This window comes from Myxocyprinus asiaticus, chromosome 7, assembly GCF_019703515.2.
Source record: "Myxocyprinus asiaticus isolate MX2 ecotype Aquarium Trade chromosome 7, UBuf_Myxa_2, whole genome shotgun sequence".
NCBI classification, from domain to species: Eukaryota; Metazoa; Chordata; class Actinopteri; order Cypriniformes; family Catostomidae; genus Myxocyprinus; species Myxocyprinus asiaticus.
Genome location: NC_059350.1, coordinates 17,533,318 through 17,648,205, shown reverse-complemented (window position 1 = coordinate 17,648,205; position 114,888 = coordinate 17,533,318). Strand labels below are relative to the sequence as shown.

At 38.1% G+C, this 114,888-nt stretch overlaps 1 protein-coding gene across 3 annotated transcripts; it reads right to left on the bottom strand.

The window, feature by feature from the left end:
• Positions 1-3,809: 3,809 nt before the first annotated feature.
• gpm6ab (glycoprotein M6Ab) lies at positions 3,810-107,136 on the bottom strand. 3 transcript variants are annotated; one of them, XM_051703014.1, is made up of 7 exons: positions 107,020-107,136; positions 20,505-20,697; positions 18,923-19,079; positions 18,449-18,602; positions 17,258-17,334; positions 16,663-16,728; positions 3,810-5,996 (listed from the first exon to the last, which is right to left on the bottom strand). In XM_051703014.1, the coding sequence occupies exons 1-7, from the start codon at positions 107,021-107,023 to the stop codon at positions 5,844-5,846; spliced, it is 804 nt and encodes a 267-aa protein (XP_051558974.1). In that variant the 5' UTR covers positions 107,024-107,136; the 3' UTR covers positions 3,810-5,843. The 3 variants fall into 3 exon arrangements, with proteins under 3 accessions (XP_051558974.1, XP_051558973.1, XP_051558975.1); XM_051703013.1 differs by lacking the exon at positions 107,020-107,136 and adding an exon at positions 70,476-70,957; XM_051703015.1 differs by lacking the exons at positions 3,810-5,996; positions 107,020-107,136 and adding exons at positions 6,006-6,526; positions 70,476-70,961.
• Positions 107,137-114,888: the final 7,752 nt, after the last annotated feature.

Here is a 114,888-nt window from a genome sequence, read left to right as displayed (position 1 = left end):
TTGCCAAAGACATTTATGATGGCTATCATACATTACTCATTGGATTCAGTGGTTCTGATATCCACATGCCATCTATTTGTACATGCTAATGAATCTGTCAAAACCTAATCACACAGGAATGGGGAGAGAGAGATGGAGAGTGCACATTAGTGAATTTGTTGAGGTTTTCTCTGCTAAAGATGGGTGAGAGCATTTAGACACGATTTATGTCACTGCACTGGACATTGAATACTGTAACATTCAAAGATTAACATCAGATCGAGGGATGCAAGCGTGTTTCCGGCTCTCTACTGATAACAGAATGTGGGAGGTTAGATAAAGGCTCATCTACTGGCTAAGATCCTTTAATATTTACCCACATTCAGGGATGCATGAGCTATTTGAAAAGTGAGAGTGGAGGGGAGGGTGATACACTTTCACAAATCACTTTGGTCTTACAGTATCTGATTTGCTGAAAGTAGAGGTTTGTAATTAATAGGCACTTTATGCCTGCATGTTGATAAAGTATCTGTTTGTCATGTGCTTGGTCTTAAAGTTGTTGTTTTAATTATTTATTTAATTTCTAGAAGTTATAATGGTTGCTTTGTCCCTGCTCACGATTATACTCCCATGGATTTTCCCAATGATGGTATTCTCATATTGGTGCAAAATTAGATTTCATGCCTCACAAATTGGGTGCTGGGGAATTTGGTTCAGAAAGTCGATCACCAATATGATAATAATGGTGGACTGTGTAAGGCCCTGCAGCTGAGACCCAAAAGCCTCCATTATGTTTTTATGAGTTTTTCATCATGTTTTCATTGAGTTGAATGTCAACTGGTATGCATTATACACTCTCAGAAAAAGAAAAGTACTGTCTAATGTACAAGGGTGTCGTGGGTTCCTCTGGTAACAAACAAACTTAACTTTTGTCTCCTTTAGGGTACAAATATGTACCCAAAATTACGAAGCATTTGGCAGATGTCACTGACAGAACATGACATGCACAGCACAGTGCACAGGTAAGTATTTCCACATTTGAAATGCAAGTACCATTGCTTGTTCTGGAAAGCTTCATGTTATAATAGAATAATATAGTATTGAATAATATACAACCCTAATTCTGAAAAAGTTGGGACAGTATGAATAAATGCTAATAAAAACAAAAAGGAGTGATTTGTAAATTATATTCACCCTTTGCTATATTGAACGCACTACAACTAAACATTATATGATGTTTTATCTTGTGAATTTCTTGTTGACTAACAAAGGTTTACTAAAGTAATCCCAAGCCTATGTTCATGATATCCATTACAGATGAATGATGTTTTTTAAGACAGTGACATCTGAGGGATCAGAGATCATGCGCATTCAGAAGTGGTTTTCATCTTGCCCTTTACACACCGAGATTTGACCAGATTCCTTGAATCTTTTAACTATATTGTGCACTGTAGAGGGTGAAATGCCCAAAAACCCTTCCAATTTGTCTTTGGGGAACATTGTTCTCAAAGTGCTGGATTATTTGCTGAAGCATCTGTTGGCAGATTGACAAGTCTCGAATGATCCTTGCTCTTGGAGGACTAGACTGTTTTTGGAGGCTCCTTATATAATATGACATGATTGTCTCGCCTGTTTAACATCTCCTGTTTCACATCGCCTTGTTATTTTAACTTGTCAAATTGTTATTAGTCTTCAATTGCCCGTCTCAACTTTGTGTGTTGCAATCATTTGAACTGAAATTACTGTACATAAATAAAAATAAAAAAACAACAATTAAATTCACAAGGTAAAACATCATGTTTAGTTGTAGTGCTTTCAATACAGCAAAGGGTGAATATAACTTACAAATCACTCCTTTTTGTTTTTATTAGAATTTTTCATACTGTCCCAACGTTTTCAGAATTGGGGTTGTAGAATATAGTTGATCTAAAACAGGTTGTAGCACCTCGGTCATAGACCAAGCACAACCAGAAAATGTCTGAAATGTGACATGTACTGAACATCATGTCACAATATACATTTTTAGAGTTTCACCACCACCTTCTGGTGAGCAATGGCACTGCAGGGTGCAGGTTGTTGATGCTTTGAAAAGGAAATGTGAACTGTCAATTTTTCAGTGTTGTAAAGATTATATTTAATAAGAACCTTAGCCTCTATTTCCACTAATTATATATTTAAATGTATTCAATAACCTGAATTATGACAAATAACTCAAAACAGAAATAAAACTGAAGTACTGTAAATGAAGGATATTCTAGAACTATTTTCTTTGTTAGTGATACTTAAAAAACATTTATATGAACTATTACAATTTTTGTTTTATTTTCTATTGTGTGTGTGTGCGCGCGCGCATGTTTATACTACATTGTGGGGACCAAATGTCCCCACAAGAATAGTAAAACCTGAGATCACCTAAATTGTGGGGCCCAGCCAGCGGTCCCCATGAGGGAAATGGCTTATTAAACATACTAAACAATGTTTTGTTTTTATGTAAAAATGCAAAAAGGTTTCTGTGAGGGTAAGGTTTAGGGGTAGGGTTAGGGGATAGAAATTGTCGTTAGGGCTGTATAAAATCCATAAAATTTATGGAAGTCTACGGAGAGTCCCCACAATGATATAAAACAAGTTTGTGTGTGTGTGTGTGTGTCATAATCGTGCAGACCTAATGCGTGGTGAAGAACATTAGCACATGGAGAAGTGCTTACTCTATGGATCTTTCAGTCCCACCTTAGGTGCACTGGCTGTTCTCGCAGTTTATAATAAAACAGGTTCGTGTATTTACATTATGTAGCTTATTATAAATTATAGCCTATAATTTAAATGGAATATGGAAATGAATTGAAATATGCGACTGCCAGAAGATGGGCTCCCCTAGGAGTCTGCTTCCTTCCTAATTTTTTTTTCCTCATCCTATCTATACATTTTAGGTCGTTTTTTTTCTTGCCATGATTGTCTTTGGCTAACTCACTTGGAGTATTAAAGAATTATTTATTGTAAAGCTGCCTTGAAACAATACATATGACATAAACACTACATAATTTAAACTGAAGATAAACAATATGTTCTAAAGGTTTTAGTCCTTATGATTACTAATTACATCTTAGTAATAATTGGGGTGGCCACCTTTATTTATTTATTTATTTATTTATTTGACCAATGAAATTCCATGACCTTTTCAGTCAATTGTGATGTACTGGATACAAACTTTTGAAAATCATTTTGATTGAGACTGATTCAATAATAAATCATCAGACCGATTTGTGAACCATTTTGACCAATTCATTGAAAAGAACTGACTCAAAGGAATGATTCACTCATAAAGATATCACTATGGCTTTCAAGCAAGTTTACAGTAACACTATACAAGAACAATATCTAGCTGATTAAATATTTTAGAGCAGAAGAAAACTATAAAATGTATATTCTTTATAAACATTTCCATGACTTATCCAGGCCTGGAAAACTCACTGATATTTCCATGTTGTCTATGACTGTGAGAATCCAGAGAAAAGACAATATACTGTAGGTTGGGACAGAATTCACCTGGCTGTTGTCATGCTTGCAGACAGTATTGGGTGTTCCCTGTAAACATGCTGAAGGTCACATTACAGCATTTCCTTGTGTTGTCTTTAGAGATTACTTACAATTATGAGAAATACCATTGCTATCATTACAGTTCCTTGGAATACAAATTTTGTAAATATTCATAATGTTTTGAACAATGGATCATTTTGAACTATCAAGATCAGCAGGCCCTGTAAAAGGTCACTTTGATGACTTCACAATGAAGAATTTTTATTAAATAAAAACATGAACAATAAAACAGCATATTATTAACAAGTACACAAGTGTCTTTATTTACGCAAGCAAGTTTTTCCTACAGTTCAAAAAACAAAGAAAAAAAGCCACTGTCAAACTGTTGGCACATTTATGTACAAAACCCAGTTAATTTTAATGCCTGCTACAAATCATTCTCAGTGAAAGTGCAAAAAACTAGTACTTGGATAAAGCTGAAAGCAATATCAGGGTAATACTGAATACGCAACACCATAACAAGCATAGGTTTAAGACATGGTTTTGAAAATCATCACGAACTAGAAAAGACAAAACTCAAACACTACAACCTAATAAGATATTTAGCTTAATATTGTTAGCGTAGCAACTGTAATACTGCACATTTAGAAAAAAATATAGTTGACCCCAGCAAGACAGTCACAAGTGTAAAAATTAAAATCAAAATAAAGGATCTAACTTTTTGAGTTAGTTAAAAATATTACCATTAGATGCATAACCATGCCACAAATAACAACTAGATTTACGTTTTTTACCTAATACAAGTTTCTTGTGTGTTTTAAAAAAGCTGCATGACTAGTAAGAGTATAGGGACTCAGCGCTGGTTCCAAATGCACTTTCACCAAACAACTCACAATGGTCCAGAAGTGCACAAAAACTAGCTTGTTTTTTTTTTATTTTTGTTTTTTCGAGACAGACAAAAGCACTATTGTCAGAAAACAAATTATGAGACACTTTACTGCAAAACTAGGGCAACTGAAATAGGCAAGACAGAGCCAAAATGCTGAGTTTGGTCCATAAAGAAGAAGAATATACTGTATGGCCACACATTTTCCATTTAGATTTAGATTTCTCCGATATGAACAACGTTCTCATAATTACCAAATATCACCTAACACTGACTGCTGAGATGTGTCTTCGAAACTGACATGACATGTGTATACATTTATATAGAGAGATATATACAGTTCAGAGAAATGATAAAAGGAACTTGTTTTGTCTGATTTCTTGCATTTAAAAAGTTAAAGCTAAAACTAAGCAATAAAACACCTGAAAATGTTATTTGCATGTGAGAGTATGGCTTGCAATGGATGAGAGAAACCAAATATCCACAGAGTCTCCCAAGGCAAATCCTACGTGACCGGTCCAGTCGATTTAAGACAATCTTCTACGGTCCTTTCTTTCTTTCTAAAACCTTTTCATTCAGCAGCCATTTCTGTCAAAGCTTAACAAAAGGTTACTAAGCACAGGTGTCACACCTTCCTTTAATACTGAGCACAGCTAGCATATACAGTTAGGCCAAGCTACAGTATAGCAGTAAAAGTCACTTTAAGGTACTTTTGAAAATCCCTGGCACTCCAAAACTGAATTAGTTGGAAAAGAATCTGTACATGTTTGTGCTGTTGCTGCTCTAAGTGTGGCAGCCTGAGCGATTAACCTGTAAATCATAAGTTACAAGTTTGGTCACATTTTGGTTTTAAGAAAAGAAAAATCTGTGAATCTAAATCATGACTAGCCATTTAGGGTGAGCTTGAAAAATGTAATTCTTTGTTGTGTAATACAAAAATGTGAAAAGTGTGCTGGAATCCCTTTGGCTAAACCCCAAAAACCCTTACAAGATCAATACCCAATAAGACTTAAAAGTATGTGGTACAAAAGAGAAGTCACTCAACTTTGTGTGTTAACAAGGTGTACTGTCTCAGACACAAAAACGGAAGGTAAAGGAGAAATGAAATCAGACACTGGAACAAGGACGATAAAACTAAATCTAAACCCTGGAAATGTATGGGTAGTCAGAGACGTTGCCAATGAGACGATAAGTGCACCCCTTGACCAACATTCTGGGTCACACCCGTACGTAGTAAGTGATACATTTATTTACTACCCCATCCCATCCCATCCCATCCCAACCACCCAGCTATATTTTACTCCTGGTAACCATGGAAATTAGACTTAGTTCAGTTTAGTTTATACGTGTGTCTTCAGGGAGGGGAAGGGCATGCTTGTGTGTATGTATGTGTGTGTGTGTATACATATTTCTATGTGTATGTGTGTGTGCATGACAGTATGCTTTATGTGTATGCATTCAGACGCTCTTTAGAGCGAGTAGAGTGGATATCATGAAGCTCCTGCTCCTCCTTGGACTTGATGTCCTCGTATTTCTGCATCCGACAGGCATCCTTCATGTAAGCCCAGTTAGCCGACAGCACCATCAGGTAATGCACCTACAATGGTTAGAGGGGAGGGTTGGTGTTAGTGTTGTGAACCATCTTTACCCAAACAGAGGTAAAAGGATTACTCTGGAGAAGACCGGGAGGGCATTTAGTCATAAGAAGCACCCCAGCTTAGACTGGAATCAGTTATTTCCCCTGTCGGTCAATGTGGCGAACGGCTCCAGTTGAGTAAGCCTGGTTAGTTTATTCGTTAACGCATGTTATTGTTTGTAACTGGAGAGTTACTTTGGTTGTAAGTAGCTGATTATGAAGGAGAGGAACTGACAAAAATATTTTAAATGGGAAGAGTCTGGGTGTCATTTTAATCAAGCCAATTAGGGGACGCCATTATGAAAGTGCATCAACCACAAGCGCTTGTTGTGGGTGATGGTGGTAGGCCCCAGGCGAATGGAGAGTGTGTGTCGGGAGGTGGGGAGGGCCGCCTCAGACTGGAGCTGGCTTCAGAAGCGTGTGCAGTACCTTCCTGAGTTCTTAGACGTCAGAGTGACGTGGTTACGGATGAGGACAGATACGGCCATCACCTATCACAGTAGCCATATAAATGAACAAACAGCAAACAAGAGAAAGGAAGACAGTTACTGTACTTGCTGCACCTTTACAACTCTAAATGCTGAATGTATCAGGCCATCCAGGAAAGTTGCATCTGTAAGCTTTAGTTATTCAGAAGAAGAAAAATGCTTAAATGAAAACAACATTTAAGTTTTGTGGCTTTCAGTTCATGTTGATTAGCTTTGAAGCCATCTATATGCTAGTGACCTTCTAAAAGTTAACAAGATTAACCTTTAGTTGATTTACATTAAAAATGTAAAGGGTTTCCAGGAAAAGGGACCAAAAATATTTATGGCTACACAGAGTTTTGTCCAATCAAATTCTCTCTAGAATGAGAATGTCCCTGCCCCTAATACAACCTGCAACCGACAAGCAAGTTGCAAATCATGGCTCATGGCTGGAACATAAATAAAGCCTTTAAAGCACAACAGTGCCTGCCCACTTTTTCAGCTGTCTGGGTTCCAGAAGTATTTTTCCCATGCATTTCTTCCATAGACCTTTCATAAAATCATCCATTAAAGGAATATTAAAGTTCAATACAAGTTAAGCTCAGTCGACAGCATTTGTGGTATAATGTTGATTACCACAAAAATTAATGTAGACTCATCCCTCCTTTTCTTAAAATAAATTGATGTCACACTTACAATGGAAGTGAATGCGGCCAATTTTTGGAGGATTTAAAAGCAGAAATGTGAAGCTTATTTTATTAAAGCACTTACATTAATTACGCTATTAAAAATCAAGTGTATTATTAGAGCTGTAAAGTTGTTTAAAACATTTTTATGGTCGTTTCAGGGTTTACTACATACCGTCGCCATAGCAATGAAGCTGCAAAATTGTATTCACCTTATTCAGACCCTCCCCTTTTCTGCGCTCCACTCTGCCTCATTTTGTCATCTAACTTCCTGTTTATATTGAAGCTACCGAGAAGAGCTTCATCAAAATGGATTACGTGTGGGAGCACAGAAAGTATTTTTCACCAAGGCTTGATGGAGTGAGTCTACAGCACCCCTTCACTACATGAAAATGCTCATGAGGTGTTTTGCTGTCACTCTAAAAGTTCGTTTTTTCCCAAACTAGTTGAGGTAAATTGGACCTGGCAGTTCACATTCAGACAGCTATGACACTGCACTTTTTATGTACAAGCATTTAATTGTTATATGTGTAATTGTGCTTAATTTTTAGGTTTCAACTTGTTAATAAGTTGTGTTAAAATGTGTAGTTGACATTAAATTTCCAACAGTGACAGCTCGTATTATTACACATGCAAGTTCATAACATTAAAGAAAATTAAAATTGTACTTTTTAAAATTAATTTGTCTCCCTACATTTTTAAGAGGCTTAAATGTGATTAAAATATTTGTAAACACAATATAAAATAAAACTTACACTTTTGTGTGTGTGTATGTGGATAAATATAGCAGCACCCCTTCCCTGTCCCGGTTTAACACTCATAAAATCTACTCGATGGGTGAATGATGGGTGAGGTGTCATACAGAGATATTTTTAATGACTTTGTGTTGTCTCTTGGACTTTCATGAGCACAGAAGAATATCAGTATCCACAGTGTGAAGGTAGGATCTTGTGTATTTATGAATGAAGCACTCTTGTTTTAAAATCTCCCCGCTCTGCTTCCAGTTGTTATGACATTCCCTGAACACTTTAAAATACTCATGATAGCTTTTGACAACTCTTTAACCTGTAAATCTACTTATACTTTGACATCAAGACTATAGATATCTATATAGCAACCGCTAAACCGAAAGATCAAAGACAAAATTTCCAAGATGGCTGTGTGCTACTTTCTCTGGCACACAAGGTGAATATAACTTTACACAGAAAAGGTTAGAAACCGATTTGATCATACTAAAATCATGTTAACATGGATACTGTTTGCGTCTTGTGGCTATACTTTTGAAACAGTGAGTGTTTTAACGTTTACAGATTGGCCCCCATTCACTTCCACTGTAATTGTTCACTGTAAACCATATTTTTGCTTTTTTTTTTTAAGAAAAGGAGGGACGAGTCTAAATTAATTTCTGTAGTAATCAACATTATGCCACAAATGTTATCGATTGGGCATCACTTGTATTGAACCGGGAATATTCCTTTAAAGGGTTGTTATGCATGAACCAAACCAACCAGCTCCAAGGTGAGTTGCAAAATTACAGACTTTGTTTTAAGGCAAAAAATTATTTGAAAATCCGACAAAAAGACAAAGGTACAAATCTGTGTATTGCACTCAAAAAAAATAAAAAAAAAAAATAATAATTTTTGGAGGCTGTTCACTTTATTTAAACAATTAATTTTGATTTAACACCATTGTATCTGGTTTCTTGTTCAAACACGATTGCATCATGTTAAACTGACTCTTGACTCTTTAGCTTAACTCGATGTGTTCATTTTGAAAGAGCTAGTTTCAATCAAGCTTGTTCAAAAAGGGCAGCAGGAACTAAACAACTGAGACACAGCAGTCATCACATTTACATTTATGCATTTGGCAGATGCTTTATACGAAGCAACTTACAGTGCCCTTATTACAGGGACAATCCCCCTGGAGCAACCTGGAGTTAAGTGCCTTGCTCAAGGACACAATGGTGGTGGCTGTGGGGATTGAACCAACAACCTTTTTGCTTACTAGTTCAGTGCTTTAGTCCACTACACCACCACCACTCTATAGCAAGTGTTTCCATTTGAAGAGATAAATCTGATGTTGAGTAATTCAATTGGCATTTATTATACTAAGTTTGTTAACTATTTTGTTTTGACAGGAGCACTGCAGGATCATTAGAGTTCATTTGACTTAAGAATAATATACATACTTTATTTAAATGGTTTTCCATGACTCCTTATAACTTATAACCAGATTGCCTCCTTTAATAAGTACAAACAACAGTTATTGTTGTTTTTTTAATTCTGTTGTTTGTCTTGCATTGCCTTATATTGTCAAAATACAATGGCAATTAAAAAGGATTTGGCCTGAATGAACAAAATGAAATTATTGAAAGAAAAGAAGAATCAATTAACATTTTTATGTGATGTGCAAAGCAAAACAAGTGCATAAAAACGTTAAAATATTGAGTTGGAACAGACACCTTATTGCCGTGCTTATTAATTTGAACATAATATCTACTTATTTATTGAACCATATGCGAAAAAATTGTATTTAAGGTTTACATGCATGTAGCTTCTAATTAGAAGACTTTTATTTTGGGTAAGGAATATACTTCTGTTCAAACACATGCTTATGATCGGATGCTGTCTCTGAGTGTGCACTTTTCCTCCATCAAAATGTTTGCTGCTGTTCAAGTGGATTCAGAAGTAAGTCATTTCAAGTTCAATCATAACTTCAGTTATTATTTTTGTAATACGGGAACTACACAAATATTAAATTTAGATGTATTTACATAAATATCCCAAACAGTACTTAATGTTGGAAGGAGACATACAGTAAGTAGCTGGTTCAGGTAACTGATTTAACCTATTAGTTTAACTTCAGTTTAATTATGATATTTTAGGATATGTAGAATACAAAATGAACAGCGACAGTTATCTAAAGAGTGTTTTGTCCGTCTACAGGATATTAATTTAAATAAAGCATAATTTTGTTACAGTCATACAACCAACTTCAAAGTGTTCATCTAGGTGTCAGCAATAATGCACACCTTTTATATTTTTATTATATATATATTATATATATATATATATATATATATACACACACACATACACACACACACCAAAATCAATATTAAGGGAAAATAAAGTAGATTTGGCCAAGCTGCTCTGCTACTTGAGCCAAATGGCTAAGCTACTGTCAAGCTACTGAAAAAAGTAGTTAAGCCAGTAACTAGCTACTCCCCAAAACTGAGAAACTCTACATTCTCAAATATATGTGATATTTACCAGAACTTCTGTCTGTTTGAAGCATCTGTCCTCGAACACCTTTCCTGTCCTCTGTCCAAACAGTTTGCAGCCATATTGCTAATTTTTCATTAGGTGGATGAGAGTTGAAAATGTGGACTGCTAGGCTGGACCACTTTTCCTTTCCTTTACCTACGTCATGTCTAACAAATGCCTTAACTTTTTGATTTCTGCCACCAGCCTTTGCCCAAAGGTCCTTTCCTCTTTTACGTTTCCCTTTTTTAAATCTGGCCATGATGCCTCCTGCAGTCTCCTAACAGCATGCAACTCTTAATTGACTCTTCGCTAAGCCCCTCCCCCCTTGGAAGAGTTCCAAGAGTGTAGAACTCCCCATTGCTATTGAGCTTTAAATTATGGTATATTTTGTGTATGAGCCTATACAGTAGGGATACACATAGCAATGTTTACATATGATTTGACAGTTTATTTTAATAGATATGAAAAATCTAAAAGGTGTGCATTATTGCTGACACCTAGATGAACACTTTGGAGTTGGTTTTGTGACTGTAGGTGATATGCTTCAAATGCTATTGAAGTTAGAAATGTGTACACCAATGTCGTATGTAACTTTAGAGACGGTCCCTAAATTTGCGACTATTTCTGAATATCGAACATCCAAAGTCAAGCATCCTTTATGGCAGTACTAGACTTTCTTATCTCTCTGTTTCAGGTGTTTGCTGAGTAGTGCTTTACAAACCAGAATTTACCAAACACATGTATGCAGAACTTGATCGGCACAGTCTTTGCTGATGACTTTATATCTCGTCAGAAGGCATTGGAGTCGGGAAAGACTTCTGGTGAATTTGCTGAGATTCTCTTGATTCGTTAATTAAAGGTATTATGGTCTTAGCTGTTTAATATTGTTCTCTGGTTCAACCTTGATTTTACACAGAGTAATTTGAGCCTGTCCCAAACTTAAAGGGATAGTTCACTCAAAAATAAAACCTCTCTCATTTACCGACCCTCATGTCATCCCAGATGTGTATGAATTTTCTCCTGTACACAAGATTTTTAGAAGAATAAATCAGCTCTGTTGGTCCATACAATGCAAGTGAAAGGATACCAAAATTTTAAAACTCCAAAAATCCCATAAAGGCAGCATTAAAGTAATCCATAACACTCCAGTGGTTTAATCCATGTCTTCAGAAGCGATATGATGGGTTTGGGTGAGAAACAGATCAATATTTAAGTCCTTTTTTTTAACTATCACTTCATAAGATATATATTTAACCACAGGAGCTGTATACCATTAAGTGTACAGTACTCTCAGGTTCATATAACACATTTTACCATGTTATAATTAATTTATAATTATAATTTTATTTATCACACATTATACATTTGCACATATACAGTGAAATTCTTTTTTTTCACATATCCCAGCTAAGCTGGGGTCAGAGTGCAGGGTCAGCCATGATACAGTGCCCCTGGAGCAGAGAGGGTCAAGGGCCTTGCTCAAGGGCCCAACAGTGGCATCTTGGCGGTGCTGGGGCTTGAACCCCTGACTTTCTGATCAGTAACCCAGAGCCTTAACCGCTGAGCCACCACTGCCCTGAAATCCCAGCCACAAAATTCTGCAGATTTTACCAATAAATCTGCTTGGAAAGAGCCACAAATGTTTACAGATTCCGTCTGGGCATAAGCTTTCCTGTTCAGACTACTGTGGTAAGGTTACAAAAGCTATGAATTTGGGTTGAGAACTGAAGGGTTTTCGATCATTCACAATGTTTAGGCTGAATAACCCATTTAACATATTCAACATTTAACACTAGATTAAAAAAGTACTTTCAGGATCAACATAGTGTCCACACAAGCCGAACCACTGTGCTTTATGCACTTCCTGTGCTGCTGAGAGAAGACACCTCAAGATTCTTCAAAACATGCAGGGTAAATTACTTTATTCACACATTTCTAAATCATTTAACCATTTTTGAAACTTAAAGGAATACCTCACCCACAAATGAAAATTCTTTCATTATTTACTTACCCTCATGCCATCCCAGATGTGTATGACTTTCATCTGCAGATCACAAACAAATATATATATAAGAGTATTTCAGCTCTGTAAGGCCATACAATGCAAGTGAATGGGTGTCAGAACTTTGAAGATCCAAAAGTAGTTAAAAAAAGCATAAAGGTAATCCATTTGACTCCAGTTGTTAAATCCATGTCTTCTGAATTTTATAATTAGTGTGGGTAAGAAACCGATCAATATTTAGGTCCTTTATTACTATAAATCTCCGCTTTCACGTTTACGTCTGAAAGCCTGTTTAGTTTCAATTTCACATCTGAAAGTGAAAGTGGAGATTTATAATAAAAAAGGACTTAAATATTGATCTGTTATTGTTTCTGAAGATATGGATTTAACCACTAGAGTCTTATGGATTACTTTTATTCTGCCTTTTAGTGCTTTTTGGAGCTTCAAAGTTCTGGTCACCATTCACTTGCACTGTATGGACCTACAGAGCTGAGATATTTTTCTTAAATCTTTATTTGTGATTTGCAGACGAAAGTAAGTCATAAACATCTGGGATGGCATGAGGGTGAGTAAATGATGAGAGAATTTTCCTTTTTGGGGGAACTATCCTTTTAAAGAAGATGATTTATAAAACAACAACAACAACAATAACAACAAAACAAAGCTTTTGTCTTCCATGGAAGAAATAAAGTCATAGTCTGGAACAAGTGAGTCTGGAATAATGACATAATTTTTGTGTGAACTATTCTTTTATGTAGGTGTGTATTTTGTAACAGATTTTAATAAATTGTTCTTTAATTTTGCCACTTTTTTCTATTTCTGCATTTCAGGGCTGAAGATTCAGAAGAGCCAAATGTTGGATATTCACCAGTTGCCCTGTTAACAGCAGTCAGAGAACTCACAGATGCTGTAAATCACTACAATCTGGTCAGAAATTTCATTGTTCTTGAAAGTGAAGTCATCACCCACCTGCCCAGACTTTTCAGATTTCTTTTTACGTTTGGACTGATTTATGCATTGAATCTGAGTTACCCAAAAGAGTTTTAAAGACAGGTGGCTTTATAAGGTTTTAACGTTGAAGGATGTGCAACACTAATGCAGCTGTAGACAATTTATCCTGTTGCTGTCAAATGTGTTTTGTTTTGTTGTTTTCAGTGGTGTGCCTCATGTTTTGTCAATAATTGTACTTTGTCTTTTTATATGAAATATGTTTACTACATGCAGTTTGCTTCTTTTTTTTTTTGTTATGTTTAAGTTGCAAAATTTTCACATTTAAGTTAAGGAAATTTATAAAAAATTAAAAAATTAATAAAAAGGTAGTTGCAAAACATTTTTAAGTAATACTACTAGCACATTTCAAGTCACCTCAATTTATATAGTTTAATTATTAAGTTAACATGGCTTAAAATAAGTTAATACAAAGCATATTCATGATTTCAAAAACATATATATTTTTAAGATGTATAAATATATTAAGTTTGCAGAACTTTACATTTTGAGTTGTGGCTAATTAAAATAAACATTAGTAATAGCATATTTTGATTGGACCAAACTAATTTCTTTTAATTTATAGTTTCTGAGAAAAATAAGTTATGCATACTTGAGACTTAAGTTTTGAAACTTGTAAAAGTAAAGGCAATAAGTTGCCTCAATTTTTTACTCGGGTTTACAGTGTTTTTAAACCCTTCAAAAATTGGCCCCATTTACTTCCATTGTCACTTAAAGAAAAGGAAGACACCTCAAAATAGTTTTGTGGTAATCAACACTGATACAAATGCTTTAGATTGAGCTTAACTTGTATTGAACCTGTATTCCCATAAGCTTTGAATGTGGTATGTACAACAGACTTCAGAACTTTTTTCCAATAAATGGATTAGTTTCATACTGTGTGCTGCCTCTGCAGTCTCGTTTGACAGTCACTGAAGAATGAGAAAACAGAACTGACATTTATAACTGGCATTATGCCTAGTTCTAGTAACTTGACCTAATCGACTTCATCTAACATTAAACATGTAGGCTAAACAAGACAAGAACGCTTAAATGTAGGAGAACATAACTGATTCAAGTTAAAAGAAAACAATTCATTCATATTAAAAGAACACCATTCATTCAAGTTAAACAAACACCATTCATTCAAGTTAGTTTTACATGGTCCATTTTATTGGGTTTAAATTGATTCCATTTTGTTAAGAGAACTTGTTTCAATCACGTGGAACCACTGTCCATGATTGAATCATGTTCAGCCAAAGTGCTGTTTTTTTTGAGTGTACTGTCTTTCATGAGAGTACAGACTACAATCCTATGAAGCATTGTGAATGAAGTAACTGAATATAAAACTATGGAAATATATAAAGCTATTGATTTTAGGTTGTTGATTTAAGTACAGAAGCAATATAGTTTTTGTTTATTGTGAAATATTCCGATATATATACTACTATATATGTAGTTTGAGAGTGCAAGGAGTCATTTCTGTCATTCAGAATTTGAGTGAGCAGTCACTTCCGGGCTTATTTAGTGGGCTTTGTTGGCCACGGTTTTCTGATAGGTGAAGCTTAATATAATTGTTCAAAAGGAATTCCGCTATTAAAGACAATTTTTAAACAATGAAGTTGAAATAACGCAGATGAATGGCTTCAACGGAAACATATACCATCAATGAACAACCTCGGAGCATATGGTAAGTTTATAAGTTAGCGCTGAAAATAAATTTGTCTATGGAAGAAATTCATGGGATTTTTACTTCCAAAACCAGACTGTTGTGCTCTATAGGCAATAATTATTTGTAATTTTTTTTAAGGTGAGCCCTTCGATATGTCACTCCCACACTTTCAGTTTCAAAGAAGTATAGGTCTCTGCTGAACAAAAATGGGCTTTTCCCAATCAGTGGCCGTTTCCAAACCACAGTGGGAGTTTTTCAGCTATTCCATGGAAGTATACTCTATGTAATAAGCAAATCGAGTACAGCAGTAAAAAAAAAAAAAAAAAAGCATCCCAGTTTGAAAATGCCCACTGATTGGAAAATGCCCATTTTTGTTCTGCAGAGACACCAGTCTCATTTCGAAAGTATGTCAGCACAGAAACAAAGAAAAGAAAAACAGCACTGTCAAGTGATTGCATGAGGTCTTTAAAACCGGATGGCTCAGGAAATTATGATTAATTCATCCTGAGGAGAAAAATTCTTCAGTTCCAGTGCAATATCACAGTACTCAAAATAGGGCGAGATGCTCCGATTTACATTTGAATGAAATTCCTCAGTACACCAGTGGGTGGTATGATTGCTGCACAAATCAGCAAACTGCAAGTCTGCAGCAATTTTCTCTCCAAAAGGCATGATGTAATTATATAATCAAAAGAGCACAAATTATGATCCGATTCTGCAGCCTCATTGTTCCTAATTATTTAATGTCCAAGCTGTTTTCTCATTTGCGAACCGTGTGGAATGTAATTAACTCGCACAAATGAGGCCAGTCTGTTTCCTTTTCAGAACACAAAAGCATTTTGCTTTTCAAACCCACTGTTAGGGAGCATATACAGAAGAGAACAATACAATACAGTGCAAAATATTAAGCTCAAGCCTGGTGACTCCATCAAATTAATTTGATGCTATAGTTTTATTTACCTTCTATGTAAACTCTTACATTAACTTAAGAAAAAAGCTGTGAAGGTTCAAACCAACGAATGTAAAAAGCTGCCTCACAAGAAAATGGTGTCTCACAATCACTTATCGCTTTTCCAAACAAGCTCGCCTCCTTCCTTCCTTCCCTCTCCTCTTCTGTTTCCATGGCAACAACACCTCCTGCATTTTCAGTGATGAGTGTTCCATTCCCTCTCTCCATAACCCTTTCTCTCTTTGCTCACTCACTTTTTTTACAAGAGACCTTGTATGTTTATTGCATTTTTGACAAGCCCACTCATTCTTTCCTTATGCACTCCGATACTAAATGAGTCCCTGATTTCTATAACACTTGGTGTCCCTAGGTTTCACATAGCCCTTTTTCACTGATGTAACTAGAGTCACTTGATTAATAATAATAATAAAAAAATTATATCTTCTTTTCCTTTTATTATCTTTAAAGGAATTTCAGATTCAGGCACATTTTATACAATGCAGCAAAAAAAAAAATTAAAAACAAAATAAATAATAATAATAATAAAACTGTGAGAAAGAAAGAAAGATAGAAGAAAGCAAACAGTGGAAAAGCTCACCATGGCGATGACAGCTGCTCCAGCCCCCGCAAGTGCGCAGACAAACAAGTGGAATGTCAGGTCCAGCTGGAGGAAAAGACAAAAAAAAAAAAAAAAAGACTTTCGATAACAGATAATGTGAATGTTTTTCTCTGAACAATCATCTGGCCAATAGACTATATTCTAGTAAACATATCAAGATAAATGTAGATCTCAAAAATGCTCTAAAATGAAAGCTAAAAGCTATAGTGTAACCCATCCACATTTATCTATGGTTTTGAGTTCATTTTGTCTAGTACAGCACATCGTAATTGATAAATTCCTGTAAGTGTGAGTTTTAATGATACGGACACATACTTTGAGGAACTGCCCATAAAAAGAGCTGCATGATCTTCCAAATAAATATATTATTTAACTATTAGATATTTATATGGAGGAATCCCTGCTGCTTTGCGTGACTTCAAACTTAAAAGCATGGGAAGGTTTTGAATTTATTCAAACTCTCTTGCTCTCTCTCTCTCTCTCTTCTATGGCATAGGTCATTGACTGCAATGGCAGACTGAATTTAGGTGAAGGCCATCAGTCAAGATAAAATAGGCCCTGCTACAGAACTGACCTCATTAGATGCACACATCTTGATGAAGTTCTCAGAAGCAGTGCACAGTCTTTTCTCATTACCAATGGACACAATTCCTGCAATTCAAATGAACAGTGAAATGAGTTGTGTTGATTCACAGCTATGTGGTTTATCAGGGAGTTCATGTGAGCTTATTAATAATGCACAGTGTTATTATAGTGTTAGCTATTCCATAATGGTGATTAGATGTTAATACAGAGTTTGGTATTTAGTGTTCAGTCATGCCATTATGTAGTAAAAGGAATTTACAGTACATGGTGATGTTAGTGTCCTTAAAAATATTATAATTCTGTTAATAAATGCAATTATTGCATTTAAATGTCATAATGAATCTTTGTATTTCAGCGGAGATGATACCACAATGTGGTTCAATGTTGTGTCATAATAGTGTTATTGCATTATTACACAACAATCTTAAAGTCACAACGGTGTTCTAGAATGTAAAGTGTTTAATGGTGTAATAACAGTGTATAAGTAGTAGCTAGAAGTTTTACAAATTCCATAAGGGTTTTCAGTAATGTAAAAATGGTGTACAGTGAATTATGGCATACTTGTCCTTGACAGTTATAATACTGTTAATAAATGCCTTCATTGCATTTAAATGTTATAATGGCACTTTGTTCCAGCAGTGATGGTAACACAATGTGGTTTAATGTTGTGCTTTATTACATTAATACACAATAATATTAAGTCACAATGGTGTTCTAGAATTTAAACAAGGTGTTAATTAATGTAAAAATAGTTGTTTAGCTATTTGAAGGCATTTTGCCAGTATATTTTGGTATTCAAGGAACAACTGTATTCTGTGTTTTTGTTTTTAAGATTCACAGTTCTTAAAATAAATGTGCTATCTTGCAATTTTTTCTCCGCTTGGAAGTTTGTAGTTTGTGGGCAATACATTTAGCCTGTCGTAAAACATGAATAAAGAACAGCATAAAAACATTTAGGCCAAAACTTCTGCATTTGTCTTGCTAAATGTTAAATATTACAGCATTTTAAAATACAACTGTGCCTGACTGAGAAAGGATTCTAGTTTGTTATGGATTTTTAAAGTAATCTTAGCCAGTTACATCCTTACGGCCTGCTTGACTTTACTTATTCACAAAAATCATGGGAATTAAATTGAAAACATTTCTCCTTAAGAGGTGTTGAAATAAAGAGTTTACACACCAAACTGGCGTAGATCGAAGCACAGGCTGGAATTATCCACCAGTGTAGTGTTCTGACAGGTGTTCCAGATGTTGAAATACATGAAGACTGGCAGGGAGGTGAAGGCTGTAACCCCCAGCCAAGCCAACATGAAGATATAAGTAAGCATGATGAACTGAAGGAAAGAGAGAGAGAGACTGATTAATGAGGGTGACTTTCAGGTAACAGCAGACCATAACTAAACATTAACAATTCTATTATTAACTTCAGTAAATAAAAATACAGGTATAAGGTCACAGTATATTGGTGACTTTATCAGCCATCCATAGCACAAAAAAGATATTGGTTTGATTTGGCCAGTACTGGAACCAGATACTGTAATATCAGTTGTTGTTTTTTTTTTTTTTTATTGAAATTTTTTCTATGCCAGATTATGTAAATTAACCCATTCTTCTGCTAATGCATTAGTTCTTTGAAATGGGTGGTAGGTCTTACCCAAGCACTAACACAACGTCCGCAGGTGGTGATCTTAAAGTCCCCATAGAGATCCCGGATGGCCCCAGTGGTGAAAAACCCCTCCACCATCAGCAGAATACCATAGACAAAGAAGGCTGCTGCCACTCCATATATCACGTATTTAAAGATGTCAATCCTGAGAGACATCAACAATAAGCTTATTTTTGTAATTTCCTAATAAAAAGGGTACCTGTGCTTATCTTGACACAATAGTAATTTAACATGACAGTAGAGAGCTACAGTACATATTGGTATACCCTATTTTGACACCCTCAAGTTTTTGTGTTGAGATTAAATTAATTTTATTAGCACTATAGACTACTGCATAAAGACAGATGTACAGGTCCCCTTTGGGTATATAATTGTCAAATTTATTTATTAGCAGATGAAATGATTGAAAAGCTCAGGTTTTGCTGATCCAAGCAGTGCCAGTATTCCTTCCTCCACCCACTCCTATCTCTCTGGTCCTGCTCTCCCTCTCACTAGTGGAGTTCCGATATGCAGGTGTGCTCTGATGATGTCAGAACACTTAATTCTCTCAGTGGAACTGATGCCAAAACCTAACATGGCAGTCTTAGCAAAAGTGTTTGTGTGAATGGAGTATCACTGTGTCAGGGAAAATGCTCCAAACACACATATTCCTGAAGAACACCTGTTGCAGGAATATCATATAGGCAGAATTATGCCAACCTCCAATGTTCATTGAATTACTCTGCAGCTGTAGACATCATTGCAATCTAAAAAATGGTTTGAGCATCAGTGTTAAGACTGATTCACACTACTCCAACAAATGGCAACAAACAGCAACATTTCAAAAGTTCTTTAGATGGCTGTTGGATTTATAATGCAGCATGATCACACAGGAAATCAACATTTTGTTTCACAATATTATTGTACCCTGAAATCTAGCCATTCTGCTGAATTACTGACAAGCGGCATCCTCCATCAGACATTCCTGCATCACTTCAAACATGATAACTTTTACCTCTGATGCTACTGATAACGTGGGTTCTGGTCCCATGTAAACCAGAGTTCACATAAACAATGGTGAGTGTAATTGAGGGGTTGCATTTTAGCTCTAAAACTACATTTTTACTACACTGACAGTTTAGTGGTGGGGTCAGGGTTAAGGGGTAGGGTTAATAAAATATGCATTCTTGTTGACTGTATTACGTCATTTAAAAAAAAAATAATAATCTTTTGACATTTCACCTGGAAACTAGAGCTCACATGTGCCCATATGTTCAACAACACTTCCAGCTTCGGCCAATAGGGCACAGTGGTTTAGATTTCAGTGAGCACAGACCGATTTCAGCAGCAAAACTTTCAATATACTGTCGCCGAGTTCACAGAGACAACCACTTGAATTTGGTTTTTGTTGAGGCAGTGTGAACCAGTGTTTTGTTATAAAAACAAATTTACTAGTGAAAGAAACTGATTTAAATGCATTTACCTTCGAAGCAGTGTACTACAAAAACATGTAACAGAAATTGGGCTCAACAGACAACAAAGACTGACTATATGTACATTTTTTAATTCACTTTGGTATTGGGGTACTCACATGACAAAGGCATCCAGGGCATCAACAGGTGACCGGGAAACATCAAAATAGGTCTGCAAGATGGTGACGGTACCAGAGAGAGCCTCATGACCACAGCCGCAGAACAGCGCTACCCCAGCATACAGCAGGATGGTAGCGATCAGAGAGGCGTAGGGGATCCCACTAAGGCATTTGTGGCAGCATTCAGAGCACCCTGAGAGCAAGGATAAGAGTAAATCCATGAGTGCTACAACAGTAGTAGTATAACCAACATGATCAAACAGGAAATCAACATGCTGATTCCAAATGTTCATGTACCCTGTAGGGGTTGCATAGACTAGTCGACTAGTCAACTATAGCTAATGAGTCGACACTGTCAGTGTTAAGTCGACTAGTAGCTTTACAAAACGTATCTTTAACCTTCAATATATGCTAAGCTGGCTTCAAATATAATAGAAAAACTAGTGCTATGCAATGTAATTTAAAAGGCACCCGCTAGTGCTGATTAGTGATTTTCAACATGCTCAGCACCACTTTGTGTTTGGACATTTGACCTGGTTGCTTTTCGCTCCTTGAAGAACATGATTTGCCGACAATTAGAAAAGCACTTCAAGTTGGAGTGTGATGATATGATGGAATGTATCCTCGTACTGCACTCTAGATCCAGTGTCTGCACGCTATCATCTGTACAAGCGGCTGCAAGGGGAGGGGGAAGCGCCTGCAGCAACAGGTAGTCCAGGCTACACTAAAATATGTTCAGACAGTTATCTTAACTTTTAGCTAAGACTTTAGGGGTGATGACGTCATTACTAGTCGAATCGACTAATGGGCTTGAGTAGTTAACTATTAAAAATGAGAAGCAGTGCAACCCCTAGTATCCTAAAAATAATTTTTGCATCAATTCATGCGTGATCATCTTTCCCTCTGGCACTATTTTTCTCCAGTACATCTTTACAACACTGGTTCTGGTCCTCAGGGAGTAATCGCATTCACAAAAATAACTGTGTGCGCAGTTCAGGGGTTGCGTTTTCACTCTAAAATAAAATATTGAATCCACTGATGGTTAGGTTTAGAGTTGAGGTTTGGATTAGGGGGTAGAGTTAATAAAATATGCATTTCCGTTGACTCTCACATCATTTACAACTAAAAATACATCTAGCTCTTGGATCCACCCTGTGGACATTTCAACTCAGCAACACTTCCAATTTCAGCCACTGGGGGCTGTGTTTTTAATTTTGGTAAGGCTTGGTAAGTGCAGACCGTCTTCATTTTGTGTTATCAGTCTGATATAACAGGCAATAACAATGCTTGCATATACAGTATATACAATAACAATTTATGTTGATGCTTTATTCTTTATTTGGATTCCCATTAGTTTTGACAAATTGATTTCTGGTCTTCCTGGGGTCCACAGAAAAAAACACAATATAAAAATAACTATGAATATTAAGACAACTATAAGGATAAAGCTGCTACAGCTAATTCAGCAAAAACACTGTTCCACATTTTGTTCACGTTACAAATTATATGACTAATTATACTGTTATCTTGTAATTATACTGATGCAGTTAATGTGTTTACAAATAAAGCAATTTACTGTGGTTTACGTGTCTCTGCAATAACATGATTCAGTCACAGCTACACAAACAAAAAACTACACCAAAACCAATTTTAACAATTATTACCAATTACACCAATTACCAATAATACATTTTACATACGGTGTACGGTGTATGTACAGATGAAGATGCTGTACTTAATGCAACTCAGTCCGCTTAAGTTCACATGATGAAACTACAAATTATTTTTGGACAAACCAACAGAACATCCATTACCATAAATGTGTCATACGGGAGAAAGTTTACTGTCACTCTGACCAATCATAACTGCCACAGCTGAAAGATTCATGGATGCAATCCAATGGCACGCAAACAATATTGATTGTAAAATTGCAAGCTGAGAATGGCACCAGTGGTTGCTATTCTGCAGCTCAGAGGAGCAACAATTTATGGGTCATCATAAACAAAGCCCCAGTAAACAAAGCAAAGGGACTCCACCAATGCAAGGAAGCACAGCAGATAAGGTCTTTAGAGGATATTCTCAATCATGCCCTACTGCGGAACTCAAGATATCAAAGAGGGAGTGATTCAACTAGGCTAAACATTCACAACAGACAAAACCAATTTTGCCCTTCAGCAATGACTTAATAAGGAATATACAACTAAAGCTGAATGCTTACGGTTCTATAGCTTACATGCATCCTATCTTTCCACTGAGCACCTTGTCACTCAGTTGTTGTTGGTGCAATGGCATTATATCTGCATTCTCCTTACTCCTGCTTGTAGCTATGCCACAGAACCTGCTGTTTACAGTAGTGTGGAAAATGTGTATTTTTCAGCATTGAGTGCAGCCTGCAGCTCTGAGTGCAGTATAAATGCTCTAGAGAGCAAAGAGTGTTACTGCATAAAAACATGTATTATGTGTGGCTGACAGAATCTAGAGGAATACACAGATTAAAAAATTAAAAAGATCAAAGTTTTATATTATTAATCACACAGTGCATTAAAACAGTATACTGGGATTTTAATCAGCGCTCAAATATATCATATTGTGTGACTCATCTCACATGTTGTGACTGTACAGGACATTTTGTTAGATTTATTTTTTTCAAGCATGAATACACATTTTGTTTTTTGTTTTTTTTAGTTTAAATGTTAAAAACACTTTACAATTCTTTAATTCAATAGATTTGTCCAGAAAAAAACAAATACATTGTTGCCCTTTATTGCACATTTTGAAGAGGTCAATTATTCGGTCACCTTTAAGGTTTGTTCTAAACAGGGATACAAATAACACTTCTTAGGAACATCATTACAGGGACATTATGGCCATTATTAAATACTTGAACAGCCAAGAACAGTATCATACCTAGAGTCACAAGTTCAAATCTAGGGCGTGCTGAGTGACTCCAGTCAGGCTTCCTAAGCAACAAATTGGCCCGGTTGCTAGGGTGGGTAGAGTCACGTTGGGTTAACCTCCTCGTGGTTGCTACAATGTGGTTCTCGCTCTCAGTGGGGCACATGGTTAGTTGTGTGTGGATGCCGTGGAGAATAGCGTGAGCCTCCAAACGCGCTACGTCTCCGCGGTAACGTGCTCCACAAGCCATGTGATAAGATGCACGGATTGACTGAGATTCCTCCACCACCAAAAAAAATTATACTGCTTTAATTGCGTTAATTTTTTTCACACGTTAAACAGAAATTAACACGTTAAATTTCCCAGCCCTACTTATTTTACATTGTACATCACGTAGTAACCCAACACAGTATACCAAAATTGTTTAGTTTACAAAAGTAAAGAAAAATGTCCTTAAAATCAAAGATTTATTAATAAATCATTAACCATGAACTACATTAGCCTGACAATATGCAAACTTATTAACATTGACATAATGATAATTATTAAAAAAAAAATAAATAAAATTTAATTCATCTAAATTCAAAAAACAACAGCAGAAGTGTAATATACCAGTCAACGTGAACTCCTTTTTAATGTAGTCTGGGATGCATAATCTTGAACTTTTTATAGTTAAGTATTGCTTTTAGCTCTTCACGACCCTATCAGAACAGACCTGCGAACCATTTTTGGGTCGCGACCCACCAGTGTAAAATCACTGTTTCTTTATAACTTTCGTGAATGTTTTCACTGTTGTTTGAATCTCTATTATCAGGTCACTGTAGGTTTGCATGCCACTGACTTAAGGTAGACAGACTTTAATATTCGAGACCGGAGCGAAACAGTACGTTGTTTATCATGTCAATAAACAGCATCAAACTGACAACCCTGTGGTGTTCTTTGGATTTAGTGAGTCTTGGAAGTGCTGAAACAAATTAATGAGGGAGCCAAAGTCGGTATGCTTTGATCTCAGTGTGATAAGACGAGATCAATAATCTGCTGGGATACACTGTCAGTGGAAAACACAAGCCTAAACCTGGCTCTTCAAGTCCATCCCTCCTCATATCACTGACAGGTTCCATCAGGAAATCTATAAAGCTGACATAAATTGAAAGTAGGAAGGTAGAAATGCCCTGTATAAGTTTAGCAAGCTCTTTCAAAAAGGACAGTTCTAGTGATAGACCCATATATCAACCAGGGTGATTAATCGGCTAATATTTGGCCATTTTAAGATGTCAGCTTGACCAATTAACAAAAGTGTTACCTATAGCTCCCTTCTGCCAAAATCTAACGACAGCCTTGTCAATAAATAATAAACAGTTTCTGTTTAAAATATAATTTTTTGTTGTTTGTTTTTGAGTAATTTTGAATATTTTTTTTTATTATGTATTTATTTTTTTTGCACATCTCATTTCCCATCATTTAACTGTATTATGTACAGTATATGTCAGCATTATATCAGCCACCTGCTCTCTAGATATTGGTGTCGATATCAGCCATTGAAAAAAAAAATAGTCAACCACTAGATTGACTTGATCCAAATAAGCCTATCTCTGTCCTAGAGTCTGTCTCTTTAAGTCGTCTGAAAGTCTCACAGTCAGTGATTTCTCAGCAAATAATACCCCACTGTGGCTGGGTGGTTCTTTCACTGTTATTTATCATTTAAAAACAGTGGAAAGTGTATTCATCGTTAGTTTCTCCAAGTCAGCACAGTTATTGTCAGCAATTTAAAGTGCAATACTGTTTTTCATTATACATAACAGAATAAGTAAAGGTCAAGGAATAAAGAGCAGTGGGTGATTATGCCTCTCCACGAACCAAGCTTTACTGCTCAGTGTGGGTTATACAAAAATGGATGAGAAAGACATTGTTGCAGAATGGGGTTGCAGTAATTACCAGCTCAATCTGGGCCTCTCTTGTATCAGAACATAAATTACAGAGTTTTATGACTATTATGATAAGTAATGACTATTACAAGTAAAATAAAAAAAACAGTTTTTATTGATTTTAAAAACAAAAGACAATATAGTCCAACAGTGAGTGCAACATTTTTCAGTGGCCTTGTTTCCAGAAGTATTTTTTTTTTTATTTATTCTTTTAACCATTCATTTTATCCAATGGGATTTCCAAAAAAATCTTCTCCAAAGTGTATTAAGGCATATACTAAACCAACAAGCTCCCAGATTACTGTAATCACAATATTACAAACCTTTATTTGAAGCAATATATATAAAAGTACTATGGTGTAAGACTGCATATTTAGCAGGGCTGGGTATTGAATGATACAGATTTCCCAATTCAATCCCAATTTAATTCAATATCGATTCATATGGGCATATTTCTTTTACAAATATGTCCATTTTGCTTGCATATTAAATAAATTCTCTCTCAGCTAATGCTGTTAATTATAAAGGGACCTTCTAATCTTCTAGGTAACCCTTCTAGGTACAAATCAAAATTATGAATTTTACCAATTTCACTGTGTTTTCACAAGTTTTTCATCATATTGTTCACATTTTATCTTTTGAAAAATGTTTAAATTCAGTGTATTCCATCGATAATGTCTTGAAATCGCATATATATTTTTTGTTACATGTATTTTGTTTAATTGCATAATTTGTACTATTTACAAGTATTTATATTGATATGTAGAACATGGGCTAAATCAGCACTGTCTCTTTAAGACTACTGGCATTAGCCAGCGAGCGCATATTAATGTGAGAGGATGCACACTTTTTTTTTTTTTTAAAACATTTTTTTTTTTTGTGCATCCATGCTATGTGCGATTAGAATCAAATGTTTATTTTTTATTGTATTTAATTAACAACTGACTGTAAAGAACATAAAGGGTATTAAAAGAGACCTTCAAGATGAACTAATCACCCAATGCCATTATGTAAAACCACTGACAGACAGTCCAGAACAAAGCTCAAACTCATTACAACTCTTTACTGCATTACAAATAATAAATGAAACACTATATAGACATGTTGTAAATGGCTAGCACTTTCATTGGCACTCTAATGGAAAAAGACAAGCACCCTATAGATATTTACAGTACTATTGAAAGCTTAGAAAGATAGTGAGAATATATTCTATAGCAGCTATAAAGAATTCTCACAGAGATGAATAGTTTTCTGGGCTCAGTATTGTATCAGCTGAACCCACTTTCTGCCTGCTGGTCCACTGGTCCAGAAGCTCTGAATCAAAAACCATTAAAATGGCAATCTCCTTCCTTTCCTCATAGAGACATTTGTAAAATAAATAGGTTTGGTGCAACTGTGCATGAATTTTAAACAGCTGCCCAAATTCAAGGCACATATTTCATGCTTAATTATAAACACTAACCAAAAAGAGAAAAAAGTAGGGACATAATGATTTAAGCAGAATCGCATAGACATGGTTAGACAAACTATGGAACTTGATATTTAAGCATTCATTTGAAAATAGAAACAAATAGCATTCCTTTTCATGGAATGTAACTGCAGAGCAGCCTAAACCTCTAAAGCACATTAGATAAACCATCAAAGCTGATGAGAAAAAAATTTGTTACCTAAAAATAGACACTACACTGCCATTTCAGATGACCCGTTGGTTCATCCACATGCAGCACTTTTGGAGTTACTGTATGCAAGTGTACATCTGGAACACCTGTCTCATTCCCTCTTTGCCCATTGCCTTTAATCCACTTTCATTGCAGAAAACTACAGGGCAGGTAGAAAAGATTATTTAGAGATGGTGGAGAGAAGGAATTTTGGAATACTTGGACCAGTGGGATTTCAAAACACATCAAAGGCTTCTAAGAAGAAATCATATATTCAACCTATATGTTGTTATTCATAAAACAAATTAAATAAAAAACATACATAGCCTTGCAAAAATGTTGGGCCCTTAACCAATTCTTTCCTTTTATTGAATCTTACTGAAATCCTACAATGTTGTTTTTCCATGATATATTATTATTTCAGAGAATCTCAACTGAAATATTCTTAATAAAATTATTACAAAAGTTTACCTGAAATATGTTGCTAACATTAGTATTCTGTCTCTGTGTTGCTAAAGTTCACAATGATCAAAAAAATAAATAATAATAATTGCTCTAATGAGGTCTTTATCTGTGAATCATTTACATTACTGCAGTTGGCAGACGCTTTTATCCAAAGCGACTTACAGTATACTTATTACAGGGACAATCCCCCTGGAGCAACCTGGAGTTAAGTGCCTTGCTCAAGGACACAATGGTGATGGCTGTGGGGATTGAACTAGCAACCTTCTGATTACCAGTTATGTGCTTTAGCCCACTATGCCACCACCACTCCCATTTAAATGATTGTGTATTATTGCACCAACTGCTTAAACAAATTTATGGAATAACCATCCTGGAATATCATGACATAGTTGTTCTAGGTGAAAATAGTCTGCTCCAACCATGCTGAAGTATGTGTGTGGCAAGCTGGAATGAACAGACAGATCGATTGATAACCGTAACATTACTACTGCCACTGCTGCACAACACCTCTCCTAACACCACAGTACATAATCCACCTCTCTCTTTCTTTTAAAAGGTGAAGTGTGCGCCACTAGCATCACTAAAAAGAACTGCAAAAATACTGACTGTTTTCAAACTAGTTTCCCGAACACTCTCCCGGTCTTACATTGGTCAGTCAACAAGCTATTCTCATTCCAAACTCATGCCATTGGTTCAGCAAATGTTGTCGCATTGGACTGGCTGGGATGCTTAAACAAACAGAGCATGTTTTTATATTGCCACAGAACCACAGTTTTTACACTTTTTGATGTAATCAGCCTACAAATGGCTTACTCACTTAATATGCCTCAAATATTAGGCTGGGATAGGAGAAAGTGTTTTATGACCGAAAACATTTTACACATCACCTTTAATCCACAGAATGGCTTTATATATGGTTAGTGCATTACACCACCCTTTCCCTTATACAAATATAAGGCAAAACAGCAGCCATCTCCTCAGATGCAGGATTCTGAAAAGCTCTTTTAGCCACAGCCAGCTTCCGGCCTTTCTGGAATATGAAACAGCTCCCCAATGTGCTGCTAATGGCACGCTGAGTGACCACAGACCAACAAGAGAGGAGACAGAGGGAGGAGTTGATGCATCACATCTGTGTAAGTGAGAACTCTAGCATTATCAAACACATGTGTGCACAGTAAGTCAAACCTGAGATCTATTACTTTTTCAAATGAGCACTCAACAACGAACATTCATAATGTATTCCCCATAATAATGATTTATCTTCTACTCTGAGCTGTGTTTGTGTGTGTGTTTGACAGATTCCATCTCTTGTTTGCCCAATTTGCACTAACAGGTTTGAAACCATTTGTTCTGTTTGGAGTGGCATGACCAGCCTTGATAGATTACAAAAGACACAGATGACTTTTCAATTAGTCACACAGCACACCTTGCCACTTGGTTGGAGATTATATGCTTTGTCTGAAATCATTTCATATTCCCTGTATAGTGCACTATATTGGGTGTCAGCATAGTCCAAATACTAACTAAACAACTTAAAGGAATATTCCGGGGGTTAATACAAGTTAAGCTCAATCGACAGTGGAATAATGTTGATTACCACAAAAAATAATTTAGACTCAACCCTTCTTTTCTTTAAAAAAAAAAAAAAAAAAGCAATGAGGCACTTATAATGGAAGTGAATGGGGCCAATATTTGGAGGGTTTAAAGGCAGAAATGTGAAGCTTAGAATTTTATAAAAGCACTTAGATTAATTCTTCTGTTAAAACTTGTGTATTATTTGAGTTGTAAAGTTGTTTAAATCTCAGTTATTACAGTTGTTTAGGGTTTGTTGACAATACATCATCATGGCAACGAAGTTGTAAAATTGGCTATATTTTTGCACAGAAAAGGTTAGTAAGTGATTTTATCACACTAAAATCATGCTAACACCATATTCTTTATGTCTTGTGGCTATACTTGTGAAATAGTGAGTATTTTAACGTTTATAGATTGGCCCCATTCACTTCCATTGTAAGTGTCTCACTGTTACCAGGATTTCTGCTTTTTTTAAAGAAAAGGAGGGTCAAGTCAAAATTTCATTTTGTGATTTTTTGAATGTTTGTAACATAAAAATATTTAGATATTGTGATGTTGAAATTTAAGTAATATTTGAGTAGCTGTTTCATTATAACACCTGCTTCTGTCGTTCTCTCCTGTTGAACAGCAGCACAAATGCAGATCACACCAGTTTAATTGTACACCTTTGAGCCCAACCTGTGTAATGTCACCGGTTTGATCGTACGTGTGAAGAGGTTCCTAGAGATACATTTTGGGGTACAGGTATATGCGTGTTTCTTAAACTATGGGATTTTGAAGAAAAAAATAAACTCCTATGAAACACGCTTAGCTCTCACCAGTTTAAATTGTCTACTTACATTGTTGTATAGTGGATATTTATATATATACGTATATATAAAAAACTATTCTGAACTGTCTGAACCAACAAATGTCATTTCCGTATTTCAAATTATGCATTGTGTTTAATTGCATTCTGTTTAATTTTGCAATTTAAACATAGTATTTGGAATCAAATGGCAGACTCCATTGTTTGGTTAAAGGCGCAGTCACATTTACTTTTGCACCGTGAATCTCATAAGGTGTGGGCAAAATTAAACTCACCCCTAAAATGATATCCTTGTCCATTGTAAATATTTGTGTAGCTGTGTACAAAGCACTGCTCATACAAAGGTCACTGCCAAACCAACCATCTTCCTATTGGTCAATGCGGAATTCGCCTGACCGCGCCTTAAGACTAGATGTCCTAATTAAATACACACAATTAAATGATATTTTCACCTTTTGCATAATTTGAAAAAAATGACACCTTGATTGAAAATGACACATGCTGAAAAAATTCTGTTCATAAGCGAAATGTACCTTGATTTTTATTTTATTGTTCTTCACACGCTCTTCCCTGACACTGTTGTCTCTTTGGTAATCAAGTACACCAACAAAAGTCTGGGTCTGAGACAATAAAATCTACGCATAAATGCATATAAAATATAGTACAAATAAGTGATGATGGCATGAAGACTTTTTAAGTTAAGACCAATTTTTAATGTGACCTTCATATAAAATGAGAACATTTTTTAATCTGTTAGTTCAATCCATGGCACATACAATTGCCCGTGGTGGATGAAACAACATGCATTGTAAATACTAATAATGATAACAATAATAATAACAATAACAATCACTACAGTGAGAATGGAAGCTGTACAGTAAGGCCAGCAGGCAGACCAAGACCCTGAGGCAGCCTCTCAAAATGCCCCATAAATCCCCTGGGATTGACAAGCAGGGCAGCCAAAAGTGGCAGGCTTTCATTCAAACCTGTGAATTAGCAAATATTCTTTGTGATGATTTTTTTCTGCTCTTCTTAGTTTCACACTAGGATCGTTAATCAGATGCCTCCATAAGGGAAGGTTCAATATAGCCACCCTCTGAAATTACATGAATTAGTGAAATATATTTAAACAAGCTGTTGTTGCACCAGTCACTGAACAGCATTTGTATAAGTGCAGCTCTTGCAAAATTTATGATCAGTCTGTTCCTAGATCTACTTGCTGTAATTGCATGTATTAAAGACATTATGACAGGTACTGAATTTTATGACCTGTAAATGAGTTTCAAAGGAGTGCTTGATATACAGTAGACAACAACTTACAGAGAATAATCAAATGTTCAGATATATCAATCAATAAACCCTAAAGTCAGGTCTAAACTTCACAAGTGGCAATTAAGTGGTAAGTGAATCAGCGACTACTTGCATTTGACGATGAGGGCCGATTAGCTAAATACCGTTTTGAAGTTCACATTTTTCACTCCTCCTTCTTCTCCCTCCTTTTCTCTCATTCACTCCAGATGACCAGCTGTTGAGACAGGGCCATCCTGCCAGCTGTCAGGTGCCACAGGCATCAATGCGACTCAGAAGACATTGGGTCACAAACACAGGACTGCAATGAACTCTCAGGATAACCTCAGGACACACAGTGCTGCATGTTTTAGTGTCTCCTACATTAAAATATTTATTTTTTTAGTACCAGTAACAGATATTGTAACAGCCCAAATTCCCTGCTAAAAATACTGTATTTTTTAATGATTTATTAAGGGGCAATATTTGTACAACTTTGCATATTTGAGTTTCAAGTAGGGCTGGGCGATATGACCAAAAATGTTATCACAATATTGTTTTTTCATATCATTCAATATCGATATACTGTATATCACTATATATTGCATACCATTAATGGGGGAGGAAATGCATTTCACATGTTTGTTAGACCTCAAGAATAAATGTAAATGTAACTTGTTTGTTTACAAGTAAACCTCAGAGGGTAATCTACCTTTAAAGTATACTCAGTTTAGGATTTAATATTACATAAGAATAAAAATGTTCAATGAAATTTCACCAATTTCATCATCTTCAGCTGACGTTTGACTCTACTAAAAGACTTTGTTATGCTCCACACTCCGGCTCAGTATGTGGCGGCATTTCACCATAAACTGGACTGCCTACCGCCAATAAACATCACAAGAAGAAGAAACATTTTCTTGCCTGTGACGGCACTATGGATCATGCAAAAACGTTTAACTAAATAGTAAATAAATAAACATCAATGGTATTGATGTTAGAGTTGCTGTTATGTTCAGTCAATAGCTGTATTACATTGTCAATGCTGTCTTGTTTGGTACACAACAATATCATATTAGCCATATAGCAAGCTAGCGGCAACCGAACCTACTGGTTTCCATTACAGTAGGGCTATATAGCCTGCTGTAATTCAGGCAGCTAGTTGTGTGTATAACTTTGCATAGCTGCTTGCGTTTTTAGCGAGACGTACCTGATCCGATCGTCTATATATAGAACATAGGCTAAATATCGAAAATTACTGAAAGAGTTTATCGATATCGAAAATGATTGCTGTGCATTGAACAAGCACTACACAGACGCTTTTACCGGTTGTGCACTATCACCATGTCAACAATCGCATCTCCCGCTGAAAGCTTTTAAACATGCTCCTCCCGCGATCATGGATAGGGGAAAGTGGGTCCCATGGGAGCTGTAGGTCCCTGGGCTTCAGCCCGTATAAGCCCGTGCATTAATGCACCCCTGTCCCTGACAATCACAGTCGTAGCCATTTAAAAAAAAAAAAAAAAAAAAAAATTATGAGAATGTGTTAAACAATCTAAAGGTCATGGCTTATTTTTTAATTATTATAATAATGTTTATATTTACAATTGTATTTATGATCTAATATTTTTTTTTTCTTTTTCCTCCCATGATTTTTAAGCCACTGCAAAAGGGGTCAGTGGAAGAAGTTGGACAGATCTGGTATAATTTTTTTGGACCACTTCATTATTTTTTTTATATTTCTGTTTCGTTTGAAGTGTCATTTGAATGTAGAAATATATTTGGTTTAAGTTTTTCATGTTTCAGTAAATTAATTTATTATTTCAAAATCGACCAGTAGAAGTGAGTGCGTTCTGATACGATCACTGTTAATTCTAGCCATGATTTGTGTGTCAGTAGATGAAAATGATTAATAATACTTACATTCTCTATAATTTAACGGAGCATACATCCAAATTCTGATGAGAATCACATTGCCTATGCATATAAAAGGAGCATGTCACTGTCATAGAAAAATGCCTGACATTCAACAAGGACGCAGTTAATGCACAAAAGAACGTAAGTCCATATTTCTATTCTTTTAATTCACTGCATACAGTTCATTTACACTACCAACTTCTTATGAATGTTCTGTCTTTGTTTATATCACTTGAGCTTGAGGGAATGGAGTATATAGTAGGATGCAGATGCTAGAATAACCGGATAAGAACCTCAGAATTAAATTGTACTTGACCCAGTCTTTTTGTGCATTGCACTGGCGAGTTCGCCAAACCCACTTGCACCTGGACTTAGCACATGCTTGCACGAAAATACCAAAACTTCATGGCCATGCCCACTGACGTTGTGCTTATGACCTAAGGCTTTGTGTTCCGCTTAACACTTGTGCTCTTAAAATAGGGTCCAATGTGTCTGTCATTTACATTAATTGGATCAATTAATTTAAATAATTTTTCAATCTGGCAAATTGGAGCGGTTGATTATAAAATTAAAATAACGCAACATCAAATGCATACAATAGCAACAGAAAAGCTCATATATAACAGTATAAAAGTTTTAAATAATTGGCCGGTCCCTATGTCAGTGCTTCACTTCCTGTTACAGTATATGAAATTGCTGTTTCTTGTTTTAGAGTTGTTGCAGTGTCTTTGCATTCTGTGTTTTCAAAGCTTGTTTCGTTTCGTTCCAGGTTCTCCTTCTGTTCAGTTCCATTCAGTTCCATTCCGATCAGTTCAGCTCTGCTCTGCTCTGTTCTGCTCTACTCTGCTCGGCTCGGCTCTGTTCTGTTCTGTTTTGTTTTGCTTTGCTTTGTTTTGTTCCAGGTTCCCGTTTAGTTTTGTTTAGTTTCAGGTTCTCATTCCGTTCCATTTCATTCAGTTCAGTTCAGTTCAGTTTAGTTTAGTTTAGTTTAGTTTAATTTTGTTTCAGTTCAGTTAATTTCAGTTCAATGCCACGTATCACAAAAAAAGCTGAACAAATTCTGGATTCCTGGATTGGTTTTAGTTTGACAAAACTCACCAAATCCAATCAGGTTTTATTAGGGTTAAGTGATATCAAGACCTCGTTACCAACGTTCTCTATCAATTCAGAGTTTGATCCCAAGGTTTTGATTAGTTCACGTGCGCGTTCACATGAATGAAGCGAACAGCCAATCGCGTGCGAGACAGCACAAGTCACATCTCATGAGAGAGTAAGTGAGATTTATTTCTCCACTGAAGATGTTTATGAAAATTATGATAAATTATATAAATTTAAACACAGTTATAACACAGCACAAGAGGACATAAAAAAAATATATGATCAATCAAATCACATTTACAAAACACGAATGATGAATATGAAATCATGAATAATTATAATACATTCAGTGGCTCACTAGTAAATGATAAATAATTTAAAGGCATTTGCACAGCAAGAAGAAACGCTGCTGCTGCTGCTGCTAGAGCACAACTTTAAATCTGAATGTGATGAAAATATTAAAATAGATAATATATCAATGTGAAAGTAACTTTATATAGGTCCACAGCAAGAACATTCCGGCTTGTAATTTTAAAAGTTGAATATCTGGATTTGAAATGTAAAAAATGTCAATTAAAAGCTTTAGTATTAATTTAAATTACAAACTTAATATCATTTAATACTACTAGACATTAATACACTATTGAATAATAAAAATGTGAGCAATTGGAAAATGAGTAGATGGTGAACTAATAAAGATTTATTTGTTCTTTCTTTCTAGCAGCATAAGACACAATAAAGATGTATTTGGTGTGCTAGTGTGCTTTTATTGAACTTCAAGTGAAACACTGTATGTTCCTGGCATCTCTGCCAGCAAATCCTAATAAGAAAGGGTTTGGGTGGCACTCACACTTTCTGATATATCTACAATATATTGTGGAGTGATTAAGTTTTTATATTTTAAAGTCATTCAATCATTATTTATATTGTATTAATATCTTACTTAAAATTATATAGTTATTTTAAGTTTATTTATTCATACATATTTTATGGCCAGTGTGGAAAAATGATTAGGAAAGCATTAAAGTGTCTTTAAACAAATGCAAGACATATATATATGATCATAAATAGCTTATTTTGTAAATTTATAAAATTGTCTTGTTGAAGTGCACTTTAAATTGGAGTGAGAGATACTGGGGGTAGTGACTGTCACCTTGCTCACAGCTGATTGGTCCAGAATGAGATCTCTGATTGCGAACATGGCCTGCCCCGGAACAGGTTAGCCAATTAGCGTATGTTACTATGGCGAGGAAAGCCTATCCACTTTACTGGTACCGCAAATTCAGAGTTCGCTTAAACTTAGTTTAAAGTTTAAACTTATCTATCTAGCTGCTTAATCCTGTGTTGTGACATAGGCAACAGTTCAGTTCCGTTCCATTGTTTTGATCAACACTCTCCTCTGAGACCGTGAATAAAGGTATCTTCAACTACAGGTCACTACAGTGCCTGAATTAAACCATTGCTAAGCCCATAACTAGGTAGCCCTAATCGAACTTGACTTGATATAAAGACTTGATATATCTGTTGTCTGTTTACTGTAATCTCCATTGTCTCCTCCTGAAGCATTTTGTTTATATAGATAAAAATATATAGTTTATATTTTTGACAGCTGAAGTATTCTGTGATCATCTGTTCTGCACATTAATTGTGAGCCATAAACCGTCCTGGTTACTTTTGTAACCTCCGTTCCCTGATGGAGGGAACGAGACGTTGTGTCGATGTAGTGACACTAGGGGTCACTCTTGGGAGCCCTAAACACATCTGATCATTGAAAAAAGGCCAATGGGAATTGGGGAGTGGAATTAAACGGGGTCTTGGGAACCTTGGGCACATAGCCCGGTTGGGGTCTCAGGATCACATGAGAGTAGCCCGGACCGAACTCCAGGCACAATTCTCTGACAGAGAATGCCTGCAGGTCCCCTACTCTCTTGATGGAAGTGAGCGCAGTCAGGAGGGCAGTCTTCAAAGAGAGTGCCTTAAGCTCAGCTGACTCCAGGGGCTCAAAGGGGGCTCCCCGGAGACCCCGAAGGACTACAGAGAGGTCCCATGAGGGGATGAGACACGGTCTGGAGGGATTCAACCTCTTAGCGCCTTTCAGGAACCTGATGATCAGGTTGTGCTTCCCTAAGGACTTACCGTCCACTGTGTCGTGGTGTGCCGCTATAGCGGCTATATACACCTTCAAGGTGGAGGGGGACAGCTGCCCCTCCAGCCTCTCCTGCAGGAAGGAAAGCACAGATCCGACAGCGCATCTCTGGGGGTCTGTCGCAAGGAGTGTGAGGTCTGAGAACCACATCTGGGTGGGCCAGTAGGGTGCTACTAGGACGACCTGCTCCTCATCCTCCCTGACCTTTCACAGGGTCTGTGCAAGTAGGCTTACTGGGGGAAACGCGTATTTGCGTAGTCCAGGGGGCCAGCTGTGTGCCAGTGCATCTATACCGAGGGTTGCCTCGGTCAGGGCATACCAAAGCGGGCAGTGGGAGGATTCCCGGGAAGCAAACAGGTCTACCTGTGCTCGACTGAATCGACTCCAGATCAGCTGGACCGCCTGGGGGTGGAGTCTCCATTCTCCCCTGAGCGTAACCTGTCATGACACTACGTCCGCTGCGGTGTTGAGGTCGCCCGGGATGTGAGTGGCTCGTAGCGACTTGAGGTGCTGCTGACTCCAGAGGAGGAGACGGCGGGCGAGTTGTGACATGCAACGAAAGCGTAGACCGCCTTGATGGTTGATGTACGCTACCATCGCCATGTTGTCCGTCCAGACCAGTACGTGCCGGAACCTCCGCAGGGCAAGCAGTACTGCCAACAACTCGAGGCATTTGATGTGCCAAAGCAGCCGTGGGCCAGTCCAGGAGCCGGTGTCTGTGTGCCCGTTGCAAACGGCACCCCAGCCCATCTTGGAGGCATCTGTCGTAACCACGACGTGCCTAGAGACCTGCTCAAGGGAAACCCCTGCCCGTAGAAATTCCTGGTAAAAAAGCCCAACTCGGGACTTGAGTCTGAAGCCAGTGCTGAAGCAGTCTCATTTGCATCAACCCGAGTGGTGTGGTAACCACAGAGGATGCCATATGCCCCAGGAGCCTCTGAAAAAGTTTCAGTGGAACCACTGTCTTCTGTCTGAATGCCTTCAGACCATTCAGCACCGACTGTGCGTGCTCGTTCGTGAGGTGTCCAACTCAAAGCCGAGAAAAGAGATGCTCTGAACCGGGGAGAGCTTGCTCTTATCCCAGTTGACCCGAAGCCCTAGACGGCTGAGGTGCCTGAGCACCAGGTCCCTGTGTGCACACAGTAACTCTCGAGAATGAGCTAGGATCAGCCAGTCATCAAGGTAGTTGAGTATGCGGACGCCCACTTCCCTTAGTGGGGCAAGGGCTGCTTCTGCGACCTTCGTGAAGACGCGAGGGGACAAGGACAGGCCGAAGGGAAGGACCTTGTACTGGTACGCCCGACCCTCGAAAGCAAACCGCTGGAAGGGTCTGTGTCAATGTAAAACCGAGACGTGGAAGTACGCGTCCTTCAGGTCTACCGCCGCGAACCAATCTTGATGCCGGACGCGCTAAAATGCGTTTTTGCATCAGCTTTGGGCGCCCGTGCCAGGTGGCGGCGCTCTGCAGGCGCTCTGCGCCTTATCCACCTGGGGCAAATACCCCTTGGCTGCCCCACCATCAAGGGTAGTGAGAGCGGGGGAGCTGAAAGATCGGGATCAGGCAGTAAAAGGTGCCCCCACGATTTTGTCTGCTCCTCATGCACTTCCGGGAAGAAAGGGACCGGGGCGGGGCGTGGCTGTGAGCGGCGCTCTGGGCCCAGGAACCAATCATCAAGCCGCGAGGGTTCAGAGGAAAGTGGAGGGTTCCACTCTAGCTCGTGGCTGCCCGGGAAAGCATGTCTGTCATTTCCGCGTCGGCCTGAGACTGGGCGACCACACCCGAAGGAGGGAGCCCAGCCGAGGCATCCGCGTCACAGTGGATGAGCCCGCTCTCCGATGCTGCGCTCGATAACTCATCGTCTTCCCGGGCTCCGAATAAGAGGTCGAACTCGCCGCGAGACGAGCCAGCAGTCTCATCCGAGAGCCCGACCAGAGCAAGCGAGCGTGCTGGGGAATGGGAGGTCCGTGGGGGTTTACCCGGCGGAGGTGCTCCCATTGAGGTCCCCAAATCGTCCCCAGTGCTAACCGGCACGGCATCATACTCATAGGTAGAAGGAACGAGGCGGGGAGCCGCTGGGGTGGCTTGCTTTCTTACGAATGCAAGCCGCAACTGCAACATTGCCATGGTCATGTTCTCGCAATGAGGACAAGACCCATCCACGAACTATGTCTCCACGTGGGCAGCGCCAGACACGTAAGACAGCGATCGTGGCCATCAGAAGCGGAGAGATAACGACCGCAACCAGGAATAACACACAAACAGAAGGCATCTTTAAAAAGATGTTCCGTGTCTGCCGCTCTTTTAGAATGAAAATATACTCTTTTTAGAATATACTCTTTTTGTTATTCTGCCGAAGTGCCCAGGGGCGTTCTCTGCACTCCACGGGTGCAGAGGGGGAGAAGCCGCTGAAATGCGCCGTAAAATCCAGCAGATGAGGTGAATGAACTTGCGGATGAATTCAGCTTCAATGAATAGAACCGCTCGGTTTTATACCCGTATGTCCGGGGGAGTGGCATGCAAATTCCACTTGCCAATTCCCATTGGCCTTTTTTCAAAGATCAGAGGTGTTTAGGGCTCCCAAGAGTGACCCCTAGTGTCACTACATCAACACAACATCGAGTGAGTGACAGATAGGGAACAACCACTCTGCTAATAACTGCTTGCAAATTTTCACAGACTAAACTTAGAATATTGCCTAAAGGTGAGCCCCATTGTTTAGCGCAGTCCAAGGTTTCCACAGATACACTTTAATCACTGGTCTGTTCCTGTCCTACAGTGACCATATGTTGATTGTTTAGTGTTCAGCATTTAGTTTTCCCAGTAATGGGCTCAGCATATATTACAGCACCAAGACAAATGGATGAATGAGCCCAAGTACATGCAGGAGGCTTCATCCATTATTTAGAAGCAGTGCAGTGCGAAGCAGAGAGGGGCCTGCTATCAATATCAATAATTCAACTCTCCCACCTCAAGCCCCCTCCATTCCTTTCTGTATTTTTTCGTTTTGCCTATTGCTTTCTTGGGTCTCCTGTAAATTAAGTGTTAATGAGAACTGTGCAGGAGCTATCTATTACCACTCAACACAGCCAAGAAAGTGTGTGTCTGATTTTGCACACACATTGGAGCAGCACAGCATAGCTTCTCATTGTCCCTTTCAGCTGGCATGGTAAAGTCATGAGCTTCTGTGCACAAATTAGATGTCCATATAAAAAGAAAAGTTATTTTGTGTGTTTTATTCATTACAGTGTTTGGGAGTAACTACCTAAAAGTAGTGCCACTACTGACCAGGGTCAGAAATTAACTTTTCCATTAAGGGGCAATATTTTTTTCTATCCTTATACAATGACTCTGCATCATCCTTTTATGTCAAATACTTCAATCGAATCAATTAATCCAATTTGAATAATGAGATACTGTAGACTGTAACCAATAAAATTAATCAATACCAACTAGGCTAATATTTGTAGGGCTGGGTATTTGCATTGATTTCTCAATTTAATTGAATTTAATTAGATTCCAATATTGATTTGATTCAATATCAATTAATTTGGGAATACTTCAGTTACTATATCAGGTATGTTTCAATAATTATATTTTGTCTCTATACTGCTTCACATGCTTTTTTTTTTTCCTCATTCACATATTCCCAAATATTTTGGCTATTTATATTTTGTAAGCCTACAAAACGAATGTATTATTATTTATTAATAAGTGCATTGTAGCATTTGGTTACATTATATGTACTTTTTACTTTAACTTACTAAATACAACATCCATCCCTCCCGCACTTTTCACTTCTAGCAGATAAGGAGGCTTTTCAGACAGACAGATAAGTGAGATGGGCCGATAGTGTTAGTCACTAGAACAGTTTATTTTAAATTAGAGGAGCAATCAGTTATGGAATTAAGTGCAGAAGCACAAACCTGAACTGATGTGGACCAAGAGAAGCGGAGTTACCGTTTGTGTGCGTCGATGGTGCAATGATCCACCACTAGTCTCGGCAGACTCGCAAATTATGTTCAGCAAAAATTCAAATACACTGAATCACTGATTCATCTCTCTGCAGAAATCCCTTGGACATATACTGTATATATTTCCTCTCTGTTCTAGCAAAATATTAAGTTAAATGCTGCTGTTCATCACTGCTTTTGACTTATAGACCCCGTTAGAACGTGGTATTAAGATGCATTTTGGGTGCTCCGATCACATGTGGTGAGCTCTAAATACAGGTCTATATGGGGTCTTAAACTTTTGTGCTCAAAAACCACATATGAATGTGGTCAAAAACACGTGACCAGATTCCATTTGAGGTGTAAACGCTAATCCGTCCTGTATGCATCCTGGCATCAGTGAAGCGCCGCCCCTCACCTGTCAATCAACCACTGCGCTTAAACAAAATTTAAACTTTAAGGCTTTAAAAAAAAATAAAAAATACGGATACATGCACAATCACGAGAGCTTCACAGATCTTCTTTAGTGTGTCTGATATCAACATAGATGACAAGCATGAATACCTGAAGCTCTTTTAATCGTAAAAAAGTCGTCAAAATATTACAGTCTTGACCAAAACAAAAAAGGTATCGTTTGAAAGCTTAGAAGCTCTACTTTCCCATGCATGCAGGCATTATGGCCAAAACTGAACAAGTGCTTTGCAATTTGCAGACAAATCAGAAGAGTTCCGTTTTGATCATTTATAAAAAAAATTAAAAAAAATTGCACTGTAATGAAGTCAAATTAAATCACTTTTATTGTCACACAACCATATGCACAAGTGCAACAGTGGGTGAAAGTCTTGGGTGCCGTTCCGAGCAACATAGCAGTCATGACAGTGATGAGACATATACCAATTTACAATAAACATCATATTTACATAACATATAATTTTAATCAGTAAAAACATCAAACTGATCAAAAAGCCATGTGTCATATGTTGTTGGAAAGCTCTCAAAGAGTAGAATACAACCATTTGTTTTACTCAGAGACAACAATATAGCGAGTAATAACTAAGTATATGTCTTTGACAAATATGTAGGTGTAGCTTATATACCGCATTTCGCTTGTAATTTCATGAAAAATAAACAGAACATAAAATATCACATACCATTACTTAATGTACTTTATTACCTTTTAAACAAGCCCACACACAAAATAATCGGATGCACTGATCATTAGATAATCCACACGAAGCACAATGTTACATATGGTCACCAGGAGATGGCGCCATGTAAATGACACAGACTCGATGCAGCTTCTTTGTGTCAAAAGGCACTCATTCTGTGAAATCTCATTACTAAAATCATGTCTCCATGCTATGCATACCTTTAGTCATTGTTGTGTTTTGGCACATGGGGACGTTTTTGGACACTATGATAAATTATATTTGTAATTCTATAACTTTTGATTGCTTTGTCGTATCAACAAAAAAAAATTCTCAGATACAGCTGACAAGATTGTGAACAAAACAAAAGCAGTTTTTCAGAGCCAACTTATTTACACCCAGAGATATATATAATGTCAAATAAGGAAAAATACGACAAAAGTACATTTTGAGATTTTTCAGCAGTTCCTTAGGCTTAGAGTCTCAGAATGTATCATAATCTATATCATACATTTTTTTTGAAAAGTTTTCTTTACAATGATGCCAAACACTTTTGTGTGTGTGTGCGTGTGTGTGTGTGTGTGTGTGTGTGTGTGTGTGTGTTCTTTTGTTGAGTTATAAGCTTTTAATTTTGGGTATCCCATTGAAACAGGAAATCTTTAAAAACACCTTCAGAGCTTAAAGGGTTAATACAGGTAATACACTAAAATAATAGGTAATTCTGCTTGACATGTTGCATTTGTGCTTAGATTAAATTTCAACCACATCTTGGAGAAACATTGTGCCATTTTTTTCATGCTTTGTTTGTCTTTTCTGACTTGCATGAATTATCGTGTAGTAACACACTAACATAATGATTGATGTATGTTGTCATGAAACAGAGACCCTCATTTCCGAATCCAAACTAGTGGTCAAGCAAATGCTTGTGGTGGTATGGGTTTTTGAATGGCCGATGCCGATATCCAGAGAAGAACAAATTAAACTAATTGTGTTAAGTGAGTGCATAGTGAATATGACATTTACTCATAGCGCACGTGAAGCGCTTTTACTTTGAAGTTGCACATACGAGCTCGTGCGGATCCAGCGAGCAGCAATTCCCTGACAGTTTAAACGGCCTGGATCGTCTGCTTTGATCGTCACGGACAGACCATCATGATTTCTGAATCAGAGGAACTTTTTGAACCTGATCCTTAAGTTTTGTTTCTGGAAGATAGAATATGCACTTCAAAGGAAGATATTATTAGATGAGCGTTTGACGGTAAGAAGTGGCTGGATTTTCACAAAGTTTGTGAATATGATAAAGTATCTGCATGAAAAATGAGTCCAATCTGGAAAAATGCGGGAATAGTAAACTCCCACTTAACTTCAAGTTTGTCAGATGTATTAAAGAAAAAAATGGACCGCGCAACTGTTAACGTCCACAAAAAGCCACATACCTCAATTCAGCGGACATGTAAAAGGAACTGTAAAGTTTGAGGGAAACTTACAGAGGAAATTGTGCTGGTTGTGACGACTGATGGCAGTTCTGCTGTGAGGGCTTTTTATATGTTATGACTGGTAATTGTGAGTGAAAGGTGTTAGTGCTTTAAGCTTATTGTGTTTTCAGAGTACAGGGGAAGGCAAATAACTACGTTTGGCTAATTGTAGGCTACAGCGAACTACATTACTGTACAGACAAACATGCTAAAATTATCACACTGAAAATAAAAATTGTTAACCAAACAGTGGTGATATTTAATTCAATAATAACTATATTTTATTTTACTTGACATTTTTGACAGACATTACAGAAAAAAAACTATGATTTTAAAATTAAGGGATTTATCTGTTTTGTTGTTTTTGTTTTTTTATGTACATTTTAAACATGTACACTGTTACCATGTGCTGACATAATAGTTCATTTAAATGGCTAATGGATCATTCATAACAACTGCCTAAAGCATTTGGTCAATAGCCATGATCACTTGGTCAAGAAATGTCAACCAAACTGTACTGCAGAAAATAGGATAACAGTTTATAATTATATATAATCACAATATACACCGATCAGCTACAACATTAAAACCACCTGCCTAATATTGTGTAGGTCCCCCTCGTGCCACCAAAACAGCACCAACCTGCATCTCAGAATAGCATTCTGAGATGATATTCTTCTTATCACAGTTGTACAGAGCGGTTATCTGAGTTACCGTAGACTTTGTCAGTTCGAACCAGTCTGACCATTCTCTGTTGACCTCTCTCATCAACAAGGCATTTCTGTCCGCAGAACTGCTGCTCACTGGATGTTTTTTGTTTTTTGCACTATCTGGAGTAAATTTTTGTGGTTGTTGTGTGTGAAAATCCCAGGAGATCCACATTTACATAAATATATAATTATATAATTATTATTATTAATTTTTTTACAAACTACAGGTACAATTTTTTTTGCTGCAAACAAATTAATCTGTCCAATTAAAAATATTTACTGTACAGTACAGTAGTAAAACCAATTAAAAATGTAATAAAATAATTGAAAATAACAAAAAAATAAAGTAATAAATAAAAAAAAATAAAAAACAATTATAACATTTCTGTCATTAAAAAAATGATTAGACATGTCCATAAAAAAAACAACAATATGAAAACTTTAGGAATCATATAGGCCTAAATCTCAACCATTGTACACAGTGGTAATACTACTGATACCTTCTCTTTTTCTGGCTTAACTGCACAGATGAAGTTCTAAATGCACATTTGCCTGTCATACGTTCTACAGGTAGAAACATTGCTGCAGAGTCAGTCTGTTTGCCCTGAAAACTCCATACCTCCACAGGGCTCCCAAAAAATTTCTGTCTGGATGAGCGTGCAACCATGTTACCTTTAAAACAACATGCTGTTTGGTCAGTGTGCTCTGCAACGTGTATCTTTATATCACGTGGAGGTGTTCAACAACTTTTTTTGCAACCAAACCTGATAAAAAAGACCAGCTTAACCAGCATGCAATTTCCATGCTGGTCTAGACTGGTTTGGTGATGGTCTAGCTGGTGAACCAGCATAGACGTGCTTTTCACCATCAAAAAATTGCTGGTAAAGCTGCCTGACCAGCATGGTCATTCTGATGAAGATGATTAAGCTAGTTTAAAAGCCTGGTGCAGACACCAGCACACTAACATCCCATGCTGGCTGACCAGCACCCAAAACAAAGTGTATGTCTGTACAGAAAAGACTGTAAAAAATTAACCAACTCTGAGAAATATTTACTGGAGAAACAAGTGTAACAACTAGCCCCGGTCTCATCCATTGATGACAATTCATGATTGACCCACTCCCCACATCCCATCCTCACATACACACCTCCACCTCACAGCCCACCCCCTCCTGCACAGACTTTTGCTGTTCTGACCTCTGGTCAGTCTCGAGTCATTTCAAACACACCTACAGATGCTACAGACAGACTGTCAGACTGCAACATTCTAAGAAGAATCTTCATTAAAATAATACACTAACCAGGTAAGATAGATGATATATATTGTATTAAATACCAATACTGTATTTAATTTCATGTGATTTTAACTGCATCATAATCTCTCACATAATAGACCTTATGCTGTGTTCCATTTGTTCTGGAAGTCGGAGCTCCGAGTTATTTTCCGAGTTCCGAGACCGGAACTGACAAATGGAATGCCCCCCGATGTCGGAATTCCTACTCTGAAAGTCAGACGAATTCAGAGGACCCCGAGTTCAGAAAGCAAGATGGCTACGAAGAGCATCGACTGTAGTATGCTGTGGGTTTAAAGTTTTTTTTTAGCACTTTTGTCTTTTTTGTGTCCAATTTAGTGAGTCGTATACACAGTACTGTATTACCATTGCCTATAGGCATGTTGCTACGATCCTGTTATGCGTGAATTACCACGTAATGTGTTGTTTATAAACTGGTACAGCTAAAATTGGCTAGGTCGCTGCTGCTAACAACAACAATGGTCCCTGCTGCTACAAGAACAATGGTCAGTGTTGCTACAACAACACTGCCTAACGTTACAAACCGTAAAAAACGTTTACACAACACAGTTTGGCAAATTTATATTGCAAATATACGTCTGTACTTCCATAGGACATTGCCCTTTGTTTACACCGCTGGTTCGATTAAAACGTGGTTAACATGTTTTGATACAATCAAATGCGCGGAAACATTAACATACCTTTTCTGCTTTCTGTCATCTTCCTCGAGGTCTCTTAGGTGAAGGGCATACTTATTTTGTAGCTCTCTGTACTCCAAAAGAGCTAGTGCAAAAATTACTTTCCTGGAGGTGTCCATCTTTTTTCTGACTTGTCGTGTTGTGTGTAAAAAGGAATGCATCCAACTCGGATTTCTTGTTTTTTTTAACGGATATGACGTCGATCCGAGTCCCAAGCTCCGACTTCCAAGACAAATGGAACGCAGCATTATTCACACTAGCGCCATCTTTGATTTTTAATGGGAATGACAAGGACAGTGACGGACTCAACATCTCTTCAATGCACTAACAGTGTAAAGATGTATAAAGCTCCTAGATCAAATCTGAACTCATGTTGTCTGGAGTTCTTTGTATACAGAATGTTCTTGGACAGATATTTTATCATTGTTTTGTCCGCGGAATGATCCAAAGGCACTTTAAACTGCATTACAGCCCAATGAAGAGATGGTAAGTCTAGTAAATCAAAGATGGCGCTAGTGTGAATAAGGTTTATGGTTCCTATTTTCCACAAAATTATTTTTCCCACACATCCTTACTCAACTCATCTTCTGAGATTAAAAAAGGTCAAATTCAAACTGTTGTTGCAATCTTTTAATATCCATTTTTATGTTGGTTTACCTATCCAGGCTTCTGTTACTAACAATATTTTATGTCTTTTAAGCGTCCTGCAAGATTTATAATGAGACTAGGCAGAGCTGACTCAATCAAGATTGTGGCAAAGAGAGAAAAGAGTAAGTTTGAAATCTATTATACAGTTGATGTATTTTCTTATTATTTTTTTAATGCATATGTTGTTAGGAGTTCTTTAAGTGGGTGTTTTCAGTGTTTTAATGACTGTTGTGTTTTGCAGTTGCTGGAGACGAGGTCAACAGAGACAGACACAGAAGTATTATGTATTCTGTGGACATGATGTCTGATGAAGAAGATGATGTTGTCTATGGGAGGCCCGTGTGGGTCTGTTCCAGGATCTACAGAAGAGACCTGATGCAGACCTACACTGTACTGGATCTGATAACTTTCATGTGATGACAAGTGACAGAGTCAGATGCTAGTTGATTTACTGAACTCTAATTGAAGCTTCACAGTGCTTTTCAGATGTTTGTATATTTTATTATTTTTATACTTTGTATATTTCACGTTTTCTTTTAAAATAAAGATATTTAACCCAATTACTGTTTCAGCATTTATGCTGTCAACATTGATTAAAGGCCTGTAATAAGAGGCATAAGCTAAATTCTGTTTGGGATTTGGTTGGGTAAATTTTTAGTTTAACCAATTATATTAAATTAAAGCCAATTAATGCAGTGGCCAAATAGCTGTCGAGATTTAGGGATGTACAAAATAAATTGTAACCAATAAAATGAAAGCCAGTGTATGCAGTGACCCAGTGGTTGTCAAGATTTACGGGTAGGTTAAGTTTAAGGGCAGCCAGTCCAGTTTGAGATAAATGATCAATAGGGGTGACCATTTTATCTAGAAGCTGAGAAATGCAAATGTGACTCAGGTGTGAAAAAGTCTCCTGACAGACAACTTAAGGGGATTGCAACAAATGGCCATAACACGGAAGGAATCGTCAGTCACTATACATCTGAAATGGTATATACAGGTGCATCTCAATAAATTAGAATGTCGTGGAAAAGTTCATTTATTTCAGTAATTCAACTCAAATTGTGAAACTCGTGTATTAAATTAATTCAATGCACACAGACTGTTTAAGTCTTTGGTTCTTTTAATTGTGATGATTTTGGCTCACATTTAACAAAAACCTACCAATTCACTATCTCAAAAAATGAGAATATGGTGACATGTCAATCAGCTAATCAACTCAAAACACCTGCAAAGTTTTCCTGAGCCTTCAGAATGGTCTCTCAGTTTGGTTCACTAGGCTACACAATCATGGGGAAGACTGCTGATCTGACAGTTGTCCAGAAGACAATCATTGACACCCTTCACAAGGAGGGTAAGCCACAAACATTCAAGCTGGCTGTTCACAAAGTGCTGTATCCAAGCATGTTAACAGAAAGTTGAGTGGAAGAAAAAGATGCACAACCAACCGAGAGAACCGCAGCCTTATGAGGATTGTCAAGCAAAATCGATTCAAGAATTTGGGTGAACTTCACAAGGAATGGACTGAGGCTGGGGTCAAGGCATCAAGAGCTACCACACACAGACGTGTCAAGGAATTTGGCTACAGTTGTCGTATTCCTCTTGTTAAGCCACTCCTGAACCACAGACAACGTCAGAGGCGTCTTATCTGGGCTAAGGAGAAGAAGAACTGGACTGTTGCCCAGTGGTCCAAAGTCCTCTTTTCAGATGAGAGCAAGTTTTGTATTTCATTTGGAAAGGTCCTAGAGTCTGGAGGAAGGGTGGAGAAGCTCATAGCCCAAGTTGCTTGAAGTCCAGTGTTAAGTTTCCACAGTCTGTGATGATTTGGGGTGCAATGTCATCTGCTGGTGTTGGTCCATTATGTTTTTTGAAAACCAAAGTCACTTTTAAAGATGCTGATTTCATTTTCCAGCAGGATTTGGCACCTGCCCACACTGCCAAAAGCACCAAAAGTTGGTTAAATGACCATGGTGTTGGTGTGCTTGACTGGCCAGCAAACTCACCAGACCTGAACCCCATAGAGAATCTATGGGGTATTGTCAAGAGGAAAATGAGAAACAAGAAACCAAAAAATGCAGATGAGCTGAAGGCCACTGTCAAAGAAACCTGGGCTTCCATACCACCTCAGCAGTGCCACAAACTGATCACCTCCATGCCACGCCGAATTGAGGCTGTAATTAAAGCAAAATGAGCCCCTACCAAGTATTGAGTACATATACAGTAAATTAACATACTTTCCAGAAGGCCAACAATTCACTAAAAATGTTTTTTTATTGGTCTTATGATGTATTCTAATTTTTTGAGACAGTGAATTGGTGGGTTTTTGTTAAATGTGAGCCAAAATCATCACAATTAAAAGAACCAAAGACTTAAACTACTTCAGTCTGTGTGCACTGAATTTATTTAATACACAAGTTTCACAATTTGAGTTGAATTACTGAAATAAATGAACTTTTCCACGACATTCTAATTTATTGAGATGCACCTGTAATCGGAAGTACACAGGCCTGTGGAATTTAAGACTCCAGGCCAGTAGATTTCTGAATAAATCCAAAATTCAGCGGTTTATACAGGAGTCTACTGGTCCGGATACAGCTCTTTTCATTCAGTGTCTGATATTTGCCTTTTTATCATTAGACAAGAAAGTTAAAAATCTTGCTTTAGAGGAAGATATATGAGTGCTCAAAGGATGCTGGATTTGCTCAAGTTTTGTGAGGTTTGTTTATATGTTTAAACAAGGTATCTGCATATTTGCAGATGGTATATGATATTAGTTTTATTGATATTTCCCTTTTTATCATTAGACAAAACAGTTAAAAGTTACAGGGAACTGTTGAGAAGGGAGAGGGAGAGTGAAACACGTGAGTATTTTAACATTATGAGCTTATACGTGTCTGTCACGGTTTTGATATGCGGACCGTTTCAATGAGACTGTGTTGCACACCAGTCTATTATTGTCGTAGCACCATGGCACGTAACAAAAAAAGGACTGTAATTGCTCATTTACATGTCTCAGATGCTTCACATGCAAGCAGGCAATTCTCTGCGCCCTTGCGTCCTTAAGAAACAAATCGTCCAAACGGGAAAATGTATTGGCCGATGCCGATAATATTTTATTTTTTTTTAAATATCGGCCGATTTATCAGCCTCGCCGATATATCGGTCCACCACTAACCCGAACACAAGTGGTCACAGGAGACACGTTTAAGTGACCAGGTGTAAACAGCAATGTTTCTCACCTAACCACATGTGATCAGATCACCCGAGATGCACCTTAAAGGAATAGTTCACCCAAAAATGAAAATTTGCTGAAAATTTACTCACTCTCAGGCCATCCAAGATGTATCTGAGTTTCTTTCTTCATCAAAACAGAATTTAAGACTTTAAGGATTTCATTTCAGGCCTCCTCCTCTAAACAATGCAAGTGAATGTACTCCATTTTTTGATGGTCCAAAATGCATATTTAGGGTGCATCAAAATAATCCACACGACTGTAGCTTAATTACTTTTAAATTATGAGTAGCTTCAAAGTTCAAAGTAGCTTCCAACATTGGTTTCATTAACTCCCTTTTTGCAAACTTGCCCACAAAATGAAAAAAAAATGCTATTGCAGTAACTAATTTTTTTTAACCAATTAATGATGTATGTGAAGAAAGAACATAACTAAAAAGCAAAAACAAGTCTGGACTAATAGACTAAAACATTTTGGCTAGCTGAGAAATGAGCCATGTCCCGTCATAACTGTACCACAACAAAAGGGACTCGTACTGCCCCAGCCCTCCCATACATATCCCTTTCGTTTATTCGCTCCATCTGCCAGACTTTTGTCAAACAGTCATAAGGGGATTACGCCCTGCAGCCCATTGGGGTCAAAGGTCACAATTATCTAATTGCTGGCTTTCAGAGGGAGAGAAAAGTGCAGGCAAAGTGCTGAGAAAGTGCCAAGCTGGTGACTAATTTAAATACAAAGCAGCTTCTCCCATTAACCCTTATTAGGACTTAAAAAAAAATTCCAATCAAAGGCATGTGAAAGCGAGGGCCATGTACACAGAGACAAGACCCCAACAGCCGAGAGCATAGTTAAACACAGCCACAATTACAGGAAACAAATGTCTCAATGATAGGAACAATGGCAATGTTTGGTAAATCCACCATCTTTTTTACTTGAAGAGAAGATTTATGAAATCTTGATGTTCATAAAGATCTCATGGAAATGTTATTTATCAACTACCCATCTTAATATCAATGTCATTTGCTAACAACAGAAATTAAACAGAAGGGCGGATTGATGTCTGATTGTGAGATAATAAACTGTTTAGTGTAAGTTAGTTTCACTTTGGGTATATACGTGTACTTTTATTTTTTTTTACATTCACATTTGAATACATGTTTATGTTAGCATTAGCATCCTGCAGATTTATGAACTGACTAATTTGCACGTTTAATTGACCAATGATGTTCCCATGCCAACCCAAGCAAATCCTGCTTGAGTGCAATGACCCACTTACTGTATGTCAACAAAATCAATGGGACAATGGAGAATCTGACACATCTTACACACACTGAGCTTAAGGGATACTAGTGGAGAATAAAAGGAAGGAAGCTCAGGAAGTGAAGCTTCGGCTCTGGGTTTCAAGGGTTACACTAATATTAATGCATTCCACAATGTGTAACTTCAACAACAGCAGTGTCGGATCAGCACACAAACTGAAAATACTTTAAAAGTGCCTGGACTAGTTATAAAGTCTAATGACGTGTTACAACAAGACAAAATGGACAGTTCTTTTTATAGTTATGTCAGTACTGGAGAGAGGTTGGAGAGTAAAATGGAGGAAAAGTGTCAGTGTATATGTGTATAAGACAGAGCGACAAACTGATCAGAAAGAGGGGTAGAGATGATGTTTTCAATTAACATCATACAAAGTCCAGTAAACATAAAAAAGCTAAATCAATATTTGGTGTGGCCACCTTTGCTTTAAAACAGCCCCAATTCTTCTAGATACACCTGGACACAGTTTTTCTTGGTTGTTGGCAGATAGGATGTTCCAGGCTTCTTGGAGAATTCACCACAGTTCTTCTATCTGTTTAGGTTGTCTCAAATGCTTCTGTCTCTTCATGTAATCCCAGACTGACTCGATGTTCAGTGGGGGGCTCTGTGGGAGCAATGCCATCTCTTGCAGAGCACCCTGTTCTTCTGTTCTAATCTTTTCTATTTGCAAAAGTAATGTTTGGGAGTCTAAAATATATTTTTCCTATTGACACATTAAAGCTGAAGATATAATTAAGAGAAATGTTATCGTGAAACATCCAAATTGCCTAAAACTTTTGCACAGTACTCTGTATATCTATCTATCTATCTATCTATCTATATATTAGAGCCTGACCGATATGGGATTTTTGAGACCGATACCGATTTTAGAGAGGGAAAATTCACAGATTAACCGATATGGTGGCAGACCTTTTCTATGTGGATTTTTCACAGATTTTGCATCAATATGACTATGCAAAGGTACTCAGAAGGCTGTTTCTTATCTTTTTTTTCTATTTTTATCAAACAATATTTGACATTATTATTATTATACATTGTCAACTAATTCTAGAAATGAACACTGAGAAAATAAAGAATAAATAAAAATAAAATAAATAGCTAAATAAACATCAGTACTGTATGTTTAGTATCAGTCAAATGCTGACTATTAAAATAAAGAATAAACAAAAATAAAATAAATAGCTAAATAAACATCAGTACTGTTTAGTATCAGTCAAATGCTGACCATTTAAATAAAGAATAAATAAAAATAAAACAAATAGCTAAATAAACATCAGTACTGTTTAGTATCAGTCAAATGCTGACCATTAAATTAAAGAATAAATAAAAATAAAATAGATAGCTAAATAAACATCAGTACTGTTTAGTATCAGTCAAATGCTGACCATTAAATTAAAGAATAAATATAAATAAAATAAATAGCTAAATAAACATCAGTACTGTATGTTTAGTATCAGTCAAATACTGACCATTTAAATAAAGAATAAATAAAAATAAAATAAATAGCTAAATAAACATCAGTACTGTTTAGTATCAGTCAAATGCTGACCATTTAAATAAAGAATAAATACAAATAAAATAAATAGCTAAATAAACATCAGTATTACTGTTTTGTATCAGTCAAATGCTGACTATATTAATACTGCCGAGTCAAGATAAACAGATAAGCAGTGGTGTTACACCGTATTCTTTTATACAAGTTCAGGGGAAACTTTCAACGGTGGAAAACCAGACTTTTAAATATTACATTTTAGAAATGCAACGACTGGAATTGTTCGGTTGAAGGAATTACCAAACTGCGAATCCTAAACATAACAGTATGGTGAATACATGTTTACACATTAGCTTGAAAATAGCTACGTGATTAGCTAGTTAGCTATAAGCTCGTTGCCACGGAGAGTAAAAGACAGACGTTGTTTATTTTACTTTCCAGCATTGTGTCTCACCAACTAGGTAATAACATCGCGTGAAATCAACACTTAACAGACACAATCCACTACCGCACCGTTGTCTGATGAGCTGCAAAAAGATGCTCTGATGTTTACCTTTCAATCTGCTACATTACTGACTGCACTGACAAACTATAGCTGGCTAACAGCAAACAGACATGAGTGACATGGTTGTCAGGGACAAGCTTAACGTTATATTAGTGATATTGAAAAGGGAAAATGATAGGGTCATTGTTTATTAAGTTTCCAGTATGTAATTCACAATTATGATGACACCACTGAACTCCGCCCTGTCTGCAGAGCCACCGCCAGTTCAACTCTGTAAACATTGGAGTCGAAGTGCGCTCTGCTGAACAAACTACGCTATGACACCAATTCTAAAGCATTGTTTTCTGCATTATATGTTCTGAAAAAAGTTTTCTTATAGGCGCATATCGGTAAAATATACGCCAATACCGATATATCGGTTGGGCACTAATATATATATATATATATATATATATATATATATATATATATATATATATATATATATACAGTATATGTCAACATAACACTGCATTATTTTTATCAAATGAAGTGCTTCTATACAGATCCTCTTAGCACATCCAAAACAGAATATTGGAGTAATTCTTTTATTTGTACTTTTTTGTCAAATACAGTGCTGCACGGCAGAACATCACAGTATTAATAAAAGCATTGATGACAACTTTTATTCAGTAGAACAGCATTCTTGAGGTATTGCTTGAATATAATGTAATTATATTTTGTAAGTTTATTTTGGCAGAAAGCTGAATGAAGTAATTTGAGTTTACAAGCAAGCAGTTTGCTATATGGCTTAAATGTGCTTATTAAACCACAAAAGTCTGCGATTTAATTATATAAATACATAGTCTGCATGTGCTGCACACTTCAAGCTTAATGCATGCTCTGCTGTCTGTAATCTATTACAAACACAGAGCGCATGTGATGCTTATGCTTAGATGAGGTGTTATCAGTGTATGGCCAGCTTTACCGATTCTCTTTGGAGCGCGCAGCACATTTCGACAGTATATTTATTTTATTAAATCTCAGCCTTTTGTGGTTTAATTATTACACTATGACTTATCACGACTTTAATTTGATTAAGTGAGCATTCATTTTATCCCAAAAATGGAAATTCCGTGATATTCCGCATTCAATAGTTAATTGTGTTTTTATGACTGGATGACGCGATTCCATCCGAGTTTTCAGCATTGCGTAAATCATAGGGCTCTATGAGGTTTATTCTACCAAATAAAGAAAGTCATACCGGTTTGGAAAAACAAGATGAGGGTGAGTAAATGACAATAAATATACAGTATTTATAAAATACAACAGTAAATCTATAATATTATAATTTATAATTTAAGAATTCAGATACAGTCCCTTGGATTTGGTAAAAGACTAGAATGAGATCCAATCTAAAGGCTACATTTTTTAGAGGAGGATCAGTATGCTTATTCATAACCATTGGCATAAATTCCAGGACTTTCAACATCAAGCAGAAAACTATGATTAAATTGTGTTGTGTGTTGTGCAATCGGATCAACCCTCAGCTGAGCCGCCCAGGCCAGACAGAAAGGAGGGGGTTTACAGTGGGAGGGTGGTGGAGGAGGGGTGCACAACAAGCGAAAGTGGCACATACTCCCTCCTGCATTACCATACAATAGGCCTGGGACACCCATCTCATTACATCATCTCCCCTATACAACAGGGATTTGTGTTAGGGGTGAACGCCGTAAGATAAGATCACGTGTACACAGGGTTCACACCGGCTTATCACTTACTAATTAGTGAACGTCAAAACAACATATCTGAGATCACATTCCAAGGTAAAGAAAAATCCCACCTCCCGGCTATGTGGTAATTGTGTTTGCTATAAAATAATAAGCTTAATTATATATATTAAAAAAAGTTAATTCCACAAAATGGCTGCATTCTAACACTCTTCAAATCGACTGGTTTGTACATTTGTGTGTTTTCCCGGCAGAGAATTCAATGGCTTGTCAGATAGGAACAATGAGTATTAATTAATTGTCTGGCTGGGGCTGGGCAAAAAAAAAAAAAAAAAAAAAAAAAAAAGAGAGAAAACGGAAACGATGGCGATCTCCTGATGCTGGAGAAATAATTTGTCAAACAGCTACTGTTGAAACTGGAGATGGACTGACACAGAGAACCATCCAGCAGCACACTAGAGTACATTTGTAAACTAAAATTTCCATATAATATCCATTTGTCCAAATTAAATACTATTTTTATATAATTACTATCAGAATTACCTTTATTATGATGCCATCATTATTGCTGAGATGATGATCACTGTAATGTGGAATCAGGGTCCAGATTTGTTTTGCCACAGCAGCCAATAGCAGGTGAATAAAAAAAAAAAAAAGGCTTACCTGCCTTCAATATTTCTTAGTGACAATGAACTGTGTATTACATTGTTTATATATATATATATATATATATATATATATATATATATATATATATTGAAAGGTATGCAAAAATGTAAATTACTTTCTGAAAGATATCACTGAAAATAAGTGTCATGAGATATATCATCAGTCTCTGTAACCACTCTAGACTTTGTAAACAGAAAACAAAAATGTGTCCGCAGGCCGTGGTCTCTGACGGTTTCTCCCTGTCAATCATTTTGTGCGTTCTCATAGTGTTGTCATTACAGCGAATTACTGAGGCTTATTGTCATATTCTGGTTTATAATTTGTCAGCTGAGGGTGCTATTTCGCTACTGTTGTGTTTGACAACCGTGGGAACATGTTTTGTGTAGGTTTCAGCGGTATCGTTGCAGTGTTTTGGAAAGAAGGGGCATGGCTAAATCAACGACTCAGTCTCATGGAAGTTAGAACAGCTAAAATCGCTTACAGCACCTTTAATGCAAAGAATATCCCATGTATATGTCTTCACATGGAGTTCTGGAGAGAAAAGGTAAACTTCTAATGGTAAATTTCAGGTAAAACTTTTTTTTATTTTTGTAAACATTTATATGTCTTTGAATTGCTCACGTCTTTCTGTTAACGAGGTACATAATATCATTATTACACTTTAATTTAAACCATAATGTTGCAGTACAGTTTTTTACTCACATTTAGTGATTGGCAATTGTTAATTTTGGATCCTGAGTAGAAAGATATAATGGAAAAGAGTGGCTTTTTGGCATTGCTTTCAACAGTAATTATTGAAAGATGCTCTTGGTCTCTCACGGCAAAATCTATTTATTGCATCACCAAAAAATATCCTTTCATTCAAGGGATTCTTTTTTTCTTTCTTCAAAAACACTTATGCACTAGGGGATCAACTCAAACAATAATTTTATCTCTTTCTATTTTTTTATTTTTTTTTACTAATGTGTACCCATTTTTTTTTTTTTTACTAATGTGTACCCATGAATGCAGGTCAGTGTAAAATAAGATGTTTGTTGTGATTATTGTCACATATCCAGCAGTGCTAGTGTGACTGTATTATTCTATTACAACCCCAATTTCAAAAAAGCTGTGACAGTATGAAAAATGCTAATAAAACAAAAAGGAGTGATTTGTAAATTATATTCACACTTTGCTATATTGAAAGCACTACAACTAAACATTATATGATGTTTTACCTTGTGAATTTCATAGTTTTTTGAAAATGTACAGTAATTTCAAATCAGATGATAGCAACACGCTCCAAAAGAGTTGAGACTGGGGCAATGTGAAACAGGAGATGTTAAACAGGTAGGCAATGTGTCATAATATATGTATACTGTATAAAGAGCCTCCAAAAACAGCCTAGTCCTTCAAGAGCAAGGATCATTCAAGACTTGTCAATTTGCCAACTGATGCTTCAGCAAATAATCCAGCACTTTGAGAACAATGTTCCCCAAAGACAAATAGGAAGGATTTGGGGCATTTCACCCTCTATAGTGCACAATATAGTTAAAAGATTCATGGAATCTGGTCAAATTTCAGTGCATAAAGGGCAAGACGAAAACCATTTCTGAATGTGTATGATCTCTGATCCCTCAGATGTCACTGTCTTAAAAAACATAATTCATCTGTAATGGATACCATGAACATGGGCTTGGAATTACTTTAGTAAACCTTTGTTAGTCAACACCACTCGCCGCTGCATCCACAGATGCAAGTTAAGACTTTACTAGGCAAAGTAGAAGCCCTACATCAACACTGTCCAGAAGCGCTGCCGAATTCTCTGGGCTCGGTCTCATCTAAGATGGAAAGTAGAAAAGTGGAACCGTGTTTTTTGGTCCGATGAGTCCACATTTCAAATAGTTTTGGAAAAACACAGTCATTGTGTTCTCCAGGCCAAAGAGGAAAATGGCCATCCAAGCTGTTATTAGCGTCAGGTCCAAAAGCCCGTGTCTGTATGGGCCAGGGGTGTGTCAGTGCCCATGGCATGGGTAACTCGCATATCTGTGAGAATACCATTAATGCAGACAGATATGTAAACATTTTGGAGCAACATATACTGCCATCCAGCACCATCTTTTCCAGGGACGTCCCTGTATTTTCCAGTAGGACAACTAAAAAAACCACATACTGCCCAGATTTCAAGTGCATGGCTGTGTAAGCAGAGAGTGTGGGTGCTAGATTGCCCTGCCTGCAGTCCTGACCTGTTTCCAATTGAGAATGTGTGGCACATTATTAAGCACGAAGACCCTGTACAATTGTGCAGCTAAAGACCTACATAATGGATTCATGGGGGAAAATTCCACTTTTTAAACTTAACAAACTTGTGTCTTCAGTGCCTAAATGCTTAATAAGTGTTATCAGAAGAAATGGTGATGTTTCACAGTAGTAAACACTCGACTGTCACAACTTTTTTGGAGCGTGTTGCAATCATCTGATTTGAAATTACTGTACATTAAAAAAAAAAAGAATTCACAGGGTAAAACATCATATAATGTGTAGTTGAAGTGCTTTCAATATAGAAAAGGGTGAATATAATTTACAAATCACTCATTTTTGTTTTTATTAGCATTTTTCATACTGTCTCAACTTTTTCGGAATTGGGGTTGTACATATACACCAATCAGCCACAACATTAAAACCACCTGCCTAATATTGTGTAGGTCCCTCTCGTGCCACCAAAACAGTGCCAACCCGCATCTCAGAATAGCATTCTGAGATGCTATTCTTCTCACCACAATTGTACAGAGCGGTTATCTGAGTTACCGTAGACTTTGTCAGTTCGAACCAGTCTGGCTATTCTCTGTTGACCTCTCCCATCAACAAGGCATTTCCATCCGTAGTACTGCCGCTCACTGGATGTTTTTTGTTTTTGTGCTATTCTGTGCTATTCAGAGATGCGGGTTGGCACTGTTTTGGCGGCATGAGGGGGACCTACACAATATTAGGCAGGTGGTTTTACTGTTGTGGCTGATCGGTACATATAAATGCAGTGGGGTACAAAAAATCTGAGACCACATTGATCACATTCTTTTTCCAATTAAACCTGGAAATCAACAAACTAAAATAATAATGTTACCACGTAAAGAAGAAATATTTAAAATTTTGTAGTATTTCTAGGTCACTAATCCAATATAAGCTAATTTGTGACATTGACCATGTTAACTCCATATACAAAAGGTTCCTTGCTTCCACTGAAGCATAAAAGATGTTCTTTGGAACATTCTCAATTCATGCTGAGAAAGCACTGATCATCACATTTTGAAACTTGTGGAGCTGGCTAGGGGGCATGTTGTCATTCAAGCAAAGACATATCACATACTAAGAAATTAATGTACATTTTTCAGTAGAACTGTTCACTCAAACTGTTATACTGATAATATGTTTTATGGTTTAACATTTTTTTTATAGTAAAATCAGTGATGAAATGCAAAATTTAAGCATTTTTACTAGTGGACTTTGGATATGTAGGTAAGAAAATGCTCTGTTCACCATGGAAAAGTGTTCAACCATGTTGAAAACTCTCCACTGTGGACAATTTCACTCTTGGGTGTTTTGCATGTAACACTGGCTGTCAATGAAATCATAGTAATCACTTTCCCCTCAAGCAACAAACAACACTGTCCCTACGATTCCATGCCACTTTTTATAAATGTCCTATTTTTCTGCCCACAGACAATGCTGGTTCACAGATCCTTCAATTGCCTGTCTATCCATATTCCTGGTTCTTTTTCTTTTTTATACAGTTAAGCTAGTGAGACATTGAGGCAAGGAATCTGACATTATCATCCTAATACCGCCTACATCAGACTGCCAGAAACATGCACCCACATTATCTAAAATATATATATTTGCCAATCTCTTGTAATTTTTTCAGCTTGTTTGCATTAATTTCTTGCAGGCTTTAATGCTGTTGAGGATCTTCAGAAGCCTGCATTATGACAGTTCAGTGATTATTGGACGTTAGCATTGTTGTGAAAGCGGTTGATTACAACTGACAGCATCTCCGCCAGGCCCTTTGAAGCTCTCTACACTGCAGCACTCGTGCGCTGAGATCTGCAGGCCTGTGATCCTGGCCTGAGAGTTTTACAGGAAGTGCAAAATCTGTGACTCTGTGATGCACTGAGGATCAGAAAACTGTCTAGACAGACTGTATCTACTCAAGACACAATGAGGGTTAGATTTACCATATTAGCTGAGACAACTGATGGTTATAAACTGTTGATGTAGAGATTAATCATCTAAACTTCAATGCCTGTCATGTTCTATCTCAAGAATAACCGAGTGTCATAAACATGGCTAATGACTAGTGGTTTGCTGTCACTTGTTTTGGAGTTTTTGAGTAAACCTAAAATGGTGGTTAAAGGTTAACAGCAATCTGCAAATGCTTCTCTAATTGTATTATTACAAAAAGTCTCTCCATAAGTGCCTGCTGTTCTGACAAGGATTAGACTGCTATATGGCCAATATTACAGCTGTGGTTAAGTACCTTGAGTAAAAAAAAAAAAATTAAATAAAAGAAAATCCCCAGCTGCAGTTCAGTAGCAGTCTTGATGCACTGGCACGTCAGTTGAACCTACGTAACTCTCTTATTTTCCTAACATAAAAGCATAGTAAGATCCATTCTTAAGATTTTTTACAAAATGACTTACACTACCGGTCAAAAGTTTTGAAACACTTACTCTCATAAAAATTCTCACATTTTAGAATAACAGTAAAGTCATTAAAACTATGGAATAACATAAATGGAACTATGGGAATTATGTTGTGACTAAACAAAATCCAAAATAAATCAAAACTGTGTTATATTTTAGCATCTTCAAAGTCACCCTTTGCCAAGAATATACAGATAGAGGTATCACCCTGGGATGCTTTTTAAACAGTATTGAAGGAGTTCCCATCTATATGCTGGGCACTTATTGGCTGCTTTTCTTTATTATTTGGTCCAAGTCATCAATTTCAAAAACGTTTTTTTATAATTATTACATTTTAGATTTATAATGAAATAAATTAATATGGTGGCACAAATATATTTTTGTCTACAAAACTAATTTCAAACATTTAAGCATACGCCTTCAGATCAAAAGATTTTTAAGATCATGGGAAACATTTCGGGCAAGTGTTTCAAAACATTTGAAGTGTACATTTTGGAATGTTTCACACAGAAACCTATCGTATGCCTTCAGAAGAGTTGGAATATGATGCATGAGCCACATGGACTACTTTTATGATACTTTTGGGTCCTTTATAGGCTAAAACCCTTTAAGGGGCGGCCTTATATTTCTACAGTCTTGACCAACACAAATAGGTATATTTGAAAGCTTAGAAGCTGTACTTTACAATGCATGTAGACATTATGACCAAAACTGAACTGAAGTGCTTTGAAATTTGCAGAAAAATCGGAAGTGTTCTGTTTTGATCATTTATGAATAATTTTGCACTGTATATTATTGTTATCTGTAAAACTATCAAACTGATCAAAAGCCATGTGTCACATGTCATTGGAAATCTCTCAAATAGTAGAATACAACCAGCCTATTTGTTTTACTCAAAATATAGCAAGTAATAGCTAAGTTTATTTCTTTGACATGCATGTTACAAGTAAACAGGTGTTCATCGGAAATGATGTAGTACATTGTCCAGCACCATGGAATGCTAAACTATTTTATTAGGATTGCTGCAACCAAAGGTGGAAGTTATCCAAATATGGGCAGAGAGGATCGTTCACTCTAACTACATATGGCCACCATGAGATGGCACCAGGTACATGACACAGACTCAGTAATGTCTCAAATGACACAGAATGGAACTGAATGAGATCTTGTTACTCATGCCAGCATGCTTTGGAGAGATGCCTTTAGTGATTGTTGTATTTGCATGTGTAATTAAAGGCTTTAGGATAAATTAATTTTGTAATGCTATAACTTTTGAATGCTTTATCCTTTCAATACAAAATTTTACTCAGTTACAGTTGACATGATTGGGAACAAAACAAAAGCATTATTTTTCAAGCTACCTTATATACATCCAGAGATATATAAATTAAATCAGAAATAAAAAAAATAAAAAAATAAAAAATACATTTTTGGCTCACGTTCTTTTTTTTTTTTTTAGCAGTTTCTTAGGTTAAGCGTCTCATAATTTATCATAATATATATATATATATATATATATATATATATATATATATATATATATATATATTTGTTTTTGTTTTTTTACGTCTTATTTAAAATGATACCAAACAATGTTGATACCTAAATTATTTTTATTTATTTATTTATTTATTTTTTGTGTGTTTTGAGAAGAGAAACAGAAAATGTTTAAAAACACCTCTAGAGCTTAAAGGGTTAAAGTGAGTTACCAGCTGCTATTGTGTTAAAAAGACAGACCGATATATTCATTTAGACATCTTCTTTTGTGTTTTGCAGAAGAAAGAAGTCAAATGGGTTTGAAATGACATGAGGTTGAGTAAATTATGACAGAATTTGTATTTTTGGGTGCATTATTCCTTTAAAGTTTGAGCTATATTTGCTGTTTTTAAAAATGCTGTATTTTACATCTGGAACTGTGTGATATTTGTTTATTGTGGACAATTCAGTCTGCTAAAAACTTTCATATGCTTTTTACTAATCTCTGCTCTCTTTCCCGACTACCGCGCACTGCTCTCTCTTTCTTGTATACTGAAGTACAAAGCAAAGTATGTACACTCACGTAGATATAATTATCACTAGCAGTATTAATAATTGATTGATAGCTTTTTGAGGTACTTGAATACACAATGCCATTAGCATGACATCACAGAAAAGAAATAAAACAAAAATAAACCTAAATCTCAGCTGAACAATCCCAGAACCCATCTACATCACTTGCATTATTCATGAGTAACATTTTCTAAAAAAAAATAAATAAAAAAAAAGGTGTGTCCATGTTGTTTGATGGTACTGACTTAAATGCCCAGATGTCAAGTTTTTTCCTCAAGAGCAGTCATAACATTACAGATGTGCTTCTGATGGAGTAATTTCAGCTCAGCCAATAAATAACCAAAGAATGAATTCTCTAGCTGACATCTAAACACACAGAATCAACCCCATGTCCACAGGCCTAAAAACCAGGCAGGTTTTCCCTAGTCAAGTCTGGTTTAGATGGAGGACCAGCATTTTGTTCACCACCAAAAATGCTGGTCAGCCAATATGGTTTTTCTGATGAAACTTGTTGACCAAGGGACGCTTGCTGGTTAAGCTAGTTAAATCTGGTAGGGACACCAGCATCCTATAGGGACCAGCATCCAAAACACAACATATGCTAGTAACCAGCAATACTGGTCTTTTCAGCAGCTGCAGAGTTGTGAAACAATATTCTCTTTGTCTTGACGCAACCCATCAGTGTTTCTCTAAAGCTCTAAAAGCTATTAAACTGACACAACATCCATATGAATATGTGTGAAATGCAGTTAAATAATGATTTGTGATGAACGCTAGTCTAATCAGTGTTTACTAATTAGCCACTTTTGTGTCATTGTGTCCATTTAAAAGAGAGACCAAGCATCTGAATCAAAGCTTTTATTTAGCTGTATTGATTTTACAGGTTTAGTGAAGCACCATGAATTGATCTGTTAATCATGTTGTGAAGCCTAACACTATTTACAGTAATTCTTACTTTTTTTGAGAGCATTCCACAATAACTATAGTTCAGGCTTTATTACAAAATGACCTAAATTATCATGATACCAAAATATATATACAGGCTTGACGCATAAACATCAATTTTGTGCACGATTCCATTAAACATAAATGTTTGCACAGAAACAGCCCAGGACACCGATCAAAGCATTCCAGAACAGAGGACAACATTGATAATGAAGCGAGACATATTTTCCGAGTACATAGAGCTATCATACTTCTGAAGATACAACTTGACATAAAATAATACAACAAAATAAAAAAGAACTAAAAGATCAATGGTACATACAGAATCTCATCTGAAACCTTCTTCAAAGTCCATGTTCTGTCACTGAATGATAAACTTCCCAAAGTATCGTCAAACACAAATATTTAATTCTAAGACATTATAACTTTAAACCCAAGCAAACACACTCTTTTCAAACATAAGCAATCTCTGCGGGAACAGGTGTTCCTGCAGAGACAAAATATTTAATCTAAATCTGCTTTCTTGGTCAAAATAGAGATCTTGTTCAAAAGAAATAAAACATTGGGTTATATATCTATGCACAACATTTTAATTTAACATCTAAAAACCCATGACAAACCAAACCTTAAAGGGATAGTTTACCCAAAAATTAAAAAAGCAAAATTTACAGTAAAAAAGGACTTAAATATTGATCTGTTTCTCACCCATCATATCGCTTCTGAAGATATGGTAATCCACTGGAGTCATATGGATTACTTTTATGCTGCATTTATGTGCTTTTTCCAGCTTCAAATTTCTGGCCACCATTCACTTACATTGTATGGACCTATAAATATTCTTATAAAAATCTTTTTTGTGTTCAGAAATAAAGTCATACACATCTGGCATAGGGTGGCTAAATGATGAGAGAATTTTCATTTTGGGTGAACTATCCCTTTAATATTCTGTCCTTGGGAGAACTGCAAGTGAAAATGTGGATAAAGCAGACTTCATTGGGGAGTTCAGTGAAGTAGGTCTCCATTGACAACTTGAAGTTGATCTTGTCAATGCCACCATTCTTTCTTAAAGCACAAAAATTGAAACACTTGGCTTTGATTCTTCAAAGAACATTAGGAGCCATTCTGACCTAAATCCCAAAGACCATACAGTCTGAAAGACAAGTTATTGGCATATCATCTCCCTTTGAAATTCACTTAAAGCTACACTCAAAACCCATATTTATACTGTATCAAGACAGAGAGATTGGACATCCAGTCACCTTGCTCTATGGGTGACTGACACTATGACCTATTTAACAAGTCCTTATGATGATAATGTGATTTATCCACTCTGCAGTACTTCACAACAACAGCTAAATTATGTAGGTGAGCATATGAATCTGCAAATCAAAGTGCCAAGGATTGATTTCAGTGCTTGTACATCAGAGCCTACGCAGTTAACAAGTGTTTGAAAGATGGCTGCGGAGAAAGAATGAGTGCAGCTCGAATATTTAATTTCACAATTTACTGTAGCACATCCCAAGAGCAAGATCAATACATATTCCATCAAAACAAAACAACTAGTAGGTCAAGCGGAGCCTTAATCTATGCTCTGAAAGGAGTGTACACTATAAAAAATGTGGGGTTATTTTTTTTCAAACCAAACGCTGGGTTGGGCCTGTTGGGTCATTTTATTATATTTTCTCTCTGTTGGGTAGTTTTGGGTGGTTTTTGTGTAACCCAGCTGCTGGGTTAGTGGCTGGATCTTTTTCACTAACAGTTGAAACTATACACCCCTCCCCCCACCCCAATGCGACAACCCAGCAGTGGCTTCAGTACAACCCAGCTGCTGGGTTACCTACCGCAGCTTTTTGGATCGTCTTCAGGAGTGAGCAGTTCTCAGCGCGGACAAATTGGAGAATTTGTTCAGTGAAATAAGGTTAGTGTCAGTGTTTGCATCTTAAATATAATTACCGTACACCAGAAAATGCAAAGATACCATTCCATAATCAGAACTGGACAGCTCATATGAATCAACTGTTATTAGATGTCACGCTAGCTTCGTGAGCTTTGGCTTTGCTAGAATGTAATGCCCACAAATGCTGAATAGATTCATTTACTTTTTCTGATTTTTTTAGCAATGCAAATGTCTCCTTTCGGCGAAATTTGCCATTTTGAATCCAAAATATATCACCTACATGATTCATGTAGTTCATACCCTGTATCACCCTGTCTACACTGGACGCGAGCGGTGCATCACTGATACGAAGGCCGTTTCACAACACTTGCGTCACGGGCTTCAGGGGTTCAACACACCGCTCTACGCAAGCGTCATGCGGAGCTTCATCCAACACATAAAAAGTGTTGGTGTGCATAGTAAACATTGAAAACATTTTTCAGTTTAGTTTTCAGTTTAAAAAAGTCAGGGAAAAAACAAGGTAACTATCAAATATCGAGTTTTTCTTTGTACTTTAAAACCATCACCAGCGAGGCAAACACTTGTGAGAAAAATCACAAACTGGTGCAAACATCGACCTGTTATTGCACAGAAACATTTACATTTATTAACCATGCTTCCAGTATTCTGATGACGGTTAGATGGCTAACATTATGGGTTGATATCTTTCTTTAATCTTTTTTGCTTTTCTTTCTCGTTGTCTTTTTGTAGGTTGGAACAAATATGGTGGAGTACCTCCAGCTGGCTGAGATGTCCTTATTCCCTCACATTCTACACTCAGTAAAACAGGCCTGCACTTAGATAATTTTGAGTTCTTATTTTAATTTAATACATTTTATGGATTTTATTAACTCCTTACTTACATAAATAGTTTTCTAGTAATAGACACTAGAATTTTAAGTAACATTTAAATGGAAAGTTCACACAAAAATAAAAATTATTTCATAATTTACTCACCCTTATGCCATCCCAGATGTGTACAACTTACTTTCTTCTGCAGAACACAAATGAAGATTTTTAGAAGAATATCTCAGCTCTGTAGGTCCATACAATGCAACTGAATAGTGACCAAATCTTTGAAGCTCCAAACAGCACATAAATGCAGCATGAAAGTAATCCATATGGTTCCAGTGGTTAAATGACTGAGAAAGTGAGAAAAAAGTGAGAAACACATCAATATTTAAGTCCCTTTTTTTTTTACTATAAATCTTCACTTTCACATCTAAAAGTCACGTGGCACCTGTTTAGTTTTCCTTTCAGATGTGAAAGTGGAGATTTAGAGTAAGAAAGAACTTAAATATCTATCTGTTTCTCGCCCACATCTATCATATAACTTTTGAAGACATGGATTTAACCACTGGAGTCTTATGGATTATTTTCATGCTGCATTTACAGTTGTGCTCAAAAGTTTGCATACCCTGGCAGAAATTGTGAAATTTTGGCATTGATTTTGAAAATATGACTGATCATGCAAAAAAAAACTGTCTTTTATTTAAGGATAGTGATCATATGAAGCCATTTATTATCACATAGTTGTTTGGCTCCTTTTTAAATCATAATGATAACAGAAATCACCCAAATGGCCCTGATCAAAAGTTTACATACCCTTGAATGTTTGGCCTTGTTACAGACACACACGTATGTACTTTTTGGAGCTTCAAAGTTCTGCCACTATTCACTTGCATAGAATGGACCAGCAGAGCTGAGATATTCTGAACAAAAACAAGTAATTTTAGAAGCAGAAGAAAGGCATACACATCTGGGATGAGGGTGAGTAAATAAGATTTTAAATTTTTTGGGTGAACTATCCTTTTAATAATACAATTGGTGTTTAATGTTTTTAATGCCTAGTGTATTTAACTTTATTTATAAATGTTACTTTATTGTTCTACATGCTGTTTATTAAAACTTTTGTAAAATGAGTTAAGCTACCATGTTTACACATTTGTTTATGTTGTGGTTTTTTAAGGATAAAACAATCTAAAATATTAACCCACTTATGAGATCAAATTAACACAGCATTCCTGTAAAAATTAACCAGCATTTGGGTTGAATGTCTCTAACAAACTATCTGCATTAAAACCATGGTCTCCTTATATGTACTGGAAGGACAAAGCATCTATGACGGTAGCCTATCTGTCTGCTGATCCACTTATAGACACCAAAGATGAGAATTAATCCAGAGAACTCTGCCATCTGGTAAAGATGAATGATTTATTTGTCTTAACCCACACAACCAGTCAGTTTTTTATCCAAGGCAGCATGTATGATAATCAAGTTTAAGAAGTATTCACAAAATTCAGCAGCTATGATATGTTGCCTAATTAAATCTTCTGTATTTTGACCATTTTGTCCCTTTGCATGTCTTTACATCAAGTTTCTGATGCCTTGTCTCTTGCCACCTCAATAACTACATTCACACAATAATTAGTTTTACACTGATGACTTTGGCTGTTTCTCATTTCGAAGGCTGCATGCTAGGTAGGACGCGTCCTTTGAAGGCTGCAGTATACCGAGCGTCCTCCTTTAAACAAGCCTCATTTAAACGAGACGGCCTTCATAGGACAAATGGAAACAAAACTTATCATGGTTACTACGACAGCACGCCACTCTTTAACAAGCACGAGCGCTTTGAGTGAGAAGGGAACAAAGTCCCTTTGGAAGGGAGCGTATGAGGTAAATTTTAGGAGAGATGTAATGATATATAGAGAAAAGAAAATAGATTTACAGGTGTACTTTTAGTCTACAATACTTTATTTTATATGTTATTCTATAATTTATTATATACTCTGTACCCACCTACTGAGGTATTTCAACTTGGTAATTAACATTACTTTCATTTGAACACCATACTTTCGAGCAAATTGGCATCATTGTTTTTAGACAAATGATGTTCATTTCCGCTGAAGCAAAGAATTGTCTGTTGTGAGTGCCCAGGAAGGATACACCTCATGCATCCTCCGAATTCCCGCGAAAGAAGGTCACATTCGAAGGCTGCATTAGGAGTGTCCTACTCGCTTTTCTGAAATGAGACCTCGATGACATATGCGGCCGACAAATGTGACCTCCAGAGGACGCAGCCTTCGAAACGAGACAGCCTTTATTCCCATTGACCACGTTAATTATTTTCGATGGTCTATTTTCTGGTTGTGCCTTTATTATGAAAAATAGTGAGCATATGTTAGTGCATATGTCTTTATGCTCTACAGATAATGGAATATTCCTATATTCATAGAAATCACCATATTCTGGATAAACCATGACATGCATTCTCTACTGAAAGTACTGTACTGATCGCTCTTGTCATTTATTATGCTACATTTTTAGTCATTCTACACATGTAAACTCATTAGGCTAATTCTTGTTCATGCCCTTGACAACAACAACAGCAAAATAAAGAGCAACAAGTATGAGATGTTACAATGCTCTGCCTGTATATTCATTCATATTTATTTCTTAAAAAAATAAAAAATAAATAAATAAAAATCTGTCTCTTATAAAAATGTATTTACTTTATTGCTTGACTTTTTACAACTCTCTGTTACTTTTGGTTGCGCATTGGCTGATATGAATGATTATTCCATTACAGGGGATATTCAGAATAAGGTGCTTACATGACAAGGAATCCTGATTAACACAGACATACTGTAAATCAGCTGTATTAAGTGGATTTCGAGAAACCAGAATACTGGCTTAATTGGGTTATGGCAATCAGGATAATGTGTTTACATGACAAATAAATAATTAGCATATATCAAATTCCAGTTAATATATGAATATTCTTGAGCATGTAAATGCAGTCATGGAGAACAAGAGGGAGTAAAGAAGGAAGAAATAGTCATAAATAAAACCTGGAAAACTGGAAAGCTGAAATTAATTGAGAAAGAGAGAGAGAGAGAGAGAGAGAGAGAGAGACAGAGAGAGACAGAGAGATGAGCTGGATTGGGTCTGAGAGAATCCCTCGCTGTCCGTCCCCATGGGCAGTCTTTAAACACTGTTATTGTGAAGTCATTCCTCACATGAGTGAAGAGGAAATAATTTATTTACACAGGAAACGCTCAAGGATAGCGCATCTGTTGAGCAGCTTCTGTAGGCTGTGTGTAAGGCATCTCATTTGTGGGTGTTCACACTGACAGCCAAGACCAGCATCAGCAGAAACCAACGCACCTTCTATCTACAGTGCCATATTCAAATTATCCACTTAATTCAATCTAGCTCATATAAAGTCTTTTATGGTGTTTCGATCAACTGCTGAGCATAATTCGGTTTCTAAGGTGAAAACAAGGCAGATGACATGGTTATGGGTTGAAAAATACACTTTTCTTTTTTCCCCTTTGTCTCTCCCTCTCTCTCTCCCTCTTTCAATCAGAAAGTGGGTCAGTTATGGCAGGCAAGCAGTGTCGTTACTTAAATAAGTGCTGCAGTTGTTCATAAGCCATTTTAATAACACATATCCACTCATACCATAACAAGTGTTCTTATTTTTAAACTGGTGTACCCACAGCCCCACCATACATTTACCATTCATTGTTCTCCAACAAGTCCAACAACAGCGATAATTGAAAAATAAAGGCAAGAGTGTGTGGCCTAGTGCAACCCGATCTCATGAAAAGTCGTACATAATTTACGAGTTGGCTATTTCGTATGGTCTCACACGACGTTGGTCGCATAAACTCGTGTGACTTCATCACGTGCAAATTCCTGGATGTCTAATGCGGAAGTAAGCGTGAGTTTTGCGCACGAGGCGTTAATGACATACTTATTAATATTATGCCCTTACTCAAACCCTTTATCTAAACTTAACCAATCAGTAAAGTGTGTAAACATGATAGGAAGCTGTTGTGTGCAACAGAAGCAAGTAATTGTCGCGTATTAGATGAAACGATGTCCAGCGACGTCGTTGGCTGTAGTGAAAGTCGAAGGAATTCAAACGAGTGCAGTCGCACGATATCAAACGAATTAGCCAAATTTAGAAAGGTCGTACGAATCCTGACGATTTCGCCGTGAGAGTGTGTTGGCGTGTGTGTGGGAGAGGGAGAGGCACCGTTGCGGGGCTACATTTAAGAGTAAATAAACCAATTGCAAGAGGTCAATTTGACACGAAGAGCCAACAAATTCTTGCCAAAAAAAAAAAGGGATTATCATAACCCATTCTTCATATATGCAGCAATAGATGCCCTCTCATTCCACACAACTGTCACACCAAACACCTCACACATAAAGATGCAGACCAGTGACAATCTTGTAAAGCAGAGTGTTTAAGAGACAAAGGCAGTGAAGAGCCACTGTAATCTAATCTGACCTGAGGACTGTTTTGTAATGGCTGCATTGTAGCGATAACCAAAGGAGCCAGTGATTGAAATCAAGAATGAGCGGGAGAAAGAAAAGAGAGCGGTGACAGTCCCTCATTATCCATTAAGAGACGCGCAAAAAGCATGACAAAAATTAGCGCACTGACAATGATCATTCCCACAGACTGACCACTAAACTTGAAACCACAAAAGCACCAATTAACACGAGCACTTTTCTTTATTAGCATCACTGCAAATTGTGCGGCAGCCTTTCACAATCCAAGCACTAATTTTTGGTTGTAAAAAATATCGTAAAAGTAATTAGTCGCAATCGCCATCAAAAGCGCCTCGATTGATTCCGATTATAAACACGTATGCAGCAACACAAAGACAAACGCACATTGTAATGATGGGGGGAAATAGAAATGCTGGGGTCAAAAGAAATCTCACACAATACCTTTTTGTGTCTGTCCCTCTTCCATGTTCTCTTCCATTGTGGTTTAAAGCACGGATTATATAAGTGGATAAATTATAACAAAGCCTTCTGCACCGGTCAAGCGGACGAGCGTCTGTGCGCGCGCGGTTGAGAGAATGAGGATGAGCGCGAGCGTGCGTGTGGTGGCTCGCGGAAAGAGTCGCTCAGCTCCGCTGTTCCTCTCCGCGACTGCAGCTATCACTCAAAACGATCTTCACCTGTCTATCTTTCTCACAAACACTGTCCATCGCAAGAGAAAACAGACGTGTTTTCAAATCTGTCTTCTAGTTGAGGAGCTTGATAAATACTCTAGGAATTTTGGTTACCGAGTTAATCAGAGATTTAAGCAACTTTCAACCTGCAAGTGTTTTTTTGTTTTTGTTTTTTTTTACTCCTTTAAAGCGGAGTTATTTTCTAGTGATGATGCAGAATGCACCGCATTGAACACAACTCCCCGCACTAACGAATGGGTGTATCCTAGTAACCAGCAGGGCCCCCTCCCTTCATCATAAAGCCTCCAACATACACACAAATCATCAACATCATTCCCCCTTGACTGTCTGTGGCTAGTAGTATGTGTTTATTGCAATTCACCTCTTGAAAGTTACATTTCATCTCTTCTAAAATGAAATAAGGCAGTGGCAGTTTAGTTATTGACTTGGCAGGATCAAAGGGAAGGCTGCAGTCATTCATCATATGCAATGGTGCATATTAAGCTTTATATTAGTAGGGCACAACGGGGCTAAAGGCCCCCCGGGGTTAAAGGCACTTTTGATTTGATTTTCTCCTAAAACACTAAACAGCAACAAAAGCTACCAAAGTACTTTCCTTAACAGCTGTTTTTTCACGATACATTGCACAATATTCCTGATCCATGAGATCATCAATGTCTAAAGTTTGATTTTGAGGTTATATGATCTAATAGGTAATACTTTTTAAAATGCGGCAAATGTATATAGAGAATCCCTGAAATTATCTCATTTATTTTAGGACAAAATACATATACAGGTGCATCTCAATAAATTAGAATGTCGTGGAAAAGTTCATTTATTTCAGTAATTCAACTCAAATTGTGAAACTCGTGTATTAAATAAATTCAGTGCACACAGACTGAAGTAGTTTAAGTCTTTGGTTCTTTTAATTGTGATGATTTTGGCTCACATTTAACAAAAACCTACCAATTCACTATCTCAAAAAATGAGAATATGGTGACATGCCAATCAGATAATCAATTCAAAACACCTGCAAAGGTTTCCTGAGCCTTCAAAATGGTCTCTCAGTTTGGTTCACTAGGCTACACAATCATGGGGAAGACTGCTGATCTGACAGTTGTCCAGAAGACAATCATTGACACCCTTCACAAGGAGGGTAAGCCACAAACATTCAAGCTGGCTGTTCACAGAGTGCTGTATCCAAGCATGTTAACAGGAAGTTGAGTGGAAGGAAAAAGTGTGGAAGAAAAAGATGCACAACCGAGAGAACCGCAGCTTTATGAGGATTGTCAAGCAAAATCGATTCAAGAATTTGGGTGAACTTCACAAGGAATGGACTGAGGCTGGGGTCAAGGCATCAAGAGCCACCACACACAGACGTGTCAAGGAATTTGGCTACAGTTGTCATATTCCTCTTGTTAAGCCACTCCTGAACCACAGACAACGTCAGAGGCGTCTTACCTGGGCTAAGGAGAAGAAGAACTGGACTGTTGCCCAGTGGTCCAAAGTCCTCTTTTCAGATGAGAGCAAGTTTTGTATTTCATTTGGAAACCAAGGTCCTAGAGTCTGGAGGAAGGGTGGAGAAGCTCATAGCCCAAGTTGCTTGAAGTCCAGTGTTAAGTTTCCACAGTCTGTGATGATTTGGGGTGCAATGTCATCTGCTGGTGTTGGTCCATTATGTTTTTTGAAAACCAAAGTCACTGCACCCGTTTACCAAGACATTTTGGAGCACTTCATGCTTCCTTCTGCTGACCAGCTTTTTAAAGATGCTGATTTCATTTTCCAGCAGGATTTGGCACCTGTCCACACTGCCAAAAGCACCAAAAGTTGGTTAAATGACCATGGTGTTGGTGTGCTTGACTGGCCAGCAAACTCACCAGACCTGAACCCCATAGAGAATCTATGGGGTATTGTCAAGAGGAAAATGAGAAACAAGAGACCAAAAAATGCAGATGAGCTGAAGGCCACTGTCAAAGAAACCTGGGCTTCCATACCACCTCATCAGTGCCACAAACTGATCACCTCCATGCCACGCCGAACTGAGGCAGTAATTAAAGCAAAAGGAGCCCCTACCAAGTATTGAGTACATATACAGTAAATGAACATACTTTCCAGAAGGCCAACAATTCACTAAAAATGTTTTTTTTATTGGTCTTATGATGTATTCTAATTTTTTGAGATAGTGAATTGGTGGGTTTTTGTTAAATGTGAGCCAAAATCATCACAATTAAAAGAACCAAAGACTTAAACTACTTCAGTCTGTGTGCATTGAATTTATTTAATACACGAGTTTCACAATTTGAGTTGAATTACTGAAATAAATGAACTTTTCCACGACATTCTAATTTATTGAGATGCACCTGTATATCATTTTTAGTTTTGTTCAAGGTGATTAAATAAAACAAACTGAGGTAAAAAGGCCTCGTTTATGAGGCTAAAGGCCCCCATAAAACGCATAGTTTTGCGAAGTGTGGCGAACAGGGGTGGTTCTAGTGTCAGTGGACATCCGGGACTTAGCCCACAGACATCCATGTATGCATCATAATACACGGGATACACTTTCAAATATGTTTAAAAGTTACATTGGCAAAGAGTCATTTCAATATTGTTTGTTAAAGAATACAAAACATAAAATGTATGCCTAAGCATAAAATGAGTTGGATTGAAAACTTTTCAGATATACCAACTGCTTTCTTCCACCACTGTTGACAATCATCCGCAATCCTCCTTAATAATACTGCTCTATGCTATTATAATTTTTTTTTATTAAACTCATTGAACACATACAGTAGGCTATATGTTTAAAACCTACAAATCCAGAGCCATGACACCAAGCTGTTGTTCCTATTAGGAACCTTCCTACAGAACATTCACAAATGATATCATATTCATTAACAAAAATGTGGACTCACATTGGCTGGTACAATTACATTGGAGATTAATTTGTTTATAGAATAGGCCAACACACTCTCACAGTGAAATCGTAAGGATTCGTATTACTTTTCTAAATTTGGCTAATTCATATGAATTTGTATGACTTTCATTACAGCCAATAACACCGCTGGACATCGTTTCCATCTAAGACAATTACTTGCTTCTGTCACACACAACAGCTTTTTATCATGTTTACACACTCTACTAATCGGTTAGGTTTCGATAAGGGGTTTGGGTAAGGGCATAATATTATTAAGCATGTCCTTGACAATACTCGCGCTTACTTCCGCATTACACATTCGGGCATTTACACGTGATGAAATCGTATGAATTCATACAAAAAAAAATCATACAAAATCATACGAAATAGACAACTTGTAAAACGTACGAATTTTCACAAGATCGGGTTGAATAGGCCTACTTGAGATTTTATGAAATGCCAAATGTGATTGAAATGAACAGAAATTGTTAAACCTTTTCTGAAGTGGTTACTTTTAATAAGCATTATCTTAATTTGTTACTTAAAAAAGCATCTTGCTATCTCAAAAGGATTTGCCTAAGTTGACAAATTTTGCCCTATAACTGTTGTCCCAATATTTACACGATATCAATTTAACCCCCCTTTAATCCAAGTGTGGGTTAAAAGGCTTCCTCACCAATTTTAATACAAATTTATTTATGAAGAATTTTAATCAAAACAACCTTCTGTTATTATTTGTTTTCACACAAATTATGTTGCTCTTTTAAGAAATGTATTCTGTCAATCTTGATACACTTTTGTAACCAGAAAAAGGTGTGCTTTTAGCCCTGTTCTACCCTATGAAATTTGTGCTGTCTCTCATGCAGTTGGCTGGGATCTGAAGACGTTACATGAACGTTTGTCTTGCTCCCATTATTTCAGTGTTTGTTGATAAGGTGGTGACAGGTGTCTGATAAAGTGATGTGACCCCTTACCAAGTCTTCAGTCCAGCTCTTTTACTCACTTACATTCCCTGTATTTTCTCTTAATCAGAATCAGAATGAGCTTTATTGCCAAGTATGCTTACACATACAAGGAATTTGTCTTGGTGACAGAAGCTTCCAGTGCACAAATAATACATGACAGAGATAATAATAAAAAAAAAAAGAATAAAATAAAGAACGAATAGAAAAAAAAACATATATATAGAAATACACAAGAAGACAAAAAATAAATAAATAAATAAATAAATAAATAAATAATATATATATATATATATATATATATATATATATATATATATATATATATATATATATATATGTACAAATACAGATGCAAGGGAATGTTTGGCAGAAGTGGTAGGATATGTTGGACAAATATAAATAGACAAAGCTGTGTATTGCACATAATAATTGCTCAATGGAGCAGTTTTAACTGTTCATGAGGTGGATGGCCTGAGGGAAAAAACTGTTCCTGTGCCTGACGGTTCTGGTGCTCAGTGCTCTGTAGAACCGGCTGGAAGGCAACAGTTCAAAAAGGTAGTGGGCTGGGTGAGTGGGGTCCACACTGATTTTTCCAGCCCTTTTCCTCACTCTGGAAGTGTACAATTCTTGAAGGGAGGGCAGAGGGCAACCAATAATCTGCTCAGCAGTCTGAAATGTCCTTTGTAGTCTTCTAATGTCTGATTTCGTAGCTGAACAAAACCAGACAGTTTCTGAAATGCAGAGGACAGACTCAATGACTGCTGAGTAGAACTGTATCAGCAGTGCCTGTGGCAGGTTGAACTTCCTCAACTGGCGAAGGAAGTACAATCTCTGCTGGGCCTTTTTCACAATGGAGTCACTTCAGGTCCTGTGAGATGGTCGTGCCCAGGATCCTGAATGACTCCACTGCTACCACAGTGCTGTACAGAATGGTGAGCTGGGTCGATGCTGGGGTGTTTATCCTAAAGTCCACTATCATCTCCACTGTTTTGAGCGTGTTCAGCTCCAGGTTGTTTTGACTGCACCAGTGAGCCAGCCGTTCAGACTCTCTTCTGCATGTAGACTCATCGTCATCTTGGATGAAGCCGATGACAGTAGTGTTGTCTGCAAACTTCAGGAGCTTGACAGAGGGGTCCTTGGTGGTGCAGTCCTTGGTATACAGGGAGAAGAGAAGTGGGGAGAGCACCCTGGGGGGCACCAGTGCTGATCGTACAGGTGCTGGAAGTGAATTCCCCCAGTCTCACTAACTGCTGCCTGTCCATCAGAAAGCTGGTGATCCACTGACAGACAGACGTGGGAACATAGAGTTGGTGTAATTTAGTCCGGAGAATAGCTGGGATGATGGTGTTGCAAGCCGAACTGAAGTCCACAAAAAGGATCCTTGCATATGTCCCTGGTCTTTCCAGATGATGCAATCCCATGTTCCCACAGACCTGTTTGCTTGGTAAGCAAACTGAAGGGGATCTAGAAAGGGTCCAGTGATGTCCTTCAGGTGGGCCAACACCAGTTTCTCAAATGACTTCATGACCACAGATGTCAGAGCGACGGGTCTGTAGTCATTAAGTCCTATGATTTTGGGTTTCTTTGGGATAGGAATGATAGTGGAGCGTTTGAAGCAGATTAATCTAAATTAGCCAAAAGTTTAATGAAAATGGATCATGTAAATATAGGCTTTTTATTTGCTTGATTGGCTCTGAATTTCATTATGACTTCACAGTCAAGTTAACCACAACAATGAAAACATAATAAAGAATTCTATATGCACTTTTTAACATAATCTCTGAGAACCTAACAACAATACAGAGCTCTGAGGTGACAATAAAGCCATTGGCAATGCCAAGGAGGAAAGAAATGGGAATATAAAGCAGCATTAGTTTCAATTCTACAATATGCTTTTAATCCCTTTTAATGCTGTGATGTTACTATGTGGGCATTTCAATACATAAAAACATAGCGCTCCTATAATAAATTCTCATAAATAATCGCTACATTATTCATAAAATAAACATTTTCTTACTCAGTTTTGTCTATTACAAACCTCTTGTTCCAAACAATGAATTCACAAAGAAAGAAAAAAGTGTGTGTTTCCAAATGCACTTGTTGCTAAGTTATGAATAAAACACAGATGTGTGCATTACTTCCCTCATAGTAGACTTCATCACTATCGCTGTGGTACAGCAATGCCACTTTACCTCATGACCTGCCATTTGCTTTTTGATTGGCTGAGATGCTCATGCAGGGTGAGTCATACAAGCTGCTCATGATAAATGGCAAAAACTCACATTCCTGTAAAGAATGTGCCTTTCTAATATTTTAGATGCTGTTGATGCTTTATTGCTTATGAATTGTTTTCAATTATACATGCCAATACTTATGAACAATAAGGTCAGTTTGTTGGTGTACAGTATGCAATGCATCTGAAAGAAAATTATGGATTAATTAATGGATTAATCCTTTTTAATTAAATGAAAGAAGATCCATTTTAATAATAGAACGGTTCAAAGTAAACATGTAATGTTATAGGAGAGTCAAAACTGGATGCTGGGCAAGTCATTAACACGGATTGTGGTACATGCTGCCAGCTGGCTTGAGTTACAAGGAGATTAGCTGGAATGCCTTTTTATCATAAAATTATTTCTCCAAATTGCAGTCAAGACTTAACTTTAAAATGTCAAAATGAATAAATATTCTGTAATTATTTAATCATTTATTAAGCATTTAATTTTTATTTTGTTTGCCATGGGACGTACTTTCAGAATATGCTGCGGCTCAAAAAATACCATAAAATAAACCTCAAAAACAGAATAAAACAATCATTAATATAATAAAAACATTTTGTGTGTTACAATAAAAGTGTTCAGATATCTCAAGACTTTTATTCGACAATCTTCATCCCCATATGCATTGATTTCAAAATTAAAAAATTGCCACCACAAGAAGCATTACGACAGTTTTTATGGCAGTGATGTTGTATGCGAAATTTTGTGATGTATTCGTTTGAATGAGAATTGATCTGCCTCTTAAGTTTTTTTATAGTTAGGTTTAGGGTTAAGGTGGGATTAGCAGCTCTAAAATATATATAAAACTAATATATTGTAACAAAAATTATTGTCACTGTACATTTATCTGCCTGTTATGTTTTTTCATATTGTTGAAAAAAGGTTATGTTAAGGTGTAGAGGTAGGGTTAAGGGATCTAAAATACTTTAACTATAAAATAGTTTAAATGTACAAATACAACCTCAATTCCGAAAAAGTTATGACAGTATGAAAAATGCTAATAAAAACAAAAAAAAAAGAGTGATTTGTAAATTATACTCACCCTTTGCTATATTGAAAACACTACAACTACACATTATATGATGTTTTACCTTGTGAATTTCATTATTATTTTTAAATTTACAGTAATTTGAAATCAAATGATTGCAACACGCTCCAAAAAAGTTGGGACATTCGAGTGTTTACTACTGTGAAACATCACCATTTCTTCTAATAACACTTATTAAGCATTTGGGCACTGAAGACACAAGTTTGTTAAGTTTAGAAAATGAAATTGTCCCCCAATCATCCATTATGTAGGTCTTTAGCTACACAATAGTACGGGGTCTTCGTTGTCATATGGGGTGCTTCATAATGCACCACATATTCTCAACTGGAGACAGGTCAGGACTACAGGCAGGCCAATCTAGCACCCACACTCTCTACTCACACAGCCATGCACTTGAAATCTGGGCAGTATGTGGTTTGAAGTTCCTGGAAAAGATGGTGCTAGATGGCAGTATATGCTGCTCCAAAAGTTTTAAATATCTGTCTGCATTCATGGTGTTCACACAGATGTGTGTTACCCATGCCATGGGCACTGACGCACCCCTGGCCCATACAGACACTGACTTTTGGACCTGACGCTGATAACAATTTGGATTGCCCTTTTTCTCGTTGGCCTGGATAACACGACAGCTTTGTTTTTCAAAAACCTTTTGAAATGTGGACCCTTCAGACCAAAAAACACAGTTCCACTGTTCTACTTTCCATCTAAGATGAGACCGAGCCCAGAGAATTCGGCAGCGCTTCTGGACAGTGTTGATGTAGGGCTTCTACTTTGCATAGTAAAGTCTTAACTTGCATCTGTGGATGCAGCGGTGAGTGGTGCTGACCAACAAAGGTTTACTAAAGTTATCCCCAGCCCATTACAGATGAATGCCATTTTTTAAGACAGTGACACCTGAAGGATTAGAGATCACGCGCATTAAGAAGTGGTTTTCGCCTTGCCCTTTACGCACAGAGATTTGACCATATTCCTTGAATCTTTTAACTATATTGTGCACTGTAGAGGGTGAAATGCCCCAAATCCTTCCTATTTGTCTTTGGGGAACATTGTTCTCAAAGTGCTGGATTATTTGCTGAAGCATCAGTTGGCAAATTGACAAATCTTGAATGATCATTGCTCTTGAAGGACTAGGCAGTTTTTGTAGGCTCCCTATACACTATGACACGATTGCCTCACCTGTTTAACATCTCCTGTTTCCCATTGCCTTGTTATTTCAACTCGTCAAATTGTTATTAGTCTTAAATGGCCCGTCTCAACTTTTTTGGAGCATGTTGCAATCATCTGATTTGAAATGACTGTACATTTTCAAAAAACAATTATATTCACAAGGTAAAACATCATATAATGTTTAGTTGTAGTGCTTAATATAGCAAAGGCTGAATATAATTTAAAAATCACTCCTTTTGGTTTTTATTAGCATTTTTCATACTGTCCCAACTTTTTAGGAATTGGTGTTGTACATGTATTTATTATAAATATACCTGTACAAATATATTTATAATGGATTCTTTAATGTTTTAAATTTCTAAAGCTGAATATATGTAAACATGTTTTAGATGCTGTCAAAATGCATCATCTATTCAAACATAAAAATATGTACATTTAAATATTGTGAGCTACGTCTAATAATGAGATCAGGCTGTATGTACAGAACTGAACCAAAAAACAATTTTAATATAGTTTTATTTAGGTTAGTTTTGAAGGCTGGCTTGCATCTTCAAATTACAAAGGAAATCCTGTCACTGCAAGAACAACACTGTCAGTGCACTTCAGCTCTGGTTTCACACCACACCTATGACACATGGCATCTGTTTCTTTTACCTTGACGTCATAAAAATTGTGCATGTCTTTGACATGAATGTCATGTAAATAAACAGGTTTCATACCACATCTTTATCTGGGCCCTCTCAGCACTGACTGCAGACTGTGGAGGAGGAAATGATAACCCCCACAAGCTCTTTCTACAAGGGCCAGCATCCAATCAGAACGCCTGAACTGACAGAATTGCTGGCTGTAGCCTTTAGCCTCCTCTTTAGCGCGCCCGCCTACCATGCCAGAGACGACGGTTCGAATCCCTCTCAAAGCAAGATCGGATACACACCCATTCTGTCTGGACCTGATGATGCGCATCATGATTGCTTGGAGTATCCAAATGGTAGATTCTTATGAAGAACGTATCTCAGATTCAAAAAGTTTTTTTTTTTTTTTTCTTTTTCTTTGTTGCAGAGCGGTCTCCTTTCTGCCTTACACCCAGCTGGGCATTATCAAAATTAATCAATCTGGTGCACAAAATAATAACTCTGCAGTTTTGCAGAGGTACTTGCTTGCATAACCAATTATGTTGCCTCCTTTACTTCATAGCAAACAAAATCACTGCGTTTGTATGTGAAACTTGAATTTGGCGCCTACTATTGCACCTGTCAAGAAAATATCCAGGTCTTATTTTAACCAAATATATATGAAATCAAATATTTTTAAGATATTGAAGAAGGCTATTTAAGGACCTTTAAGAATGCTTATTTCATTATGTCACTTTTTGTGACACTATTGTCATGGCAATTAAGCACATTGCCAATGCATAATGTCACAATGCAAAAAAAAAAATGAATGGTCCTAAAAATAGACTTCATTTATGCAAAATATAATTTCTTTTTTTTTTTTCTGGATATGTTTTTGAGAGATTCACCATATATATATATATATATATATATATATATATATATATATATATATATATATATATATATATATATATATAAATTGTCCAATTCTACAGGTGGCTGTTTCAGCCTTCTAACTTTTTTCTGCTTTTCCACCTTTCCTACCCATATATTTTCTATAATGTGAAAGCGAGCATTCATGTATGACTATACAATCCAATTCATTAGTCTCAGTACTCTATGGACAAGATAGACTCCAATTACTCAAATTTTTCAACACAAATAAAATTTAACCATACCATAATCAATTAGCCTAGTGTGCATAATAATCTTTAATGACTGCTGTGATTGATTCTGGTTTGAGTAAAGTTAAGAGAGAGAGAGAGAGAGAGAGGGGGAGAGAGAGAAAGAGAAAGAGAGAGAGAGAGAGAGAGAGAGAGAGCAGGAAAACAGGATCATGTTGCAACATGGACATTAATTTGCTTTAATACACCAATAATTCACTAGTTTTTCTATTCTCCTATTGTTGCTATACCAGACAACACTCTTTTGACGAAACCACCAAAATTTCATCATTTACTCATTGCTTTATCAATAAATTTTTATTTTGGTTGCCGAAGGAGTTTTCAGAATGTCCGAGGTGCAGTTCAAAAAATTAGAAATGCACCATAAAAAAAAAGATCTTAAAAGTAATCCTCTATTCGTGCACTATATTCCAGGTCTTCTGAAGCTTTGTGATCACTTTGTGTGAGGAAATGATCTAAATTAAAGTCGTTATTTAATTATCAGTCTTCCCATCCAGTAACAGTCAGATCATGACCTGCAATAAATAAAAAAAATAAATAAATAATTATTTAAACACCACCAAGAAGCGTTATGACAGCTTTGACGTCTGTGAGTCAGTGAGGTGGGAATAGGTGCTCAAAAAAATCTATATTACAGTGTAATCTAATTAAGAATCCTGTGACAAAATTTACCAGCCAGTGTTACATGTTTTATATTGTTGCTAATTATTTACATTTAGCAATGGGGGTTGGTATAGGGGATATAAAATATTGATATAATATACTCACTGAGCACTTTATTAGGAACACTATGGTCCTAACGAATTACCCTACATGCTCTTCTGCTGTTGTTGCCCATTCGCCTCAATGTTCGACATGTTATGCATTCTGAGATGCTTTTCTGCTCACTACAATTGTACAGAGTGGTTATCTGAGTTACTGTAGCCTTTCTGTCAGCTCGAACCAGTCTGGCCATTCTCCGTTGATCTCTCTCACCAACAAGGCTTTACCATCCGCAAAACTGCCGCTCACTGGATGTGTTTTGTTTTTGCCACCATTGTGAGTTAACTCTAGAGACTGTTGTGCATGAAAATCCCAGGAGATCAGCAGCAGATACTCAAACCAGCCCATTTGGCACCAACAATCATGCCATGGTGGAGATCACATTGTTCCCCATTCTGATGGTTGATGTGAACATTAACTGAAGCTCCTGACCCGTATCTGTATGATTTTATGCACTGCACTGCTGCCACATGATTGGCTAATTAGATAATCGCATGAATAAGTAGGTGTACAGGTGTTCCTAATAAAGTGCTAAGTGAGTGTAGTATAATGTAACTAAAATAATGTATTTCTAAGCACAATAAAACATACTGTGGTTAAACGTGATAATATCGGAAGATTGCTTAGCCTGTGACGGAATCCTCCGAACTGAAAAGAGACCGTTCTGTCCGTGATGTTTTCATGGTACAAGAGAAATTTTGCTATGGTGATGCCTTGCTTATGAGACTGCCCTGGTACCAATGCAATGGTTGCTTGCTTATTTGTCTGCATGCTTATATTACAAAATTGACTGTATTCAGAAAGGTGTCAAATGTCTTAAATTATCTTACCAGAAACAAAGTCATGCATTATGAAACTTCATCTATAAATTCTCATTAGGTCCCAATGTTTTTTAAATGTATATTTGTTGTCGATAAGTTTCAAAGAGACAGACAACATGGGCTGCAATGAGGTAAAGATTATTTAAAACACAATGAAAAACCTTGAGGCCTAATGTTTTCTTATCTTGCCTCAATTTACAAAAATATTTAAATGGTACCACACACACACACCCACTTGACCATTCCATTCACATTCTGTGTGCTGGTCAACTTCTGTGGCTGTCACTAAAGGTGGCAGATGTAGTTTCCATTTCCTTTTAATGCAGTCCAAGTTTTTCACTAGAGCTAAACCACCAAGAAAAACAAAAAGATATTATAAAAAGCAAATTAAAAACGTGTTAATATTCAATATTCAATTCTTTGAGAGAGTGTTTATGGTAACATAGCATCAGAATGCAGTGCTGGCATGAACATTTGTTCTCCAGCACTTTGGAAGCATTTGCAAAAGCAAAAGTACCCACTGCTTTGTCAGAATTCATTTCATGAAAACAGTCAATACCTAACATGATTATCTAACATCAATAACTTACATGAGCAGTTCTTTCTTAGAGTATGTAATTAAAAGGACTTGAAAATTAAATTTGTTTGTTGGGGTGTTTGAGAAATGTCAGATACACTATTTGGCCTGTGTAGCGCATGTCTGGCCTTTAAAATGATTCTTTGTCATTCAGTAATCCAGCTTCAAATATAACACAGTTAAGCTTTGATTAAATTAGTATTCTTCTGGGTTATATTCAACTTGATGACTATGAACAGTCAGTGGCATCTTGTTGATTACCATCATGTAAACAGTACTTTATGCAGTACTTTTAAGCATGAGTCACAACATGATATGAAAGACTAGATAAAACATTGGATAGACGTGGTTGGTGAGTGACTCTATCACACTAGTTACCAGTTACTAATGGTTGACAGAGGCAGTGTTTGAAAAACCTGTTTGAAAACAGTCATTATTTTTCTAATTGTGTTTGGTGCCGCTAAAGTTACCTTCAAAATTACTCTGAATATTCCTTTCCAAGAAGCTGGAATGAGGAAAGACAGATAACTCAAAACCACAACCCAGTTCTCTCTCTCTCTCCTACATTTTTCCCATCAGCCCTTTATGCTTGTTGCTTGTTATAGCTGAAGATTACATTGATACTTAAAATAGTGTTTCGAAAACAGGATTGAATATTAATTCATACCCCCACATCCTTCAATCTCCCTCTTTTAAATACCTCATCTCTCATCTCAGAGGTGCACATGCCAACTGGCTAGATACAAATGCCAGCTCATTGAATACCAGTGTATTCAAACTGCATGCGAGTCATGATGTTGATCCTGTTCCTATCACAATCGCCTGGAGGAGAGAGATCTTTACAATGAACTAAATGGATTTTTAATGCTACAATAAATGTGTTATCATTCTTGCTGACTGCCGTTTATTGATTCTCCACTGGATGAGCTCATAGATACACATACATCTTTAATTATTTAATGCTCTGACGATGGTCTTTGGCGCTTACAAAACTGTTTTTCCGGGATAAAACTATACACAAAGTATGTACTGTAAGTGTTTAAAACATGCCTATCATTGATAATAATTCTGCATGAGCATAAGTTTCAGTATGTGCTTAAGGCTAAATGTCTGATGGTTAATTCTTCTCGCTTGCTCGGAATTAAAGACAACAGCATCCCTGACATGCCTGTGGTGTACCATAGCCGCGCAGACTCAAAAGCCTCTTTCCCACCATCGGGCCGAACTGTTCTTGTTGCGAAACCGTTCTATTCTGTGCCGATCCAGTCCAGCCGGCACGGTTACGGATTTTTTTTCCACGGTGGTGCTGAAAACAGACTTCGAATGTACACAAGAAATACGTCAGTTGCTACCTTGGTAACGCAAGAGTTTAAGGACCATGTGAGAAGTGTGTTTACTTTGCCCAACTAGTGCGCTTGGCCAGCTACAGAGAAAAAACGAGTAACCTTGGCAACTGCGATGTCACTACAGGCATTCCACCAGCACAGTTGAGCAAGGCTGTCTAACCGTGCTGAGAATTCCGGGCCGAGAGCGGTTTCTAATCTTGCCGTGCCGAATCGTACCCAGGTGGAAAAGCTACTGTAACCATTCCTCACCATGCTCAGAACTGTTTGGCCCGATGGTGGAAAAGAGACTAAAGAAGCCCATTCTATATATGACCTATTTCAACATACTATACACAAAACGCTTTAGCTGTGCACTTACTTTAAATTAGCTCTCCTGAGGACTGTATTCGCCACAGACACAAACACACACACATTTATACAGTATATAATGGATGTTGGTGTTTAAGTTGACACCATATTCTATAATTGCATTTTTTGGAATACTTAATCAGACCATAAGAGAGTCAACACATCCCATCCCAATAATTATTAAACTGCAGAACACTACCATGTAATTTTCCGTAACCACACCTATCAAAGCTCTTACTATTATGTTGCTGATCCAGCTGTGATGATGTGTATAATAAAAATTGCACTACTAATGAATTTGTCTGTCTTGACCCTCCCAGAATGCTGCATGCAAACCATGCACTATATTAGCAAGCAATCATAAAGCTAAATGAGGCAGTTGATGGTGGCAGATGTTAATGAGAGTCCTACTATTCTATGGTTTACCCTACATGTTTTCCTTAAAAGAAAGTACATGGTTATTTAACTAAATCCTTGCATGCTTTCTCATTAACTAAGACTGCATATTTTAGTCTGATGTCACAGATGCCCATCTAAAAAGAGTGTATGTTCTTCAGTGCATGCATGCATGCACACACACACACACATATATACACACAAACACACACTTTGACATGTTTTGTGTTAAAGTGAGAAGTGCCTTTGTAACCATTACACCTTGGCCAGTATGATGCTCTAGGTAAGTCTGCTGTTAATGAAGGGAAAGAAAATTAAGTTAAGACTAAGAGTAATTATGATTTAGATTCTGACCTCAGGCAAGAGGGAACGAGATGTCACTTGTCTGAGTTTAGAATAATGGTGTCTCTATTTTAACAAACTGTAAAAATCCCCTGAGAGCTTTGCCGTGACTTGAATACTGGGGACACTGCATGGACAGAGAAGTGTGTGTGTGTGTGTGTGTGTGTGTATGCACCTAAATGTGAGTGTTTATGCATCATATGAAGCAAAATAAAATATCTATCAGTCAAATTTCTTCTGCGAATTCTTTGACAAATTCTTATTCATAAAGTGCACTATGTGGCATTAACTATATAGGGAAAAGTGAATAAATGAACAGGTGAGCAATTTCGGATGCAGCCCATGTCCTCAGCATGTCACATAATCAGCTGGCATTGAACACTTTAAATTAGCCTCAGCTTATCAATTGCTGGTCACTTGCTCCTGTGCAGTTCAGTTTTAGCCTGTAACCATGGCAACAGACTGGTTCACAGATCTGCACTTTCTGATTGAAAGAGAGAGCGTAAGAGATAATGCACATGCAAACGAGCATCAGATTCCAACCCACCACCTTATTGTGCTGCTATTACAGATAAAAACTGACACAAAATACAATAAATAGTCAGAGTGATGACATGATATTGTATTTGCCTCACGTTACCTCTCAATTTTAGATTTAGATTTTGCCACATACAAGTGTCCACAGCACAAATGAGTAGGACTGTATGATGGTATATTCTTTGCAATGTTAGAAATGTGCATCCCACTTTTTATTAAATGTCCTTAATTACTATCTACTAACATTAAAATACATACAATACAATGTACTTATTCTGTAATTACATTGTTTTGCAAAATCCTCACAAGATAGGTTTAGGGGAAGGGTAAAGGATTAGATTAGGTTTAGGGGAAGGGTTAGGGTAGGGTTATGTTTAAGATTATGGTTTAAGGTTAACAGTGTAACTACAGATATAATTAAATGCAGCAGGTACTTTTAATGAAAGTACAATACAACAACACTTATCTACTGTACATAATAAGTACATTGTATCAAATGTTTAAGTATATAGTAGTTAAAGTGGGTCTGAAATGTGTTAATTGATTTTCATATATTTGCAGTGGGCCAAACTGCTTACCATTATTTACACGTCAAAACAAGGAAGAAACATGGAGTAATGCAAAAAAAATTTCCCAAAAAAGCCAAGACAAAGATAAACATGCTATTAAAATGTGAGAAGAGAATGAACCAGCTCCACAACAATAAAAAATCTACATTTTAGGGTTTACACATAATGCACACCTAACACATTGCATCCGAATGTATAAAATTGTTCACTTAAGCAAGCAGCAGCATAAACTATAAACGTCAAACAGTCATGATATGTAAAACTTTCATGAATTAGTTATTTAAGGTTTTGCAGTCAGGTCCAGTAGTGTTTTTTTACTGTCCCATCTTTCAATAAGAGTTCCTTCACAAAGCCTGAATAATATTGTGACTGGTTCACAAGCAATCCACACTGATATGAGCCAAAAACACATATAATACACACTGAAATGAGCCAAACACACACACAATCCACACTAAAATGTCCTGAACACAAATAATCCAATGCATGGTGAAACATGACGCACACATATATCATCTTGCACTGATGCACTCAGGAACTTTGTCACTATTTCCTGATGTTGCTTCAACAGAGGCTAAAGCAGAGACACATGCACGACATCTTCCATCTTCTGAGACGCGGGTCTCCCAGCCATCAGCAACAATGGAATGGACGCATTTATACTCAAAACAGCAAGATGCAGAATGGGGTTCTCCTTTTCAGAATTATAACTTGATATCAAGATGCATGATAACGGTCAAAGCAGTTATTCTATGCATGTTTATATAGAAAAATGCTTAAAAATAGTCCAGATGGGCACAACAAGGTGCTCTGTTTAAGCCCGCTTTGGTCTGTCCATCTGTTTTGTTCTCTTCTACTCACCTTTTTGAATGAGCGCCAGCGGGCAGGCCAAGAGTGCGATGATGTAAAAGTAGGCATTGATGTCTTGCTGTAGAGGCAGTCATGTGCTAATGTATTTATCCGTGTGTCGTCACAAAGTAGGGAAATCCAGCAATTTTTGCAGCTTGGTTTATATAAATGCTCTTTTTGTATTGAGACGTAAGTTCTGAGTTCTGAAAAGTACAGCATGTTTTTATAGTACAATGAACTCTTAAGGCCCGGAAATACTTTGTTTTTCTGCGTTCTGGAATGGATAGCTCCCGGTCTACGCATTGCCTTTCAAAGTATACTCTTTTGACCGCAAGCAAATACGAATGTGTTCGACGCATGCGCACTATGACTGCTTTGTGATACTCTTTTTGTACGGTCAACAGCTGGCACATGCGCTGATGATGCGCACAGACAAGGGCTGTGCACGTGTTTAGAAAATCTGGGCCACATGCAGATAGTCTATACAGGCTGTGCTTATGACGAAATTTGCATCATGCATACTGTGCGTGGAATGATCAGCAATGCGGACAACCGAAGTATACATTGGCCTTTACATGTCAAAAGGAAAATTGTATTCCTCATGTTATGACCCCTTTAAGTTCAAATAAAAAAGGAAATAATCAAATGAGATGCAATTCCTTTCATTTGTAAACTATTTTTTTCTCTAAATTATCCATAAAGGACAAACAGGCATTATCCTATGTTTATAAAAATATAAACCATTTGTTGTTTTTTTTATTTCAAGAAAAAATAATTACATTGTGATATCTACTGTTCGTGACAAAAATTACTTATCCTGTTATTCAAGATTTTGGTCATACTAGGTGGACTGTAAATAGCAGAGACAAAAACGATAGTATAGAAATAGGGTCAACAAATGGAGGCTAGCCGGGTCCATCTCCTTCATATCTTGTTGGACCAGATCGGTGATCAGAAGATGGTGGTAAATTACTCTATACGTTCCATTTGTTTGCTATTTTGTTGTTTGCTATATTGTTATCTGTGACTGATGCTGAATTGATCTGAAAGCCTGAAGTGATGTTAATAAAAGGCATGTAATGTATAAATCATAATGAAATCACAAATCATGGCCTCTCTCAGTCAAGAGGTTGTAGTGCTTCACTGACAGCATGTATATCGTTAAATGTTTAAAACCATTTTTATTCATAATGTGTAGGCCAAAGGAAATCGTACAGCATATGTTCATTGTTTTAAAGGGTTAGTTCACCCAAAATGAAAATTCTGTCATCATTTACTCACCTTCAAGTTATAACCTTCTTTCTTCTGAGGAACTAAAAGGAATTCGTTGGTAGAATGAAAGCCTCAGTCACCACTGACTTCCATTGTATGGAGAAACATGCAATGAAAGTACATAGTGACTCAGACTAACATACTGCCTATAATCTCCCAATTGTCTTCACGCAAGAAAAAAGTAATGTGGGTTTGGAACAATAGGAGAATGATTAAATGATGACAAAAGTGACAAAAGATTAAAAGTTTCATTTTGGGTGAATTAACCCTTTAATCCGTTTACTACGAACACATCTAGGGTCAATCTGGTCTTTGATCAAAAACTGCAATAAGTGACATTTACTGCAGATAAATTATTTTTACATGTTTTGGTTTATCTATCCACCTCCTATTGCTTGAAAAATACCACATTCATGGTTCTCATTGGGAGTGCTTCCTCTGCAAATCCAGTCAAGCGGATCACAAATATCACTCAAGGCAATGGGAACATCGGAGGGAACAGATAAGAAGAGACATGCATGTCTACACTAATGAATCACTGCTGCTTTAACATGAGCTATAGATTGATGCGACTGAACTTTAGATTGAGAGCTTGTATTATTGTCATATCATCCCATTGTAACACTCCAATGTTCTGTGGAGTGCAATTCCTGAGTGAATGTGAACAGTCAAGCTGCAAAGCAGTAATCTGACATTTAACATAAATAAAAGCACAGAAGTTAAGACGTATCTTTTTGTCAGGCAGAAAGAAAGGGCAAGGACTGTAATTTATGGTAATTTACTGATAAGGCTTGGAAAGTAGACAAAGTGTTTGAAAAAATACTAGTACTTATAAACCCAGCTATTGTTCTGAATCCCACCTACACACCTCGAGACAACAAAGTTTCTTTGAGCAAAGAGTGGTGCATTAGCAGTGTTTATATATGTGTGAGAGAGACAGAGAAAGAGAGACCCTCACTCTTTACTGCATTATGACCTCTCTATCATAAAGATCACAGTTAGCCAAAGTCATTCTGTGCCCTTCAAAATTCAACAACTCTGAACACTTTTAAATTCCTCAATGAAGAATGAGATAGAAATGCTTAAAGAGTAACCATCCAGCTGAGAACTGATTCAAACACTGATCCAAGATATGTCTTGACTAATACTGAAACTTTTGTTTCAACATGTACCATTGTGTAGCATTGTTACAGTAGCTATTGTACATGCTGAAAGGTCAGGCGGTCACCTCACATTGCATGGATTCCTCAGGGTATTGAATAGAGCCCAGGTCACATCACACAGGACTTGGCTACACCCAAAGCCTTAAAGATTATAAATACCAAAACTAGAAAATACAATGGAGCAAACAACTTCATAGGGCAAGAGAACTGTGACATTCATAAAGTAGGCTATATTGTATAAAAGAAACAATACAATGGACAGATAAAACCAAAAGAAAAATAATGGATGCTAATTCTGTTTGACATTTTATATCTGCTGGTTACAGTCTACAAACTTATTTCCTCTGTGAATATTCAGATCTGACTGAATGAAGTCATTAAGTGATTTCTCAGTCCTGTCAATCAAAATACACTCATAGGTGAATTGACAGGATTAGATCACAGACACATCATTGCTTTTGGGTCTGCACCCTGGCAAGGAGTTTCCATTCGTATTAAATTATCTCCAGCTCATAGAAATATGATTTATTCTGGCTATAACTTAAACCAGTAAGCGGACTACCAGAAATATAGTGAAATACTACAAAAGACTTGTGTGCTCCCAGCACTGATGTCTGTATTTCCCATCAGAAGCTGATACTGCTCCAGCGTCTAGTTTTCACGAAAGCCACTGCCTCTCTAGACTGTCAGACAGTAGGAATTCACCGCAGGTCATGATATGCCTTCAATTATTTTACTGGTTTAGACATTATGCATGATTGCATAAGTATCTCTGTAGCTCTGAAGATGACTTAAATTCTGACTTAAGATCCCCTGGGGATCAATAATGTTCTGTCTTTTGTTCTGTCTGCTCAGCTGTCTATCTAATTTTCTACTCTAAGGCCAATTTTAATCCTGAAGTGTGTAATTTCTACACCATAAGCATCACCAAATGTTATTGCAAGAATAATGGTTGTTGCAAACAGGTTTTCTGAACACTCACCCCATCTTCCATTAGTCAGAAAAATAGATAAACCCACCCCAAACAATGGGTTTTATGTGAGAAAAAGACTAAAATGTAACTCTGTTGTCCTAACTTGGTTTTTGGTGAGAAAAGGCCAAAATGTAACTACTTGTACTTTCTCTGCACTTGCGTGAAGCATGAAAAACTGTAATCAAGCTTCAAAAATATGATCACGGGAGACTGCAGATGTTAAGATTTATAGTGAAAATGTAGCTACATTTTGGTCTGTTCCCACCCAAACCTGATCATATCGCTTCAGAAGCCACTCGAGTTGTATGGATTACCTTTACACTGCCTTTATCTTGAAAGTGTTGGACCCCATTGATTTGTATTGTATGTATGGGCACCTCGTACATTTTCTCCATTAAAATATCTTCATTTGTGTTCCGCAGAAGAAAGAAAGTCATACGATTTTAAGATGGCATAAAGGTGAGTAAATGATGAGAGAATTCAAAATTTTGGGTGAACTATTCCTTTAAAATGGAAAACATTTTCACTCTTAAAAGTTTCAGCAGATATATGGCTAATAGCATACAAAAAAAAGCTAAATTAATTTGCAGATCTTAGATTACTCATAGCTTAGTCACCATCCACGCTTCATATATTGTATATGTGATTTTCAAACACATTCTTATGCTATTCTTGCTTTGGGACCAAGGTATGTAAATACTGCTGAGAAATAAAACCCCCCTGGGTTCTCTGTGTGCCCAAAATGCCTGAAAAACCAGTGGGAGGATTTCAAGAGGAAGGCTCTTATACTGCACTAGAGAAATCGCTCACTGCCTCAAAATCCACTGCTGTGGTTGCATGAGAAAGCATTTTTGTTTTCATCCAAAATAAAGAAAAACCTCAGTCTCAGAATGGGGAATGAAAAACAGGAAAAAGTGAGGTGGTTCAAACCAAACTAAACTCGCATCTCTTCTGAGGACTGTTTGTTATTCATCTGAAAATATAAAATGGCACATCACAGAAAGGTAAAGAAAGGAAAATAAGTGGGAAAAAAGCCAATTATCACAGATTTGGCTAGCTTTGAGAATATGTTGTCTGTTTTTTTAATTTTCACTTGGTCATTCCACACAGGAAACAGTGAAGGAAAGGGGAAACATACTCATAATCACTTCTTCCATAACGGAACAATGGCTTCTCCAGTCCTTTAGCACCAATACACAAAAGCACCAAAAAAAGAATGCTTTTCTGCACCAGCTAGGTCAAATTATGCATACAGATAATAAGCATTTCAAATCAACATGTTGCTTCCGAATGTTAATTTATTTACTTGTCCGAATTACTGACAAGTAAAAAAGACGTATTTGCATTCATTCAAATGTGAGCATCTTTCCCACTGGCACACTGCTGTTTTGTGAGCCTCCTCGTAGACACAGGTTCTGGTCCCATGGAAAGGTCATGGTTACTGGTGTAACCTCCATTCCCTGATGGAGGGAACGAGATGTTGGTGTCGATGTAGTGACACTAGGGGTCACTCTTGGGAGCCCGAGACACCTCTGGTCTTTGATAAAAGGCCAATGAAAATTGGCGAGTGGTATTTGCATGCCACTGCCCCGGACATACGGGTATAAAAGGAGCTGGTATGCAACCACTCATTCGGGTTTTACGCTGAGGAGCCGATATAAGGTCCGGCCATTTCAGCGGGTAGTTCAGCGTTGCGGCAGGAGGGACCAATGTCTCGTTCCCTCCATCAGGGAACGGAGGTTACACCAGTAACCATGACGTTCCCTATCTGTCACTCACAAGTTGGTGTCGATGTAGTGACACTAGGGGTCCCTATACAAAACGCCACAAGGCTGAACGGTGTTACGTGAACTGGCGGTGTGTGGTGGGCAGACTTGCTGTGTGCCTCATAGCCAGCACACCAGGTCGACACGTAACCTCCCCCAACATAGTTATGAGTGTCGAACGGCCCTTTTTGGGGACAAGTCAACTACCCAAAGATAGAGACAGGCTTAACCCAGTCGTGGCCTCTTTTCCCCTTCTCTTTTTCCACTCCCTAAAAAAGAAGGGGGATTATCTGACTGGGCCGCCAGGTCTAGTCGGTGGGGTGTCCCTCCCAAGGGGAGGACCCCGCGGAGACCACACCTTGCCCCAAGAGAGGGGGGGATATTTTTAAGTGGAAAAATACATCACATGGTCTTTCCAACCAAGTGGAGAGCCTACAAGGTAGATCCTGCCCAATGGGGGAGGAGTTACTACAAACATGGAGACTGGGGCAGAGGGGCTCTGCCCAAGGAAGACGCAGTTTGCCAGCAGGGAAACGAACTAGTGGAAGATATAGATCGCATGGGGTTTAGCCTTACAGGGAACCACCACATGCGAAGCACCTACCCCAGAACAGGGCTCTAAGTTAGCGCGTGTACTGGGCCGGCAGTGAGTCTCTCCGAAAACTCGACTGCCACAGGGCTCGGAGAAAGTCAACCAGGGAACAAAACAATTTTGAACACTACTGGAAATTAACAGCGCACGTCTTCAGCTCAAAAGGAGGTGGAAGGCACTATGTGCAAGCGATACACCCGGCCGGCTATCCCGGGCTTATCTGCTTGTGTTGCGTGCCACTACCTGGGATGAAACCGGTTCCACCCGGAGGTTGTAGAACCTTGCAAATGTGTTGGGTGTTGCCCAGCCCGCTGCTCTGCAAATGTCTGTTAGAGAGGCACCTCTGGCCAGGGCCCAAGAAGCCGCTACGCCACAGGTAGAATGGGCTCGTAGCCCTACCGGGGGCGGCATGTTTTGGGCGAGATATGCCATAGTTATGGCGTCAACAAGCCAGTGGGCGATCCTCTGCTTGGAGACAGCGCTTCCTTTCCACTGTGCACCAAAGCAGACAAAGAGCTGCTCAGAGACTCTAAAGCTCTGCGTGCGATCCAAATAGATGAGTAAAGCGCGCACCAGACACAGCAATGACAGGGCTGGGTCTGCCTCCTCCTGGGGCAGAGCTTGCAGGTTCACCACCTGGTCCCTAAAAGGAGTGGTGGGAACCTTGGGCACATAGCCCGGTCGGGGTCTCAGGATCACGTGAGAATAGCCCGGACCGAACTCCAGGCACGTTTCGCTGACAGAGAGCGCTTGCAGGTCACCTACCCTCTTGATGGAAGTGAGCGCAGTCAGGAGGGCAGTCTTCAGGGAGAGTGCCTTAAGCTCGGCTGACTGCAAAGGCTCAAAGGGGGCTCTCTGTAGACCCTGAAGAACTACGGAGAGATCCCATGAGAGAACGAGGGGCGGTCTGGAGGGATTCAGCCTCCTGGCGCCTCTTAGGAACCTGATGATCAGGTCGTGCTTCCCTAAGGACTTACCGTCAACTGCGTCGTGGTGTGCTGCTATGGCAGCAACGTACACCTTCAAGGTGGAAGGGGACAGCCTCCCTTCCAACCTCTCCTGCAGGAAGGGAAGCACTGATCTGACTGCGCATCTCTGGGGGTCTTCGTGTCGAGAAGAACACCACTTAGCGAACAGACGCCACTTAAAGGCATACAGGCGCCTCGTAGAGGGGGCCCTAGACTGAGTGATTGTGTCTACCACCGCGGGTAGGCCACTTAGGTCTTCCGCGTCCCATCCAGGGACCAGACATGGAGATTCCAGAGGTCTGAGCGCGGGTGCCAGAGGGTGCCCCGTCCCTGAGAAAGAAGGTCCTTCCTCAGGGGAATTTGCCAGGGGGGGCTGTCGCGAGGAGTGTGAGGTCCGAGAACCACGTCTGGATGGGCCAGTAGGGTGCTACCAGGACGACCTGCTCCTCGTCCTCCCTGACCTTGCACAGGGTCTGTGCAAGTAGGCTCACTGGGGAAAAGCATATTTGAGAATGCCAGGGGGCCAGCTGTGTGCCAGCGCGTCTATGCCGAGGGATGCCTCGGTGAGGGCGTACCAGAGCGGGCAGTGGGAGGATTCTTGGGAGGCGAACAGGTCCACCTGTGCCCGACCGAATCGACTCCAAATCAGCTGGACCACCTGAGGGTGGAGTCTCCACTCTCCCCTGAGGGAAACCTGCCGTGACAGCGCGTCCGCTGTAGTGTTGAGGTTGCCCGGGATGTAAGTGGCTCGCAGTGACTTGAGATGCTGCTGACTCCAGAGGAGGAGACGGCAGGCGAGTTGTGACATACAGCGGGAGCGCAGACCGCCTTGGTGGTTGACATATGCTACCGCTGCCATGCTGTCCGTCCGAACTAGCACGTGCTTGCCCTGGATCAACGGCCGGAACCTCCGCAAGGCGAGCAGAATTGCCAGCAACTCGAGGCAGTTGATGTGCCAACGCAGCCACGGACCCGTCCAGAGGCCGGCGGCTGCGTGCCCGTTGCAAACAGCACCCCAGTCCGTTTTGGAGGCGTCTGTTGTGACCACGACGCGCCTGGAGACCAGTTCTAGGGGAACACCTGCTCGTAGAAACGAGAGGTCGGTCCAAGGGCTGAAAAGACGGTGACAGATCGACATAATGGCCACGCGGTGTGTCCCGTGGCGCCATGCCCGTCTCGGGACTCGAGTCTGGAGCCAGTGCTGAAGCGGCCTCATATGCATCAACCCGAGCGGGGTGGCCACCGCTGAGGATGCCATATGCCCCAGGAGCCTCTGAAAAAGTATCAGTGGAACCGCTGTGGAACGCCTTCAAACAGGCCAGCACCAACTGGGCATGCTCGTTCATAAGGCGCGCCGTCAGGGAGACTGAGTCCAACTCCAAACCGAGAAAAGAGATGCTCTGAACCGGGAGGAGCTTGCTCTTTTCCCAGTTGACCCGAAGCCCTAGTCGGCTGAGGTGTGAGAGCATCAGGTCCCTGTGTGCGCATAACACGTCTCGAGAGTGAGCTAAGATTAGCCAGTCGTCGAGATAGTTGAGAATGCGAATGCCCACCTCCCTTAATGGGGCAAGGTGAAGTGAATACCACTGAACCTGGGCAGGTGCCTGGCGAACTGAATCGCGTAGCCGAGTCGTACGGTCCAGACCAACCACCGCGATGGATTGGGAAGTGCAAGCCATGCGTCCAAATTCCGTGCGAGGGGGACCAAGGGGACAACGTCGTCGGACGTACCGGCAGGTGGGGCCTCGCGGCGGGGCGGAGTGTGAGGTGCCACAGCACGTCGTGGCCGTGCTGAGTCTAGGGACATCGAAGCACTTACCTGGCTCCTTGTGACCACCCCCGGAACAGCCTGGGATGGGGGAGGAAGAGGCCTGTCCTCGCGACCCGTGGAGGCTGTCACATTGGGGGTGGATTTGTGCCAAAGCTGGTCGCTCAGGGGCGGAAAGGGTACCGCTGGAGCGCCAATCCTGCAAGAAAAAGCCTGTGGACGGTAGTCGTGGTGACGACCGTACACACCGGGTATGTGACCCAGGGAGGAAGGAAGCCGCTCTTTTGCTGAACTGTTGGGTACCGCAGCAACTTGGGCGTGCGGCGAAATCAAACAAAAAGGCAACAAAAGATTTTCCACCCGGCCCTCCACCGGGGGATTGAGTGGTCTTTCTACCAGCTCCACGTGAGTGGGTTCCCTCGTCCCTGGGTTGCCCGTCTCAGGGGTGCTTCGAGGACCTCCGTGGGTTCTTCGGCGCTGGCTGTGAGACAGGTGGCGTCGGCTTCCTGCGGTGGGCTCCATGCCGGGGCCGGGCCGGAGGGGCGGGCTGCGGCGGAGCCAGTGAAGTCACCGCAGGGGGACACCCTCGGCGACGAGCAGACGGGGTGCGGGGTCTTGAGCTGCGCCGGGGCAGGATGTGCCGGATTGCTTCCGTCTGCTGCTTTACCGTCGAGAACTGCTGGGCAAAGTCCTCAACGGTGTCGCCGAATAGGCTCGCCTGGGAAATGGGGGCAGCAAGGAACCGTGTCTTGTCGGCCTCGCCCATCTCGACCAGGTTGAGCCACAGGTGGCGCTCCTGGACCACTAGTGTGGCCATCGTCCGCCCGAGAGACCGCGCCATGACCTTCGTCGCCCGGAGGGCGAGGTCGGTCGCCGAGCGCAGTTCCTGCATCAAATCTGGGGCGGAACTACCCTCGTGGACCTGCAGAAGAGCCATGGCGTGCAGGGCAGAGGTGGCTTGTCCTCCCACGACTTTGTCAGCTCCTCATGCACCTCCAGGAAGAATGGCACTGGAGCGGGGCGCGGCTGTTTTGAGTGGCGCCACGAGCCCAGAAACCAATCATCAAGCCGCGAGGGTTCAGGGGAGAGCGGAGGGTTCCACTCTAGCCCGACACTCGCTGCCGCCCGGGAAAGCATGTCCGTCATTTCGGCATCGGCCTGTAACTGGGCGACCGTCCCCGAAGGGGGAAGCCCAGCTGAGGCTTCTGCGTCCGACTGGACAAGCCCGCTCTCCGATGCTGCACTCGAGAGTTCATCATCTTCGCGGGCCCCGAACAAGAAGCCAGACTCGCCGTGCAATGAACCGGCGGACTCATCCGGAAACCCGATTGGGGCAGACGAGCGTGCTGGGGAATGGGAGGTCCGCGGGGGAATACCCGGCGGAGGCGATCCCATTGAGGTCCCCAAATCGCCCCCATTGCTAGCCGCGCTGACCTCATACCCATAGGTAGGAGGACCGAGGCGGGGAGCCGCTGGAGTGGCTTGCTTTCTTACGAAAGCAAGCCGCGATCGCAACGTTGCCATGGTCATGTTCTCGCAGTGAGAACATGAACCATTCATAAATGATGCCTCCGTGTGGGTCGTGCCCAGACACGAAAGACAGCGATCATGACCATCAGAAGTTGAGAGAAAACGACCGCAACCAGGAATAACACACGATCGGAAAGGCATCTTTAGAAAGACGCATCTTTAAAAAGACATTCCGTGTGTGCGCTCTTGTAGAGAAATATACTCTTTTAGAAGGGAAAAACGCTCTTTCAGAAGATATACTCTCTAGTTTTTCTGCCAAAGCGCCCAGGGGCGTTCTCTGCAGTGCACCAGTGCAGAGGAGGGAGAAGCCGCTGAAATGTGCCATCAGATCCAGCAGAGGTGAATGAACAGTGCTATTCAGCTCAATTAGCATGACCGTTCAGCTCCGAAGAGAAAATCTGAATGAGTGGCTGCATACCAGCTCCTTTTATACCTGTATGTCCGGGGGAGTGGCATGCAAATACCACTCGCCAATTTTCATTGGCCTTTTATCAAAGACCAGAGGTGTCTCGGGCTCCCAAGTGTGACCCCTAGTGTCACTACATCGACACCAACGTCGAGTGAGTGACAGATAGGGAACCAGAAATAATTGCGTTCACATAAACAATGGTGAGTGCAATTTAGTGGTCACATTTTTTTACTCCACTGACAGTTAGGTTTAGGGTTGAAGTTTGGGTGAGGGTGCAGAGTTAATAAAATATGAATTCCTAATGATTATATTACATGATTTATTACTACAAATACAACTCGCTTTTGGTGCCACTCTGTGGACATTTCCCCTGGAAACTGAAGCTCACACGAGAAGGGTTTGTCTGTGTCCTGCAAGACTATTACAAGATACACCCACAACAAGTTATGCCCCCCTTCAAATAACCAGCAAAATGCTCAAGTCTTGCAACAGTTCGATGTCACATTCATCCACTGTTTGTTGTGCTTATTTGGAGTCCTGCAGCAGCCCTACACCTGTCCCTACCGCTAAACCTAACCCTAAACACAAAGATGAAAAAAATGAAAACTTTGTAAAATTATTAAATATACCGCAACTTAAAAGTTCTCTTGAATAGAATCATACCACCATATCACTAGGTGGCGACAGTGAGAAGAAATGTGATGAAAATGAAGAGGAGAAGAAGCTAGTAGTATGCTAAGCTAATAGGCTAAAGCGTTAGCTTGTAAGCTTACTGGAGAAAACCGAACAGAGACATTTTTAATTTCACCATTTATATCTTCGGTTTATTAATATGATATGATACAATTTAAAAGTAACTCTTTGTTATATTTACACAGTTAAGAATCATTCAGCAATTGCATAGGATTTTAACAGTTCTTTTAGCCAATTCACTCGCTTTATGATCCAAGGGGGGCATTACTTGGAGTAGGCGTGTTGTGTAGTGGCTATTCCTTGTCTTGCGGGACACAGACAGATACACTTGGCTCACACGGGCCTTTACATTCAACAACACTTCCAGCTTCAGCCACTGGGGGCAGTGGTTCGAATTTTGGTAAGCACAGACCAATTTCAGTAGGGCTGAAAAGATTAGTCGACGTTATCGACAACGTCGACAATAAAAAATTGTCTACAAAAATGTTAATTGTCGAACAGTCATTTGTCCTCATTTAACATAACATGAGATCACATTAAACTCTAATGATGATGCGCGGGAGCAGCACTGCAGCTCGCGCCTGACTGAGGAGAGGAAGAATTACACAGCTCACAGTCCAGATGCAATCTAAACTTTCCAAACAGCTTCAGGTGATGTAGATCGCAAAGTATGAGGGAATTAAAATGCAAAAATACAAAATAAGTAAATACAGAAGCACTCTGGAGCTGCCGCTCCGCTGAAGCAAAACTTGCATGTCGAGTGTCTTTAATGGAAACACCCTGGCGTTACATCTTAAATGCAGTTATATTTAATGCGTTATAGCTTTATTAAAATTCAAACAATACGGAAGCAGATCATGTAAATAACTACAAACTCTGAAACTGGAATTTCTCTGTGTGGTCAGCGCCTCTTCTATGAGTTGCGCGAATGTCCCGATCTAAGTGGGAGAGACTGAAACTACACCCGGCTGAGGCACGCTCTGAGCGGGTATGCTCATCCCTCGAGCGTGCACGCTTAATGCAGCTAGATTATAACTGATGGCTCGCAACTTAATGAATCATAATAAATGTCACTGTGCATTTCTTATTGTGAAGAAAATTGGCAATATGCAGCTTTAGTAATAAGAGAGAGTTTGTTTTTGTGAGTTAAAGATGGATTGAAGTGAACAGAAAGGTGAGAGAGGTAGTCTTCGCTCCATTATACACTGCAACAAAATATGTTTTTGATTTGTTTTTATTTTCACTTGTTTTCCAAAATAAATATCTAAAACTCCTTTAAAACAATGTACATTTACTTTAGCAGCTATACTGCAGAAGAAAAAAAAATTATCTGAGAATATTGAATATAATATAAAAAGTACAAATATTTAAAAAAATCTAAAAATCCTTTAAAATAAATTTGCATTCACCTGAGAAGCAGCCTATAAGATATTTAGTCTTGCTTTTAAAGAATAGATCTTCAATATAAGTATATATTGTCTTTACTGCATTCGCAGAAGTATAACCAAGTGAAAAAATACATTTATATACAAAATACACTTATATTTAAGATACATTCTCTTAAAGCAAGTCTAAATATCTTATATGTTGCTTAAATGTACAGTTGAAGTAAGAAGTTACATACCCTTAGTTTGAAGTCATTAGACCTAATTTTTTAACCACTCCACAGATTTCACATTAGCAAATTATAGTTTTTGCAAGCCATTTAGGATAGGCTAATTGGCTAATTGGAGTCAATTGGAGGTGTACCTGTGGATGTATTTTAAGGCCTACCTTCAAACTCAGTCTCTCTTTGCTTGACATCATGGGAAAATCAAAAGAAATCAGCCAAGACCTCAGAAACAAAATTGTGGACCTCCACAAGTCTGGTTCATCCTTGTGAGCAATTTCCAAATGCCTGAATGTACCACGTTCATCTGTACAAACAATAGTATGCAAGTGGTGCACTTCGGGACCATGCAGCCATCATACCACCCAGGAAGGAGACGCATTGTGTCTCCTAGAGATGAATGTAGTTTGGTGTGAAAAGTGCATATCAATCCCAGAACATCAGCAAAGGACCTTGTGAAGATGCTGGAGGAAACTAGGGATGTGCGAGTCTAGTCGACTAAACGGTTCTGATGCTGCTAGTCAACACTGGAATTACTAGTCGGTTAATATTTCCCCCCATTAAACTGATAATAATTTTTACACATTTACATTTGGCTTTATATTTTTACAGAGGCTGCACTTAAATTACTGTCATATTAATGTTACATATATCAAATAGAATTAATAATACAAATATTATTTTAAAAAAGAGGATATCTGGAACAGATACAAAGTTTCATTTCACCTCAGGCTGCGCGTGTATCTTCCCTCTCTCTCGTGGCGCACGCAGGAAAATGTCCTCCCTCTAGACAAGCAAACTCAGCAAAGTAGTTATGAAATCACTTCGGTGGTGCGGGAATCGGCTTTCCAAATGTTTGAAAGTCCCTAAGGATGTTTTCACATTTGAGTCTTCTTTACATCTGTGCATCTGTGCATTTTCCGCTGAGTGGACTTTTTCAAGCGCAGGACAGCTGCCTCAGGTGAGTCAAGTCCTGTCTTTCACCGGACCATGTCGATGTGTTAATTTTACTCATCAAAAATTATGCTTTTGAGTTAGTAGCCTAGAAAATAACTGTTTCAGACTAGGTATGCAATTTTTTTAATCTGCTGATTAAGAAGGCTATTTTCAACGAGGTGCCGACTGCTTAACAGGTTAAAATATATTTTATTCTGTGTGCACATCATGTTCAGAATACATTAGGATTATTGCAGGCTATATCACAGGCCTATTTTTTCTATCCTATAGCTACTTTATTTATTTATTTATTTATTTATTTATTTTTTACATCTTATCTGTTATTGGTTGAATTTCTTTACCACAACCGCACGTCGTGAAATACACGCAACTTTTCAGCACATTTATTTTCTCTCTCATAGATTTGGCATACCTGTTAATTATTTTCAACAATGTCCTGACTGTTTTAATATGTTAACTAACTTTTACTTGGTGATTTCCATTTAGAACAGGCTTTTAGGGTTATTCCATTGATCCTGCACTATTCATTCAATTGTTTTTAATAAATATGCCTCTTAAATATTTGCTAACGTTGATTCAGTGAATGCATGTCATGTTCTATATTTAATGTACAATGATCATAATTCAAGGCAAGCATGTCGCAGGTAAATGCCCCATTTCAGTGAAATTTAGCATCAGATTTGGAATAGATTAAGTATTTTAAATGGGTCGCATAATTATTTTATTTTTTTTACTGTTTTCTGAAGGTTGGTTTCTCTTTAGACCAGTCGGTTATAAAACTTCCATTTAAACAACAGTCAAATTAGTCGTAGCGCACATCCCTAGAGGAAACAGGTAGATCTATCTACATCTACAGTAAAACGAGTCCTATATCAACATACAGTGTAAGTACAAATACAGTACTAATTTAGCTTGGCACACCAATTTTTGGGCAGTTTCTCCCATTCTTCTTTGCAGGAGCTCTCAAGCTCCATCAGGTTGGATGGGGAGCGTCGGTGCACAGCCATTTTCAGATCTCTCCAGAGATGTTCAATCGGGTTCAAGTCTGGGCTCTGGCTGGGCCACTCAAGGACATTTACAGAGTTGGCCCGTAGTCACTCCTTTGTTACTTTGGCTGTGTGCTTAGGGTCATTGTCCTGTTGGAAGATGAACCTTCGCCCCAGTCTGAGGTCCAGAGCGCTCTGGAGCAGGTTTTCATCAAGGATGTCTCTGTACATTACTGCATTCATCTTTCCCTCGATCCTGACTAGTCTCCCAGTTCCTGCCGCTGAAAAACATCCCCACAGCATGATGCTGCCACCACCATGCTTCACTCTAGGGATGGTATTGGCCAGGTGATGAGCGGTGCCTGGTTTCCTCCAGACATGATGCTTGCCATTCAGGCCAAAGAGTTCAATCTTTGTTTCATCAGACAAGAGAATTTTGTTTCTCATGGTCTGAGAGTCCTTCAGGTGCCTTTTGGCAAACTCCAGGTGGGCTGTCATGTGCCTTTTACTGAGGAGTGGCTTCCATCTGGCCACTCTACCATACAGGCCTGATTGGTGGAGTGCTGCAGAGATGGTTGTTCTTCTGGAAGGTTCTCCTCTCTCCACAGAGAAATGCTGGAGCTCTGTCAGAGTGACCATCGGGTTCTTGGTCACCTCCCTGACTAAGGCCCTTCTCCCCCAATTGCTCAGTTTGGCCGGGCGCCCAGCTCTAGGAAGAGTCCTGGTGGTTCTTCCATTTATGGATGATGGAGGCCACTGTGCTCATTGGGACCTTCAATGCTGCAGAAATCTTTCTGTACACTTCCCCAGATCTGTGCCTCGATACAATCCTGTCTCGGAGGTCTACAGACAATTCCTTGGACTTCATGGCTTGGTTTGTGCTCTGACATGCACTGTTAACTGTGGGACCTTATATAGATAGGTGTGTGCCTTTCCAAATCATGTCCAATCAACTGAATTTACCACAGGTGGACTCCAATAAAGTTGTAGAAACATCTCAAGGATGATCAGTGGAAACAGGATGCACCTGAGCTCAATTTTGAGTGTCATGGCAAAGGCTGTGAATACTTATGTACATGTGATTTTTTTTTTTTTTTCGGTTTTTTTTTTTTTTTTAATACATTTGCAAAGATTTCAAACAAACTTCTTTCACGTTGTCATTATGGGGTATTGTTTGTACAATTTTGAGGAAAATAATAAATTTAATCCATGTTGGAATAAGGCTGTAACATAACAAAATGTGGAAAAAGTGAAGCGCTGTGAATACTTTCCGGATGCACTGTAACCTGAAAGGCTGCTCAGCAAGGAAGAAGCCACTGCTCCAAAACTGCCATAAAAAAGCCAGACTACAGTTTGCAAGTGCACAAGGGGACAAAGATCTTACTTTTTGGAGAAATGTCTTCTGGTCTGATGAAATTTTACTGTTTGGCTATATTGACCATTGTTATGTTTGGAGGAAAAAGGGTGAGGCTTGCAAGCTGAAGAACACCATCCCAACCATGAAGCATGGGGTGGCAGCATCATGTTGTGGGGGTGCTTTGCTGCAGGAGGGACTGGTGCACTTTACAAACTAGATGGCATCATGAGGAAGGAAAATTATGTGGATGTATTGAAGCAACATCTCAAGACATCAGCCAGGAAGTTAAAACTTGGTTGCAAATGGGTCTTCCAAATGCACAATGACCCCAAGCATACCGCCAAAGTTATGGCTAAATGGTTTAAGGAGAACAAAGTCAAGGTACTGGAGTGGCCAACACAAAGCCCTGACCTCAATCCGATAGAAAATGTGTGGGCAGAACTGAAAAAAGCATGTGCGAGCAAAGAGGCCTACAAACCTGACCCAGTTACACCAGTTCTGTCTGAAGGAATGGGCCAAAATTCAAGCAATTTATTGTGAGAAGTCTGTGGAAGGCTACCCAAAACCCAAGTTAAACAATTTAAAGGCAATGCTACCAAATACTAACAAAGTGTATGTAAACTTCTGACCCACTGGGAATGTGATGAAAGAAATAAAAGTTGAAATAAATAATTCTCTCTACTATTATTCTGACATTTCACATTCTTTAAATAAAGTAGTGATCCTAACTGACCTAAGACAGGGAATGTTTTCTATGATTAAATGTCAGGAATTGTGAAAAATTGAGTTTAAATGTATTTGGCTAAGGTGTATGTAAACTTCAACTGTATCTTGTTTTAAGGATTTTTAGACAATTTTAAATGGAAAACAAGACAAAAACACTTCATAACAATAGGATTTTTTGCAGTGAATTTCTTTACTGAATTAAACTTATTAAAAAGGTTTTTTCCCCTCTTTTAATTCAGTGAATGTCATTTAGAGGTATTTTTAAAAGATGATTTTGTCCTCTTAATTGTTAGTAAGCACGTTTAATTCAACCTTTTATGTCGGGGCACAAGTTGAATAATCGGTTAAGAGCAAATGATTAATCGTTGCAATAATCGCCGAATAATCGTTCTAATAATCGTTAGATTAATCGATTATCAAAATAATTGTTAGTTGCAGCCCTAGATTTCAGCAGCAGAACTTTCGACCTACAGTCACCTCATTCACAGTGCAATCAGTCTGTGGTATGAGTGGTTTCTACACCAGCTCATTTTGTGCCAAATTATGCTTAGATTTGCTCTTATTAATAATTTTTGTTAACTACTTCATCAACTAACTACTCTCGCACTACCTGCAAATCATTGCTTCAAAGTTCCGCCACAGCAGTTGAACAGTTGTATCATGCAAACAATCATTGTTCGCAACACATATTGAGCAACCATTTAATTACCATATGGCCACAAATACCAACTCCTGACATTTTTCTTTCTTTACGACACACTGAAAAAAAAAATTGTGATGAAGTAAATATACCAGTAACTTTAAGCGTTAACTTGAAAATATTAAATGCTACATTTGTACTCAAATTAAAAATGAAAGCTTTATCTTATAAGTAAATATTATTTATGATTGTTTGTTATCTTTACGATGCATCAGGACTGATATTTACCCTTGAATTTATCCTAATACTTAGAACTTGTCATATTTATTTGCTAATTTGAGTAAAATTCACAGGTAAATAAAATAAGTACATTTTACTTAACATTTCAAAGCTGGTATTTCCAGCATGCACCGGGCTTGAATAATTAATGAGCTTGAATATTTTAGTTTGCAAGTTAATTTGCTTGTTTTTGTTGTTACATTTGGTAACTTCTTGTTTTGTGTAGTCTGAAGTTCATTTTATACTCAAAATGACCTATATATCTGTTGATTGTTACCCTCATTGAGAATTTTACATTTACAATTACATGAGAATTTCTAAATAATAACTAAAGCACCAGGAATTGTGTGTAGCCTTTACTTGAAAATATGCTCTGTACAATTAACTAGCAGTTTCTGCGTGGAAATTGTTTCCTAGTTTTGTTTATTTTAAGTAAACCCCACTCCAATATTTTTCTGGTGCCTCCCTTTGATAGCCTTGAGCGTGCCACATGTTTGCACGTGTACCCTTCCACAAAAACACATGCACACACTAGAGGCATAGGATGACCTTTTAACTGGACATCTGTAGTACGACATGGCAGTGGCCTAGGAGACGGCATTCCAGCTTTAAGTCACTGAACCTCATAAACCCAAACTCATGTTCTGCTCATTTGAGCAACCAAAAGCCAGTGAAGGGAGAGCGAGATCAGGGTGGTGGGAAGGGAGGGCAGTCTCACTAAAACAGAGACGCTTGTCAGTATTATCAAAGGCCCCCACACAAGTGGAGAATGTTTGGTGGAGGCAGCAAACAGAGACACATAATGTGGCTATTTATCTCTCATGTGACTGTGCATATATTAGAGGGGACAGACCATCAGCAGGCACCATGAATGAGAACTTCAACAAAGTCTGTCTTTCTTCAGCACAGTCATTTTTCATATTCCAAGTATAACTGGTAAACAGTGCATGGAATGAGATCCCAAGAACAGCAGTGCTTTTCAACTCTACTGATTATATGCATCTTAGATCTGGGTCTTGGCACCCAAGATAAGAACTGGACATTGTGTGCCCAGAAACAATGTATTCAATTTGTGCTCTGAAGCAAATCTAACCGTTGTGATCGATACTGTTGCAGGTTGTCTTTACATCTGTGCTGCAGTTTGATTAGTGATGAGTAGTGAGTTTTTCTGACTGTAAACACCCTCTTCCTCTGTCATGTGTGTATAAAAAGAAAAGAAAGAAGAAGAAAAAAAAAAACAGGATGTGGGGACCTCTGGTTTTCCCAGTCTTTGGAAAACATCTTTTTTTTTAGGTCAATCCATTGCTCGTCCCAGATAAGCAGTGGAAACACTTTTGGAAGTAGTTTGCAATACATTACAGCAAACATGCGTATCTCCCCAGTGTCTGAATGAGAAGTTTGAAGTTGTTTATCCTCATCTGCACCAGTTACGGTCTACCACCATAATCTGATTATGAGCTTGGGTTGCTTACCAGTCTACTTAAAAACAGTATCAATCGAGAGAGACATTGTACACTTGTTACATTAGCTATACCAGAATCATTTGAAAGAAAGAAAACAATTCATATGATCCCTCCAGCACTGCTGTTGCACATGTGTCTACTTCCTAATAGTGTAGTAGTTCATAAATGAATCACTCTTAGCTCATCCTTGCTTGGTCGAGAAACTTGTTGAATCAAAATACTAGCATCACATTTGATGGGATGACAACACATTTACAGGCAACAGAAATAACAATTGCACCTTTAATAGTATGACGTTCCCCTTACTGAGAGGTCATACTTTAAATTCACACTTGAGGGATTATATGACACCTTAGTCATCGTGAAATGACAGTTCCCAGCGACTTTCCTAAAGTTAATAACTTTTCACCTCCTCGACCTCAGTTAAAACGACAAAATGACTTACCCATGTTTGAGACTAAAAGAGCTCGTCAACGCTGGAAAAGTCCACAGTTCAAGAGTTTGTCAGTATGAGCTGTGGAGCACGGCGGTCAGTATACTGGATGAGGCGACGTCACAATCACTAAAAGGCGGGGGAAACTTATCAATGCCAAATTGTCAACTTTATTCACACAATATTAGTCGAGCATTTAATTGTTGAATATGAGCGCGACATAATATCAGCTTGGAAGAGTGCAACATTAAGTGTCAAGAACTTGAAAAATGTGATCTACCAAAGAGCGAGCTCTTTAACCAAATTATTTTATTCATTTCGCAGCAGTAAAAGTCTACTGACTGTAATAATGCAGGAATGCGTCTTGCGGGGTGGACGTCCAAACAATGCACGTAAAACATAACTAGTGATGGAATTATATTATAAGTATTTCTCTTGAACAGTCGCATGAAATTGCACAATTCTATTACTAAAGTATATGTTCCAACATGAGTACCAGCTACTTAGAATTTACCCCTTTACCGAACACACCCCTCTGTGATTTGCAATGTCTCAACTAGTGATATTAATAAGGTACGCAGTGACCTCTGCTGGTGCGATAGAGAAGTTGCACTCACAATTATATAGGCAACACTACTGTATAAAGCGCCGTTCACACCAAACATGTTTTTTTGTGTTCAGTCCTGCGCAAGACGGACTCTATTTTAGACGCCGTGTCAGGTAAAAAAAAGAACATCAACTTTTAAAAAAAATTACGTCTCGAGACAGCTGCGTTCTGTTATGTGTTTTGCCTTTTTTTTTTTTTTTTTTTTTTTTTTTTTTAAGGCGCGAGAACACGTTCGGTCTGAACAGCCCCTTTATGAACGAAAAATTGAATGCAAACGTGCAATAAGCTATTATCGCACTCTTAAATAGGCCTAGGTGATGCTTTGCAGTCGTGCAGCAAACAAACACATTTAGAAGGGTGAAAGTCCGTTGATGAAACTGAAGCTCTGTTTGAAAAGACTGGTGGATTAATAATGCATCATTTTCAGTGGCTTGCACAACACTCACTGTGGAATAGGCTACCTAATTACAACCAGCCGTCCTGCATTTCGAACGGGGAACCCAAAAGTGCATAATTCCTTTGTTTTTGTTTTTTCAACAATAGCTGACCACCTATTTGGACTACAAATACAAGAAAGCACGGACACTGGATGAAGATTACATGGGTTTTGCACGATGATTTGCGTTGATTGATTAAGCAAACAACCAATCTACGTTTAAAATAGTAGCACTGTTGTGACGTCACTTTCGAATGGACCAATCGCCGCAATGAATCGGAAGCTGCGTTAACAAACTACATGTACCGAGTGTTTTTCTCAGTCAGCGATACACCTAATCTCAGCACCCTGTCGCTGTCCACTGACATCGAGAGAGGTAAGCAATCTTCATTATTTATACGCACATGTTTCAGTGCTGTTTTCAACGCATTATTCGAGTATATGCGTTTCATTTCCCTCTGACACACAGACATTTGGAAACGCCTTGCTTTCTTAAAAAAAAAATACTTTCTCAACATTACTTAAATGCACTGGCGACATGGCTCATTGCCGAAGCAATGCGTAGACAAGCCCAGTAAAATCAGATGAACTTTCCTCGTGGATTGTAATCAGGTCCATACACTGTTCCGGTGCAAAAATAAATGTAGGCTACTACAACAGGTCTATATGTGCATCTAGCATGGTGCTTATGTTCTTTTTGAGCGATTTACTTTTGAAAGACAGTTAAAGAGAGTCAATCTACCTTTTTCATAACTGTTTAATTAAAATATAACAGACTGTTTTAAATAAAATATATAATTAATATAATACAGCCTTATTTGAATTATAATACATATTTTATTATATACAATTTTATATTAAAATATATAATATGTTTTTCATATTTTTATTTTAAATAACTGTCGTTATTAAAAAATAAACAAATAAATAAATAAAAAAAAAAACAGTAGCAGTCTGATATGCAGGTTAGCAATTATTTAATTCATTTTAATGTGTGTACTGTTACTTTTCTTGAAGCTTGATTAACTATCATCCGATCTGGGAGAACTCCAGGTGGACTATCATTGAGGAAATGCACCAGAGGCTCTATTAGTGCTGACAGTGGTCTGCCAGCACATATCAGCAGCACCGTCATTATGATTTTGATACAGCATCTGAGTAGACAATGCTGTGCAGATTAGACACAGTGAGAAATGGGATACATAATCAGCTTTCTCTTGCCAGCACGCATAGACATGCAGAACTAATGACTGGGCTATTTTTTGAGACATGTTAAATTTGACAATATCATGTAGATAGATCATTATCACCCCCTGGTCTTACATAAGCAGTTTAGAAACAGAAGCTGGACTCTTCACTTGACACGTTGGCCCACTTGTGGTTCAAGTGAAAAGACTTCATGCACACCTCATGCTTCATGCATATAAGCTAACTGTGACGATGTTATTTAGAATGTCAATTTCCATTTCAGCTGCATTTGCTGAATAGGTAGAATGTTGATGCTAAATACATCAAAGTTATAAAGGCACAGTTCTGCCGAGTACGAATTTGTTCCAAAGTAGTAAAAAGAGCCATCTTTGATATGTTTTGGATAACTGCTCGACACCATAACTCAGGATTTAGGATAGTGCTTATGCTCTCCCTGGGCTGTTTAGAGTACAAAATTGACACATTACGAGGTAAAGTATCATAGAAGGCAGTATAATTAAGATACCTAACTTTTGTAATAGCTCATGATCCCATAAAATGCTGTCTCATAACCTAAAGAGGCAGCTCATTAGGTTTTAGAACAGCTCATATATAGTTGGGGTGATGAGTACTTGGTGAAGATGGTGCAGGTCTGATGGCAAAAGTGTTTTCCACAAAAAAAAAAAAAAAAGGCTCTGAACACATAATCCTGGGACCTGGGTAAAGACCTTTACTAGCCGATTAAATATGCAGAATATCCCGTACACGTCTCTTTCATTTTCAATCTTACTGATCCTCTTTAGGCCCCATGCAGAGAAACTGGGATTGTGTGCCAGTAATTACTTAGTAACTTTCTCATAGTGATAGCTTGACATTGGTAGTAGACTCAGTGAAAAGTTACATATCACATGACTAAATTCAGTCACCATTTCACACGTGGTTTTACAATACTTTGCAGCAAAGAGTCCAATTAGGTAATATTCATTGTGAGTTGAGAGGAAAATAACAAAGCAGATTCCCTTAAAGGGACAGTTCACCCAAAAATGAAAATTCCATTTACTCACCCTAACACCATCCCAAATATGTATGACTTTTTTAGAAGAAGAATGTTTCAGCTCTGTAGGTCCACACAGTGCAAGTGAATGGTGTTCAAGCTCCAAAAATCATATAAAGGCAGCATTAAAGTAATCCATATGACTCCAGTGGTTAAATCCATATTTTCAGAAGCTATATAATATGTTTGGGTGAGAAACAGATCAATATTTAAGTCCTTTTTTACTGTAAATCTCTACTTTCACTTTCACATTCATTCACATTCTGAAAGTAACTGGGTGTACTTACAGTACTGTCATAAATGTCATAAAGGGAGAGGAAGCTATTTTGTGAGTCTGATTTCCACCTATAGAATTTAATTTATTATATATATATATATATATATATATATATTTCAAGGTGCAGTATGTAAGATTCAGAAACCCTTGTTATTAATGACACCTGTGGCTGTTAAGTGAACTGCAGCCAGCTACCTGATGCTTGTGCTCGCGCTCATGCACGCACTCCATAGGGACGTGAGTGAGCGAGCATCGACCAAAACAATGACGTAACGTACAAAGAGGCTGAACGTGATTCACCGGCATCATGCTGACAGATGAGGTAGCATAATTAAAATTACAGTTTTGATTGTTTTACTACTAACTTTGAGACTAAACTAAAGCTACTTATCAGCTAACACAGCATACTGATACACACATACAGCTACATAATACCGAACTATACCAGACAGTTTACTGTTCCACTGCGGTTATGTTGCACTATTGTATGTTTTGTATGTCATATGTTGTACTACGAATAAGAAACCAGCGTATTTGTTTAAATTGATCCTGTATATCTGACTTTTAGTATAAAGAGATGATCATTGAAATTATATGAAAGTTACGAAGCAAGGTAGCTTTTAATTCGTCAGCGTTAGCAGGCAAAATCAAGTTAGCTAAAATTACACAGATCAATCCTTATGGCACTATATTTCACATCCTTTGCAGTTATGTAAGCTTACCTGTCCAATAAGAAGAACGCCAATTCAGGGTCGGTTTTGATCCCCAAAACCGAACGAAGGTCCCTCCAGGAATCAAATGCCCTGCCGATGTTCACTCTAGTTTTCGCTCGACCATGATCACGTTCCCGCTTAGCCAGACTGGATTCAGCAGATAAATTTTTTTTTTTTTTTTTTTTTTTTTAAGACTCTGAGTTTGTGTAGGAGTCGGTGTTGTGTTGTGCTTCCATCTCTAAGATAACGTTACCTAGTGTTACAGTTTGTTGTCGCTGTTGAATAGCGGAAGAGAAGCACTGAGGCAAGGCTCTCGGGAGCGCACATAAATGTCGCATCCTTTGGACTTTCCCAGCAAAAGCGACCCGCTCCCTTCGCATGAAAATCAGTCTACAGGCTTTAATAGGCAACCTAGGAAGTCTGGGAAGGGGTCATTTTTTAAGTTGCGTTACAAGCCGTTCACGCATTGGCAAAAAAAAAAAAAAAGGCGAATATTACATGAAAATTGTTACATATTGCATCTTTAAAGTGACAGTATGAAAGTGCTGATATGATACTGAAATGATAGTCAGTCAGATATATGGTTTGGTGTCGATGATAGTTTTACCATACTGATGAAGTTGCAGGAATAGTTTTATAATGACATGAATGTAACATGAGAAAATGATGACCGAATTAAAATTTCTGGATGAACTAAACCTTTAAGATATAGCTTGAACAAAATATGGTTTACATTTTTTTTTTTTTTTAGTGGGGTAGGCATCTTGAATTATTTACTTTCTTATTAAAATTAAGAATTGAAAATGTTCACTCAAGTGTTTTCATGAAAAACATGTGTGGCTTTGTTGGTGCTGCAGACAATGAGTAACATGGTTGGTATTCTCATCTTTTTCATGATACAATAGCAACCATCTTCCCTGGACCAATTAAAGTGCTTTATTTCCATTGAATGGATCTGTAGCCAGGGCAATAGTGACAGTCTCTTACCTTCAGACCCTGTCTTCTTGGGATAGGAGATTTTGGTCTTTGTTTTATTATCAAACTATTAGCCTGCACATTCTGTTCTATATATAGATTTTTATAGGGGGCAGGCTAATGGATGATGTCTATGTAAGGCTTGCATTGAAAATGTGCTGTGAGTTAACAACTGTTGCGTTTAACATGGTTTATGTGGTCATTTGTCTATAGTGTTGGCCCAGATCAGAGAAAGCAAATAATCTACTCAAGGTGAAATCCACAGATATTAGGCTCCAGCTGGTGTCAAAACATTTTATTAAGGAACAATATTTGCTCCCTGGAATTGATTTTCAGGGGTATTTTTTACCTTTACGAGGGCATATTTATTTCAGACCCTATGAAAACAGCATGGTGCCCATTTATGTCGAATGCTTCAGTTGAATTAGTTAATGGAAATCAATTCTCAATCTGAACAATCATGTTTGTTAATTATAAAATTAACATTGAATAAAAAAGTATTTGTAAATAACGCACAAGATAAATTAAAATCTCGATAAATGCACTGCAAGAATACAATTTATTATATATTAGATTATACACCTTTTGATGGATTTTAGAGTTGTTGGAAGTGTTTTCTTCACTTTCATTGTTTTCAAAATTGGTTACACTTTATTTTACAGTGTCCTTATTGCAGTGTAATTGCACAAGTAAGTACTGAGTAATATTAATTAACAACATGTACTAACTGTAGATTTAGGGTTAGGGGTTTGGATTAGGGTTTGTTACTTGTAATTATGCATAATGTACTGTTATTACTATAGTCAATACATGTAATATGTATAACAAGGACACTGTAAAATAAAGTGTTACTGACCTTGAACATAATATTATAAAAATAAATTAATATGTATATAAAATGTTAGATAACAGATAAAAAAGCAGAGGAATTCACTAGGTGGCAACAAATATCTGTCATTTTTTATCACTTTGGTTGGCATTTCTGACCTAAGTCCTTGTTAATAAACAACCACCTGAATTACTCTTTCTGAAGCCCTTTATTTAAAAAAATGTGTTCACCCAAAAGTAAATATTCTGTCATCAATTACTCACCCCTATGTCATTCCAAACCCATATGACTTTCTCTTTGGGCTGCACAATTAATCGTATTTTAACCGTGATTTCATTTTAGGGTGTGTCTACAGATGATAGACCAAATCACAAGCTTTTTCTAAGTCTATTTTTAACTCAGTTGACCCTTCACGCTCTCTTCAGAAGTTTGCCACTGACCAATCACTGTTTCACTTTCAAGCATGCTCTGAATGTGTAGCCGCAGATGTTTACAAGTATTGTATATGACCAGTTAACCGCTTTGACCAGATCATTGAATCAACTTGAGAACTGTTGTTCTGATTTGTGAAGAATCGCCCTGGGCCTCGTTTCCCAAAAGCATCTTAAGCCTAAGAACTTCATAAGGACAGACTTATGCAGACACCTGCAGGACAATCGCAAAATTACACTTCACACAATTTAAATACCAATACAAAGCTACACTTTATGCTGAGATTTTAATATCAGGATATATGTGTTTTATTTATTTTTATTTTAACAGACAAGTCTAATAATAATAATAATACTAATAATAATAATGAAATGCATAAAATTAATAGTCTAAATGGATGAATAGATTAATTATTAAACAAATAATGTTATTTGTGTGGACTAGTTGAACAAGTTGGTAACAGTAAAGGGGTGGCATGCATGATTGAGGCAGAAAACTGTATAAATTAATATTACAGAGAGAAAAAAATAGTCATTAACTTGCTGCTGTGCATGAAAATCGTCCGTATATATTGGTTCATCATCCTACATTTACATTTGTTCATTTGGCAGATGCTTTTATCCTTGTCTCCTCATCCTCTTTGATACCCAAAGGCTCTCTCGCCAGCACTACAAGTGGTGTAGCAGCCCAGACCAGTTTTGTTAACTCAACCAATTCATTTAAAAGATCAGACTCGAAAGAACACTTTGTTCACGAATCATACATCACTATTTCTCTCATTAATGTGCCAGGAAGGGGCCTGGGTAGCTCAGCGAGTATTAACGCTGACTACCACCCCTGGAGTCCAAAGTTCAATCCAGGGCGTGCTGAGTGACTCAAGCCAGGTCTCCTAAGCAACCAAATTGGCCTGGTTGCTAGGGAGGGTAGAGTCACATGGGGTAACCTCCTCGTGGTCGCTATAATGTGTGGTTCTCGCTCTCGGTGGGGCACGTGGTGAGTTGTGCGTGGATGCCGCAGAGAATAGCGCAGGCCTCCACACACGCTATGTCTCCACGGTAATGCGCTCAACAAGCCACGTGATAAGATGCGCGGATTGACGGTCTCAGACGCAACTGAGATTCGTCCTCCACCACCCGGACTGAGGCGAGTCACTACGCCACCACAAGGACTTAGAGCGCATTGGGAATTGGGCATTCCAAATTGGGGAGAATGTGCCAAGGAAAGCTGGGGCAGATGTCAAGTTTTTCTATTAATAATGACTTCAATTTCAGTCTGTTCCTCACACAGAGGTATTGTATGTCTTTAGATGATTTGAAATATAGACATATGTGCCATTTTAATTATACTTATGTGGTGTCATTTTGGAGCTT

Bases quoted from the DNA above. Each gene is read 5' to 3' on its own strand.
- gpm6ab (XM_051703013.1), bottom strand. From the start codon at position 70,512: ATGGAAGAGAACATGGAAGAGGGACAGACACAAAAAG. The intron at 20,698-70,475 runs GTATTGTGTGAG...CCTTGCTCTCAG, and splicing joins AGAGGGACAGACACAAAAAG to GGTGCTCTGAATGCTGCCAC. The intron at 17,335-18,448 runs GTGTGTAAACTC...TTTGAATTGCAG, and splicing joins CTTCGATCTACGCCAGTTTG to GAATTGTGTCCATTGGTAAT.